The sequence below is a fragment of the Neolamprologus multifasciatus genome, chromosome 13 (genome assembly GCF_963576455.1).
Source record: "Neolamprologus multifasciatus chromosome 13, fNeoMul1.2, whole genome shotgun sequence".
Classification (NCBI taxonomy): domain Eukaryota; kingdom Metazoa; phylum Chordata; class Actinopteri; order Cichliformes; family Cichlidae; genus Neolamprologus; species Neolamprologus multifasciatus.
This window is the reverse complement of record NC_140451.1, coordinates 16,110,729-16,254,907: the sequence shown is the minus strand read 5'-3', so window position 1 is coordinate 16,254,907 and position 144,179 is coordinate 16,110,729. Positions and strand designations below refer to the sequence as shown.

The window sequence follows — 144,179 nt, the reverse complement described above, 5'->3', positions numbered from 1 at the left end:
AGACCTTGGGGGCCATTCAACTGGCCCACGACAACCAATCCACCTTCCAGGAAACTGTTCATCTAGGAATGCTCGGACCTGGCACCCATAATGTGGTGGTGCACCATCTTGCTGGAAAACCTCAGGGAACGTGCCAGCTTCAGTGCATAAAGAGGGAAACACATCATCATGTAGCAATTTCAAATATCCAGTGGCCTTGAGGTTACCATAATGAAGAATGGACCTCTTTGTGAACAAAGAGAAACTTGTAAATAACTCATGAAAGAATAAAGTTACGTTGAAACCAAGCACACCATTGTTTTTCTTGTGACATTACCAATACGTTTTATGTGTCACATGGCCCTCTTCCTATTGAAAAAACAAAAGTTGTATCCAAGATGGCCGACTTCTAAATGGCCACCATGGTCACCACCCATCTTGAGGAGTTTGCCCCCTCACATATACTAATGTGCCACAAACAGGACTTTAATATCACCAACCATTCCCATGTTATTACGGTGTATCCATATAAATGGCCCACCCTTTATATGTTTGCCATGCTCGTGTCCTCTCAGGTGCTAACCTGTGTTCTCTATCTTTGTCCTCTGTGTTCCTTGTTGGACTGCTGGTATACATTGTGTTATTGTAATTCACTACCACAGAACCCACAGCTCTGATGCTTTGTTTGCTTACCTGTTAATCCGTTCAATGCACTTACCAGACCTGTCCTCTCTTGTCACAGATCTTGTCCTGCTGTAGCCACCTGCTTCTGGAGAAACTTGTGTTCCACTCCCACCCACAAGAAAATACTTATCTGAGCTCAAACTCATCAGAAACAGTATTCTTACCTGTTTTTGTGCTTGTGCCACCCAAAGACTCACCTGTAACCTCCACTGTAAAAGCAATAACTACTTGAACCAGCAACCAGCTTGGAAATAGAAACACACTCATCTCTCAAACCACTTGATGGTAACAAGACTTAATCTTGCAAAGGAACAGAAATTTCTGAATAAGGATAAATACTTACTCTTTATAAATTTGAAGTGTTCATTAAAATCATTAAAATCCTCGAACTTTCTTCCAGCGTGTCCAGCCAATGAGTCTTTAGCATGGCGTTAGCAGAACCTATGACATGAGCTATTATGATCAACTAAACTCCTTTTTTTTAATTACTTTTCTTCCTTGGAGCCTCCTACACATGGCTTGGCAGTGTTATGAGTGCTAACACTTAGGTTTAATTACTTTTTACAAATCATTTCATAATTTGTTGCAAAAATCTGAATAATCTCCATCAATACTCATTCAAGTGAAAGGCGGGGTCAGAGTGGATGAATTAACCAACAGAGTGGGAAAAGCAGAAAAAAAAAAAATCTTTTAGTAAGACCATAATTTCAGATCCCTGGGATATGTTGGAGCCTATCCCAGCCACCACAGGGCCGGAGGCGGGGTGCACCTTGGCGTGTGCTACGCAGGGCTAACACAGAGAGGCAGAGAATCATTTACGCTCACATTCACACCTATGGCAATTTAGAATCACCGGTTAGATTAACCCAGGTAACTGCATGTTTTTAGACTGTGTGGGGAAGCTGAAGTACCTGGTGCGAGCCCACACAAACATGTGAACACCATTCAGAAAGAGCCTGGACTGATGATGGAGGTGCCGTGAGGCAACAGCGCTATCCACTGTGCCACCATGCTGCCAACTGTGACTCTTATAAAGATAGAGCTAAGTCTAACTAGATGTTTTCTTTCACAAATACTGTTCAGCCATCAACCAAAATAAAAACGACTGCAAGTAAACTACAAAAAATTGACTTTTTTGAAGAAAGACTCCAACAGAATATATATATATTTGCCACAACACAAATAACAATGCAGTATTCTTATTAATTATGAATATGTTTATCTATTTTTTGTTCAGTTTGTTCAGTTTAGTCTCTTATTTTTGCTTTCTTCTTTTAGATGATTTTACGAACCTCGGTCATTATTGCATCCCCATGCCTTATTAAAAGTAGTGAACTATTTAAAATGCACAGTCCAAAAATGTTGGAATGACACCATTGAGGAGCTAGGCAACAAACATTGGAGAAGAAGCAGGATTTGGAGTAGACAAGATTTTGTTATTTTTATTTATCAAGTTACCATGGAGTGGTTGTGGCCTCCACCAGCTGCATATACAAATTGGGTAGTCAGCTGCCGATGAACCACTTTACTCATAACAAGCCAGGCGTGTTTCCATGCTTACTAATAGTATCTCTTTATCTGTTTTTTTGAGTGCAAAGTGCTAAAAATAGCATGGCAACTGAATAGCGAAACAGCAATGTTGCATGGCAATATACCTCATAATCAAAATGTTTAAAAGGCAAGGTTTAAGCCACATAATACAATTACAAATTATGTACAGTGTAAAATGGGGAAATAACTAAATAACACAGAGGCTCTGCGTATAACATGAATTACAGTTTAGGTATTTCTACTTTCCTATGATAACATTAATTATTACTCCATTCGTCTAGTGTAGAGTACAAAATTATGAGACCCCTATGAAATTTGTTTTGTCAACATTTTATCAGGAAGAAGAGAATAAGACCAAAGTGAACCTTACTGACTGGCCTGCACACAGTCCTGACTTGATTGATCCCACTGAAAATCTGTGGGGTGAACTGAAGACCAAGGTCCATGTCAGAAAACCATCAAATCTGGAGGAGAAAAATGGGCCGGGATTTCTCAGGAGACATGAGTGAGACTTGTTGAAAACTATAGCAAACAACTACAGGCTGTTATCCCCCCAAAAGGATACAAATATGTATCTACACATTTTCAAGTAAATATAATTACTTTGTAATTTCAAATAAAATGCTTTGGAAACTCCACTTAATTCTAGATGATTTGAACCCTTAGCCCTGGGCTGTATTCCAGATATAAGCAATGGACGGCTGAAAAATTGATTCAGTTGAATATTTTCATCTAAATGGTTAATTTTAATATCCTTTCTCGCCCAAATATCAACCCTGTGATTGGCTGATATTTGTCTTGTGCAATCGCACCAAATACCTCTCTGTCTCCCAGGCAAATGCTTGAGTCTGATTATAAGGCCATGTCTGAAATTATACACATTTCAGTGTATTTAAAGCTATCTAGCCATCTATCTGTTATATCTGTGGTGTCGCTGACAGTCTGTGACCGTCTCCTTTGGCGATGAAAGTACAGAAAGTACAAACACATGTTTTGAGTCAATGATATAATTTATACTCTGTTTTAAGGCAAATTGTAACAGCATGTATGTATGTAGGTAAGTACAGTATGTAAGCTGCCATTCTGTCATGGTCCTGGGTCTTTTTAAATGTTTTTGAGAGTTCTTTGTTCTTTTTGTGTATGATTCATGTTTGGGTTTGCCCTTTGTTTCTTTTGAAAAATTAGATTACCAGTGTTGTTTATACTTTTATGAATATATATGTTTTATGTATTATATTTCCGAGCGGCTCCTGTATACATTTAGCTTATTGTTCAAGTCTTTTATTTTAGGTTTTATTTGTTTGGGGTTCTGTAAGTTTTGGTTAGTCCTTAGCTTGTTATTTATAAGAGTTGTTTTCATTCTTTTCCTTCAGTTTCATTTGTGTTACCCTGCCTGTCTGTCCTCCCTGTGTCGACTTGTTATCCCCTGTTCAGTTTTATTTTATTTCCTGTTTTTTTTTCGGTAGAGATTTGCTCGTCTCACCTTTGTCACATTTTCCACGAAGCTGCTTGTTCTCTTGAAGTAGTTTATTGTGCTTCATGGATTTGTATACCTAGCTTTGGTCTTTGTTAATCTTTGGATTTTGAACTTTGTTAATCTCTGGTCTTATCAGCATTAAATGCTCACCTTGTGTTTGACTTCAGCCTACAGCGCCCTGCTGGCAGTAGTAAAGTAAAACACGGACTCACACACAATTTTAAAGCTGTCTGCTGCTTTCTCATGACACATACTGATGTACAACAGACAACAGTCCCAGACCCTGTTAGTAGCTAACAGGAAGAACCAGGTGTGTTGTATTTTCAAAGTAAAAGCCATTGGTTGATCGGGAGACCAGTGTGATTTAAAATGTATGGACTTCTCAAAGTACAACCTCTCAGTTTGCACATACAGCTACAGTTATTTTGTCGTGTGATCTTCAAAATAAAAGCCCCAGGATAGTTATGGGAACTTAAATAAATCCTCCAGTTACATATTACACATTTTCAAGATGTTTTAATGTTTTTAAAAATAAAAACTGTGTGTTCATTAAAAAAGATCACTGATTTTTGAATTAAAGTCTTCACTTATGGAAATTTACTTGCATGCTTTAAGCTGTCAGATTTTCAAAATGAAAACATTCTATTTAGCTTTTTGAATCTTTTTTAAACCTGTCGAATGCTTTGTCACTTCGTCGAGTTTAGTCAGCCTTTTGAGTTACAAGTGTTGAGAAACCAGCATAAGATAAATTCCAGCAGACAGAACAAAGACCCTTGACAGTGATGGGCTGAAAATGGGTTTCCATTGACAGCATGGTGACAGACAGTAGGGATCTATAGACAGACTGTCTACCTGCAGAGAGCATCTGTCGCCAGATAAAGGCAACTGGTCTGCGGGCTACTCTTGTTCTGCTGTTGTTAGTGTGGCAGTCACTTGTAAAGAAGAGTGAAGTTTAAACATTAAGAAGAGCAAAATCAAAACAGAGCCACACTGAAGCCACCTGTGGGTAGCAGAAAATAAAGTAGGTGACAATCGTTTTCAACCCCAAACCAAAACAGCTGTCATATACAGCATGGTCAAATGGCACACTGTGCACTTCTAAGGTACAAAAGTTTCTATAGTTCCTTTCAGCACCTTAGCTTTACTTAATTCCATTGAAATAGCGCTGAGGGTGGCTCTGTGTTTGTACTTGTTTTCAGGAAACAGTTTTGAGATGGCAGTGGGAAATCTTTTGTTAGGCATTATGCACGAATGCTAATGAGTACTTTAATGTTCAAAAAAGGGAATGCTTTGTTTTTCAAGCACTGCTATTTCTAGTAAGATTGCAGCCATATTGCTTTTCTATGATTCACTGTAACGACACCACCAGGGGCAATTTTTCAGCCCATGTTAAAGGCTAGGCACTGACACGGAGTCATGTACTTAATTTTACTTTTACTTTTTAACGATAAACTCACTGAAAGTGAAAAGAGAAAGCTGCAGTGCAGACATGACCATGCACTGAATGTGAACACAACGGGGGAAAAAATTAGCACGGCCTCATGAAAATGGACTTTCTCACTGATATCTGAATGCCAGTGTGGGGCTTTGATTCAGTGCTATCTAACAAGCTGAAGAACAATGCATTTTGTTTGAGTTAGACACAGTGTGAAGACATTGTTTTGAAGAAAGGAAAACCACAAATGAGAAGTTTTTCCTTCATTACTGTGGGAGGTTAGGGCTAGGTGGATTCGGGATGGGGAAGGGTATGTGATTCAGTGATTCAGAAACAATAAACAAAAAAACACAAGAAAAAAGGTTTAAAATAAGTGCCATCAGCTGACATCATATTTAACTGTAAAATGTACTTGAGTGGCACTGATTTGTGTGCTGTAGAGTGCCTTTAAATTAAAAATTAGTCTTCAATTTCCATCAAATTCAACTACACTGTTTGAATGTGTTTTTCTTTTTTAGACTACAGAAAAATGCACATAATATGTAAGTCTTAACTTCCCACATCTCTCCCCATTAGTTTCTCTCAGTTTCTGTTATCAGTAAAAGCTTCAGCATATCGACCCCTTTGCCCTCCCTTTCATTGATGGGCAGGATATAAAATCAAAGTTTTAGATTAAGAAAATATCACTATATTATAACTCTATGTTTTGCCATATATGACTAGAAAGTGTATAGATACAATATCTGTAAGAGGCTGTACTGTGCAAGTCTTGAGCAACCCCTCATTTCTTTATATTTCACTAGGTAAATGAGAATTAAGTGCAACCATTTATTAAGACATGCAAACAGAAATGGAAATACAGCACGGGCAAAGACAGAGTTTGTACAAGTCTAATGAACTTGAAAGTCTGTATAACCAACTGAACTATTTTAGGAATAGTTCACCAGTCTTTTTAAAGGACATTCAAAGCTCTTCTTTGGACGCTGGCTGCACTTTGTTCCATTGTCTCACAAGATGATCTCACACTTCAAAAGGAGCCAGTTGATAGGATCTGGGCATCTGTGTAGGATGCCTTTTAGATAAGGCATTTTGGGTATGTTCTACTCGGAGGAGGCCCCAGGGCACACCCAGGACTCGCTGGAGAGATTGCATCTCTTGGCTGCCTTGAGAATCTCTCAGTGCACATTATATAACATGCCTCATTTACCCATCCACACACACACTTTTTGCTTTACCTAAGTGTTTTCTATCTAGAATTCACACTGTGATAAACGCATTGGAGAGGAACTTGGGGTTCAGTATCTTGCTCCAGGGATACTTTGGCAGCAACTGAACCACCTATCTTCTGATTAGTAGAGGACCTGACCCACATCCTGAGTTACAGCCTCGCAGCACCAATAGAATCCCACCCCTGGGGTCCGTTCTTCGTACCTCACTAAGTAAGTTAGCTGGATTTGATTGTTGACGATTTCGCGTGATCTTGGATCGTTCGGTTCTCCGAAGCTCATCCGGGACTTGCTGTCATAGCAACAGATCCGTAAGCGTAAACCTGCTTGGGAGCAGGCTTACTTTATGTAAACAGGATTAGATCGCGGCCACTCAGGTATGTCCGCTTCATTTATACGAAAGCAACAGCGATATTTTTCCACTGTTTTTCCATAAATAAATATTATCAATGTAACTAAAGATAATGCAGTATTTGATTCTTTTATTGATTTCATACAGATACATACAGGTCATTTCCTAAAAAAAGGGAAATGTACTATTAATCATTCGATTTCATGTATTTGATTATTTCAGATGTAATTCATATTTTACAGTATTAATAGTAAATTACTTCGTGTAATCAAGATGAGAGACCACGGCTATAAAAGCGAAGGTGGATTTGGGAAGTCTGTCGCAGCCATGTCCTGTCCGTTTGTACGCGAGCAACCCATTGCGGAAGGTGCAAGATTGATAAGGAGAGTTTTCAGAATTTGGCGTATATTGCGGGATAGACAGGATCCTTTAGCTCAGCGCGACAGTGTGCTCATAGAGAGATATCGATTTTCCCGTGAGGGTATTATTTGCTTAACCAACTTGTTGGATCCCTATGTTAAGAGTTCCACTCACCGTAGTCGGGCATTAACAACTGCACAAACTGTGTGCATTGCCTTGCGTTTCTTTGCGAGTGGCACGTTTCTGTACACTGTTGGAGACGCAGAGAACATCGGCAAAAGTGCTGTCTGCCGTTCCATTCGCAAAGTATACCTGGCACTCAAGCATTTCCTGGGTGTGTTTGTGGTTTTTCCAAGCGACTTAAGACCACAGGTTGTCAAACAGGGCTTTTTTTCTATTGCAGGTACATTAAATTCGATAATGAATGTGATGCAATCATGACCTATGTCTGTAACTATAGCTCGATTGTCCGCAGGCTTCCCTAATGTGATTGGTACCATAGACTGCACACACATTGCGATCAAGGCCCCCCCCCCCCAGGCCCCAATGAAGGGGATTTTGTCAATCGAAAGGGGGTTCATAGTATAAATGTGCAGGTGAGTAATACTAATATTTTAGATGGTAATATATAATGAAAAGGAGTGTGTTCACATATAATGAAATCTCTTAGATGGTGTGTGACTCTATGTGCCATATCACAAATGTGGAAGCTAAATGGCCTGGATCAGTGCATGACTCAAGAATTTTCAGAGAGTCAGGGTTATGCACATTATTTGAGCATGGTAAGAAAAAGAGACTTATTTTGATATTTCATACTTATTTTGGGCCTAACATAACAGCATTTCTCCATTACACAGGGGCCTACGATGGGATTCTCCTTGGAGACAGGGGTTATGCATGCAGGCAGTACTTCATAACACCGTTCCCTGACCCCAACCCTGGGCCACAAACCCGCTACAATGCAGCTCTAGCCAGGACAAGGGCACGCATTGAAATGACCTTTGGGCAAATAAAGGGAAGATTTCAGTGTCTGAAAAGTCTGAGGGTTGCACCTGACAGGGCATGTGACATTATTGTTGCATGTGCCGTACTGCACAACATTGCCACCATCAGAAAGGAGAGGACTCCTGTGGTGGAGGTGCAGCCTGATGATGACCTCCAGCCAGTGCACTTGGACCAACCTAGTGGCAGAGCTGCACGGGACAGAATTGTGCAACACAATTTCGAATATTAAAAACATGACAAAACATATTTTTCATTGAAATTTATTTGAGCATCTTTTTCTGTCTCATCAAAAAAAAAGCCAGTCATCATTTGCCAGGAAAAAAATCATATATACTGTATCACGCAATCAATCACTACTACATCATCAATAGTGCTCTGTATGAAAGTGTATTTTTACTTACTCTGAAGTTCCTTTTGAAGCAACTCGATTTCTAGTTGAACTTTTTGCCTCATTAGAGCTTGAAGTTCGATTTCACCTAGAAGCTTTTGTTTCTTTAGCTCAGTATACTCCATTTTTTGCTGGAGACTTCTCTTACAGCGCAAATGAATGTCACCCTGTTTCAATTGTAGAGACAACATTTAATGGTCAATACATGTCATATAGGAAGTAAAATTAATTACAAGACTGCCCACCTCTGTATCAGGCCTCTCTGCCGGCCTCTTTGCCTGCAAATCATACTGCAGTCAGAAACACATAGAAGTACACAAGTAGATACAAATTCAGGCCAAATTATGCATGCACTTACAGGGACTTCCTCCAAACCACAGTAATCTGACAGGGTTGCTTCACTGTCCTGTGCAATGGAAACAAAATGGTGTTACAAAGGGATGTGGTACATCCTATTGGTCTAAATAATTAAAAAAAATATATAATAATAATATATATATATATATATATATATATATATATACATATATACACACACACACACACATATATATATATATATATATATATATATATATATATATATATATATATATATATATATATATACACACATATATATATATACACACACATATACACATATATATATATATACACACACATATATATATATATATATATATATATACATATATATATACATATATATATACATACATATATGCGGGGGTTGTCGGAACTATATGCGCAGTCGCACTAAGGACAGATGTGCTCAGAGGTATGCCCCGTAACATGTATGGAGCGGTCTATCGCGGCAGGAATAAGTTGTACAAAGTCCATCTAGACATGTGTGTCATGCAAGCTAGCAGCACCCCATGAGAAACGGGCCGAAGTGTTTAAGTGTTTACCGGAGTTTGCACCCTTGGCAAGCGGACTGAGGTATGTGATGAGAGGTGATCTGTTGTTATATTTTATTTAACCGAACTGTGTAACCCCTTTTGTTTTATTTAATCTGCGACTGTATATCTCAGAATTACTTGTTTGAACTTACCTGAATTGACTTAAGCTCATTGTTGTTATTACTCATTGTTATAGTTCAAAAGGACTGTACGGTTATCAATTTTTTCTTATTTTATAGTATTCACGGTGCTCAATGTCCAGAGAATGAGCCGTATGTGGTGAGGAAATAAATGGCTGCACCCGTTAGAGACTCTTCTGTCGTTCTTGATGCCAAGGGCTGCTACAATATATATATATATATATATATATATATATATATATATATATATATATATATATATCCCAACTTACTGTGCATGCTTCAGTCACCCCTTGCATGGGAACAGGTAAAAGTGATGGAGTGTCATGTAAAACTACACAAAAAAACCCCCACAATGTCAATAAATGTCAAAGTACAAAAAGCATTTTAATTAAGGCAACAACCAAATACATTTTTTACAATTTTACATTGTACAAATAGAATTATGAGCTCATTTACCAGTTATGAAGGTGCTGCTGCTACTGCACCCCGGCTGCTGGTCTAAGGAAGAGCTGCCCCCAGGGATGCCCTCAACAATGGGTCTGGTGGCATTCAACCCTAGGGCCAGCTCCTCTGCCGGGGTGTGACGAGGGAGTGCAGGATCACCACCTGTCTTTTTTTGCTCTGCCCTTTTCTTGGTTGCTGTTATAAACAAACAAACAGATTATTTCAGGGTCTCTTTTCAAGAGACTAAAAGCAATATAAGTGATAAATATTACCATTCTGTAGAATATTCTTATATTTCACTTTTACTTGTTCCCATGTTCTAGTGGGTCCTGTTGTGGCTCTAATGTGAAAGAGGATATAATGTAATATAATATAATATGATATAATGTAATATAATATAATAAATTACTTACGAATTTAATTTGTCAGCAACTTTCTGCCAGCCCTCTCTCCTTGCTTTTGCAGCCTTTGCAGTGTTCCCTTGCATTTTAATTAAACTCTGAAACTCCTGAAATCCCTCAATCAAGAGTTCTTGCTCTGCTGCCGAAAAATACTGAGCGCGCTCCTTCGACATTTTCACCGACCAATCAAAGGGTTGCCAATCAATGTTTCTACTATCGATGCGTAGCCCCTTTTAAGCCACCCAGTGATTTCACATTACTTCATCCAGCTGTACTAATCATCAACAACAGGTGTGTTCGGAGAACCGGAATAGCGAGCTCAAAGTTGGCGCGATGATTTGATCTTGGATGTGTCATTTGATCTTGGATGTAGTAAGTGAGGTACGAAGAACGGACCCCTGGGCGCTTTTAAAAAAATCTAATATTTCTCCCCCTACTGGCCAACAGAAAAAAAATGTTAGGTTACAATGGCTCCACTTTTCAGTCTCTGAATCTTGAATTCCCATTTTTCATATACAGTCCACTTTAGTAGACTGTCTTACTGTTTGAGAGCTTGGTTCATGGATGAAGTGGACGGTCGGTTACCTTCTGCTAGGGCACAAGAAATGAGTATCAGCGTAACTTCAAAACTGAATTTTTAATATGTTGTGTTGAGCTGGCTTGATAAAAAGCTGAGGGTGAACCACCTATCCACATCCTTGGCTGACTGCTGAACCATCAAGTCAGGACAGGAAAGTATGTATTTACCAACCACAGCAGATAATGAGTGACCATGAAGAATCTGACTACTGTTTGTCTGGATGCATTTCCAGCATCTGTGTTTTTCCATTTGTTACTTAAAGTTGTGGTTAGCCTGGCAGCAACGTTTGATTTGTGTGGGCTATTAACTAAAAATCCAAACCACTAAACAAGGTGTGATCAAGCTTCTGTACCGAAGCGGTGATATAACACTTCCTCCTGTGTTTAACAGATACAAATCCAGCATGCATAATTACACCTGTAATTTACAACAGCTGAAACCTTTGATTTCACCTTGTATGTGAGCATATTTCTATACTGATTACACTGTAAACCATTCATTTAAATGTTGCAAGAGGAATGATTTAAGATTTAATTAGTTGTCTACTAAACCTGCTGCTTAGTCTCTGTAGGAGATTTCTCAATATGGAAAACTACTCAAAACATTTTTTTTTTACTCTCAAATACAAAAAGAGCAAAAAGCTATAGGAATGCAGCATGAGTTTTAAATGCTTCTAAGACTAATAAGTTCCTTCTTTATTTTGAGTGTACTCAGTGACAAGTTTCTTGCTTCAGCACTGATGTTTATCAAGACGTCAGAGCTGTAGTTAACTGATTACAGGCGCTGCACAGCGACATAACAACACACCACTTGCTCAGACTTGCCGGCAGGAGCTGAGAACAGCCTGAGGAGCTGACCATGACTACAGGGATTGGGTGTCACAAAAGGTGACTCACAGGGAGGCCGATTGAGGAAAAGAAACTCCCTGCATACGTTACTTAATCCACACACACCCAGACTCAAGACAGAACAATGGTGCAGAGATTTTGTTCATGTGGTTTTACTTTTCAAGCGAAATACTGGAGAACTACCCGAGGTGTGTGAGCCCTGACCCAGGAGCAGAATGTCGACACTGTATGTAACAATGCCATTTTTCCATGAGCAAACATTCCCATGAATCTTTGACCAGAGGCAAGTAATTTGGAATAATGTAATGAGACAGGAGCTTTTTTAATCAAGACCCTCTTAAATAATCATCATATTATTGCTTTAATTTCTCAGCATTAGCTCAGTGAGACACATATATGTAAAAGAACTTGATTTTCATATCTTGGTCATATTATTAGGAACAGGTTACTTAAGACAGAATTGATTTACTGATTAAAAAAATGTGATGCACAGAAGAAAAAGAACTAGGCAAACTGATAAGCTGTGGTACTCTTAACTAGTTGTGACTGACAGTGCTTTAGTACACTGTGAAAGTTAATTGATAGTTAATTGAAAGCAGAATAAGCAGTCGCTTAAATCATTTCCCTCTGCTGGACCTGTAATAGTGTTTGTGGTTAATAATTATTTTGCATCTAAGAGAAAAAAAACCCATTTAGGATGCTGATAGGTTTTAGGAGTGCTGGTAGGCAGGTCATCTTTGGATGAGCCATTTCTCCCCATTTCCAGTCTTTGTCCTGTTGCAAGGATAATTCAAGCTATCTTTTGTGACTATCGCTTAAATCGATACCTCCTAAAATATCAGACTGTTTTTTTTTTTAACTTTCCCAGAGATTAAACAGACATCTTTTCAAACTGAGGCTGCAGGGAGTGGACTGGAGGGGAGTCTGTTTCTCTAGGCACAGGCTCAATGGTTATTTCAGTGGGTGTCCTGTGGTGTTAGTTAATCAATTGTTGTTAAAGTCCTCTGCATGATATATAAACCTGAACTGGCCTGAAAAATGCTTTGAGTGCTTTGAGGCTAATGGCATTTGGATACACCGAGACAGGGAGGTTAGAACACTGTTCTTGTCAAACTTGGTCATTTCAGTTTAATAGTCAGCAAATAAAGTAATCAAACTGAAATTCAGGTCGTCCCTAATCCATGATAACACACTGTATACTGTAAACAGACGTGCAACAGAGAAGACATTTGTCTCAGTCGGACACACACTTGGGTTCTGTAAATGTAAATGTTTGTGCAACAAACATCTTTTATGGATGTCTTGTTTATGTTAGACACATTATTTTGCAATCACCCAGCCCTTGAACAAAGTTGGCTGTTTGTGTTGTTGTCCTTTAGACTCGTTTGCATCAGGTAAAATGCTTTAAGATAAGATAAGATAAGATAACCTTTATTAGTCCCACAGGTGGGAAATTTGTTTTGTCACAGCAGGAAGTGGACAGTGCAAAAGTTATGAAGCAAAAATTAGAATACAAGTGTTTAGTGATTAAGGCTTTGTTACCCAATAGCCCCTTTTTCATTACCAATTGAGTACTGACCAAAAAGGACAAGGAATGTGACTTGTGTCAGCAAAATAAGTTTGGGCAGCTCCACCCTGACATTTCAGCCACAGGGGTTGAGATAATGAGTAATCTTTCTGGTTTGAGTTCACATGGGTTTGTAGAAGTCATCTGTGTGAAGACACTGCAAATGTTTTATTTGATTTGTGTTTTAAACCAACATTCCTTGCCGTACATGACAATAAATAGAGTCACACTCTAAAATTCAAATGTATTGTCTTTGAGAAGTGCTGTGCCACTATTCCCGATGTATTAACAAAGCCTCTTTGTGTCCGTCAATATGCTCGATTTTCATCATTCTGAACTTTGTACCCAAATACAGAAGGGGAGTGGCTTTAGGTCTGAAACAGGTTTATGACTCCCTGTGAGCAAGTTTCGAGTCTGATAATTTGCATGTCAGAACTGGAATCCACACCCTCAACCTGCAGACTGCTTATCATGTTGAGACACCTCTGCTTCTTTGTCTTTTTCAGTAGGCACACATGAGTCTCTAAACATTGAACATAAGTTGAAAGTATATAAATGTAAGCAGGATATTCTGGGAGCAGTCAAGAGGATTTTCACAGAGTCAGGAATCTAAATGTAAGTCACTGTTATTGAGTATAAGATAACATTGTTGTGACTAGGTCACTAAGCTTTTGAAGCCACTGAGAGACATTCAGCGAGCGGCTGTAAGAATATCAAATGCCTCACTTTCAAATGAATGAACACTGGGAGATTTATGAATAAATGTAAATAGAAAAAAACAAGCCGTTGTTATGAGGTGTGTGTCCTATGATTAAACGCGTTGCGATAACATCTGCTCAGCCTTTTGACATTTCTGTTTACCAGAAAAGCAGCACAACCAAGCCACACACTTGAAGGAGCTTTGATAACTGAGATCTAACTCAAAATGTAAATAACTGCGCATATATAAAATCTGAATGTACAAGAAAGCTGAAAAGGTACCTGAAAACAGGTATAAGAAACAGCTGTACTTCAGGTGATCTGTATGTTGGCAATGGTTCATGCTCTGCAACAAAGTCGGCAGTGAAAGTAAAATTTCCACTCACACTTTCCCATATAGGAAAGTAAAAGACTAAAGGGTGAGTGCAAATTTGACTCTACGCTCTCTACACTTAGCCAACATTAATGTGAAACTAGAGTGAAAAGCTTGAATGTTTAAATTGTAACACTCATTTGTTCAGCCGACATGTGTTTGCATTAATCTGGTGAGACCTGATTGGACATATAATGTCAAATATAACAGGGAAGCACCTGGATCACTGAATTAATGAAAAGCGTGGGCTTTAAAGGCTACAGTGTTTTTTTTAATTTCCTGTTGTCCAGTACTAATATTAACAGGGGCAATAGCTTTAAGCTGTCAATCTGTCAATCTAAACTCTAAAGGGGCAAAGGGGCACCCCAGTTTGAAGCGATTCACATTTAAACATGGAAGGAGCAGATATGGTGTTCAATATTTCAAAACAGCTTTCAAAACTAAAATAAGTGTAAAACACAGACCGAATTTACCAGAGTACATTAAAAACCACTTAAAATATAAATCTACTGACAGCAAATTATCAAGTAGTTCCTGGTTTAGCAATTTTATTTTGTGTTATTTATATAACATCGGCATGCTGAAGCATGAGATATTTACCACCCTCTTCTCAAGTAATTTATCATATCTTATTATTGAGTGTTACTGAGGAAATGCTGGTTAGCTAATCAGTAAACAGCTCTTTGTACAGCCCCTGATTTCTTTTTCTAGTGGTGAGCTCACCTTAACGTCAGGTGAAAAACAACTACACCTTTCTAACCATCCAACCATGCTGGGCCTTCACGTTGATAAAAGTGACAGAAGTGAAAACAGGTTGGTTTTATTTACATTTCAACTGTTCAGTGGAAATCCCTTGATGTGAATTTTTAAGTCTTTCAGGTTTCGAAACAGCGCCGTAAAAAACTGATTATATGTTGTTGAGGCAAACTGAAATACTTTCGCCGATTAGGCCTGTACACGCCATTAAAACGAAACATGTGTTGACCAGGACTATAGCTCACCTGGTTGAGAAGGCGATCCATATGCTGAGGTCTCCATCAGAGGCTCGGGTTAGAGTCTGCTTTCCTGTCTGTAATATGTTATGTAATAAGGCCTGGCAAATGCCTAAAATACATCTTTAAACATGCCTTTTAATATCTTCATCACCTCATAAACTATCTAGAACATTAAATAATTTACTGCTTTATATAAGAACACTGCCTTTAATGTACTCTTTGACCTTTCCATGCAAACTGTAGTATAGTTTAATACTAACAACTTTCTGCATACTGCATTACAGTTTACCTTTCCTCGTTAGGGTTGCCATGAGTCAACATGTTCCACCCTGTTGCACTGTTTGCTCTCTGATTCTCTAACATTATGTCATTGATTTTCATTATCTATTACAGGTCCTACTGAAAAAGTCTGGAGCCATGGAGTCTCCAGAGTTTTCCCTGTTGTCCTCCTTGCGAGGTGAATTTAAATCAGAGGATTTCATTCAGCCTCACTATAAGGAGTCGTATCGGCTGGCAATTGATCGCTTGGTGAATGGCGGCAGAGACAGTTACCAGGAGTTCTTAAAAGGAGAACGGCTCGGGAGCTTTCTCTCCGAAGATGAGATCCTATTCATCACTGGAAATGCAGAACCGCTCCCACCTCAAACCCAGACCGAGGAAATCAAAGATCCCTCGGATACCAAATCATCCTCTGGGACATATTGGCCCATGCACTCAGATGTGGAAACGCCAAATCTGGACTTAGGGTGGCCGGAGGTTTTGCATGAAATGTTACAGACTAATATAGATCTGCTCTTTCATCCACCGAGACTAAACAGCCCAACAATTAAAGAAGTCATCCGGAAGCACATTCAGGATGCAAGACAGGTAATCAGAGCTACCAGCAACAATGGACTGAGATATGCGGGCACGCATTGATCACAAAAGCATGTCAGAAGCACCATTCTCCTTCAGGGAAAAGGAGTGTCTGCTGGGGCCAAAATCTGGTTCTGCAACTCACTATCATGAGAAATGAGTGTGTGAGCTATTTTTATAGTAATTTCCATTACTGTATTATAAGAAGCAGTTTACACCTCAGCCTGTGTCAGTTTTGCGTAGTGGACGATTGCTTTTTTGAAACTCTGAGCTGGCTGTTAATTAGAGCAGCATGTTCACCAGAAAATGGCAGGAAAGTATCAACATAAGTGCATCAGGACTGTTTCCCTAAAGCTCACAAAGCGCTAAAGAAACCACCCCCTCAGTTCTCATGCTCGTGAAGTGTAAAGAAAACGGAACTGGAATAAATCTTTAATGAAACACAGCAGCTGCACTGTCTCAAGCCTGTCCAGACAGCAACTTTTAATTTTTAAATAGTGCATATATAAAAGTGCATTGGAGATCACACACAGTCCAGGCACAATATGTATTAAAGTAACACTCAGTAAAGTCACACATAGGTTCATTACATGCTGCAGTAACACAGTGTGATAGTGCTATTTTCAAAGCGTCCAGGATTTTCACCATCTGCATTATCATTAGGAACCTTTTATGTACACTTACTGAACCTGAAGGGAAATTAAAGAACGAAGCAAAAGGGCTCTAGTTTGGTCCCACTCACAAAAATGTTCCAGGAGTGACTGAAATGGATTTGAGATCAATGGATGGCAGTGGCTCAGGGGGGTGGCTGTGGCTCAGGAGATACTGAATCCCAAGTTGCCCCTGATGCATCCATTGGAGTGTGTGTGTGTGCATGACTGTTAGACAAAGTGCTTAGGTATAGAAAAAGTGCCTGTGTGAATGTGCATGTGATTGGGTAAACAAGACTTGTGGTAAAAGGTGCTTTGAGTGCTCCAAACATTTAAATGTATTGATTATAGATAAGCACATGTAGGCGTTTATCGTGTCCCTTTTTCTTCTTTATCGATCAGCATGGAATCATGTTGGAGACTTTCTTCATAAGTGATTATTCAGAGTCTAATTTATGGCAATTTATCATTTATGAGCTTGCAGATGTCAGATTGATTTACTATTCACTGTTGATTTGTCCTTGCAGGTCATTGCCATTGTAATGGACGTGTTTACTGATGTGGATATATTCAAAGAAGCCGTCGACGCTTCAATACGGGGAGTCCCGGTTTATGTGCTTTTGGATGATTGCCATTTGAAAAGTTTCCTGACAATGGCTGAAAATCAAGATGTGAAACTCCAACAACTGAGAGTAAGTTTAGGGTGGAATGGATTTATTTGATGTTTTGGCTGTGCATGGATTCTTGCATGTAGATATAATCTTCCCAGGCTTAAAATGTTTTAAAGTTCACAGTAATTAAGAAGATAGTTCAAAAAATTGTGTTTATTGCCTTATGCAAAGTAACAAATTACCTTTTTTTAAAAAAATAAACCTTAACTTTTAAGTGTTAAATTATTAGTAAATCTGGTTACTCCTGTTTTTGGGTGGAGTTGTAATTACTGGTGAGAGATTACAACGACTCAAACACACCTACAAAGTTCCTTTTAAATAGAAATTACATGCCAACAGAAACAACAACAACTCGAGGATTCGACAAATAATCGGAATGATTCTGTACAATATGCATGCCTGTATCACATATTTATTTCCTCTTTGACATATTATTACAACTTGTAAAACAGGTGGTAAGACAGTCATACATATGTTCTGACACTCTCCTTTCATTGCTCTGATTGCAGAACATGAGGGTGCGCACCGTGAAAGGTCAGGATTACCGCTGTCGATCAGGAGCTAAATTTCATGGTGCAATGGAGCAGAAGTTTCTTTTAGCTGACTGTCACACAGCAATTTACGGCTCATACAGGTAAACAAAACTGCAATACAACCGGAGCTGTGGTTGAGACCACTGAGGTGCATACAAAAAGCTTTCAGCACTATATTTGTTCTGGCTCTTTACAAAATTTCTGTCACAGTTAGTATTTATTATTTGTTTCAGCTTTTTGCTGTTTACTAATGTGAAAAGCTTGTAGAACATGTGACTGCACTTATAGTGAAAAAAAGTTTCAGTATACCAGGTGTTGTAAATGTATTGTACTAGTGTAGTAGTACTAGTGTACTTAGAGTCTGTAAGTGCAAACCTTTAAGAGAAAGGTTTTCATTAAAGTGAAAGCCTTTCAGTTTGAGACTAACAACTATTTGAGGATAACAAATCTAAGCTGTAAACCAAGGGAAACAAATCAAAATACAGTTTTTATAGTATTTTCCTGTTTGTTTACAGTTTCACCTGGTCATTTGAGAAGATCAATCTGAGCATGGTTCAGATCATCACAGGACATCTGGTGAAGTCCTACGATGAGGAGTTTCGAACCCTCTATGCCCGATCGATCGTGCCACCTGAACTGTGTCCTCCAGAGGGTTTGCTCCAACGAAATGGGTCACTTGGGCAACAGAGTTTACCAAACTGTCATTCTGCTCCAAATCTTCAGCGGAGGGACATGTTGAGGCAAAGTCTGGACACAGTCTATCGGAAGACTCGTGAGAGGAACCTCGGTCCAAGAGATTATGAAGAGAGGCTGTTTGAAGAGGAAGATTACAAACTTAGACCCTTGATGGAAAATGGCATTGGTGTTCAGGAATTTCAATCGGTGGAGGAGATGAACTTCTTCAAAAGGCACAGCTATGCTGGAGAGAGACAAGATGGACACGAATCCATCCCACTGAACATCAGGCCTAGAGGGAGCAACTGGAATATCTCTAGAGATGGAGCAAACAATTATGCTATGAATAATTATTTACAAGTGCCACAGATACACAGAAGTCACAATTTGCAGTCTTACAATGGAAATGACAAACGAGTTCTATCCAAGCAGCAGAACATGCCAACATTGGAGAATATGTCCAAGTCCTATATGCGTACATTGAGGATCGAGTCATATCTTAATAATCCTGATGTCCCCTTTGGGGACTCTTGTGACTATTTAGACCAGTTTGAACAACTGGACAAAGCTAGCCCGTTCATGCAGGGAGGGATGAGGTCCTCTCTTGCTCTCAGGCCAACCGTACAAGAGCAAATGGAGGCAAACAGATATCTACATACTTCTAGTAGTCTTAGCCCCACAAAAAACAGTCATTTACACTACTCATCCATGCAATGGACTCCAACAGGAGCAGGCTATGATACAGGTAGAAACCCTTATCATTCATATGCCAACCTGAGCCGAGCTAAAGACAGGCAAATAATCACAAACCCTAACATTTTCAGTGACAACTGGGTCAAAAGGCACAGTGTGGCAGATCCGAGATCAAGCACACACGAATCATCAAATCACATGTACAATGCTTTTGTAAGGATGCAAGAAGGCCAAAGTGAAGCAGCAATGACTGCACTGAATGGAAGACATGGGTCAAATCTAAATGAAGATCAGAGATCTGTCTCCCATTATGATGTCAAGAGCATGACAAGCACAAAGAGTCCCAGTGGCCCCATTTGGCAGGAGCCACCGGCCCGGGCTTTGTCAGCAGCAGCCCTGGATGTGAAAAGCAAGGATTTGACTGATAAATCTAACCGCACGGGCACTAAGAAAATCACATCTTTGCTGAACATACAAGAGAAAAAAGAGAATTCAACTAGGAACTCAAAAACACCAAGTCTCACGTCAGCGGACAGCTCAGACACTCTGACTGCTGAGGATGAGGAGAAAACATCAGTTATAGAACAAAAAAATCTCCCAAGCAGAAGCATTTCTCTCAGTTACTCCTCAGAGCGCCAGAGGAACAACGTGGAGGGCATAAAATCTTTAAAATCGCGATTCCAAGCTGAGAAAGAACAACAACCTCCGCAACCTCTCTCCAAAACCACCACACAGAAGAAACCCAGCATTTTTGACAAAAACACAAGGCCTGGATTTCACTCAAGCAGCTGGAGCAAAGACAGAGGAGCTGAGAATCGCCTGTCGAGCAGATTTGAGCCTTTCGTCTCATTGGAAAAGAAAACCTCTCTACGCACTCCGCACAGCTTCAGAATCAAACCGTCCCAGGAGAAGTCCAAAAGCCTTCCAAAAGGCGAGGCAGCTATTGAACTCAACAGCACTCAGGCTGCCCGTGGACATCATGAAAACAAGCTGGAGAAATTCTTTCAAAGAGTGGGAAATTTTATACACAAGAACAAGTAGTGACAAGTGTCTTAGCATTACGCACACTCTTCACAGGTCAATAACTACTAATGCACATGTGATGGGTAATGTTTATACATGTAGCTTTGCACTTTGCTGCATTAAGAAAATGTTTTGGCAAACAGAGTTTACGTCTTTACTGGTTTATAGGTGCACTGATGGATGCCATATATTGGCAATCTGGAAATACAATTGTCAAGCTGCTTTTGTGTCTTTCTTCTACTTGAACTTCCTAACAAATTCACTGTCAGAATGTGTTTGGGGATGTGTACCTTTTTGTTGTTTCAAAATGTCACAAAAGTATAAAATGTATTGCTGCAAGTGCATACACATACCAAGGTGCTGTTACTACTGCCAAAGCCACATGAATGTTGACGGGTAAGTTACAGAATAAACATTTGCAAATGCTACAGGTGTCAAGATAAGATATGATGGAGCACATCCTGTGTCAGACAGGTTTAGCCGAATGCTGGGAGGGTGGCAATACTTCTGTAAAACATGTGCTGTATTTTCTTAATAAAAATTTGCATCACTTTAATATATTGTATTCAGGAAAATGAAGAACACTTTCTTTATTTACTCATTGCTTTAAGAGATTCATCATAAGAGTTTGTTTTAATTCAATGGGTTTGTTGCCTTAGGTCAAAAGTCAATGTCCCACACTTGACTCAAGGTGCAAGCCTGTTCTCTAGGCAATATTTTCTTCGTATATTCTTCATCCTGGCGTTGTTCCCGCTGGTGCAGGGTCCGCTCTTCGGCAAAGGTTCTCCATTTGGTTCTGTCCGAGGCGTCCTCAGGTGATGCGTTTGATGGTCTTAATGTCCTCCTTAATTTGCCATCCACCGTTTCTTCAGTCTGCCGCGATGCCTCTTTCTGGGTCGATCATCATTGCCATTTTTGCTACAGTTTCTCATCGCTTCGAATCACGTGTCATACCACCTCATGGCGGGACTTGAGCATCTTTTTCCTTAATTGGGCTACACCTAGTCGCTTCCGTATGTCTTTGTTCGTAACACGGTCCCGTTCTTGTGATTCCCAGGCTCCATCGGAGCATGCGCATCTCCATGGGCCTGTTCATGTGTGGTCAATGCGGGCCAACATGCGGAACCATACAGGGCTACTGGGCAGACCACCGCTTTGTAGATTTTTCCCTTGAGTCGATCTGGCATTCTTCTGTCACAAAGGACACCAGTGACCTGTCGCCATTTTAAACCAGGCTGCATTATTCGTGATCCGACATTGGAGGTTATATTTCCATGACTGAGAAATATAACCTTGAAGAAGGTTGAAGAAGACCGCTACTTGGACTGAGCCCAAGTAGCGGTCTTCTTCAACTCTTCGTTGTCAATTATGATGGTGCCGTCAGTTTGGGGGCCTCCTTCCAGGTATTCGGTCTTTTTTTCGTATTGAGCCGCATACCGTATTCATCGAGCCGGGTCTTCCAGAGTTGTGTCGTCGTTTGGGTCTCTTCTCTGTCTTTGCTGGCGAGGAATACGTCATCGGCAAAGATGAGAGACCATGGATGAGGTAACTGGAGGTCGGCCGTTGATGGTATCCATACATAGAATGAAGAGAGGGGTGACAGAGCTGACCCTTGGTGGACCCCAACTCTAACTGGGAAGGGAGGTGATAGTCCAGCGGCACATCGGACTGAACTGGTGGCGTTGTCGTAGAGGAGCTGTATCCATTTGATGTACGCCTCAGGGAAGCCATGCGATCTTAGGGAGTGCCATATGAGGTCACGGGGTACCCTGTCGAAAGCCTTTTCAAGGTCTAGGAAGGCAATATGGAGCGGGCGGCGTGTATGGCGTCAGTTGTTCCACATCCCTTTACGAAACCGCATTGGTTGGGGGTTGTGATGTTGACAATTTCCCGAAGACGTGTATTGATGACTCTTTTGAATATTTTTGGCGTGTGACATAGTAGGCGGATAGGACGATAATTTGAGCATTCGGCTACATCCCCTTTGTTCTTCCATATGGGTATGGTAATGCTGGTCATCCAGACCGTTGTTCGTATGTTCGTATATTACTACATTGATTTCCTAATTTGATTGTGTTGACACACAAACACTGGCTGTACTCTATGCTATGACTGCTTGGGGCTGGTGGGGAGCACACCACATGAGTTATTGTGTATTCAATCAGACCACAATCTTTTAACCAAGTGGCAAAATATTTGCTCTTATTTTATTCTCTTTAGGAAAAGCAGTAAATATGTTTAATGATATGACAACAACAACAGCATTTTTGTGACCTGTCAGGTATAATAATTAACTTCATGCATAGCATAGATTCAGAGATCTTAATAGATATGTTATTCAAAACAAGCACCCAAGAAATAATGGTAAAGCATCCAGTGCACATGCATTTACACTTTGCCTCCAGTGTAAATGCGTGTAAACTGCAGCAATTCATCTCTCGTTTTCATTATTCAAGTATTATTTCTATACAGTTAATATCACAACTGAGAATACAGTGACAAGCTCACTGCACAGGAGTATTTGAAAAATAATGCAATATGCTGAACTTGCCAGCTGTGAAGCTTTGTTTATTTGCAGTATTCCTGAAATTATTATTTTTTAAATATATGGAAAACGCTAGAAATTCTTATTGTAAGAAGAAAGAAAATTACAGTATTTAACATGCTTTTTTTCTGTTATCACATGTCGTTAAAGACAGTTGGTCAGCCTCATTAAAATCAACATTTAAAGATGGATAATTTAGATTAGGTAAAGAAAAAAACAGATAATAATAAAGTAAGACAATGAGTACTTACAGTTTTTGCCCGTTGCTTGAACACTATAAACCCATGCTTAGACTAAAGTAACACAACTTGAAGCTTTTGTTACCATACCTCAAACACATGTACCCATACCCTTTAAGACCTACCATAGGACCAAGTGCGCCAGAGCTTATATTATATTTTTACATGCTGTAGTGCCATTTTTGGGAGCATTTCAAGTTGATATACATCAATACAACCATTATAGCCCAAATTTTAATAATATGTATGCATTAAGTGCATAGTAATTACATAAATTGCATAAAGGTGCAATAAACTACAAAAAAATTGAAATTTGTTTTTTGTTTTTTTTAACATATATTTCTAGTTAGAGAAATTTAAGAGGCTTATCCCTCAAAACTGTACAAAAAAGTTGCACAAAATAGTTTCCCACCACAGGAAATTTATTTTAAGTGTCTTCATAGTTTTATTTTTGAAATACACTAATTTTTATATACTGCAGGAAAACGAAAATAAAATGACGTCACTTCTGGTTTTGGGCAGGTCATGGCGGACATGCGATAGTTCACGCTGATGGATGAAGGAAGTGTTACAAACAGCTGATCGGATCGGCAAAGCGTGTTTCTGGAATATTATGTTTTTGTTGCTGCAAGTGCTTTTTATGCAATTTTTGCAAAGCTATATGTGGAAGGAAACTGTGACCTAGGACAAGCTGATGGCATAAGATGTAAGTACAACTCCTCCGGTTTCATATGCAAAAAAAATTATTGCGCTAGCTTACGTGGTTGCAGTGTTACTGGGATTTAAAAATAGTTACGCAAAACGGAGCGTGTCCGCTCAGACCGGCTTTAAAGGGTTAAATAAAAGCGCTGCTTTGCACCCTAGTAGCAATTATGCAACACACTTACTCCTTTATGCAACACTCATGGTCCTGCATACTACACTCTATTTCATACATAAGACACTTCATTCACAAAATGAAATTTCAGGGTGCCATTTGGAAAACACATGTATCCAAAATACAAAACACATCGGGTAATTGCAACCACTCAAATACACACCTGAAGGCACTTACTTGCGAAACTGAACACCAATTAGCCAACTACAAAAAGCCCTCAGTTTAGCCAATTCAAGAACTTTGCAAGCATGGATGGAGGGAGAGGAAGAGGAAGAGGAGGAGGAGGTCGAAGAGGAGGTTGAAGAGGAGGTTGAAGAGGTCATGCACGGACCCATATTTCTGATTATATAAGAGCAACTTTGGTGGACCATGTCATCAACCAGGGCCTGACTATGAGGGAAGCTGGGCAGAGAGTCCACCCACATCTAAGCCGCTTCACAGTGGCATCTGTAATAAGAACATTCCGACTAGAAAACAGGTCTGTCTTCACCTCTCTACCTTCTACTCTACTACTACTGGTAGTTTCTGTGAAACATACCATGATTACTTATAATGAAGTACAGTGTTGTACATTGGATGATACAGTATATACAGTAAAGTACTGTAAGAAAAATAAGCAAAGCAATGACAATATGTGGTTGTATTTCTCTAGAATGACTCGAAGACCTTCTCGGGGAGGACGCCAATGCCTGTTCACACAACAGCAGGAACTTGCCGTTGAGGACCTAGTGAGGGCAGACAATGCCATCCGTCTCCACCAGCTACGAAAGCAAATACTTGCAGACAGGCAAGTGTTCAACAACATAAACCATGTGAGCATCACCACCATCACACGCATCTTGGGAAAACACAGCATCACCATGAAGCAGCTCTACAGAGTCCCATTTGAGAGGAACAGTGACAGGGTCAAAGGACTTCGAGCTGAATATGTACGGGTAAGTGTAACTATCCTCTACATGTACAATACAGTATTGGTGAAATCCAGTAGCAGCTGAATATGTACCATATCAGTACCACATGGATCCATTCTGAGAGCTACACAGGTACCTGTGTGATGGGGTGAGGGTTCTGTATGTGTAGCATTGTAGTACAGTAATATGTTCTCTTTTTTTACAGAGAATCTTGGCCATGGATGGAGCTGCACAGCCTCATGAATTCATTTTCATTGATGAAGCTGGATTTGACCTGTGCAAAACAAGATGACGGGGTCGTAATGTAATTGGCCAAAGGGCAATTGTGCATGTTCCAGAGGAAATATCACATTGTCTGCCGCCATAAGCCTTCGAGGGCTTCTGCATCATCATGCAAAACTAGGTCCATACAATAGCCAACATATACTCACATTTCTAGATGCTCTCCATGATATAGTTGTACAGAACAGACCAGATCAGCCCAGGTTTGTGGTGATATGGGATAATGTCAGTTTCCATCGGGCTGCTCTGGTCCAGGCCTGGTTTCTACAACCACAACTAACTTGAAGTGGTATACTTGCCCCCTTATTCACCATTTTTAAACCCTATAAAGGAATTTTTTTCGGCTTGGAGATGGCGTGTATATGACTGCCAACCACATGCCCGCATGCCTCTTCTGCAGGCAATGGAACAAGCCTGCGGCGTCATTCAGGTGACAGCAATCCATGGATGGTTTCAACACGGAAGAGGATATTTTCCCCGGTGCCTAGCAGGAGAAGACATTGCTTACGATGTCGATGAGGTCCTGTGGCCAGACCCCAACAGACGGCGGGATCCATGAGCCCAAATTGTCATGATTTTTTGTGTTTACAGTATGGTGTTTTTTCTATTACTGTATTATGTTTTTGTTTTTTTTTGCTTTATCTGAATTCATGGTACTGCAATGTACAATATTGAGTAGGACTATTTGCTTTTTTGGTTGTTTGAAAATGTGTCTCCTGAAAATATGCCTTCTGAATAAACAATGAACATCAAAGACTGCAGTGTTTTATATAAAGTAGACTAGTGTGTTCCCCCTGATCTGTAAGTGTTTGCACATGATGCAAGTATGTGTCATTTTGTCAACAGAGTTACATTGTGACAAAGGAATGTTAGGTTTTGACAGCAGAGTTTAGGTTCTGAGAGTAGAGTTTCAATTTGGCACAGATGTGAATGGTATATTTCCCAGTGTTGTGTCATGTTTACTTGTGTTTAGAGTTTTGGCACAATGTGCAAAGTTTTGCAAAATGTGTTCAAGCAACGGGCAAAAACTGTAAATGAGGCTGTAACCGATTTCCCCTCTCTTCTTTCATTATTCTTTCAGTAGCCAAAAGGCTCAACTAGCAATTTAATAACCTGCACAGTTCTTCAGTTTGACTGTTAAATGTTTTTGTTTTTTTAGAATATGGGACTGCTTTTAGGTTATAGAGGATGAAACCCCATCTTTTCTCAGTGTAAAATAAATGACTAATGTCTGTTTGGTGCTATTGAGTGTAAATTAAAAACAACAACAAAAAAGCTTTAACATGAATTTTTCTAAGCAACTTGGTACATTCTAGTGTTTCTCAAGTTCATGTGAAAAGCTGAAAAAAGACAAGCAGCCAACTCTGAGGTTGGGAAATCAAACTAAGTCAAGGTGCCAAAAACTGCAGTTTCTAACACAACTACTAGAGTCTGGCTTGAAAATCAAGTTCCTCCCCACTCCACTCCCGTTAAAGTGGCAGAAATTACATAACCAACCCATTAAAAAAAAAAACAAGCAAAAAAACCCCAAACAAAAACAAAGCAAAAAAAAACCCCACCACAACACAAAATATATTTACATCCTGGAACAAAAACCTCCTCTGCCTGTATTAAGTATTATGCGGGGGTGTTCATTTGAATTAACTGACGCGTTCTTTTCTATTCTTAGCTCATAAGCTACAAAAAGCATTCTTAGGAGCTGTTCAGTTTCCGAGGTAAGTACATTTTGTCTTAAGTCTGTTTACCTTTCCAACTTACCATTCCATATGTAATTGTCCCCATTCCTCCTCAAATTAGTCAGTGGAAGAATCAGATGCTAGCTAAACATTCCAGATTTGCTTTTCTTCAGTTCTCAGATTTCCACTAAACCTAGCTAGCTGCACTAGCTGACATCACCCCAGAGCCATGTACTACAAAGCAGGATTTGAACCTATCCAAGTAACTTCAGCGTTAACCCTGGGTTATCAATAGAGGTGGGCAGATCAATCCAAATATCAATTGTATTGAAACCAACACTGGTATCAGTGTCAGATCGATACTAACGCAACTGGATCGATACTTTGTTTCTGTCCTCAAAGTCTAGTATGTGAGGAGGGGGGGGCTGGAGCTTATCCCACCTGTCTTAGGGCGAGAGGCAGGGCGCACTCTGGACAGGTCACCAGTAGGGCTAACACAGAGAGACAGCCAATTATTCACACTCTATTCACACCTATGGGCAATTTAGAACCACCAGTAAACCTAAACTCACTGTCTCCCACTGAACTGTGTTAATTAAATATTGTGGCAGTTAAAACCACAACACTATTGTGTTGGTGTTCATTAAAATGTGTTCAAAATTTACCAAATGTACAATGATTCACACACTGCTCTCCCCTACATAAGCTCCCTTTATAGGTTAAAAGTATCTGTATCAGTAGTAGTATTAGCAATATTGCACACAGTTTACTTGGTATCGATCGATACCAAAATTTGCAGTATCGCACACCACTAGTTTTCAGCATTACAAAGGTGCCTCTCTTCTTTTGGAGAGTGCATTGCCATGGTTACGCTGCAGCCCTTTACCTGTTCAGAGTGAATTATGTTCGATATTAAAGATTTTTTCCCCCTCTGGTTGAATGGAAACAATTTTATACAAACGTTGTTGTTCTATATGTCTTAGTATATGATCTTAAAACAGAACACCTATCTATACTAGTTGGCTATGACTTGTTAGAAGAATTTATACTTTTAGACTACACTGCTTTTCCTGCCACACACCCACGCTGCTGCTTTGGAAACTGTTGCTTTCATTCTCTTTGTAACCCTCCGTGTGTAACCGCTTCATATTTTTCTCATATTATAATTTTGTCTTCTTTTGTAAAATCAGTCGCTCTGGTTCCAATAGATTTATCTATTAACTCTGGTCTGATCCAACCAACGCCACCCCTTTTATGTCCATGAGCTCATTGCTAGATTGAGTTATTTAGTTGATAACCACCTTTGTGTTACCACTTAGCCTGTTTGCCACTGTTTGGGTACGTGAAGCCAGATCAGGAAAGAGATCCTGGGTATGTTAAATTTGCTTCATAGAGCACAACTCATATTAGTCTTAAAAAAACAAAATTGAAAATAAGCTGATAGACAAGTTGCAAAATTTCAGGCTTCAAAGGGCAGTACAGTAACCAGCTGCTATTATCACATCGCAGAGGCTTCACTGTCTATTTTCTATGGCGTGTGAAGTCTTTGTGATTGGATTTAGAAATGTAGCCTGTCAGTGCAAAATCCAGATTCAAGGCAATCCTACCATGTCCCATCGTATTCAGTCTTTCTTTTTCATATATATATAAATCTAAATTTGTGTACAAAACTGGCTTCTTGCAATAAAAGCACACAAATATCTGACTTAGTTATCAGAAATAATAATTTTCATGCACATTAGTTAGTTATTTGGACCCACTAGTTAGTGTTTTTTCTAATTTGACAACAGACAAAACTGACAAAACTGACTGCAGCTAAACCCTTCATCACAAACAACAATGAAGGAAAAGCTGAGTTATATACCAGCAGCTTACTGCAGCAAATTAGCAGATACCCTCACTCCCCTGACAAATCTGACTGAGTGACAGAATTGCTGCTGGCAAGTAACAAACAGGCAGTTATTACACATAGGCGATTTTCTGATACAGAAACCTGCCACACCCGAAGAATCGTTACTCTATGCCATCCTATCATATTCTAAAATAACCCATTAAATCTTATTCTGCAAGTCCCTTCCTCTCTATCTTAATGTAAAAAGCCCAAGCAATATATTCAGTAACAATAATCTCAATATCTGATGCAATGCAACATTAATAGATCCTTCTCCCCATCCTCCTCCTCATCTCCATTCACTAAAGATACTCTCTTTTGATGGCAGTCATGAGTAGTGAGACTTTGAACTATTTGGATACAGCAAGCAACAAAAGCATATTCTCCACCTCCCTATTCTGAGCCCGGTGATGCTGTTGGTATGTCTTTCCATCTGATTGTAATGCAGTCCACCTCCAGCTGTAAAATTTGCCACAGGAGTGAATAAATATGACCCAATTACATTATTGTTGTCCCCGTGTGGGAGGGAAAGAGAGGCTCTTGCTTACATGGTCCCTTGACAGCCTGATTGCGTCCTGAACACTATAGATTTTGGAAAATTTAACAGACGGCTGTGTCTAGATTAGAGATTAGCTTTGAATGGCCAGATAACAGAGGCATTGTCTTCTTGCAAGTCTTTAGAGAAGAACATATTTGTGTCCCATTAATCCATTTAGGAATAAGATCAGTGAAATGATCTTGATTAAGTAGTTTTTAATCTGTTAAACTATTCAAACAAACATGTTATAGACTGCTCCTATTATTCTGCATAGATTGCAGAAGTTTGGATGTGAACTTCACTCCGATATGACGTTTTCACATTTTTCACAAAGATTCACTCTTTGAAATTCTGCACACGTCATATTTAGAGGTTTCAACAAAATGTTTCATAGCAGCATATAAAAGAAGCTGATTCAACAGCAGCACAGGGTTGCAATAAAAAAAAAGCCATCTCCGAAACATTGAATAGAAAAGAAGGTGGGCAAAAGAATAGATGCTTGACAAAGAAGGACAAAAAGACTCTTTGTTTGACACCCTCAAAAGTCAGCATTAAGGTGTTGTGCCTTTGTTGACGCTGCTTTACAGGTACCATTTATTTTATCTCTTAGCTTTTTCTTCAGTTTTAACACGTTGATGTACCTCTTGCTCACTTTTCTTTTTGTTTTGGTTGTTCAGTGTGTGTTCTTGCGTGAAGGGACTATTAAAATTGTATCTTCTTTGTCAATTTTGAAATACCTTTCTTAAAAGAAAGCTCTCTTTTCCAGGCCACATTCAGACTCTAAAACTGACAAAGGCTGATACGTCATTAATTAAAAATGTTGCTTCTTTAATCATCACAAATGTTTTCACCTGCGCTTACATAATTGGAAAAGATTTTAATGATTAATCAACCTTTGCGAACATAAACTTGCATTAGCCAGAGTTAAAAACAAGTGGGCCCTCTGTAGTGCTTCCTACATTGACGATCATATTAAAAAGTTGCTAATCATTTATGCCTTTGTTAATCATTAATTTAACTTTAATTTAATCAAAAAGAATTCCTTCATTTTCATCAGGTATTCATTCACATTAGGTAAACAATGAAGGATGCCATGCATTTGAAAAGACTGTGGAGTCTCCTCAAAAAACTGGAAAACACACTTAGGCAAGAACTGATGTCTTCGTCACATAATTTGGTGTGTGGTAGTAACAGGTAAATGAACTTTTTTTTTTTTTAAATTATTTGAATATATATGAGTGCTTGTGTATAAATACACAAACCATACACATATGCTTTCAATTGTGTAATTTAAGTGATCTAGGTAGCTCTGTTTTGGAAGTTCAGTTAAAGCTAGAAATGTGTTTTGGAGTTTGTACATGCTTTTTGGAGTTTGTACGTGCTTTTTGGAGTTTGTACGTGCTTTGGAGTTTGTACGTGCTTTTTGGAGTTTGTACGTGCTTTGTCTCTAGGGGCCACCACATATATTTCTATATAAACATATATAAATAAAACCACTTTTTTTTACATTAGTAATTCCTTTTGTGCATAATTTTATATTATTGTTAATAATAAATTAATTAAAGCAACAAAACAACCTGAAGAGCCGGTTCGGAGCCAAAAGCGCCGGCTCTTTTTAGTGAGCCGAGCCAAAAGAGCTGGTTCTCTAAAATGAGCCGGAAATCCCATCACTAATAAGAAGTAGAGAGAATAAGACTGCTAGGCTGAATGGCGGGGCTCTCTCCTCAGATTGTCCATGGGGAAAGAGCCATAGACTAGAGAATTATCCTGGTATGATTACTGTTCAGGGGAAAGAAGCCAGCAACAGAATGAGTTTGAGCAGTTGGGAGGTTACTGACAGAAAGTTGAAGATTAATGGTTGAGACTGGGAGTGTAGCGAGCTGAAGGGTGCAAAGAAACTTGAAGACTGTTGGCTGAAGAAACGCCAGGGCAAAGTGTAACAAAGCTCAGCCAGTGCAGGAGCAGCTCAGGGGTGGCAGCAGGCAGCAGTTGGCTGATTCTACAATCTGGCGGTGCAGTGGTGCAAAAGAGTGGTATATAAGGCTGGAGCTGCAACAGGTGATTGGATAATTAGAACCCCTGAAGCCCCTCCTGTATTATAACAGACAGAGAAAGGGGAGGAGGGGAGTGGATAAGAGATGTCCACAGTAAAATCCAAGAAACAATTATTTTATTTTATGATGTACGAGAAGTTAGAGTTAAAATTCTCACTCTGACTGTTGTGTTTCACAGCTTCACCTCTTTATTATCGGCCTATTGCTTTAGTCTTCAGTTTTCACATACACGAATGGACGCACGCACACATACACTACACATACACTGACTTTTGGGTTTTTCAAAAATACTCAACAAAACTGTGAATGAAAGGCTCTAAACATGAAGTTTAGGAACAGTCTCATTTAACACAGAACACATACTGTACCCCATATGTATTATGGATTACAGTAGGTGGAGTTTTAAGTAGGTTATTGCTGCTAGACAGACAGGTGTCAGACAGTGAGATCCAGCAGTCAGCACAGACCTGTGACCAATGGCTCCATGTGGTTCTATAATTGCTTTCTGGACCATATACTATACTTTTTGTTCACTATTTTTGAATTAGCCATTATGGTTATTTTAATAGCTGCATCTTTAATGAGCTGTCAGAAACTTCAGTTAAAATTTTGCATTTCACCTGATCATTTTAAAAGACAAACTTTCTTAACATGAAACTTTTTGCTAGGTCAGACCTGCTGTATTTTTTTAAATTTTTTTGGAAATTCAAAATTCTGTGTTTAGCGGTGACTCAAACAAAACTGCATCTTAGATACAGATTTTGGTGACCATTGTATGTTTGTACTGGTAATATACGTTGACTGTGACATGTGAAACAAACGCAAATGGACAATATAATTGCATTTGCAGGTACTGAAAAAAAGAGCATGTTGGTTTTACTTAATTCAATAGTGGAAATTGGTTGCGCACAATTGTTTTGCTTTGGCAGAAACTTAAACAACTGAGTTAAATCAACACAACTTATTCATGTTCAATAAACCTGTGAATTTTGTGATGATAAACCGTGATTGAAACATGTCTAGATGAAGTAAGTGAGCTCTTGGAATATTTTAATCCTTCACACAGTAGCGGTTTTAGATACGGGCGACACGGGCGGTTGCCCGGGGCGGCATCATGGTGGGGGCGGCATCACGGCTCGCATATTGGGAATGGCATTGGTTTTCTATCGCCCATTTGCTGGGAGTAAGGGCGCCCTCCGTTTGCGAGGCGCGCCTGCTGCTTGCGGCACAGGGAGGAGAGGGCGGGGCGGCGGGGGATGCTCTGGCTGGCTGGAGCAGCAAAAATGACCAACTCGCAAAATAAAACAAATTACAAACAAACCAACAAACACGAAAACACCAGACATCATGATACAGACTTATAATTTGCACCGATGTTTTTTCAAAATTCTATACGCGAAAAGTGAGCGCCAGAGCGCTCGGTGCGCCAGCTTGCTGCTGAAGTCAAAGTAAACTTTATTGTCATCTCCGCTACATACAGTCCAGTAAATAGAGAGACGAGACGACGAGGCTCCAGTTACAGCAGTGCAAGTAAACAAACTATATATAAGAAGAGTAAGAAAATAAATATACACTTTAGGACTAGGGGTAAAGGGATCAATAACAATTGAAAATGTATATTTTATATTTTGTTGACCTAAAGTCTCACACACAACCCGTTTTTAAACTCTAAAAAAAGAGAAAAGGGGTGTTTGCCCAGGGCGCCAAACAGGCTAGGACCGCCACTGCCTTCACAATTGTGTCATGTTATTCCAACACTGTTCAATAACTTTTACCCCAATACAACTTGGTCACATAAATACTACATGTTGTTTTCATATTACAAATGTTTAACGAAGTCTAGAGTGTAGTTAATATAAAAATTGTCCTTGAATTTCATACAGATCCTACATGATTTAATTACTTGAAATTATTTTGTTCAAATTAGAAGTTAGACTTTTTAAAATGTAACAACCACCCAATTTCCTTTTATCAGTATACCAAAAAAGTGGCTGTTTGACTTGACTGAGATGGATGCCTTCCTCAAACCACGATCCAAAGTGTGTGAGACAAAAACATGTGCGGTGCCGTGGGATTTAACATTGCTACATTATTGACTTACTTCACTCGAACATGATATGAACAATTTAATATACCCTCTCTGCATATCATGTTTCTACACTATATAGTTATACTTAACTTTAAAGCATGGGGCAATTATGTTAAGTACACGCAAGATGCTTACATAAATCCAAGAGATGGCCAAACCCTTTTTTTCAGTGGGGTGCTGATGGATGAAGGAACAGATGTAATATTTGGGACAATATTCATGCAAAGTGTCGTTCAGATTCACCCTTCCATTAAGGAGGAAAAAGGGGTGACATACATGTACAGACATATATCTATTATCATTATATTATCATTAAAGTAAAATACTTTTATTATCATTCCACAGACTGTATGCAAAAGATGGCTGCAGCTACCATGATGTCATTCATTGGTTTCTGTCTCCCATTTTAAATTTTTTGCCCATTTCCATCTTGTTTTTTAAGATGTGACAAGGTGTGAACCCGATTTGAAAGTCGAGGAAACCCAAAGTCACAAGGTTGACCCCTGCATTACTGTCTTTTTTCCTCTTAAAAGCACAACAATTTACTAAATGAGTTTCATGATTTAGTAAATGTCACATGGAACAAAGAACTGAAACAAAAAAGAAAAATAGTCATCACCTCCTGCAATCATCACCGAAATGCAGCTTTAGCTTTTTAAACCCCCAGCCTCTGTTGATTCTTTATATACAGTCTGTGTGTGGTATTTAGTTGTCAGTTCATACTGCACTGAAAAAGGGATTGGCCAACTCTTGGATTTACGTAAGCATCTTGTGTGTATTTAACACAAGTGCCTCATGCTTTAAAGTTAAGTGTCACTATATAGTGTAGAAACTACATGATATGCAGAGAGGCTAGATTAAATTGTTCATATCATGTTCGAGTGAAGTAAGTCAATAACTTACTGCACAGGATTTCAGTCTCACGCGCTGGATCGTGGTTTCAGGAAGGCATCCATCTCAGTCAAGTCGAGCAGCTGCCTCTACTTTTGGACTTTTTTAATGTAACAAGCACACAATTTACTTTTTTTGGTATACCAAAAAAAGTATACCAAAAAAACAATTTAATCTTGACTACTTTTTTTGGTATACCAAAAAAAGTAAATTGTGTGCTTGTTACATTAAAAAAGTCCAACTTGTAATTTGAACACAATAATTTCATGTTTCTATAAATGTAATTAAATCATGAAGGATCTGTACGAAATTCAACAACTTAATTTGTTCTTGTTGAGATGACATGATACAATCTAGTAAGAGTGGTTAGTTGCTGAACTCATGAAATTCACAAGATCGCACAAGATTTCAAACTACAGGAAAATCACTGGAGTTATGAGAGGCAGACAACTACACACACACACCACATGTATGCTATTGCTATTTATTGTGGTTTAACCTGTCAAGGACAAAAACGTACAAAAAAATTCTGCATCAAGCCTTGAAATCATAGCTTTCCTACATTTGTTAAGTCTGGATTGGTGGCATGGTGGTTAGTGTTGTTGCTTCACAGTAAGAAGATCATAGGTTCAAATCTGCAATATGGCTAGTTTGCACTGGGTTCTCTCTTGGTATTCTGGTTTCTTCCCACAGTTAAAAAGTCATGCAGTTGTTAGTTAGGTTAATTGGTGATTCTAAATTACCTGTCAATGTAAGTGCAAATGGTTGTTTGTGATAGACTTGTGAGCTGACCAGGGTGTACCCTGCCTTATAACCTATCACTTCAGGGTTATTTCCCAGCCCCCCTGCAACCAGGATAAAGATAGGAGGATGGTAGTTGTTGTAGATCCATTGAATTTTTATGGTAACCAGACTCTAGACTTTGTTGAACATTATGTAATATGAAGACAACATGTAATATCTAAGTGACCAAGTACTATTGGGGGTAAAAGTTATTGAATAATGTTGGAATAAAATGACAAAATTGTGAAGGATTAAGATATTCCAAGAGCTCAACTTACTAAACATCTAAACATGTTTCAATCGCGTTTTATGAACACAAAATCCACAGGTTTATTGAACATGAATAAGTTGTGCTGATTTAACTCAGTTGTTTAAGTTTCTGCCAAAGCAAAACATTTGTGTGCAACCAATGTCCGCTATTGAATCAAGTAAATCCAACATGGCCTTTTTTTCAGTGTGAATGAGACTATAAGCTGTGTCATATATCTGCCATTAATCAGCAACAGTGAGGATTTATTGCTCCCACAGCCATTATATGAGGTGGTGACATTAATGAGAAAAGCAGGCCAGGTAATGTAAAATGGTCATAAGTAACTAAGAGTAACACAACAGGAATAAAGGTCCTGCTGAAATGAGTTTAGTCAAAGGTCACTAGGATATACTGTATATAATTGACATTTATAATGCTAAGAATCATTCAAGAATGAAAGAGCCTTCAGTCAAAGAAGAAAGGTGAGTTTAGCAGAAATTGTAGTAAATCTAAAGTTTACATCCACCCAGAAAAATCCAATACAGGTCTAAATTTTAATCTCTGCCATCTCTTCCCTAGGAGTACCCAGACGTTGAGACATGCTCATACATGCATAGAAAGTTGAATGTTGCAAAAGGGGTTTGGCAGATATAATCAGAACCAACCAAACCTGCAAATCATGATAAGGGGAAAAAAACTTTAAAAAACAACAGACGATGAGTTCTGCATTGATGTCATTTCTCAGTATTTACTGAAATCCTGATTATGGATCGTTTTTAATATGTCTGCAAGGAGATAATAACAAAAATCAGAAACATTTAAGGTCATGTAATTAAAAAAGTGCTTAGATTCTGTATTTTCAATTAAAGAACAGGCTACCGTGGATATTGCTCATTGGGGATTTTTGGCAAACTGAATTGGGATTCAGAGCCTCAGGTTGACATTTCAACAAAAAATTAGATAACATGCTGCTTAATTGTGATTATTATTTAATGCTGGACTTTATCTGATTAGTGGGGCACCAAAGGCAAAATATCTGATTATTTTTTTTATTTCTTTACAGTTAGGATACTTTAGAAGGCTCAATACTGAATGAGTATAGATCCTGGGTGTTACTAATTTTATGAGCGTGAGCTTCAGTCACATATTTGGTGAGCAACAACCAACATATAAACTCAAAAAACATAGCGAGAATAAAGAAGAGAACCTTAGAAATATTTTTGTTTAAACTGACTTGACTGATACTTTACACTAATTTTTCAATTACAGTGTGTGAGGATTAACATTAGGTACTCGTTACCCACACACAGAAATGAAAATGTTGCATTAAACAAGGCCTTTTACTAGAGATTGAGACCAATATCTCATTTGGAAAGTGTTTGCTGAAGCCATAAGAGAGTGAGCAATAGGGCCTAGATGTCTTTACAAACTGAGAAGCCTCCTGCTGGCAACAAGCTATGCATGTGTGCTTAAATGCATCAGGGCTAAAGAAACAACACATGATCACTGAGCAGTATTTTACATGTTTCACGCATGTTTGTATTGAAAGATGGGCGATTTCACAATTGCTCACATCAGCTTTTTAAGCAAAGAAAGACCAATTTGATGTTGTGCCTGAATTCTGCCGGAGCCGTTCTTCTGGTTTGGGGGTTACAACTTCTAATGTTCCTGTTACTGCTATTGATTTTAACTTTGACATCTTTCATCCCCTGGTACTGCTCAGTTTTCTCGTGCGTCTTCTTTATGATGTGATAAATGCGGCAATCCCACCTGATGGAAAATCAAAAGGAATTTCTCTGATGTGTGGCTGATTTGCTCTCAGCCAGGATTCCCACATCTTCAAGCTACCACCGTGTCTGGTTGGTTAGCCAGGAGCTGCATGTCTGTCTGGAAGTTGAGGTCCCACAGCACCTTAGCCTCTTTGTTTTCAATCACCTTAGCTGTTGTCTCCCATCTGGAATTGGAGCCTTCTAATCCATATGTGGCACAGATGTTTCTGTATACTATCCCAGCTGCTTAGTTGCGCATCTCTGTGTACGCTGTCCCATCTTGCTTCTTCCATCCTGCTACTATGAGCTGGGCTGTATCCAGGGCACCTTTGCACTGCCATCAACCTGAGTCCTGATGGCTGTGGTAAATTTCTGCCTGTGTGGATTTGGTGCTTAGGATCTTGTGCTGTCATGATCAAAACATCTTTCCTGTCCTTTTGGTCAGCCTTTTCTAGCATTTGGGAGTATTTCTCAATATCAGCCACTCCCTCTGTCTGTCAATAGCATTTTAAATGCAGGGTCTTGGTCTTGCACCATACTTCCTCCTTTTGTTTCTTATCACCATCTGTCTTCAGCTGCCTGGGGCACTCTTGTAGCACCTCCTCTCAAAGGGGCCATCTCCCTTATGTATTCGCATAGCTCTGACACCCACTAGTCCCCCTCTTCCACTTTTTGTGGCTCAGAGCGCCACAGGGTGGAAACATCCATGCAAACATCTATGCATTGTGAGGAACTTTCATGTTTTGACATCCATGACATTGATTTCCTTCTTTGGCTTCTTGCTGTTCCAGCTGGGTATCTGATGACCAGTAAGGCCTATGTATTGATTGCTTAAATCTTATTCATGCTGTTGATTTGGCTTCTCAGCTCCCATTTCACTAAGTGGGAGTAACTGGCTATGGCTGACCTTTTGCAACTTCATCATTGTTCCCATTAGACGTTGGAATACCAAGGTGCTTGTAGCTGTTTCAATAACCTGCCAATATATATATATGTACACTCTCTCCAGTATACATATAAAGCATTTTTATATACAGTATATAAATAGAATAACAAATGACACAGATAGTTTGTTTCATATTGCACATATTGCAAGAATAAAAGAGTTGTGATTTTGTAAACAGCTCAGTGTTCTCAGGTGTCTAAATGAAGACAAAAACCTAGCTGAGCAGATTGATACAAACAAAAGATGGATCTATTATTCTCAAACATGAAAATAAAAGCCGACTATGACAGCAGCTCACTCCTACATGGCACAAAATTAATGGATCAGACTCAGGATTTCATAGCTGATGCCTACTCATTATTGAAAATAATCTTCTTATATTTGGGTGCAAAACAAATTGCGATCATTTTGTCTACAGTCTTAGGTGAGCCCTCTGAAGAGAAGCTTACCTGCATCGTGTTTGACATTGTTTTGCTAGAGGCTTGGTTCCTAAAATAATGAGTTCTGTTTCTATGTTCTGAGTGTAAATTGGGCTCAAAGAAAGTAATCTGCTTTCACTGATGACACCTGAAACATATAGCATTAATTTAATAGAAAAAGGCAGCTTTGAAAAAGTGCATGCTATTCCCCTGTTAGAGACCTTGACACCCACTCAAAGTGACATGAACCCCAGGAGTTATTTCCGAATGCATAGCATACATGCTCAGAAATTTGGGAACAGTAAAAGTCTATTTCTGGTTTTATAGGTACAATATTTTTGAATGCACCCCCCGGGGCTAATCTTGGGCTTCCAGACTTTAAGATGCAATGTGAAAAAACGGCTTGTTTTTGGCTAATGTTAAGGTTTTATGATTTATTTATATTAAATGAAAAACAACTGTCATTCTCCGTCTGTCTTATATATATGTATTTAAAGGTGAAGAGCACTGCCACCTCACATCAAGAAGGAGCTGGGTCTGAAGATGTCTGCAGTCTTTGTTCTCTCTGTGCCTGAAACATTTTCTCCAGGTAGTCTCCTTCAAAGGTCCAAGGACATGTAGGTTAATTGCTGATTGTTAGCTGTGGGTGGAGAAAAAGACTCACATCACAGGGTACTACTGCAGTGCCACACGGTTGTAGCAAGCAGCTGCTATTTTTTCTGAGAGTTTATTATGGATCAGATGTTTTTTTCCTCTATATTATTCTTTGGGTATCGGCCATTACATCTCCATAATTGCATTAAAGTGGAAGATAAACATGAAAGGGTCTGCAAATTGGTGTGACACTGATACTTTTCCCATTTTGTCACAATAAACAAATTATGCACATTAGCAACTATAATAAATTGACCTCACAGTAGGCCAACACACCTCTCAACATTTTGAGAAATGTAGATCACTTTAATGTGCACATGCTAAATGCAAGGTCACGTCCAACAAGCAATTAGCCTAGCTTTATACAAAGCAGGGGCAAACATGCTGTTAAAGGATACCAGGAGGTAAGTCTTAAAACAGTTTGGGATTTTCAGAAATACACTCATTTGCTTTTCCTAATGATGCAGGTTTCATAAGAGAAGAGAAGACGACTCTGGACTCAGCGAGGCATTTTTACCCATGAACTATTGCTCATCGGCTATTTTCTCTTTTTTTCTTTAAAACCCTTGAAATGGTTTTGAGGCGAAATGCCAGAAGATCAGCAGTTTGAAAAACTCAGACCAGCATGTATGGTACCAACAACTACCCCACATCCAAAGTCCCTTGAATCTGATGCTCAGCTTGAACCTCAGTAGCTCGTCTCAAGCATGTTGTAGCAAAAGACCCGACACACACAGGATTGACGTGCTTCGGAAATGTTTGTTTTGCTTGTTCTGCCGTTTCTTTTGCATTACAGCACAGGTGACTCAATGAGCAGCTTCTTCCTACTAGTGGAGGGCGGATCGATCCAAATATCGATAGTATCGATCCCAAGTCGGGATTGGTATCGGATCGATACTAGCCTGGTTAGATCGATTTTTTACTTTGAGTTCTGCTTGTTTGCTATGCTGTGCTTTCGGCAAAAACGAAACAGCCAGGGCGCTGAACTCACCGCTCCTGTGTCAGCGGAGAGCAGGCACACTTTGCTCCCTCTCTCTCTCCCTCCCCCCCCCCTCCCTCCTTCCTTCCTTCCTTCCTTCCTTCCTTATGTTTCGGTGTTGCGCTGACACGTCACGTGACTTAGACACTTTGGGGGTTATTAAGTTGTTTACATATTAATTATATTTTTACCAATTGTTTTTGTTGTTGAGAATTTAAATTGTAATTTTTGTATTATAGTACAACAGTATTTGTTTTGTTTATGGTTTGCGTACACTTAAGATTTAAAAAAAAAAAAAAAAAAAGATCGCCACCACGGCAGACCCCATGGCATTTTCATGCTTCGCAGCATCATTTATTCTTACAATAATCACACGGTTGCTGTAACAGTACATTTAACGGCTGCAGCTCTCCCGCTGGCAGCCGTACACATCACCACCACCAAACCTGCAGCGGCATCGCAGAACACGCCCTGCCACATACCCCCATCGCCCGCTTCACCCCACCCCGCGAGCAGGCGAGGGAATCGGCCCGGACCATCGGCGCCCCATGCTGGGCCGGGGCGAAGCAGGAGTGGAGGTGAGCCGGGGCTCAGAGGCAGCTGGGCAGACGGCCGGCACGCAGGACCATGCAGCCTGCGTGCCGAAGCGGACAGCAAGCCGCCCTCAGGCAGGACCCTCGCGCACCTCGACCTCCATCTCCAGCTTGGCAGGTCCCGCTGGCGCGCCAGCCTCCGGCTCACCCCGAGCCGTGGGCTGTCCACCCTTACAGTGATCACCCGGTTGCTGTAACAATAGCCTACATTCAACGGCTGCAGCCCTCCTGCTGCCAGCTGTACACATCAACACCAAAAACAACAACAGCACAAGCAGCGCACAGGTTTTAAGCCAGTGAGGCATGATTGTAGATGCAGTGAAGGTGAGTCCATCTCACCTGCAGCAGCATCACAGACCACGCCCGCCACAATAATAAAGCATTTTTTATTTAATTATAAATAAATTATTTCTCCTAATTATGTCCTGGGTTTTAAGTAATTAATAATACAAAAGGAAAAATCACAAAAAACACTTAAGGTCATGAAAATTAATTGCGATTTAGCAATTCAATGAGGCATCCACCTTTATTGAAAAGTATCGTATCGGTATTGGTATCGGCGATACTGGCCCGTATTTACTTGGTATCGGATCGATACCAAAATATGCAGTATCGCACACCACTACTTCCTACCTACTGTGGTGTAATCTATATTGATGTACATCATGCGCCACTAGGCGACAGTACTTACCCACTAAACAGGAAATAGGGGGCATGTAAAACAGCACGAGAGTAAGCTGTATTAAAGAAAGATTGTTGTTGCTCCACGTTATGGCTTGAGCGGGAGTTTTATTCAAGAGCCCAACACAACACCTACTCCACTCACACTTGTCTCCGACGTCACTCTAGATATGGGGGAGAGAGAGAGAGCGCGCGTCATCAGTCACCTGCACGTACACCTGTCTCCTCTGTCACCCCAACGCCTACACTGCAGCAGGCCAGAGACCACACACCTGCCACACGTCTTAGTGATGAAAATTCCGGCTCTTTTTAGAGAACCGACTCTTTCGGCTTGCCTCACTAAAAAGAGCCGGCTCTTTCGGCTACGAAGCGGTTCTTCAGGTTGTTTTGTTGCTTTAATTAATTTATTATCAACAGCAATTTAAAATTATGCACAAAATGAACTATTAATGTAAAAAAAAATGCTTTTTATTTATATATGTTTATTATATAAACTATATATATATATATATATATATATATATATATATATATATATATATATATATATATATATATATATAGATAGATATAGATAGATAGATATAGGTTGGCATTTAGAAATATTAATATCAAACTCAACACACTGTGTTTTATCTTCCCATTGGGTGGACAGTTCTCAGGTGCTTGTGCATTTTGTTTGTGGAGCCGGCTCTATATGATAGTCTTTTCTTGCAGACTCTACACTCTGCCTTTGTATTGTCAATAAAATTAAAATGGTTCCAGATTTTGCTTCTTTTTTTGGTGTCACTCATTTTCTTTACCATACCTTTTTAATGTGACGATGTTGTCACTTGTTGTTGCTCCCGGTGTTCTGGGAATCCATCCTACCTGACAAACCATCCTACCCGTTGTTTCTGCGCATGCGCACAACACGAAATTAAGTGGTGAACAGTCCTAACTTTGTGAAAATGAGCTAGAAGCATACTTTAACAGCTAAAATTGAGTGGAAAATCATCATACCTTTATTAATAAGAGCTAGAAAAACACTCTGACGGGTAAAATGAAGTGCCAAACAATGTTTTCTTTGTAAATGTCACCTACAAGCATACTTTATCGGGTAAAATTAAGTGGCAAACCGTCCTGGCTTTATGAGCTACAAGCCTACTCTGAAGGGCGAATTTAAGTGGCAAACCATCATACCTACTTAAATTTGTGCTGGTATTACTCTGTGACAGCAGAAATGTGCATTAACTACTTACGGTAGGACATTTTGCCAAAGTAGGATGGTTTGTCAAAAAACCGGCTCTCTTTTTCTTTCTTTCCCTCCTGCTGTTTTCGTGTGCGAGTGTAACTACCGGCTGAGCAGAGGAGGCGGGGCGCAAACGCAAGGGTCTGTTTGTTTCCTCCCATCTCTGCTCAGCGCAAACAAAAGGCTGACCTGCAAAAAAAAGAGACAAAGAAAAAATCCCAAGGCTCCCAATAAGGAGTCGGCTCGCAACGTTCACTTCATTAAGCCGGCTCTAAGAGCCATTTCTTCGCGACCCATCACTTATGTCTATGTACCTAAATGCACTGAGTTGCTGCCATGTGATCGGCTCATTAGATAGTGGTTTTAACAGGCAGGTAAATAGGTGTAAGCTATAGTGAGCAGTCAGTTAGTCTAGCATTAAGACAGGAAACATGGTGTGGGGTGACAACTAGTCTGCCACTTCTAACGATTATAGCTGAGCACTTGTTTGTCCTTCCTCTTGCCTCAACATGTTCTTTTTGCATTACTTTATGTTATCAAGAGTGAAGTCTTGAGAAAGGACACATAAGTGTCTGACCTTCAGGATAAGGAGGCATAGTTGTAATTACTCAGTTCATGGCTGCACTAAATAAAAAACATTTTGCTAAATCTCCACTTTGTGTCACATTAATGCAGTAAAAACGACTAATGAGGCATATGTAACACAAGTCTTCTCTGACATACAAGAAACGTTTATACAATGCAGTAAACAAGGCAAATTTCAGTGTAAAGAAAAAAAAAAACCTACGGTCCCCTAATAATGAAATCACAGTCAGAAAAGTCAATACCTGGATGCTCTCTGGGAAAGCTAATGGACAATGACAATGACTGGGGTAAAAACAAATATTAATCAATTTGCTACAATAAATATAGATGACTTATGTTGCTGAACAGACCGATGTCTTCTAAAAGGTTTTAGCAATAACATTGACTGCAACAACAATTAAAAATTTATTATTTCATGAGCCACCTTCAAATCAATGTCAAGAAAACATTAATACAATTTTTAGCAGTACCTCAATCAAGGACACTTTTGAGGTACATTGAGGGACTTAAAATAACTAGACACTAATGATTTTATACCACAGTGGATGGCTGAACAATTTTCACAACCGCTTATCCACCGAGACTCTCAGCTGACACTGGCTGAGAATAGTTTACGTGGCTAACGGACAGACAGATAACCGTTATATTCACACACACACTTAAAGCTAAGTTTAAATTAATCTTAGATTAGATTTTAAACTGCAAGAAAAAAACAGATCACTCTGACAGGGAAACAAAATAGGGAAAGGGAGATCATACAAGGAGCCAACCAGAACTCAGTAGTGGGTAGTGGTGTAGCAATGTCCCCTTGGGACAGTTTGCTTCACAGGCACAGTAGCCCAGTACAATGTATACGTGCATACACACATAGATACATAAAGCACAATTTACAAAACCTAATCCTGGATTCAAAGGTATTATGATGTCAACATAAACCATGAGGAAGAGGATTCAAATAAAAAAAAAAAATTAATAAAAAATACAGAGGCTTTTTAAAGGACCCTCACTTGATGTATATGTCTTATGTTATCAAGGGTACTAAAGCTTCCTGTAAGGCAGCCTTGTTAAGCACTGCTCCACCATGATATTCACATCTTTAATTCAAATGTACCATTTAATTCATTTTTAACTTCTCAGCAGGAGTTCGTGCAGTTGGGCTTTGACTGCCATGCAGATTTAATCTGGTCTATTCATTTTGAATGGAATCATGATTTCCATACCGTCATCATAACACCATATTTTGCTCAGAAGCAAACCCAGCGACAGTATGCAGTAGATGCCCCAAAAAAACAAGATGCTGAGATGATGTTCAGATTTATGATTTGTTCACACCAGAGCTGTTCACAGCTTATGACAAAGAGAAATAAGACTAAATAAATACAAATAAGGAGTCTTAATGACATAAAAACAGCAGTTTATGTTGTTGTCATTGTTTCGTTTTGTTTTTTAAATAAAAATTCGAAAACATGTCCCCAATAAATTGGTACACAGTCTGAGGCTTGTCCCACCATTCAGTCATTACCTTCACACAGTCACAACAATTTGCTCAAGCACTACAGGAGCCAGTTAAACCAATTAGTTTAAAACAAGTGCACTGTTGGATTAAGGGGGTTAACCGTGTCCGTGAATTGGTCTCAAGCCGTCCGTCCAATGTGCCCTCCTTTATATGCTTGTAATTGAATTTCGCACAGAATTAAAAGCAGATTAAGCTGATGCATTTTAAATCACCCCATTCATTTCCAAACCTTGTTCATGCACCATGCGCCTCTCCGCAGAAATGCCCGAACACCCCGTTTCTCTCTATTTTTACGTGAGTGGGCATTCGGGTTGCAGCTCAGAGCTCGTTGCTCGCTGCAATCTGCTGTGTTGGTGTTTGACCCTGCAGTGGCTTTGAATGGAGACAGAAGGGAGAGCAGCGTCATTCTGACGAGTGGTCCGTGCGGAGCGCATTTAGAATCGCGTTTGCAGTGTGCTCAAACAACCTGCGGTCACTGCAGACGTACAAGCAACAGCTGCAGTTCATCGGGCACACAAAACACCTGGAAGCATGTCTGGCATCACTGGGAACGTGGATTGCGAGGAGTGCTTATCTTCTGGACATCTACCCAACAGCACGGAGTTACATGTGCATCCCACCTTGGATGACGACGAGGAACTTCTGAGATACATTTGGAGAGAGTATTTACACCCCAAGCAGTATGAATGGGTTCTCATTGTGGCTTACATTATTGTATTCTTCGTTTCACTCATTGGGAACTCGCTTGGTGAGTCGTACCTTTAAATACATTCATTTCTCTCTCTCTCCATTCATCTTAACAACTTGCAAAAATCATAAAGCAAAAGCACACTTCGAGCAACTTTTTCCCACCTCCCCATAATATCAGCGCAAATATTACTTGAAGTATGAGAAAAATCCAAATCAAGAGCGATCAATAACTAAAGAAGCGCATTCCCCCCCTCTGTGATGTTCACTAATCGCAGTCGCGTCTCTGCTGATGTGGAAGCATCAACGAGGAGGAGAAACCGTCAATCAGTCCAGGAAAGCGAGGTTAATTTTGGAAAATCGGTAACCTTTTGATTTCTTTGAAGATACATCGAGTAAAAATAAATTATTTCACACCGTGCATTTGCGTAACTTGCAAGTTTTGCAGACCTATTGTCTGCGAAATTCCATTACTGGACTGCTTGTGTATTTTCTCAATGGTTTAGCAGCAGGGGCAGTTTTACTATTTAGCAAAGAGAAGTCAGACTGACCTGTAGCTCTGTTTTTTTTATTGTGAAATTTCTTATCGGGCTGCTACCACACATTTGAGAACCTCCTTCTTTGTGTCAGTGTGGGAGTCTTAGTTATGCTCTACTGAAGAACGATTGTCACAGTCACTAAAATAACCTGCTCTTTTTCCGCTTGCACTTTGATCTATTTCAACTTTGAAAGCTGTCTTTGTGCAGGCTTGTGTTCTATGCCTCATCTCAGGGATCCCACTAGCTGCTTTAGACTTTTTTTTGGTAACAAGGAAAAGGGCCCCCACATAGATGCAGCTGTGCACTGCAGAATTGCACTCCAGCTTGGAAGGCTGAAGGTGTGCCACATTATCTGTCATTTTAGGCAGCATTTATCAATCTAATAATTTGTATGGTATTTTAGCGAGGAAGACAGCATTCACCCTCTTGCCATCTTCATTATCCTTAATGCAACACCCACTCCCCAGACAGTGGATGACATTTTGAAATGGGCCACTGGAAATGCTGTCCAAGAGAATTTTGTAGATGCTTTCAGAAAACAGCTTTCCACCATGTGCAGAGTCTACTTCCCCTTTTATGCTTTTAGTCTCACAATGGAATGAACAGACACTCTGAAAATGATACATGAGTGGATAAGTTACGATTCCAGAAATCAGACAGGCCAGCTATTCACAGTCTAATGTTCAACAGTTTCATATTAAACATGTTAAGTGAAATAAGCAGGGTTATCATTTGCTTTTTAAAGCTCAGATTACAAAAATATGTGCTTTATAGTACTGGTTTACTAATAATACCTGGTTGCTGATGTAATCAATGCTTTAGTAAATACTTCATAAATGACACAGAAACAAATTAGTTATTTTGTTTATGAGCAAAATTTGCATTTCTTTGCCGAACAGAGGAATCAAAGACATTGGAGGGGTCCATGTGTGTTTAATCAGTATGGCCATGAGTTTCAAAGCCAGAGATGACAGGTTCTCATTATAACTGTCAGTGTTAGATGAGGAAGCACAGCGCAAATCTTTTAAATCATCGCAGCTTCTCTTTCTTTGTTTCCTGCACTGTGTACTGTTTTCTCTTGCTGCAGTTTTACATGCTATGAACAGCAGGAAGTGACAACAGAGGTGTCACCCCTGCCTGGAGAATCTCTTCCATAGACAGAAGTGAAGAGAAAAAAAATCATAAAATCAGCATTTACTGTTGCATTTTTTATTCCTATAGGGGAAAAGGAATCCAGTGGAATTTTTGCTAGAGCTGAAAGTATTTGTTCTCATAGTAAATGGCCTTGCTGCTGTAATGGATTCAGGCACACATTGTACAGTAGGTACTCAATTTAAAACTTTAGTCTTCCTTTTTGTAGAGGGTCTTTCAGTGTAATCCTCTTTAGCATTTCTTTCCTGACCCCAGTATACTCATCTTTTAATGGCTGCTTCCAGCAGAATAAAGTACATTGCCACAAAGCTCAAATCCCACTCAAACTGGTTTCTTAAACATGACAGTGAGCTCACTGTACTCAAATGGCCTCCACAGTCACCCAAGCTCAATCCAATAGAGCACCTTTGGGCAGTGTTTCCCAACCTTTTTGTTGGGAAACCAGAGCACCTTAGGGCAGTGTTTCACTGAAATATGGTTTTCTAATGTGAAAACCATATTTCACATTACAAAAATCACACGGCAGAACAAACAAAAATATCACAAAAAGCATATTGATCATTTTTACCTGCCCATCAGGTATAGCAGAATTGGCTCAGTTTGTCCACAGTACACGTTTTTTCTTCTTCTGACCACTACTCACGCTAGGGTCTTAATATGGGTCGGAATTTCTCCAGGAACCAGGTCAGATTGACTAATTTTCCTTTCAAATATTTCTCTATTGCTTTTACACGATGTGCTTTCTTCTTTGCCTTCTTCTGTTTTACTGGCAGTTGGCAGCCCATTTAATTAGAGCAGACAGTTGTACTGCCCTCTAGTGGAAGAGAATGTAATTGCTCTGCATGTTACTCACGCTAATTGCTTAGAGCAGCGGTCCCAACCCCCGGGCCTCGGACCGGTACCGGTCCGTGAGTCGAGAGTTGAGGCTCAGGTGTGAAATGTATAGTTTTCAGGGTTTTTATCGGTTTTCAGCGTTATTTTGTTATCGTTTTTATCGTCTACTCGGTTTTCCTTAGTCTTTTCATGTGTTATGAATGAATTTTCTTTTTTTTCGGTACCGGTACTAGTTTTATTTTGTTGTATTTATCCGCGACACCTTAAAGGCCGGTCCATGAAAATATTGTCGGGTATAAACCGGTCCGTGGCGCAAAAAAGGTTGGGGATCGCTGGCTTAGAGTACCTATCAGGTGGATCCAGATAATCTTCCGAGGCACACCTGATCATTTCTCATGGCACACCTACGTGCCGCGGCACAGTGGTTGGGAAACACTGCCTTAGGTATATGACGGAAGGAGCTCTTCACATCATGGATGTGAGGCCAAAGAATCTGCAGTAACTGTAATGTAACCATGTCAATATGGACCAAAATCTCTGAGAAATGTTTTCATCACCTTGTTAAATGTATTCAATGAAAAAATAAGACCGTTCTCTAAAACTCCAAAACTACCAAGGTCTACCTAACAAAGCATCAAGTGAGTGTAGAGTAGGTAACTAGTCTCCCATTTATTTCATTGCAAACTTCAGTTGGTTTTAACCATAGCTGGACTGGCCATCGGTGGGCGGGCCCGATGCTGACCGATGTGTAAAAGTAACTCAGTTGTTTGGTGGTGGTTTCTATGGCAGAGCTTTCACAGAGTCCAGCAGGTGGATGAGGGAAAGGGGAGGCAGGAGGAGGAGAGACCCGAGGCGGCGGTCCGAGTGTCAGGTGAACTGAACATCAGGTAAGAAGTTATGACCTGCAGTCTGTCTGGGTCAGATATAAACCAAGTTTAGGTGGAGTTTATTTTCGCTGTGCTAACTTTTTACAGTAAGTTACAATAACTCGTACTGCACACTAGCCAACATGACTGAGTTTCTATACAGCTGAGTGGGTGCTATGATGTTACTGATAGTGAACTTTATTTTATTTATAAGGTTAGTTAGTAGAGTTGCCAACTGCTCCTTAAAAAATGGAATGGTCCCTCATTCAGAGAAAGTTATTGTGTCGTTACGCTGTCAGCTGGCTCTTCTTCTCTCATTCTCTGCCCCTCTCTTGCCTGTTGCTACTTCAATCATTAAACTGATCAATGATCAGCTGATCGGCATTGCTGTCTTGTTTGTTTGTCTCCCACTTTTCACCAGAAAGAGGAAACCAGCGGATGTCGCGCTAAACAACAGCAGCACGTTTAAGCTTGATCAGCTGTTGTTAAAATTTATTTAATATTAATTTCTAGTATCAGCTGATGTTTGCTCGAGCCACAGCTGTAAAAGCTGCTGGTCATGATATCGGCTTGGTTATCTGGTGAGAGGGAAACATGAAGATGAAACCAGGAGATGTCCTTACTGAATCATCAGAGCTGAACAGGTGATGGAAAAACAGGTTTACCTTTTAGGTGACATGAATGAGTTGAAGGGAAGTTATAAAATGTTCCAAGTAGCTGAAAGCTGGTAACTGTGCAGGGGCGGGTCTAGCAAAGTTTTGCCAGGGGGCCAGGTAGGGCATTAACAGGGAAAGGGGGGCACAAAGAAATACTTTTTCTTTCTTATTCTCATTTAAAATGTCTAGCTTTTAATAAATAATTATCTGAATCTTACAACCAAAGTTTTTATCTGATGTAAAATGTATAGAAATCATACATATACCAACAAGACAGTGTACATCACTGTCACAACAGTGTCTGTTTTCATTCAAAGGCTTTATGGCTTTTCCTGTAATACCTGGTGGGTCTCTAGTCAAAATGCCCAGGCCAATTTTTTGTCCCAGTCCAACCCTGGTCTTAACTGGTCCACGCTTTTTCTTTAAATCCACAGATGATGAAGCTTTTTAACATTTAGTGCATAAACTTTGGAATGGCATTTCCTCACTCATTAGGTCAACAAAATCAATAGTCTGTTTTTAAATATCTGCTGAAAACACATTTTTAGAGATTAGATTTTCTACTTGTTTTCATTTTTTTGGCAATGTGCCCTATAAAGGGCAGCGGGTATATTATTTGCCATCCGCCAGCAACGTATATCAGAAGCAGATGCTGGCCCTTTTTTTGCCTTTAATGATAAACTTATATATAAACTTATTATGACTGCAATGAGAGGAGAGATCTATGAAGTAGGCATGCACATCTGCTGCTGTGGCAGACACCCACAGGCAGCTGCAGGGGTGGCCGTGGGAGATAGAGTGGGTCGTCTACTAATCGGAAGGTCTGTGATTCAATCCCCGGATCCTGTAGAATGCATGTTGAAGGATCCTTGGGCAAGATGCTGAAACCCAAGTTTCCCTTGATGCTGATCCACTGCAGTGTGTGTGTGTGTGTGTGTGTGTGTGTGTGTGTGTGTGTGTGTGTGTGTGTGTAAATGTTAGACAAAGAATAAAAGTGCTGTATAAATATGTGTGTGAGAACAAGTCCACAGTTACCGTAGAAAAGCACCCAGTCCATTGGCTATTTAGCATACCTTCTGAAATTACTAGTTATTTCCTCAGCTGGGTTCATCTCTGGACTTACAGTAGGTTCATTCTTTTTTCTGTGTGTGTGTGTGTGTGTGTGTGTGTGTGTGTGTGTGTGTGTGTGTGTGTGCCAACATCTCAGATCTGACTTGCTGACTAAAGAGATAACATTCTTTGGAAAATCAATCGGCATATTTTATACATTAACTTGAACCACACAAATCTGTGTACTTGTATAATAAATCATACTGTTATGTAAAAAGTAGAGCAACAAATGTCCTGTGAAACAGTACTATCTTCTGTGTAATGCTCTAATCAGTAAATGCTTGGCGAAAGTTCAAACAAGAATTTAAACATGCATGTTAAATTTTAAAGGACTATTTGACATTTATAAGTCTTTTTTGTTTAAGAATAATTGATCACAAGCTCTTTAAAATAAAGTAGTCCTCCATACTTTTTTTTTTTACTATAACAACAGTAGAAACTGTTTGAACTAACTAACTAATTACCACACAGAGCCTGCAACAATTCAACTCAATAATCGTACACTGTGCACAGCTATCCAGCTGAAACAAGGAAATATTATCCAGCTCGAGTGTTTTTCTGATCACCTCTTGTCCATTACTTAATAGCTTTTAGCAGTACATTGGTTCCAGTTCCACCTGAGTGATTCTGGCTTGCTAAATGTAGCTATATATATATATATATATATATATATATATATATTTAAAGCCCCTCATTATCTTTGCTTCTGCTTCTATGCACTTATTATCTACCTGTGAGTTTCTGCAAGTAGGTTACTGGGAGTTTTCAGGACGAACATTATCAGCTGTTTGGATTATGTTGATATTTATAAATCTATGGTATAATGTGCATTAGTCCTTTTTATAGTTTCATTACAGTGCTATGTTAATTTTGATTAAAAAAAACTCAATTGGGCTGTCAACTGGATAATTTGTTCTCATTCTAAATATAAAAAGAATCCAAAATAATCCACAGTTCAGGTTATTGTTGTTTAACCTCATGAAAGGGAAGCCTGAGACTTCTCAACACAACACTCAGTTCTTGTAACCTTGCTGTGTTGCAGCTAAACTAAATAATAGTTTTAGGATTTGTTTTTGATCTGTTGTTTGTAGTTTATTTATTTCTTACCTCTCCTCGGCTCCAGTCTAGTTTGAATCCAGCAAATCCCAAACCAGGTCCCGGTCCTTTACACTAGAATTACTGAGCCTTTTTTTCCCTGGTGCAAGTCCCTACTACTAAATTTACTAGCCCTGCGCAAATTTACGTAAATTCCCCCGACCCTAACACCTCTTGGCACCCCGCTGAGATTTTCCCAGGTCTTCAGCTCCATTGTTCTCCTGCTTTTGTTGTGCAAAGACACCCTCCCCCAACCTCCAACCATGAGAGATTCAGGTCTTTCCTTCCCTGCAAGGCTACTTTCCTTCCTTACCTGCAGCGTACAATACACCATGTTAGTTTCTATGTGCAATATTTCTCATATGCAATATTAGTTCTTGTCAATCCTTGTCACTACATTGCATGCCTGTCCATAAACATATATACACAGAGTTGTACATACATTTATATAGCCACACCTTACATAATATGCATAAGGTCTAGTTATACACACACACATCTATATCTACATATACATACACATATATACACATATACATATACATATATATATACACATATACATATATATATATATATATATATATATATACACATATACATATATATATATATATATATATATATATATATATATATATATATACACATACATATATATATATATATATATATATATATATATATATATATACATACATACATGCACACGCACGCACACACACGCACACACACACAGATAGATACATAGATAGATACATAGATAGATATATATGTGTGTGTGTGTGTGTGTCAGATAGATAGATAGATGATAGATAGATAGATAGATACATAGATACATAGATACATAGATAGATATATATGTGTGTGCGTGTGTGTGTACACACTAATATTTTTGAATACACGTGTCCATATTTATGTTTCCAGATTGTTTGTATAGTGCACTTTCTATACCGTGCTCTTTGTACAGTTTTTATTTAGCTGCTTTTATCTTGCACTGTCCACTTTTTTGCAATGACCACACTAAACCACACTAAACCACACTATAACCACATGCAATGACATGTGGTTATAGTCTGTTATCGTGTTGGGTTTCCTCTTTCTGCCGTCACCGATCATCACGTCTTGGTGCATGGAACTTAGAACACACAAAGTCTTTGTTTTTCTAGGTGCATAAATTGTCAAGGAGACACCGCCACTTCTAAGCACTGAAGTGGAGAATACCTCTCGCTTTGCAGTATCTTTTGCAAGTTGAGGAAGTTCACACTGGACTTTATTCACCGTGCCCAGTAACATTGTTTTGTGCTGCAGCAGTCTGTGCGACAGTAACATTAAAGTAAAGAAATTGTCCGTTGTGACATTTCTCCCATCATCCAAAAACGGCTCCATCAGTTTCATGACCACGTTCTCTGCCAGCCTCTCTCCCTTCTGACGACTGGGGTCCTTTCCCAAGTAAGGAGATGCACTGCAGACATATTTGTTGTCCAAATCCATGGCCATCCAGAACTTGATCCCAAATTTGTCTGGCTTGGTTGCAATATACTGTGTGAATGGGCAGTGAAGTGAAGCACGAACGATTTGCTACTGCACTGGGCATTCCAATGACCTCCTCAACCCACACAGTGCCGTCTTTTGCCGTGTGGCTCTGGCTGGGCTTCCCAGTACCACGGGGCCTCTTCCATGGAGGCATGTTGGGTTCTTGTTCCGTCTCCTTTTCAGAGTCTTCTGAGGAGGTATCAGTGGCCTGCTGGACAAATGAAACCTCTCCTCCTCAGAATCTGCTTCGTCCATTTCCGGAAGCAAGGCCAAAGCCTGTTGCGCGGAGAGGTTCTTCCTGCGTGGCAGTGATACGGAGGCCATCCTGATGTGCGTTCTCAGAAATGCGAACAAGAAATCATTCTCCCGCCTGGGTCGGTCGACTTTTATGCACAGCACTGTGCTGTAGTCAAGCAATGCCACTTCCTCACATACACAGTGACAATGGAACAATGGAAGATCTGTGCTGAGAGTCAAGGAAGGTGTGAATATGTGTCTTTTATATTTGCAGGTCAGTCAATGTGTGGGATATTTTGTATAGGCACGGCAGGCATTTCTGAAAGTTGTAACACAGAGGTTTGGCCTGACTTGGATCTGAGCAACTCTGAGTGAGCAAATGCAAATGTGCCAGGCCTCAAGGATAATGGGTGGTTTGCACAACAAAAGCTGGAGGAGAAACGAGCTGACGACTTGTGAAAATCTCAGCAGGGGTGCTTAACACCTCGGGACTTGCACCAGAAAATAAAAAACCCAGTAATTCTAGGGGGTGTTGGGTTTAGGGAAGTTACGCAAATTTGCGCAGAACCTGCGCAAATTTGCGTAACTTCAAATTAACGACGCAAATTTGCACAGAACTTCTGTGCATATCCAGGTGATGGAGCGTCTTCACATCAGTCTTATCTCTGCTTTTTGTAGAAGATATCCTTTGGTTTTATTGGGCATTGACCTCGCTTAAGAGTGGTTCACAGCTGAGTGTGAAATGCAAGGAATGAGAATTAGCACTTCCGAGTCCAGGGCCGTGGTTCTCGGGCGCAAAAGAATAGAGTGCACACTGCACTCCACCTTTTTCAGGGCTGACTCACTGATGAGTGCTTTTTGAGGGGGAGTTAACATATTTTAAGAAACTGTAGCAGGAGACTGACAGATCAAGTGGTGCAGTGTCTGCAGTGACGTGGATGGTGTGCTGAAGAGAAAGCTAAGCGTGTAGGCAATACAGTAGATTTGACGATTGAACTACGTTCCTACCTTCACCTATGACCATGAACAAGAGGCCGAGCCCGATTGCAGCGTAACTAAGGAAGGTTTCAGAGTCACAGACCTAACTATAAGCTTTATCTGAAAGGAAAATTTTAAGCCTGATATTAAAAGTGGGGAGCGTATTTGTCTCCTGAATCCAAACTGGGAGCTGGTTCACAGGAGAGGTGCCTGGAAGCAGAAGGCTCTGCCTACCATTCTACTTTTAAGTACCCTAAGAGTCTTAGGAGTAGGATTAAGTAAGTCTGCAGTTCAAGAGTTAAGTGGTCTCTTGGGGTGATACTGTACGATAATTTCTTTAAGATAAGATGGGGAATGATTATTTAAGATATTGTATGTGAGGGAGAGGATTTTAAATTAAATTTTGTGTTTAATAAGGAGCCAATGAAGAGAATTCAATATGGCTTCTCTTCATTGGTTCCGTCATTGATTTGGCTCTCTGTTTAGTTCCTGTCTGTACTCTCACTGCAGCATTTTGGAACAGCTGAAGGCTTTTTGCTTTTTGGGGAGTTTTTCGGACATCCTGATAATAATAAATTACAATAAGTCAGCCTAGAAGTAATAAAAGGAGTCTATAGGTATATAATTTAAGTTGAATTTACTGTCAGAGGCCATAAGAAGATTATTTGTAACTACTACAAACATAGATTGATTTTCGCAAGGATATTTCTCCTGTATAGTAAAAAGATAATATTTTATATCACTGCCGTAATATAAACACTAAAACTAACTGTAGAATCTTCCATTTCTTCATTTTTAAACTCTTATTTTGTGGTGCAGTAATTTCAGTAACAGTAATTGTTCAAATATTTCATTTACAAAACATTACAGATAAAGTGGGAGATACTGCATATAATTTTAAACTGATTTTAGCATTTTATTTTGGGTTTAGACCAGAGAGTAATAGAAAAGCCTGTAATCTGTCAACATTTTCTTAAAAATTATGATATTGAATGTTAGTATTCTATCGTGGCCATAAACAGACATTTCAATGTAAGCAAAGTTCTAAAAATGATCTATTAATCATACATTTTATAAAGAAATAAAAATTGGACTTGTCATCAGAGTTGGCACTGAAAATTGCAGTTTCTTTATTTGTAGTTCACTTCTGGCTCCAAAAACAGTAAGAGACAGTATGACAGCAGGCAAAATGCAGTCACTTACCCTTTAAAGCCTGACTTCAGAAACCAGTAAGCAATCAGCTTAATCACAATTTGTATCACGTCAGCTGCTTCCCCGATACTCACTCCTGTTTTTGGATTTAACTGAAATCAACAAGATGTTAGCAGATGTTTCACAAGCTATCATGGCTGATTTCTAACTCCTAGACATAAGGTAGTATGAAAAGTGGAATTCAGTAAGTGAATCTATTCAGCATCATCACTTTAAACATAAACGGATGTTTTCTAGCCTTGATGTAATCTAACATTGAACGCCACAGCCTGCCCTGCACCATTACTGTAAACCTTACAACAGTACATCAAACTGCCTGATATAGTATTTGAATAACAATGTTAGTGTAGTCAGAGCATGCAGTATTGCCAGTGAAAACTCTGATGATTTGCTCTCAAAGCTGCTCAAATAATCCCCCCCCACACACACACACACACACACACTGCCTAGCTCGTGGTCTCAGCATCACTGAAGTAAGGAGAGCATGATTAGTATATTGGGTTCAGCTGCCCCATCAGCCAGCCCGGCACCATTGCACCATTACCCATTGCACCACCCCTCCTCTGCAGCGGAACCGCAGACCACATCCCGCCACAGTTAGTATACTTCATTTGTTATGCAAGATGTTTTACAGAAACATAATTCAACAACACACTGCACATAGATCCATCGGATCTAAAAACTAAAAATGTATTAAGCCATCACTAAGGGCATAATTGAGCAGTCCGTACCTATGAAAATCTCTCAAACTTTCTTGCATCTTTTTTTCTCTCCCTGGGAAATATAACAACTGTGTATTTATGGAGCTAGCAGACAGAGTTTGTGTCAAAGTGTACGGAAAACTTTGTGTGTTTGGTGATATTTGTCAAACTGTTTGAAAAGCTGCATTTTAAATGATCTTCCTTTAAAAATTTGGTTTATGCTCACTTGTACCAAGTGCCATGACTGCAGCTATATTTACTTTGCACCATAAATGCACAACCAGGTGAGAAGAAAAACAGGGCTGACGGATGTCATTATTTTGTCATTACTGTGCAAGTGTCACCTTGCTATCAATGCAAGCAACATCAGGCTGCAGCACACAATCAAATATGCATCAACCTGCTGATCAGATTCAATTAATCTTCACGAATTGAAGGTGCTGTCCCAAATCGTTCCAGCACACTTAAAAAACCTTGGTGTCATCAGATGATCTTCATCTCTTCATCTCAATAGTTTTTTGGGTTTTTTTTACTTTAACATCTTAGTCTCTGCAATCTGTTTCTTGATTTTAGCATGTTGTCTTTACATTTTGGGCACATGAAGTATCAACAGCGTGTTGACAGGTGCTTAAAGTCTTTTCCGAGTTCAGATCTCACTTGTATGCACAACAGGTCAGCATCATTGGCTCTGTCTGTGAGCGTGAGCGTTAAATGGCAGAGGTGGTGACCCCTATTCTGTGTCAAAATGTCAGTCTCTCGTTACTTGTTGATTGCAGTGATTCAGTGTTTGATGCAGCTCGAGTTCCCTTTCTCAGATGTCTTCATTCCTTGCAGGTTAGCATTCACATGCCTGTGCAGACTCTGCTAGTCGAGTGCTTATATACCATTTCACTCTGACACAGCCTACGTTCAACCGTTTATTTTGAAGATCAAAGTGCTTCAGAACAGCCGTCATATATTCTTTTTGCTTGTTCAAAACTTGCTGTCACTTAGAGAGAATGAGAGAAAAGGATGCTGCCATCTTAGAGCCAACAGTTAACTGACATTGTACATTAATTTAATATGATTTTTTTTTCATGTATTAGGACTCCTGATACTGAAAAACCAGTCACGTATTCATGTGCATCACTTGACTTTACACATAAGGTTCTTGATCGATACACAAAAAGCTCTTCAGTGAAATCAAGTGGATAAACAGCATTTTCAGAACTCATTTGATACAATATGAAAAATAACATTGCCCACTGAAGCTTAAATGCCAACAGCGCTGCGTTGTGCAAAAGGTATCTCAATTTTGATTAAAAATTATTAATAGATTACCTAAATTAACATATCTGTCTCCCTGATGAGCCCAATTCAAATCCTTGTGTGGCTGAACAAGAGGGAATAAAAATGGAAAGATGTATGAAAATAAAGCAACACATAAGCAGACATATGTTTTTCCTTAATATTGGAGAAATCATTTCTCAGAATATGGAGCCTGTAATCAGGGCTGCTTTTCACTCTCTTTTGAGTTTGTTTACACTGTGAACATTTGTAGAAGAACATATTGTAAGTATAAATTTCTTTGCTTAAGAGCATGAAATTGTTTGCTGTGCACCCAGATGGATTTTAATTAGATATAAATTAGACAGAGACCCAGATACAGATAAGTTGAACTAAGACCTTTTTTATCTAACTGAAGCTTTTATACCAGGCGCTGCCAATTCAAAGTGACTTTGCTTGACATAGACTGACATGTGATATGGACTTTTATGCAGCTTCCCTAAAGTTTGTTGTGATTTGCTTGCCTTTGATCTGAAATGACATGACGTTGAGACTGTATTTTCTTTCAGACGGTATCTGAAAAATGACAAAGAAAGAAATCCATACTTAAACGGATTTGATTAAAGAGGTCAACCAGATGAACAAAGACTACAGTGGACCATTCGATTCCTTCATTTCCTGCTGTTTGTGGAAGAGATGTGCTCTCCTTTCATCTTTTGTCCCTGCACGTTGCTAATCAAATTACTATATGCTTGTAGCGCTGGCCTTATAGGGTTTCGCTTTTTTTTCTTTCTTTTTTTTTTTTTACATTTAACTGATCAATGAATAGCACATGCGTAAGAGACCAATTGAATATGGGTAGGCAAAATCTTGCTGTTTTCTGTCACAGGAGGTCATTTTTTCTAAAGATCTGTGTGGCTCTTTGTTGAATCTGTTCATGGTATATAAAGTATAAAGCTAAAGAAAATATAAATTGGATGTTAATACTTCTGTTTTCCATATTATTGAAGATAAATTCATCCCCAGCATTGCAGCTTTAATGCAAGTAAAGTAGTTTGCCTAACAAGCGAAAAATCGCTAGAACGATCTCAGGAGGAGACACAAATACCCCGGAGGTGGGTTTTGTCAGGAAGGACAGCCAGTGTAGAAAATCTGCCATATCAAACATGCGGAGTTACCCGCTCTGGCAACCCCTCATGAATAAGAGCCAGCTGAAAGTAGCTTTAATGTAATGTTTCAGTTTTACACAGTGCCTGTTGTGCTTTTGCCCCTATACCTGAATGTGAAGCTTTAAACTTTCGTATATGTATCCTTTACTGATACACATCTCAAACATAGCAAGCAGTTGGCAGCCGCAGGCAGCGCCCAGAGATTCAAGCTCTAAGCCAGCACATTGGTCAAGAGCAGTAGCGGTTTTAGATACGGGCGACACGGGGGGCATCGTGGTGGGGGGCGGCATCACGGGCATCGGCAAAAAAAAAAAAAAAAATGCTTGTACTCATGATGCTGCCCGGACGTCAGCCAGCGCATACTGGGAATGGCATAAGCACCGATCGGTTTTCTATCGCCCATTTGCTGGGAGTAAGGGCGCCCTCGTTTGCCAGGTGCGCCTGCTGCTTGCGGCGCAGAGAGGAGAGGGCGGGGCGGCGGGGGATTTTCTGACCGGCTGGAGCAGCATCTAATAACCATCTCGCAAAGTAAAACAAAATAAAAACAAACCAACAAACACGAAAACACCAGACATTATAATACAGACTTATAATTTGCACCGATGTTTTTTCGAAATTCTATACACGAAAAGTGAGCGCGAGAGCCCTCGGTGCGCCTGCTTGCTGCTGAAGTCAAAGTAAACTTTATTGTAATCTCCGCTACATACAGTCCAGTATGTAGAGAGAAGAGACGACGAGGCTCCAGTTGCAGCAGTGCAAGTAAACAAACAATATATATAAGAAGAGTAAGAAAATAACTATGCACTTTAGGACCAGGGGTAAAAGGATCAATAACAATTTAAAATTTACAGTTTGATGATTTAAAGTCTCAGACACAAGCCGTCGAAAGGGGAGGGGGGCCCTGCTGCTTCCAAATAGAGCACATTTCATTTATAATGTTGTAAATCCAAGTACATTATGTATTCATGATTTGAATCCTGGGTTGTGTGAAGAGGGAGTGTTCGCCCAGGGCGCCAAACAGGCTAGGACCTTGAAGGAGAGTTTACCTATCAGGATTTTGACAGTGAGAGCAACCAGAGTTCCTACAGAAATCTTCTGCTAGCACGTGGAGAACATGCAGACTCCGCAGAGAAAGGCCTCTCTCTGGTTTGAATGTCTAACTTTTTGCAGTGATGCAATGGTAGTCAGTGATGCAGGCATTAGAAAGAAAAGCAGCGTACAGACAACTTTCCCTCTGCAGAAAAGATATAATCCTAGCTCACACTGCATGTTAACATACAATAGAACAAAGGGCAAGGAGAATATTAGTTTATATTTGAACAGTGTGTTTTACTGCAAAAAGATTAAACACTAATTCAGTCAAACCAAATGTGTGTGTTGACATCAGTATTACTCTATTCTAGATCCTCTGATTTATTCACAGCATTGTAGCAACTTTTCATATTCAAAGCACTGATCAGATATGCACAAGAAGATAATTTAAGTTGACTGTATCTTCTCTTTGATGTTGTATGTAGTTCAGTTACAGTCTAGACCTTTTATCCTCCTTATATAATCCACCCCAGGTCTGCACCATCACAGCACATATACAGGCCTGAGGCAAAAGTAAATATATGAGCCCTCTTTATACACATATCTTACCGCAGTCATAATTGAAGCTACAGGGTACTGAATGGATTGAGGAGCAAACTGAAGAGCCAGAAAGCCAGTCTGATCTGCATGGGTATGTATGCATTGAGATTTTGATTGGAATTTTCCAGCTGTTAAGGAGGGGGAAACTTCTTTCTTTTTCATTATTTCTGGTATGTTTACTTGTGTGAGCTAATTGGAAAAGTGTACTAAGAGGAATTTTTTATTTATTTATTTATTTTTTTGCCTGTCCCGTTTGGATCTTTAGCCATCAGAATTGTTGTCTGAAGGCCAAGAAAGATGCCAAGTGGATTTACTTTACCAAGTGGATCGTCATGGCTTTGCCATATTGGTCCATTTGATTGTCCTTTATTATAATTATGTATTTATTTTATTTTCATTTTTTAAAGACGGGACAGACATGACTGGGGGACAGGACAGGGAGAAAGAATGAAAGAAAGAGAGGGAGAGAAAGAAAAATAGAGGGGAGAAGAGATGGTGAGAAAGGGGGAAGAAAAAAAAAAGAAAACCAAACAAAACACCTGGATCACCTGTATGGAGATAAAAAAAACCAGAAGAGAAAACAAACAACAAAGAGCAACATAATAAAAACAACACCATCACAATAAACTAGCTAACAGTAGATAACAGTAGATACTTTTTTAATTTCACCTGTTGAGAATGAAAAAAGAAAACAAGCAGAAGAAAACGAGAGCAATAGAATAAACAACATCACAATGATCTATGGGAATATAACAGTAAATACTAAATATTAATCATTATTGTGCAACATATCTTACCGCAGTCATAATTGAAGCTACAGGGTACTGAATGGATTGAGGAGCAAACTGAAGAGCCAGAAAGCCAGTCTGATCTGCATGGTTATGCATTGAGATTTTTATTGGAATTTTCCAGCTGTTAAGGAGGGGAAAACTTCTTTCTTTTTCATTATTTCTGGTATGTTTACTTGTGTGAGCTAATTGGAAAAGTGTACTAAGAGGAATTTCTGTTTCTTATTCATTCTAAAGTGAATCCAAGCCTAGTGAAGACTTTGCTCACCTCCTGTAGGGTCATTCTGATGCAAAATTACAAGCTTCTGTAACATCTGCATGTCAGAGTGGGAAAAAAGCATATGCATATTAAGTAAATTCAGCGGTTTGCTACATTTTGCTTGTCATGTGTTATCACTAACACCAGCACCTGTGCTTTTCCTTCTATGACAACTGAAAATGTCTGCTGCGAAAAAGGCCAGTGTGCCATCCCTCTGAAGTTGCCCTATGCTATCTGGCAACAAGATGTTAGCAACAGATCATTTAAGTCCTTCAAGTTGTGAGACGGAGGTTCCTCTGAACATATTTTTTATCTAGCAGATCCACCAACACCTTGCTGTTGGTCAGCAGTCACCGTTGCTGACCAGAAAACCCCTGCAAACCTCGGTGATTTGGAAATGATCCAAGCCATTCATCAAAACCTTCATCATGTGGTCTTTCCAAAAGTTGGTCCACGTAAATCCTAAATCTTAGCATCATCCCTTTCATCCATGAGTGGATATAACGTCTTGGCCCATTGGTGTATATTATGAAACATGCAGGGGTATAAATCCAATACATACGGTCACTAAAAGATAGTAGATTGTACCTGAAGTCCACCCTGGTCTCTGTCTGTGAGGTAATTTTCCGCTCTATTGTTTTTAGTTGTGCAATGTTGCATTTTCTTGTCAGCCTTTTTCCAGGAGCTCTTCTTGGAGTGAATCAATTCTCTGCGGCAATACCATCTAACCTATAATTCTTATCCTCGCTAGAAACAAAATGTTGAAACGGCAGCACATGAAATGAGGGAAGGCAAAGCTACAGCGGGAGTTTTTTTACGTATTTGTCAGTCACCGTGTTGTCGAATAAATCAGAATCCATTTGGGAAATGACTTTTAAAGTTTAAAAAAAGTATACATTAAAGCTTCATTTGCATTTGAAAGCATCTCACCTTGAATCATTAAAGGAGTTAGACAACCTTTGGCAAATGTGTGCATTGCATTCCCTGATTCAAACTGTTACTTTCGGGAGTGCTGTCTAATTTGTTTTTGTTTGTTTTCTTTCCTTCTGGAAAAATATATTTTGTGACAAAAAATGCATTTCTTCCACTTCAGAGATATTATTTTTTTTCTCTACCAACCTTCCAAATCTTTTTATTTTCTAGGTTATAATTTCCCTGCACAGGAATGAATACTAAAAGCAATTTCAGAAGCAACAGCTGCCTCCCAGATACACAGAATATACTGTGACTATGCACTATGCACTAATGTGGCATGAAAAGAAGAGAGAATGAATTTTATTACCTTGACATGTGACACCACTGATTTCAGCTGTGCATGAAGAAAACAAAAAAGGCAATGTTTGAACCCACAGTACCGTGCAAATATCTTGAGCTACCCCACATTTCTTTATATTTTACTTTCAAAGGTACTTTCTTCTAATTTTTTATTTTGTAGTTTCTTACAGGACATGTCTTTAGACTTTTTTTTCTCATTTGGACCGCTTTTCACTGATTTTCAGTTCAGTCCTTGAACCTGACCTGTAGGAGTCCTTTTTTGTGTTGTTACCTTATGTGTGCCGCTAGGAGTCACTTTTTGTAGAAACGTGTAATTAGCGCCAGGTGTTATTGGTCGAAAGAAGCAAACAGTTTGTGACCGCTGCGCTGTTGTGATAAATGACGTTGGATAAAGAGAACTGTTCAACAACTACTGATGGAAGTGCATTAAAGATGGGACAAGACAAAATAAGTGCGGCTGGAATTACTGGACTGAAGTTTCATGCATAACAGTGGCGTCGCGTCACCAACGAACACCTCAGTGGCTTCAAATGTAGGTTTAGCCTCTACATGGCCGTTATTAGAGGAATGGGGTTTTTTTTTTGGTTTTTTTTTGGTTGTTAAGCCAAAAAAACAATTGAGTCATTCAAGCATGAAAAAACGTGCCTACTGCAACTCTATTAAGTGGAGTCTATGAAAAATCCCAGAGATAAGAGAAAATAGCGTTTTTGCACCAACATGGTGATTCCCAAATAGTTATTAACTGGAAAGTTGGCATGTTTCAGCATGGTGTGCAGTATATCCTTAAAAGATTGGGGCGAACTGAACAAGTGGAGAACAAAAGAAGAAATAGCAAACCTAAAATAATTTCTACAGCAGATGAGCAGTATCTGAAAGTCGTGTCCTTAATAAATATGAAGAAATCCAGTAAAGACATGACACAGGACCCAATGGATACATCCGGCCCTTCTACTGTTTACTGAAGTCTAATTTGGCTACGTTTTTGGTTTTGGTTATTCACTCCACTTGGGCACATTCTACGTGTCACTTACTGTTTACTTTTTGTGCAATGGGTATGACAGAAAGAGGAGTGCTAACATGCTAAATAATGAACTTGAACTTTCAGAGTTCTTCAAACAAGAGCTTTCAAGAAGTGAAGTGTTTTCAGGTTAACAAGCAAGCAAAAGTGTTCTATAGTGTTTTAAATCGGTACTTTGCATACGGAATAAACATGTGTAGTCAAAGACTGTAGACCTTCACTTTGTGACTCAGGGAGACAAGAAGCCATTTTTAAGATAAGATAGATGAGATAAAAAACCCTTTATTAGTCCAACAGGTAGGAAAATTCACATTATTAAAAAAGCAAAGTGGACGTGGCAGAAATAAATAGATGCAGCACAACTAATAATGCTGTACAGAAGCAATAAAAGAAAATGTAAACAATATAAGGTAGAAGAAGATTAGATGCCTAGCAGCAAACCAGGATACTTCATAGTGGCATAGCAGGCATTGAGTGTTGAACTTTGAAATATGTACAGACCACAGAGTGTGCATGTGTGTGTTCATATGTGTACAATCACTGCTGTCATGCATTTACTGCTGTTGACTCTGACAGCAGATGGAAGGAAAGACAGCTTGGCACACTGTGGGTGCAGCAACCTGTCACTGAAGGAGATGCTCAGTGCTGTCAGAGCGACCTGCATGAGATCGGAGGTGTTCTCTAGAAGGGATGACAGTTTAACCACCATACTTCCATCTGGTCAGGAGGGTGTCCCAAAACAGAGCTGGTCTTCTTGAACAGCCTGTTCAGTTTTTATTATCCTCAGCAGAGATACTGCTGCCCCAGCAGACCACACACACACACAAAAGATGGCAGTTTCCACCACAGAGTCATAGGAGGAGTTCAAGAGCTCCTCTTGCAATCCAAAAGACCTAAGTCTCTGTAGCAGATACAGCCTGCTCTGTCCTTTCCAAGATTGTATTTCTCTTATTAGTCCGGTCAATTTATTAGTCAGTTGAACACCCAGGTACATATATGAGTCCATCATCTCAATCTCCACGGAGATTAAGAGGGAGAAACAGGGAGAAAAGGCTTTGCTATGCCAGTTTACGTAAGAACTAAACTGAAAGTCAGTGGCAACAGGTCTTACGGAGTAATCCAAACCTGAATTTTTTAAACTGAAATTGTTGTCAACATGTACGGAGGAGGTCAGGAGACAGGCACAACAATGAGTGTCTACAGCCATGTAAAAGAATAAAGGTGACCAAATATTCACTTTAAAGCTTGTTAGAATTGTACAAACTGTGTTTTGCCTTGAATTCTGTAATTCCACGTATGTTTGTACATGACTAAATAAATCACTGCAGCTGTTTTCCTGTCAAAATTTTAAGAAAGGCCCAAGATTTTTGCACAATACTGTACATGAGCTTTTTTTTCTTTTAATGTCTGAAAGTTTTATAATCGTTTCCTGATTTAGGCAACTGAAACAATGCTGCAGTTAAATTTTAGTTCAGACTTTGTGTATGATAGCATACACAGAGTGTCAAGACACTGGTGGCTCAAATAGAATTCACATGCACTGATGTGATAAATGTTTGCCTTTCTTTGGCCCATCCTTGATTGTGCATCACTTTCAGTTTGTTTTGCAGTATGGAAGAACCGTCACATGCGCACCGTGACAAACTATTTCATAGTGAATCTTTCCCTGGCTGATGTGCTGGTCACCATTATCTGCCTGCCTGCGAGTCTTGTGGTAGACATCACAGAGACGTGGTTCTTTGGAAACACTCTGTGCAAAATTGTCCCTTATCTGCAGGTAAGCCTTGAACCCTGACATCTGCTTTTCAAACAGGATATTGGAATCTTTGACCTTTTCATAAGCAATTCACAAGGTCTGTTGATGCAAGCCAAGACCCATATTTCTATTATTCTACCATTTTTCTTCATGGTATTCCTGAGGGTAAAAAAAAAACTCTTTTTCATATCCCCCCAGGATGTGCACTGAGTGAGACCTTTGATGTTACTCTAAAGTGATTTAATGCCTCGGGCAACACTGCTTTAGCGCCACTCTGGCAATATGTATGCAAAAAAGACAATCTTATTTAATATTGTTGATCACAATGATATGTATCGAGAGCATGAACCAAAGTCCCAAACTACCCTGCACAGATTATATATCTCATACTCTTAATAGACTGTGTTATATTATATTGTTTATGCACAGCAAAGTAAATTCTAGCCTCATGGTGGCACGACTTTCACTATATGTTCTGCAGGAATGCAGCTGTAAAGCAAAGAAATTCTAACATAATGTGAATTCTTGTGTGTCAGGAGCTAGTTTAGCAAACATGCTGCACCTCATGGCAATTAATTAGCAATCTCTTTGAAGGTTTTCATAGTGACATTCACCCCGTTTACTGTTGAGCTTTGTATCATAAACTGCTGCTGCAGTATTTGCTTGAGGGCCATCTCCCGCTGCTTTCTTTTTAAATCCAGGAGCATCAACTCTAATTCCCCTTTGGTGATTCATTTTATGTAACATTTTGGTATGATTCCTATTCTACTGTTCTACATTGTATGCTGGGGGTCTATAATACCTTGAATAGGTTCACAGCAGGGCGCAACAGAAGCCAAATGCAGCACATTGTATAATATTTTAAAAATAGGGTCCATATTTCAGCTTGCAGCTGGTGTCCGGATTAAACCCATCCATGATTTCCCAGTGTAATGTGCAAGCAAGTGAAAAATTATCATTGCAATTTACAATGAGCAGTGTGGTGAAAATAATGCTGTTTTGGCCTAAATGCAGCAGGTTGTTTTGTGTGTGTGGGAACGTCATTTTAACATATACATTTCAAAGCATTTAAATGTCACAGGCGGTTCCTGTTGTCTCGCAAACAATGATTCCCTTCCCTCAAGGTTTCTCTCACTGGTTTCAGTGTTTACATATGTTTCATATTCAGCATACTTAACCTGTAACCATCCAGGATGCATCCAAACTCAATAACATCCAAACTCAATGAACAATTGACTTTCTGTCAGTTGAAGGGCAATGAGGATGTGCCCTGCTCTGCCTAAGGTGCAATCTTTCCTTTCTTTTTTAAGATAGTTTAAATGAACATTTTAAATTAGGCAGCGAGATTTATTTTAAGCTAACCCTTTACAAAAACAAGGAACCTCCGCCTTTTATTTCCAAGCAAAATTGACCACCCACTGCTTTTAAACCTGCATGTGGAATTTGTGCCGCTGCTCTGAAGTGAACAGACTCATCTGCAACACAGAGATAAGAGCATCTCCAGCATAGGAGGTGTCCCATGCATCAGTGTTTGCCAATCTATGATTCAGGTCTACAAATACATGTTCTGAAATTATTTTCCTCATGAGCATTTAGTATTTTCTGTAACAACTGCAAACTGTATCAATATTAAATGGTGAACATCTTTGTGTATCTAGTAAAAAGTTTTTTTTCATTCTTCGCAGACCATCTCTGTTTCTGTATCAGTCCTAACGCTGAGCTGCATCGCCCAGGACCGTTGGTATGCGATCTGTCACCCACTGTTGTTCAAGAGTACAGCCAAGAGGGCGCGCAAGAGTATTGTTGTCATCTGGGTTGTGTCGTGTATCATCATGATCCCCCAGGCCATCGTGATGGAGTGTAGCAGCCTGCTGCCTGAACTCACAAATAAGACCAGTCTGTTCACGGTGTGTGATGAGCACTGGGGAGGTTAGTTTTCACAGTTCACAAACTAAATGAGCGCATTATGAAAATATATGTCTCCCTCGCTGCTAGAAGCACAGTTTCAACTTTAACTGAATGACTCACTAAATTACTTAAACAACAACTGCAGTGACATTTATTAAGCTTTTCCACCCCCAGTATAGATGGGTTGATCACGTGTCATACCACTTTTTATCCATAAAGCATGAGCACCTAAGCGGGATGGGTGGATTTTGCTTTGCTCAGATGAAATCGCTCAGGATGCCTCTGTGATTGAAGAAGTCAAAAGAGGAAAACCTTACAAAGAGAGGAAGCGTTTCATCTACTCACATTCATTATATTACAGTAATGATGGTACCTTTAATGACTACCTTTGAAACGTGGATTGCTTTCTTTAATAAGCTTGCAGTCATCATTGAAAGTGTGCAGTGCAAGACTGACAGGCAGAACAGTAATAAGAGGAAAATTATGTTTTTTGTTACATAAAGTACACAAAAATGTCAGAAGTTGATGAGGGGTAAATGAATCAGTAATGACTAGATATTTAAATGGCAGTCAGTCAGTATCTCATGAATGACTCTGATCGAAGAACTATACAAGGACGGAACACAAAGTTCAGAGACTCCACCCATGAAAACAATCAACAGCCTTACCAAATTTGCATTTGGCCTAACTCACCTCTAATTTCGTCTCCTTCCACAGCACTCCAACAACCTTTCACAGATGCTGTTTTTTCTTGAAACGTTTGCGCAAAACTTGATTTCCTGTAGCATGTCAAAACGGCAACCCCTCAACTTCATTTTCATTCTAAAAAGTTATCAAAGTAGTTAAAAAACAAGATAAAATGATAAATATGACTGAGGAATTCTTCCGTGTGCTGATGCAAGATGGTAGGATGACACAGTGGTATGCACCACAGTTCAGGTTCTCTGATATTGTGGCATGAATTCACAGTGCTCTGTCAACAGAAGAATAATTATGAGCAAGAAGTTGAACCCCTTACTTATTGTGCCACCTTTGGGTTTGGACGCTGAAGATTCTTGTTTTGAAAGCAGCTATTTGGCTGACTAAGAGTCAGATCAGCTTGGCAAAAAAATGGATGTTTGCTGGATGCCTGCACTGGCAAATGGTGAAAGTTGTCAGGCCTTTCAGGAAACAAAAATACCAGCCACATGGTAAACTGGGGGAAACTTAAAGGGGAAACTGACTATATTTGTGGAATCTGCTGAATTTGGAATTTTATGAGTAGTGTTGCAGAACATTTAGTATATAAAAAAAGCATTAAACTTTACCCGCTCTCAATCATTAAGCCATTAGTTTGTGCCACTCAACAGAAGGTTCAGTTAATAATAAGCCGCTTATGAAAAAGTGGTCAGTGGACGTGTTTGTTCTCTAGACGATCTTCATTATCGGCTTTTTAGCCTTTAACTACTAAGTAACTACTCATGTTTTCTCTACAATATTAAGTGTTTCCTTTTAAATCCTTCAACAGCTGAGATCTACCCAAAGGTGTACCACACCTGTTTCTTCATTGTCACATACTTCGCACCACTGTGTCTCATGGTCTTGGCATACATTCAGATTTGTCACAAGCTGTGGTGTCAACAGGTGCGTATTCCACCATTTGCTATAAATATTAATTTCACAATGGGCTTCCAGGGTCTGGTGTGCGAGTGTATCCACTTTAATGTATTCATTCAACAGATTCCTGGAAGCACATCAGTGCTGCAGAGGAAGTGGAAGTCTATCAAATGCTCAGCTCCAACTCCAGGACCGGGAGAGTCGGTGAGGGTTAGAACCAGCACGGTTTGTGCTGAGATCAAACAAGTCAGAGCCCGGAGGAAGACAGCTCGCATGCTGATGGTGGTGCTCTTTGTTTTCGCCCTGTGCTACCTGCCAATCAGTGTGCTCAATGTCATGAAAAGGTAATAATCTCTCAAGGAAGCTCTGCTGCATCCCGGATCTACAGTAGAGCTTGCTATAAGCCATATTTTATATAGTTTTTCCCCCCTGACAGGTTTGTGATTAAAATGCATGCAAAAAAAAAAAAGAATGAATAAAATGATACCATGTTTTTTTTTTTATCTCCAGAGTGTTTGGGACATTCAAGAAGACAAACGACAGAGAGACAGTGTATGCGTGGTTCACTTTCTCACACTGGCTCATATATGCCAACAGTGCTGCAAATCCAATCATCTACAATTTCCTAAGTGGTAAGTTTTGAACTCTCCTCTAAGGATTCATTACTGCCCTCTAGTGAACAAACTGGTAACAACAACACAATTCACAGCTTTATCTGCTAATAACCTGAAAACAGAAAAATGGAAATGCGAGCTAAAGTTAATTCTGAGAAAGCAGCAAGTTCTTAATTCATGCATTCATGAAAGAAAAGCTCTTAGAATGATTCGCTGTGATGCCCAGCAAATTAAAGCTATTTTTGCAAAACATTTAAGCTATTTTTAATGCAAGCTTGTAGATGGTTTTTAAAGAAGGTGGACTTTATAAAGATTTTGTTGTCGTTTTTTTCTTAAGGGAAGTTCCGCGAGGAGTTCAAATCAGCCTTTTCTTGTCATTGTTGTGGCCAGCATGAAAATGAAACAAGGAGGATAAGGACCAGAACGCGCACAGACAGTCGAAAATCCCTCTCCACTCAAGTTCACAATGTGGACAACGTGTCACGCATATCAGATCAGATGGTGTAGTCGTCTTATATTCCAGCTGGGGCGCCTGAAGGACACGGTGATCTTTAAGTTAGACGTGTGATAATGTGCAGATCTCATTATTTTTGGATAACATTTAAAGGGAAAAGAATTGTATTTGATGTTTTCTGTTTGGTTGATTTGAAAAGGACAGACTTTCTCTCTTCTGTTATGCAAATGCAAATGTTGATTAATTATGAAAGACACGGTTTGTAATGTTCAGTGTTTTATATCTCTCTTTTATGTGTAGTTTCTGTAAATTTTGTATGTATTTTTGTTTTGGTTTGTCTAATTACGTCTAATTAAGTAGTAGCATCACCTTTGATATAACTAGTTGGTTTAAGGGATTTGAAGCTTTAAAGGTGCAGTCAGTCACATGTTCATCTCAAGTCCTCAGTGTAAATGCCCAGAAATGTATGTTCCTGTGCACTGAGTATGTTAATGAAGCCAGCTCAATTCATCAAAGTACAGAATATTCAATGTGACCCCTGCATGAACGTGACCGCAATGTGAAGCCTGTTTCTTGCATTTGAAACACTCCAGGTTTGTGTTTGGATAACATCAGCAAAGCGGACATTTTCCAGCAAAATATATGTTACAAAATAATTATTGTGGTTGAATTTTTCAGCTGTGGGAAAGAGCTGCTCACAGTCACATTTACAGGCGACTCTATGGTGGGTTGTTTTTTATACTGATGCTAAATGTAAAAACAAGAAACATGTCCTGCATGTGCTTTCCATTTTTTTTGTGGCAGTAGTCTGCAAGCATGTATGAATAATAACTGTGTTGCTCACATATTTTGCTGATTATCTGTTATTACTTAATTATCTGCTGTTTTAAGTTATTACTGGTTCAGAAAAAAGTGAATTATGGCAAGATTTGAAACTGTTTGCACAGATGAAAAAACTATCACTGCGTCAGTGGATCCTCAACTTCCTCACAGACAGACTCCAATCAGTGAGGGTGGGAAAACAAGTCTCCCCCTCCATCTCACTCAGCACTGGAGCACCTCAGGGCTGTGTTTTAAGCCCCCTGCTGTACTCACTGTACACTTATGACTGTGTAGCCACATCAGACACCACCTCCATTGTCAAGTTTGCTGACGACACTGTTGTTGTGGGCCTGATCTCCGACAACATCGAGACAGCCTACCTGGAGCAGATTAGGAACCTGGAGACCTGGTGCCAGCTGATCGTGGACTTCACTACAAAGCAGGCGAAGAATTACAAACCCCTCATCATCAGTGGCACGCCAGTGGAGAGAGTGGACAGTTTCCGATACCTGGGTGTCCACATCACTCAGGACCTGTCATGGTCCTGTCACATCAATACCCGGGTTAAGAAGGCCCGTCAGTGTCTGTTCTTCCTCAGAAGACTCAGAGACTTCCATCTACCACTGAAGGTGCTCAAGAACTTTTACTCCTGCACCATCGAGAGCATCCTGACGGGAAATATCTGTACCTGGTTTGGGAACAGCACCAAGCAGGACAGATGAGATCTGCAAAGAGTGGTGCGCTCGGCCGAACGCATTATTCAATCAGAGCTCCCTGACCTGCTGTCTATCTACACCAAGCGGTGCAAGAGCAAAGCTAGGGAGATTATGATGGACCTCTCCCATCCCAAAAATGGACTTTTCTCACTGTTGAGGTCTGGGAAGCGCTTCTGCTCCCTTAAGGTCAAAACAGAGAGAATGGGGAGGAGCTTCTTCCCCCAGGCTATTCGGGCCCTGAACCAGGTGTAGGACTGGACTATCCCACACACATCACATCACTATAAGACTGGACTCTCACACACATCACATCACCACACGCACTCTAGTTTTTCTTCATGCACACTTCCTGTAATTTATAATCTCTTTCTGCTATTAGCACATTTTTTACTGTAAATTTAAAAGTTAAATCTGTAAATTTTGTTATAACCTGTAAATTGTAAATACTATAAAACCACTGTCATTTAATGGTCAGGCATTGCATTGCACAGCTTCAAGCATTTCACCTCATGTCATACTGTGTATGGTTGTGTGTGTGAAGAATAAAATTTGAATTTGATTTTGAATTTGATACACTGAAAATTGTATTTTGTAAAATAATTGTAAATTTTTTATTTAAAATGTAACTAAATATTTATTGTGATAGATTTATGTATCAGTATCAGAAAACAATCCAAATCTTGATCTCTGATTCATCAGGACATTTTTCTGCTCCAGAACTCTTGGTATCAATGTTTTGACCTTTTCTTGATAAGAAATGATTGTACTGACAGCTACAATGCGTAGTGTTTTTCTTCTTCTTCCATATACTTCATTGTTTCTTTTGCAGGAATGGCCTTCTCGTACTTGATGACACACTTAGAAGTTGCCTTTGAGCATCTCTGATAGAGCATCTGGGAGGTCAAAGGCTTTGATCAAGGGCATCTCAGTGGTGAAAATGAGGCAATTATAAACATGCTTTTTCATGTTCCCCACCAAAAATTACCTGCTGCTGCAGAGACCGGGTGTATGAAGCCTTCCTCCCATTTCTAACCACAACAGTGAATTTCCCATTTCAAACGTGCCTCATTCAGATGAGCAACTTGCAGCCTGACTCAGTAATTGCAGTCATTCGTAGCAGCCGATTTGGATTGTCAACACTTTGCTGTGGTGGTTCAACAGCACTGGTTTAGAATGGCAGTCAGTCGGGCATATAGTATTTGGTGATATCTTAAATAATTTTATATGCATGAGCTAGCATTTAAAGACAATTGCTGCAGCTTGCCCCGTGTGTCAGCCTGAGAAGCACAGTTAATGCCCACATACATCATTTTTAAAAAGGGTTCTAAACTGTGCACAACTGTTTGTATGTGTGCCGAAATGTTAACGCTAACATGCAGGGCTATTTTTATTAGTTGCTTGCAAGTTTGATTTTATGTCAGTGAATGAAGTCTACACACACAAATACACATATGACTAACCCTGTTCACAAGCAGCGCTGACTTTTTGTCAGACCCCTCATCCAAACAGCATCAGATGTGACTTCCTTAAAACCGCAGCAATTGCCTAGGGTGAAGTGGATCAGAGTAATGGTTGTGCAGAACAGAAAGACATGCACACAACTCTTTATGCAGAGAGCACCCTGATTAAACCGATGTCCCTTCAAGAGTAGCTTCCATCTTTCTTGAGAACCCCTCACCCAGTGAACATGAGTAAGCGGCTGAAGCCATTCATTTTAGCTACTTGCACATTACTGGAAGAAGATAAAAGCAGAAAATTTCTTTAAAGAGCATTTGCAAAGAGATTTAATTCAATTCAATTCAATTTTATTTATATAGCGCCAAATCACAACAAATGTCGCCTCAAGGCGCTTCATAGATACAGAGAAAAGCCCAACAATCATATGACCCCCTATGAGCAAGCACTTTGGCGACAGTGGGAAGGAAAAACTCCCTTTTAACAGGAAGAAACCTCCGGCAGAACCAGGCTCAGGGAGGGGCGGCCATCTGCTGCGACCGGTTAGGGTGAGAGAAGGAAGACAGGATAAAAGACATGCTGTGGAAGAGAGACAGAGATTAATAACAGATACGATTCAATACAGAGAGGTCTATTAACACATAGTGAGTGAGAAAGGTGACTGGAAAGGAAAAACTCAATGCATCATGGGAATCCCCCGGCAGCCTACATCTATTGCAGCATAACTAAGGGAGGATTCAGGGTCACCTGGTCCAGCCCTAACTATATGCTGTACAGTTGTAAATATGCTATTTACAACTGTACACTGCAGCACACTGGAAACTCAGAGAATCCACATCCTCAAACATACAGCACAACAAAGTTTGCATTCAGAAACACAAAGCAAATATTAATCAGCAGTAGACAAAATCCTTAAGACAAAGTGCTATAGTTTGGATGCAAAGGACAAAAATGAATAAACAAGGAGGACGTGGAAATCTTGTCAAATCAGGCTAATCAGTTCAAATAAAACTAAAAAGGCAATCAGGAAAAGGCATAATATGAAAGAATGACAGAAAAAAACCAATAACAGGAAACAGAGAGGAAAACAATCCCTGCCAGGGCAGCATGATTGTAATTAATCTAAGTTTGATTGTTCAGTTCAGCTTGATGTGTTTAATGTGGGGAAATTGTTTATGAGCATAGATTTGATTTATTAATTATGATTATAAATTTTATAGACTTTAAACTACGACTATGACACAACAACGACACATGTGGGACGTTTTTCACAAGAATTTCTTCATTTTGAACTAAATGTGAAATGTTTCACTTCTCAGCCCAGGTCTTGAATGCTGTTCAGAGTAAAACAGTGCATACAATTGTCTTTAACAACTTCTGAATAGACATGAAGCTGTCGAATTAAAGTCTCTTCTTTTTGCATCACTTTTTACAAAAATTTATAATGTATGTTGTAACTTTTTCCAGTGCACTTTAAGCCTTTTTGTCTTCCAATGTTTCATACTTCATTGTGCAACCCTTTGATCAGTATTTGTTGACTTTTTTTTTTGCTTGATAAATAAATCATCTTGATTGGAGGCTTTATGAGAGTTAATCACTGTTGACTTCTAGCCACTAGGGAGCGGCAGAAATGAGCTAAAAAGAGAAGGTTGCTGACTTCAAATTGGGTGGAGTTGTTAGCAAAGCTAACCATCTTGTAAATGACTCTGCTGACATGTAACATTATTTACAGCTGAAGGTGAATACCGTTTGTTTATCAGTAAACACATGTATACATATACATATGCTTTTTGGTACCTAAGGCAGTGTTGTGTTGATTCGTAGCAGAACAACTTATTGAATAAACTCTTTTAAATATTTTACATTTTTCTTGTATTATTGTACTTTGTCACTGGTCTATTGAAAAACTATATAGTTTGTCCCATTGCCGTTAGTTGAATATATGAAAAATGGCAAAATGACAAAGTTTGACAGCCATAAAAAAAAAAAATTTTCTCCAACAAAGAAATGATCAAAAAGCTATTAAAAATTTGGCATGGTGTGCAATTTGTCCTTAAAAAATTTGAGGATGAAGGCAGAACAAAAGCAGAGGATAAAAGAAGAAGTAGTAGCTCTAAGAAAGTATGCCATATTCCTAAAAGTATTCACACTCCTCCCTTCACACACATGTGAACTTGAATGACAGCCCATCCTAAATCCATAGGGTTTAATATAAAATATAATAAAATGTAATAAAACACCTTCAACTCTTCTGGGAAGGCTTTCCACAAGGTTCCACTGACTGTGGAATATTTAGTAGCGAGGAAATTCCAGGACTGCACTTGTTGCAGAGCAACCCATTCTTTCACAAATGTTTGGAGAAGGGACACAGATGTTTGAGTTTATACACCTGTCGTCATTAAAGTGATTGGAATACCCGAATTCAGCTATTTGGATGGGTAAGTGATTAATTTTGACAGTGTAGTGTATCTTTGTTTTGATTTTTGGTTCAAATCATCTTCAGGATGTAAGGGCATGTTGACTAGCAACAGCAGTAAAATCATACCTGGCAGGAAAAGACACAATGCAACACTTCAGTCATGGATTGGTCTCCCAAGAACAACATTGAAGCCTCAAGCCATTAAAATATTAAATAATATTAAAAGTATTTTGTTTGCTTGTTTGTTTTTTGATTATTTAGAGCACGTCCAAATGCATTTTGTCTGAAATGTGCTGCATAAATATGTTTACTTTCCTCTTAGTTATTGTTGGAAAAAGAATGCAAGTGAAAACAATCTGACACAAATTTAAATCAGCAGATCAGACCAGGGATCAACTGTTTTTTATTTCCTATCTCTGAAGTAATATCGCACTACTCCTAAGAGATAATACTATTACTTAAGCCACAAAATATAATAATGACAATATTAAAATACTATATGCACTCATTTTTTCCCCTTTTTTGTTGCAGCTCTGTTTCATTGCATTTGTCATTTTTATTCTAAGGTGGAGGGTACAGCCTCCAGTAAATGTGTTACATCCTCCTGACAGCGGGTGGTGTATCCCAGCTTAAATGCTGACACCAACAAGAGGGACACATCAGCTGCTGGTGAGAGCTTCATTTGTCTGCTCAAAGCTTTGCAACAGCTATCATGCAACTGAGACGACTGGAAGCTGCAGTCATATTTGGTGAGTTTAAGCCGAACCATTACCATAAAATTACAGATTTCTGATAGAACAAACAAACAAATTGATTAGTGTTATTGTATGTTTTTGTGCTATAAAATTAGCATTACTAGAAGTGTTTCATGTCTTGTAGTTTGTACCACATGTATAGTCAAAGCGTAGCTACAGTTAGTCATGTGAGACATTAACATTTAATTTTTGAATCTCCCTTTTCATATAAAACCTCAAAAATAAGCCAAAACTTATCTCCGTGAAATAAATCCACATAAAAACCAATGACAAAGTAAATAAATTCTTAAAGTCTGCTTGTATTTCAGTGATTATTGCTCCTCAGATTTCATCGCTGGCTTCTGAGTGTTTGGCTGCTGTGAAAATCTGCATGTCAGATTTATGCAAGCGTGAACAGGCATTTTATGACGGCATCTGTGAAGGTAAAAAAAAAACACTTTTCCATTATATTGTTATTATTACCAAGGGTTGAGACACATATTACGTAAAGTAATTACGTAAAATATTACGTAAAGTGATTACATTTCCTGAGGAAATGTAATCACTTTACGTAGCAAATGAGACTATTCGACTGAATTGCTTTTCATGGAAAATGGCTAAAATGTAATAAGTGAGGAAACAGCCCGAAGCAAAATGTATATAACAAAATAAAGTGACAATAAATCACTTTTCTGATGCCTTTAATGCACACAGTATGTCTGTTTTGACATCGAAATCCTCCATTATTACACTGAATTTGATATACCAGCCTATATCGGGATACATAACCAGACATCACGAGGAAAACTGTCAGAGCAGCAGGCACATAGAAAACACCTGTTGCTCAAACAAGACCTTGCTCACTTATGGAAAATCCTGTTTTTCCACCTTCCTCTTATGTTTCTGTCATTCAAGATGGAGGGTGCCAAATAAAAGGCTCAGAGGTCTGTAACATGACCATCCAGACAATACTGCACCAATTTCCTTCTCTGCCAGGGTGCGTGTGTGCCTGGGAGGAGGAGCTTTGTGATTCTATACAAGTGCTGGCCACACAATGCCACCAAAAGCCAGGTGCGGTATTCTCAGAAGTCTCTACGATAAGCATTTAGATGTGAAATTACGTTTTTGTTTGCCAAAGGTGGACAATTATTGCACTACAAAATGACTGTTAAGAGGATCTTTAATGTGCCTTTGTTGGTGGGAGAGATAATCATGTTGATTATTTGAACAGCAGTTCAGCTCATGAGGAGTGCAGTAATGGATTGGCAGTCAAGCACTTTATTAAACTACGGTAATTATATTTTATTATGCTAATCTCAGATGAAATCTAGTGAAGATGAGTCAAAACTGGCGAAACCCATTCACTACCTTTCTCTCTCTTTGTTTTTTAGTATATGATGGTGCCGGATCATGTTTGGATCAATTTAGGGCTTGTCTCAGCGATTCAGTTTGCAACAGGTACCTGGCTCCTATGCTCCAAGCCTGTAAGTCAGGCCAGTGCAATGATGAAGGGTGTCAGCAGGAAACTCTGCGGTTCTACAGGAACGTACCCCAAAATGTTGCAGAGATGCTGGTCATGTGCGAGTGTGAAGCTTCAGATCAGAGCTGTCTGAGCATGAAAACTGAATTGCACAGTGGCACCTGTGGAGATGAGATCCGGGTCTGTCAGCGTGTACTTAACCAGTGCACTGAGGAAAGTAACTGCAGGTATGCTGTTCTGTCCTCAGATGTTTTTGTTTTTTTTGTTGTTGTCTTTTTCAGGATTATTGTACAAATGCTATTATTATTAAATGCACGTTCGGGGATGAAACCGCCAAATCAGATGCAAATTCATTGTTTGCACAATGATGAAATGTATGAGCAGCATCTGGCGGATGAGATTGCTGGAGGGAATAACAAAAGCTGATAGGAACATTGTTGTGCGAGGCATGCGGGGAGGAGAAAAAAGGTGTCTTGTGTATAGGCTATGCAGCAGGAAGGAAGCACTTTAAAATGCAAGGAAGGGATTCAGTCAACAAACTAACAATCACTAAATTGGAGAAGGAAAAATAGCGTTCATCATTCGAGAGTCCTTTCCAGCCTTAAAAAGGCTGTGAGTGAACGAGTGAGTGATACTGGAAATGAGTGTATAAAATAATGCCAGCTCACTGCTAGTAACAGAAAAGAAGAAGTCTGCAGAGGTGGTACAATAGTTGAATACGTAACTACCAACACTGAGCCAGACACAGAAATAACAAAATGTGAATTTTCAACCTTTAAGTGAACAATGAAGAAGAACTCAAGCTGAGGTAGTCCAGTATAGGGCCGCATTAGTGTACAGTAGCACTCCTAACCGAAATCCTTTTACATTGTCCTGTTTGTCCTTTTAACACATACATGGCAGCAAGCTTTCATAGAGAGTGCCAAGTGCTGGTCCAGCCATTAGGAGCAATTTGTGGTTCAGTGTCTTCTTCAAGTGGATGCCCTCCTCACTTGTCCATACTCGAGCTGATTTCATTATGGAAACCTAGATTTTCAGGTTATAGTGCCATCAAATCCAATGCTGTTTCTTTTTTTTTAATGGCCATTTTTTAAGACCACATCTCCAATTACTATCTAATAAAAATTTTCAGAAACCACTTTACACGTAGACTGCAGCCTTTTATATTCCAAGTTCCACCTGTGTGATTGGTGCACTTTTCCCGCTGCCATTTTTAATGTAATTCCATAAATATATGTGAAATGATCATGAAGTAATATGTACAATCTACCATAACACATAAACATCTATAAATCACAGCACCCACTCATTCCACATAACACACATTTTCTCTGTATTAACAGGGGCTTATTAGAAAAATTTCAAGCCAATTGTTGGAGTCCTGAAGAAGCCCAGTGCATTGACAGTGACCTCCCAAGAGATGAATGCTTCACCCAGATGGATCCAGAGCTCATCCTTGGTGCAGACGCTGAATGCAAAAGGGCCTTCGTGGCTACTTTAGGCACAGTGCTTCACCATCCTTGTACATGTAAAAGACTCTACAATGACGATCTTCTGACATGCAGCATGATTCACGACGTGCTTCACAATAGATCACGCTTCAGTGAGTATCTTTTTTTTTTTCTAACCAGGCATTTTTAAATGTAACAATCATTTTTCCTGGAAAGATTGTAAATTATTTTTATTTGTATTTCAGTGGCATCTTCAGAAACAATCATTCGCCCCTCTAAACCTCCACAGACCATTGAATCAGATCATGCTTATGCTTGGTTACAAGGTAAATTTGCATTCAAGAATTAACTCTTAATGCTAATCATAGTATGATTCACATGAATTTAAATTATCAAAACAATTTTTGAGTGGGTTTGGAGATGGAATATTTTGTCTTTCCAGATTATCTTCTGTATGTTGTTGCAACCATCCTGCTTGCTGGTGTCATATTGATGCCTCTGGTTATTGTCAGTAAAAAATGGTAAGCATCGATGTTGAATCAATGTTAAGTCGCTTTATCAAAATATTATGTATAATTTACTTTTATTTCTGTTTCCTTGTAGGATCTCGAGAAAGAGAGATAAAACAAAATTTCACCATCCACAGAAAAACAACTGTGTCGTTATTCTCTGATGTTTATTCCTCTTCCCACTGAATAAAATAATCATCATTTTTTCTCTTTTAACTCAAGATCACAGCTGAATAGATTCGTGAGGTTCCTTTGAGTTTGCTGCACATGCAGTCATCTCCTATTTTTTTTGCTGTAATAGGTAATAGTTTATTAAGAAAATAACTAAATTGAGAATGCTTTAAAACACTGTCATCGATAGCCAAATGAATATTGTTGTAATCATCCTTTGTAAAGGTCTCCAAAGCACACTTTGTTTTTCAAAGTACTTGGTAGGTGATTGATGAGTTTGACATGAGGGCTCTGTGGGAGTCATACAATCTGTACAAGGACTGATTGTTCTTCTTGCTGTAGTTCAGAAACTCTAGGTCTAGAGTTGCTGTATGTTTGAAGCACTTGTCACACTGCCCAGTGGTGTTACTTGATTGATAAGACTATAAGAAGCTTTTGCACAATCTTGTGAAGTAGCATTGTTTAGTTCTTCTGTAGTGCACCCTTAATCTTTGTGTTGTTGCAAACAGTGATCTTGTGCTGCTTTATTAAAGAACGTATTGTATATTTGTAGATACAACCTTTATGTTTAAAGTTAATTGAAAAGATTTTGTTGTTAATCTTTCACACCGAGACTTATTATAGAAAAAAACAACAGATCTGACAAGTTTAAGATTGCTTTAAGTTATAACTTCAAGTGTGATGATTTATTTGTGCTCTGCTCACTCTTGTGCTCTGTTCCTCTCTATCTGATAATAAACTTCCCACTGAAAGCATCAAAATGCTACATTTTACGTGAAGATTTCTTTAAAAGGAGCTTTTAAAGAAAAACTTCAAAATCAGAATTTAAAATCATTTGTCATTTTTTTTATAGTTCCAGTCAGTGTGCGTGAAAGCCCCCCAAAAAAGGCCTTCAACCTGAAGCAGTGAACACAAAAAGATTTGTTTTTCTTTTATTAGTTCATAGACAGCTATCGAGAAAGCCCTGTCAGCATAGTCCACTTAGTCCTGGAATCAGGGACAGAGTGGAGCCTTTGGTCAGGTGATGTCTGATATAAAAACAGGAGAAGTAGAAAGGGAGGACAACCCTATTCACACCTTTGTGCACAAACAGCAGGGGAGAGGCACTGATGGGAGTTATCTGTATTGACCTGTAAACACACTTACTTTAGCATTTGGAGACAGGGTAACGAGGTCTGAGTGGTGGCAAAAGAGAAGCAATTGCAGCAATCAAGATGAGTGGATTTGCTTCACTTTAATTGGGCCAAAGACACCAAATTGTTTTTGTCACTGGAGCTGATCTAACCCTGATTCACTGATCTGCTCTGTTTTATACGATTGAGCTATAGGTGAGTATTTCTGGACTCTTCAAAGATTTGAAGTTCTGTCCAATAGTCAAATTAAAGGTCAGTGTGGATAAATATGATTAATGTTTTAACCCATGACTTAATTCTTTTTTCTATCATGTTAAGCACACACAACATACAGTCTGATCTTTTGTGTGGAGGGCTCTGTGTCTGTGAGGAAAATGAACAACCATGTCTGGAAATCTATATATTTGAAAGGATGCAACAGTAGATACAGCGATAAATCCAAACACATGCTGAAAAGTTCCCAGCTGGTTTGAAGGCAGGGATTTTTGTTGGACAGGAAAAGTTGATTGGGAGGTAAAGAAGGCTTTTTTCAGGAAAACAGGACAAAACTGAACTAAACACTAAACAGTGAGCTAAACATGTTCATTCACAGGCAAACACTGGATTGGTGGGACTATTTATATACTTGGGCCTAATTTCAGATGTAGGAGATAATAAAGTACAAAACCTTCACTACCGTACTTACGTAGAACTTTCAGGCGTCTGTATTTTACTTTAAATTTTGATGTTTTTGTACAAATCTTTACTTTTTAATTCTTACATTTTCAAAATGGGGCTGGGATTATTTCTGTCACTGCTTGCTTTCAAACATCAAAACAATTTGAACCTAAATCGAGTGGAAAATAACATAAAAGACAATTCTGTTGGTGTGTGTCTATTGCATGTGCTTATCTCACACAAAGGGATGGAAGACAGAAAAACACATCATCTAGCCATCATTTCTAGGACTATGCTCAGGTTTTAGACTGAGTTTTAATGTGGCAGGTGATTTTAAATGCTACGTTTCCAACAGCTAAACAAATATTAGCAAACAGACAAACTGTTTCTGCACAGTTTGTCACACAGTGTGTTGCTAGCTAAAGGCACAGCTGCTCTATTTCCCAGGGAGAGAAAACGTGGGAGATAACTTCACTCAGAGATGGAGAAAGGATAAGGAAGGATAGGAAGAAAAAGGTTATTTTTAAAGCTGAGGACTGCTCTGTGACATTTGATATACTATATAATTTTACTAAAGCTTACATTTTAAAGGTTTGGTTCATTTTATAGTTTATCAAACAGATATTGATCACATGAAAATATCTGGCAGTTTAATGCAGGGTTAGTTCACCAGAGTATGCTGTACTCTGGTGAAGTTTAGTGATGCAGAGTGACTGTGGTGATCACAATCAACCTTAGGTTATATCACAGGCAGCAGACATCAAAATAAATTTTAAGCTGGTGGTGCAGCTTGGATTCATTCACTGACTTTCACATTTATATTAGCTTTATACAGTCTAGTGGTGGGCATTAGCTGTGATAGTTCATGTAACATCTGCTTATATCTTCTTGAATTAGAATCACAAAGAGAGGAAGCAGCACATACCATGTGTTTAAAATCTATTTGTGCTGATAGCAGAAACTACTGGGTCTTATTTCTATCCACTTCAGCTGGTCTTAGAGTCCCCCCCAGAGCAAACAGAGCAATTTTTTTTGCTTTGTTTTCTTCATGTTTGTGCTACATAACAGCAGATATAAATTTGATTAAAATTAGAATTGGAATTTAATATAAAGATTGTATTCCTTTATATCGGTGTTATTTTATTATGATATCAATAATGACATGAGGCTCAAAGCATAAGGGAGCTAAAAACAATTGATAAACTCAAACAATGAGTGGAAAATAAATACCAAGAATCAGAGCCTTGTCTAAACAGGCGTCCACAATTCGATGAAAACTAGAAAAGAACCCCATCATAGTAAAACTAAAGCTCAGCCAACTAGAATAATGGAAACATGAACCAAAACACAGGCTTGCAAGACTAGAAAAAACATGAAGTAATTGTAGAAATCAAAGACTCAACAATATCACAAAACATCAAAGCCACTATTAGAATAATAAAGAGATCAAATCAGGAATCCAAAACATGAAACACTACAACAATCAAATCTACGAATCCACAATTTATATCTACAAAAACTCTGGGACCATGACAGTAATTTATTTTTTATTTCTCATCTTCCACTTTTTGCTTTGCATGACAAAAACTGACCCAAATTATTGGCTGTTTAAGCCTTTCATCTTTCAAAAGATTTTTATATGATCTTAATATTACAAAATTTCACTTACACGGTTGATAATTATGGGATTGAAGCTATCTGATTCCCCTCTTTCTATGTATTTTCCCCAAGACACATCACTGCACATGACTGATAGATCTAGGAAAACAAAGGTCAGAACTAAGAGCCTCTTTGGAGCCATGTGGCCAGTAGAGGGCCCCAAAAGGGTGTAAAATGTCTCACTAAAGTTGTTGTTTGCCATTAAAAGATAACATAAAGTAAACAAACAAACAAAAAACACTCACAAGGGCGAGAACAGCATTGAGGGTAAAGTTGTGGTGCTATTTTAGGTACTACTGTGTTAGTAGCATAACTTAAGCTTCTTGGCTCGCTTGTAGCTACTACCACGACTATGTTCTGTGAGTTTTTGGCTCATAAAAGTGAGAGTCAAATACATTTAATAAGGGCCTTTAATAAGTGTTTACTGTGTTTATAAGGCACAGCTCTGTTAAAATGCATTTACACAAATAAAAACTGTAGATACCAAATCTCCAGCAATGTATGGACAATGGCTACTGTTTACCTGGGTATACTGGGGAATATGAATGCACAGTCAACTATCCAGGTAAGCCAGGTTTAATATTAATATTGGAAAAAAAATCTATTGTCAATAAATATTGTTTGTTTGATCATCGGTCATTTCTTAGAGATGGAAACTGTTTTAAACAGACTGTAGTGGGAGCACTGGGTATCAGGTGTGACTAAATGTGGTTCACATGGTTCACAGGCAGAATTTTGCTTGGGGGTGGAGACAGGTCAGGACTGAGTCTGTGTGCAACTGCACATGAATGCATAATTTTCTTTTTTGTTACGTGATTAAGATGGACCGCCATGGGCAGACAATTATCACATTTTAATACGCTTATGCAAATCCAACATCTATTCATTAGTGTGGAGTGCTTTCTTTTCTTTCCCAGTTGGCATCATGCTGGCATCCTAATTAGTCAGATTTTTGAAAATAGGGATGTAAGGTGAATGCAATTAAGCCGTAGGAAAGAAAGCCAGAGGAACAGGACAGAAGAGCTAACAACAGATTTTTTTTATTCTTTACTTTCTGATTCACAGATTGCACAGCAGGGTGTAAACATGACAAAAAATGAAAGGACATTTGACTTTACAGAGACAATTGTCTCAGAAAGTAGTTTATGTCATGGTAAAATTCTAAAATACAAAAAAAAAGACTATAAAGAGGAACTTTTTAAGGGATCTTTGGCAAACCTGATGGCAAAAACTCCTCTGTGTCTCCTTTAAAATGCTATCTTTGTGGTAATTTGAGAGTTGTCTTATTTTGAATTATTTATACAAGCTCACAGGAAATTGCAAAAGGTCTTCAGAGAAGCAAAGTGCATATGGAGGTACTCATACACGTAGGATTATAATACGCTGTTACATAATTTTATAAGGCCACTGATCAATGCAAACAAATAAAATCATAAGATAATAAATTATCAAGCCGTCAACACAAACCTCAATCACAAATGAATACATTTCCTCTTGATAATTACCAGCTTCCTGTCACTTTCCATTCAGTGTGGTTGACGCTTGCTTTTGTTATATCAAAAATTGTGTAGAGCAAAAACTAAGCCAAGAAAGATGCACGTGTTCAGCAGATTATAAAGGTACTCAGACGGCAAATATAGACTGGAAATGAACAATAAAGTAAAAAAATAATAAAAATGAGATAGTTTTCAATATTATTTAGGTGACATACAAGAGATACATGGAACAATGTAGTTCAAATACAGACAGATAGGCAACAAATCTGAAGGCAGCAACAATGGGGAAGCACTTTAAAGGGAACAGACTAAAATATTTAAAGACGTTCCATTACAGAGACGCATCACAGCAGGCCGTGCTTCTTGCTTGGGCAACCTTGGAGTTTGTCTTGCGAGATAAAGCACTGCAGATGAAGGAACCAGCCTCTATGACTTTGGCAATGTTCACACCCTGCAAAAACATTCCAGCATCAGTAAAAGTGCAATTAATATAATACGAGCAAGACAAACAAGAAATGGCAAGTTTAAGGTTTTCTCACTGAAATTAAAAGAAGATGTGTAACATGTGTGACAGAAAATTAACCCGCAGTGAACCTTTTCTACCAGCAGGGGTAGGAATTGTTAAATAAATTGTTCCTGAGAAGTGTGTGCAACACCACAGTCTTGCACAAGTTATGTATAACCACTAATATGATCAAATAAACTGTTACAGGGCAGTATGTTTGCAGAACGATGTGTTTATGTGAATGAGCTCTGAAAGATTGTATAACTTTGGTTTTGTTGAGATTAGACACAAGTGTACATACAAACCAGACAGCGAAGTCATACTTACTGTTTCAATGCCCATGCCATGAAGCATGTAGAGAACATCCTCAGTGGAAACATTGCCAGATGAACCCTGAGCGTAAGGGCATCCTCCCAGGCCAGCTACTGCCGAATCCACCACAGAGACCCCCATCTGCAAGGACAAACAACAGAGGCATTCGGCAAATCCGTGAAAGACTTTATGTCAGGTAAAATTCAAAAACAAAGATCTTTGTTCTATTGTGTTGTTCTGCCTGGTGCCGCGCACCTTGCCAGGCCTGTGGTTGTGTTTTACAGCTGTTTCTGAGAACCGTGGGCTTAAGGCTTGAAGATGAGTGGGCACAGAATGGCTTAGTCATCCTCTTTGTCAGCTCAAACCACTAGCACCACATAATTATGGCCTTGTTCATATGACAGGAATATTATAAAGGCTGAGCAGAACATTTCATATGTTTCTGATTGTCCTGGTTACTCATGTTTTTACAGCACAACTCTGCTCTTCACCATAGGGATTCACTTTCTTGCCACATCGAGAAGACATTTTTTTTCTCTTGGCCGCTTAGTGTCCAATCAAACTGTGCCAATAAACTTAATGCATTTGTACACAAATGGACATGTGCTACAAAAAAAATCATTAATGGCAAACTATTTCGCTGATCTCCTTGATTACAAATGTTTTTGCTTTCTAAGGGCCTCTTTGTTTACAGGAATGTAAGAATATACAAGAGATAAAATTCAAGTTGTGTACTCTACTGCGTTTTTCTTTTTCTTTTCTTTTTTTTTGGCTCACCAGCGCTCACGACAAACATTACTGCTGAAATTTGTGGGAAAGTTTTTCCTTTTTTTACTGCCGACGATAGCGAGCGCCTGGCCTCCATATGAAAATTAATGATGCGTTTTCAGTTGTTCTTCTCAATCCATTGCTTTTGTTGGACAGCTTTCCCAACATTATAAAAGGCTGCCCAGGAAACAGTACTCCGGTTCTTTTGTTGCAGCTCAATGTTGACATTAAAATTTACAGAAGGACATTTTACTCTTTCTCTGAATGCACATATTACTCAAAGACACACAGTCACAGTTCTTGCCATGGATGTGCACGACCCAGTCATGAATAAAACCTTTGTTTTCACACCAAGACAGGCCTTCAGTTTTCAGAGTCATTATGGACTAAGGTCTTGGGATGTTTTCCACATGTCCCTGGGATTGTCATGAGAATATTAAAGATGTTTTCCAGCTTCCGCGGTAGAACCAGATGTCAGAGGATCCTACAGTGAGACAAAATTAACACACTGATCCTCTCAGTGGCACTGGGTCATGAAGGACTGGTACCCCACAGAGCAGGACCAAGCAAGTTAAATTAAAAGAATCTCTATTGCTTTTTTGGAACAATGATGCTAATTGGTTGCTTTTCCTCCAGACAAGAACCTACTTCTTTCAGGGGGCTGTCTGAGCCAGCCGTAATTGCTGTTTATGTTGGCAAGGGAAGAGGAGGAGGTGGGTAGAAGGAGGAGGAGATCTACTCTGGTGTGTGCAGTGCACGAGATTTCCAGACCTTGGTTAAAGCCAGAGCAGGATATTGTACTAGGCAGAATTTTTTGTAGTATAAACACAGAGTTGTAATCTGCCATGCCAATCCTCTCGCTTCTAGCTATAAGGTCACAGGTCTTCAGCGTACTGTTTCCGAGAGGAACAGAACAAACCCTTTCAGCAGCGTGCCCCGTACCCCTGGACACTAATCACGCAGGAACTGGTGGTCAGCAGCTCGGGCTTGCCAATGCTCAGTTAGGTTCACACTACCCAGAAACCAGATGTGTGCTCAGTGTTAAAAAGCCATACTGAGTGAGCTGCGGCTATATAAAAACAATGCATTCCTGGGTAAAGACACAGAGCATTTCAAACTTGCATGATTTGGGATAAGCTTGTTTACATTCTGCGCTCTGAGTGGACAAGGCTGAAGATGGACAAGCTCCCATTTTGGTTTTATAACTGCGTCACAGAGCGAGCGAAAGAAAGAGTGTGCATTCAGCGAAGGACACGAAGCAATGATGCTTCACCCACAACTACATAAACTGGAAGGCTGACAGAAACTGTCACGGATCCCGTGCTGACACTTATATCACTTCTTTCGGGGAGCCCGTTAAATAAGGGAGCGAACAGCGACAGCAAAAGGCAAACAAGCACTTAAAGAATAAATAAATCACATTTTACTTTATCATTTCCAAAAGAAAATAAAGTTTGACTAATGTGATGTGACAAAATATAAAGTTATTCAACTTTAATATGCAATCCTATTTTTAATATAATGTAAATGAATACTAAAAATACTACTACTACTAATAATAATAATACTATAACATATTTATCACCTTAAAACATGAATTTGGTTGGAATTGAAGAAAAAAATACAAGAAAATAAATTCAGAGATAATCCGTTTTCTAGGAATTTATTTACTTGCTAATTAAATTATTTATTGATTTTGAATAATAAACATTTATATTTCAGCTCTTCATCTGTTTTTATTTATTTTGTATAACAGCAATCTTCCCAGGGGCTGCAGATGAAAATGAGCTTTTTGACACATTTATTACATCAGTGTTGCTTCCTTTATATACATGTTAAAAGCAGTAAAATAAAGCCTAAGAATACAGAAAAAAGAAAAATAAATGTTCTTTTACTGTTATTTTGTCCTTTTGTGGGTTTATGTGGGTTTTACGGTTGTCTTTTAAATATATATTCCAGTATGTCACAAGGGCTCATTTTAAAAAAAGTTAATAATCTATAATAAATATTTTCTAGTTTAGCTGAAATTGATTTTACTTGTTTACTCAACAGAAAGTATTATCGGTGGCTTTGATTCAGAGCGGATTTCACTCTTTGAAATAGCAAATCACCAGTCACAAGATAAAATGATCCTTTATAACTTCTACCATTCAGTCAAAGAAGCCAACATAAAGTTGCACTAAAGTTATCAACACACTGCTCAACACAGCTACCAGGTAACTGGATGTTAGTAAAATATGTTAGTAAACTAAGGCTGAACAGAGTCTCATGTATGGAGACAAAAGAAAATACTGCAGATGGATGTTATTGTCAGTAGAGATCTCTAGTGTGAGCCCAGACAGGTTATACTGTATTCCCCAGCTGCAGTAGTACACAATACACCAAAATTGCAGGTAAGATTAAATAATTTTCCTTGCCAAGCCTGTGAAATCTAAGTACATACATTGTCATTGTGTGACCTGCCAGGGTAGGTTTGTAACAAAGTCCCCCTAGACCTCCTGAAAAAAGGTACAAAGACTAAGGAATGTCTTTATCGGGAACAAAAGAGGTGACTCAGGGCTGACAGCACTGGGGGAATTCATTTCTCTCCCAGTTGGTGGTGTGGAGTTCTGGCACACAGTAATGAAAAACTATGATAAAATCTTTAATTTCCTACTTGTTTATGGGTGAGCAAATGGTGAGCTAAATATCCCTGGCTGCTATTATTTCTTGTGGCCATGGGGCAGCTGCGATGAATCATTGTAAATATGATCCACGCAGGAATTTCACCATCTCTCTGTACTTTTTCAAAGCCATTCAGAATCAGATTTAACCTTAAAAATATTTGCTTCTTTACATGACATGGATCAGCTGCCTTTCTGAACAATGTTTGACCATAAATTGTACCAGAGAAGTACAATATTAGATTAATTCCATCATAATTATTAGAAGGGATAAGTGTTCAACTGCAAGTTTCACAACGGAACAACAGTTTCTTTAGTGGATGTGTAACATTAGTGAATTAATGAATGATTTCATTTACACATTACATTTGCAGTCATACAGTGATTTGTGCAAACTGAAGTATAAATACTATACTAACAATGTTTACAGACGAGTAAAATAAAGTACTTGAGTAGACATCTCTAGAGCTGCGTCTGCAGCTGCAGCACCATTCATCACATGCTCACCGTAGAGCAAATGAAAGGATCATTTTCCACTGGCCTTTAAGCACGCCATTGTCAGAAAGTTCAACAGCCAAGCGGCAGACGAGCTAGAAGCCCCCCCCCCCCCCCCCCCCCCCCTCCAGGGCCCTTCGATCCACCTAGCTCTCAGTCGCTTTGTCCAATAGACACTGAATAGGTGAGCCTTTGTGCTGACCCCCTCACATCTGTTGACCCACCCAGCCCCCAGTGTGCTTCCTCCTCTGTGGTGACAATGCGCTCCAGTAAAACTGATACAGCCCTGCCTGCATTGCCTCTGTTTTATGTTTGGATATATGTCAGGTTTACTGGCTCGCAACAGGCAAAGTGGTGACAAATGCCCCCACGACAGCTCCTTCACAAAGATTCACAACCCAAATGCACTTACAGAGTGTATACCTTTAACTGTACAATACATATTGTTAAGTTCATTAAGATTCTGGGATTTTTTTTTCTTTTTGAAGGCAGTTTGTGAATCATCTTGCTTTGTGGGGAAGCTTAGATCATGTTTCTTAATGCCGATTTTCCTCGTTGACTGATGGTTTCTGGTTCTCTGTGTGTCCCATTGTAGTCTACACATACATAACAGAGAACACATTCATCATGCCATAGACTGACAGACTGTCATTAAAGCTCAGGCACATATGTGCGCTTTTTAAAAAGTAAAAAAAGAAGAAGTATTTTTTTAAGCTCTGAAATACTCTAAAATAAAAGTTTGCAATAAAAAGTTTTACATCATTTTAAAGTGGCATATATGGCCAAAATAACTATACATCAGTCTTATTGATATATTACATTATTTGGCTTCCTTTTTCCTGACTCCAGCGGAAAATAAAAACAATTTTTCCTTTTCTCGTTGCAAAGAAAGGACACTGTATTTCAATGGACTGTAGCATGTGAGCTGAAAAGTGTCTAAAAAGATGGATTGGGAGAAGCTTAACAAATGATGCTTCCCAGCAGGGATAATGATTTAAATCAACCTAAAAAAAACAAAGACCTGTGATCTCTATGCTGCTGGCAGAAAGTTGAATGATATCCTGGAACAAGAATCACCACCTCTATTTTGCCTCCACATCTGGTTGCTCCTCTTCATGTCATCATGAGTAACTACATTGATTTATGCAAAGGCCGGGCATTTATCCATAATCGGTCTGTGGTTCTCCACGAGAACATTCATATTCTTCACAGGGAGAGGGATGTGCATGTGAAGGCAAAGGTACCCCAAATCCACTGGGAAAGCAGAAAGTAAAGCTGTCAGACAATTTAACATGAGAGGATATGGGGATCAAGAGGATGATGCATTGCTGTCTTGTGCTTGTCCAAAAGGAGAATCTACACTACAAACTACGGCAAGAGGGCTTCCTCTTCTAACTTTACCAGCATTTGTAAGCTTAACACAGACCTCTCCACTTAGCACCTTTTATGTCTCTCCCACAAGAATCAGAAGGTTTTTGTCTCACAACAGAAGTGTGGGCACATCTGTCCTCCCAGAGTTGTCAGGCTTTATATTATCCCTTTATTCATTTGGATCTTTGAACTGTTTTACCTTTCTGCTTATTCAGAGACCTCCATACCCTCCAATCACACCAACAAATTAGCTGAACTGTGTCTGATTGCCTCTGTTTTTAAAGATCCCTCTCGGCTGCTTGTTAGGTTCAGAGAGTTTTTCCATAATTCACAGTTCCTACCCTATCCACCTTTCAATAGTCCTGGAACTAGTCTCCTTCCTTTATTGTCTTCCGTTAACAAACTAACTTCATTTACTTTTAAATGTTTGCTTTTAGTTTTTGACTGTTTGCTGTCATTATTAACGTCTTTTATGTCTAATCTTAGACTTATGAAATAGCTGCACAAAAGCTGGTTTACAAGACAGATGTAGGGCATTAAATAAGATAATCCTGTCATGTACTTCATGACAGATGGAGAATTAAGGATGCCTTACAGTGTCATTACAGAAACAAGCAAAACACTTCTCATCTATCCAGAGACAACTTCAATAATCACCAAAAATGAATTACAACACTAATTACATTAATGCATTCAGTAGGTTGTTCCTAGCACTGATTGTAAAAGTACTTAACTATATTATTCTATAATCCAATCCAGAGTCTATCTCATCGGACACAGGAACAAATACATTGAGTAATATGAACCCAACATTAAGGGTTCTTTTATTAAGATTTTATATAGACACTGTTTATAATGGACAATGGATGTATTAACCAGTTTTCACAATCACTGTTTGCATCGTTAAGCTACTCACATGCATGACTGTAATGAAGCTTGGAAACGTTCTGGAGTCACAAGCTGATCCTCAACAGGTGTCATCTGTTGCTTTTATCATCTAATAGTTCTCTAGTTAAACACACTAGACTGTCTATTTGATTTCTTTCAGATTTCCATCTGCTCTCTTTGTTTGTCAAGCTAACTGCTTTGACAAAGACTTTGCTGTACTTTCGACTTAAGAGCTCTTTCTGTCGCTACAGTACTCATAATATTAACAACTGCAGTAATAGCAATAACTATAAACAACAATGAATAATAAATCTAATCATCATTACATCATTAGCAATTTCTCGGATGGTTCTGAGATTACTGGCAGTACCACATCTTCTTATCTGGAGTACACTAAGAATGTTGGCAGTGCTTGCCCATAGGTGTCATGGCAATGAACCATTAAAACTTCTTGTTTTCTTGGAGATATTAATTATAGTAACAATAATAATAATATAAACAATAACGTAAGAAACCAAATCATCATAGGCAGAAGCATAAGTACTTTTGAGACTACTGGCCACACAATACCCGTGTTCTTACCTGGAGTGCAGTAAGGATGTTGGGCAGTGCTTGCCCATAGGTGTCATGGCAGTGAACTGCAAGCGCATTGATGGGCACGTCCTTCATCACCCTCTGCAGCATCTTAAGCATAGATCCTGGAGTACCAATACCAATGGTGTCTCCCAAGGAAATCTCATAGCAGCCCATTTCATATAATCTCTTTGCCACCTAAAAATAATAAAAAAATATAGAAAATGCTCTCTTTATAAGAGGATCACATAGTAAAAGAACTTTTTTTTTCAAATATAAGTACCATATTATGTTTGGTTAGGCAGTGAAATGGAAGAGAATATAAATGCTATATTTTACATTTCTTCAGTTAATTCAATCTGTGCTTACGGAAAGAATATGAACATTTATTGTGATTTTACATAAAGCAATGAACTGACAATAATTAGATTTGAGTTTTGACATATATATCAAAAAGCACTGACATCCACAAAATTAATTAATTCCACGAAAAACAAGTAAAAACAAAAAACAAAAAACAGAAAAACAAAACCAAAACAACATCTCAAGAAACGATTCCGTTTAGTTTAGATAATTTAAATAAATGAACAGACAGGTTTTAAAAGACCTGTAAGTGTAAAGAATAATCCTACCTCTGCCACTTTGGAAGGTTCAATGTGTCCCTCATGGGGACACCCAAGGGCACAAGAAACATACCTGAGAAGATAAAGTCAACAAGTATCATTATTTTGTCAGTTTCAGCAACTGACAAAAAAAAAAACGTCAAAAGCTGTTGAACATTTTCTATACTATAGTGTGCTCTTCAAAAAAAAAAAAGAATTGGGTCCAATGTGTCCAGAAGCCTATTAGTGCTTTGGTGTCCTTTATGGACAAAGCAGTTCATATAATTTAAAAAAAATCTCTCTCTCTTTCTCTCTCTCTCTCTACATATATATATATATATATATATATATATATATAAATTTCCATGTATGATAAAAGGCCCACATTAGTAAAAGTTAGCCTGTTTGGTTTACTTCATCTGGCCTCGTGGTTTACTAATGCATAGATACAGTCCTGGTGAACATCTGGAACTTTGCTATAACAGTATCATTACTGAACTGTGTGTTTTCTTCTATATAAAAACTGCAGTATGTTCAAATGCCCTGTTTTCCTATGGGGAAAAGTAAAAATCTGTGTGAAGCTCAGAAATCAAGGGAAATCTGAAATGTCTTTTCATTTTTGTAGCAGAGAATTAATAGCCAGAATACTAACCCTCGAACTGGAATTTGTCGCTTTTTGGCGGCGTTAATGACTTCCTCAAACCTCAGCATACTTTCATCAACAGAACAGTTAATATTTGTTTTACTGAAGGTTTCAGATGCCGACCCAAACACAGCCACTTCAGTAGCACCAGCTGCAACCTTAAATCACCAGAGAAAACAAACTTGTAAAACCATGTTCACTGTGAGTCACGCTAACGTAAGTGCAGGAACTATTTTAATAAAAACAATGTAGTGCCAACAGTTAACTCAAACTGACAAGCTTAAGTAAACATGATGAATTATATGAGTAAAGGTATATAGCACAGGTCATTACGCTGAAGTGAAAATTCATGCTTACAGCATCCTGAAAGCCTTGCAAGTTAGGTGTCAAAACAGGATATTGAACATTAGATGCTTTCTGGATTCCTCTGAGTACATCAGTGTGGTCTGCCATCTAAATAAAGGGAGGAAGATATATTAATTAGATGTTAAAGGTAATAACATAACAGACAATAACATAGGTAAGGTAATAACATAATAACATATTAACATGCTCCTGGGAATTCACAAATGCTTTCACACGTTTGAAGGCAGCATTAAAGATCAAATTAATTATCATTTTTCTCAGTACAAAAGGAGACACGTGTTAACGTCTGACTTTGTATCCAAGTAGTAAATAGGGGTACAATTTGATTGAGAAGGAGACTATAAAACGAATAAAATACCTTCTCCAAAACCATCTGCAGCTCCAACAAGAGGAGCAAGAAATAGGCCTAATAAATCACTCAGCATTCAACTGCAGTTCAAAAGGAAGAATTCTTACCTGTGGGACCCACTTTGAAGAGACAAAGCTGGTGGCCTCGATCACAGACAGGCCTGTTCCTGAGAGCATATCTATCAGCTGGATTTTCACCCCAGTTGGAACAATCTCCTGGGGAACAATGAAATTGAAATAGCTTATTCTGTATTTGAGTCCTCTCATGATACAGTTGGAGATGTAACAAGCAGATATAGGGCTTATTATTTTGCTGTGCTGCGTGTTATTTATACAGATAGCCATATTTGACATGATCAATCTTGCACTTGCTGAAAACTCTGAGATAGCTTCGCTATATGCCAAATTTCAGATAATATGTTGTAGAAATAAAATTACTTCCCCCCATTCAGTATAATCTCTAAATGGTAGGTAAAGAGAGTGAACTCAGTCAAAAGCTGTGCCATCTTTCCTATTCAATTTCAAAGAAAATGTGAAACATATGCTTCTAGCAATTATGGCACAAAACCCATATGTTATGAATTGTTATATGTATAGAAAAAAATGGGAGTTTCCAGGGAGGATTGTGTGTAGTATTAGGAAACAAAGGTACCCATAAATATAAATAAGGTTTGTAATTGTAATTGCAGAGTATACCTTTTCATTTTGAAGTCCATCTCTTGGCCCAACTTCAACAATTTTAACAAACTCTGGATAGGCATGTCCTGTAATTGTCTGGGAAAATATCAAATGGGGGGAAAAATACATAAATAAAAAGAGAAACACCGCTCAACAAGACACAGAACACGGAGAAGTCAGCCATCCTTTTACCGTGTGATGCTCCAGGTCATGTTATTTCTAACATGAATAACTTTCAACCTCAACCCAGCTGAAACTTTAGAACCCAAATATAAGCTTGCTATGTCATTAAGATGCAAACTCATGAGATGTGACACAGAGGAAAGGCTGGGAAGAAGGGTTAGAGTAACTCCACTAAAACCGCAAGGAATATTCTAAGGATCAAGGTATTTTTTTTCCTGGTCTCAACCTTATAATTTTAAAGAAAAAGACCCTTGTTGAACTAAATGCAAAACCTCAACAGACCTTAAAGATTACAATATGAACCTAGCAACAGTGATATTTAAGCAGAATGCAAAGACCACATATCTGACTATAGCCGTCAAAAATATCTATTTAAGTTTTTTCCAGTGGGGAGCAGTGAAACAAAGAAAGCTAACCAATATCCCAGCTTAACTCTTCTACAAGCAGGCCTGAAATGTGAAAGAATCCACTCAGTTTCAATTTTTAGTCTAATCTTTGTAAATTTTCAAGGGGTAAAGAGCTAATGTGTTATATCTATGGAAGATAGATATCAAATATTTATTCAAAACAAACTGAGCACACAGTACTGTGCTCAGAAATATACAGTACTGTGCAAAAGTGTCCAGCTACCCCTTGTTTCTTTATATTTTACTAGAAAAATGAAAAATAGATGCAGTTATTTGCTGAAATGTGTGCAAACATACATGGAAACAGTGTTTGTGCAATTCTAACAAGCTTGAATGTGAATGTTTGATTTGATCACCTTTATTCTTCAACACAGCTTTAACTCTTTTAGACAAGCTTTCTTGTAATTTATTTTAGTCTTCAGGAATAGTTCTCCAAGCTTCTTGAAGGACATTCAAAACCCTTCTTTGGATGTTGGCTGCTTTTTGTTTGAGTCTCTATCAAGATTATCCCACACTGCTTTGACTGCTTCAATAATGTTGAGGTCTCGGCTCTGGGGAGGCCCATCCATGGTTGATATTGTTCCACTGTGTGTTTTTCTATGCAGGTATGCTTTCACTGCACTGGCAGTGTATTTGGGATGATTGTCATTTTGAAAAACGAACATATTCCCGAATCAGACCCTTTCTAGGTGGTAAAGCAAGGTGGATTAAAATCTGATGGTACTTTTTTGGGTTTATAATTCAATTTTGACAAGATCCCAAACACCATTGGCCGAAATCCAGTCCCAAGCTATGACAGAGGATCCATCATGTTTTACAGATAGCTGGACAGGAGACAGGAGACAGGTACAACAGACTGTTGTACAGCCACTGTTCCACTGAGACTTCAGTGAACTGATAGATTAAGTATAGAGGCAGATGTATCTCTCAGTTCCTGTGTCAGTTCTTTTCCACATTTTATCCTGACTAATTAGATAAGAGGAGCAGATACTGTTTAACTACCATAGATAGTTTTTCTAGGTGTGACATTTCCTCTTTTATCCACTTGACTAGTTTCTTCATTTTTTTTAAGGCTACACTACACACCATGCAGAGTTTTAAGCTATAAGCTCTTTGGGAATCACCTTGTTGGTGCAAAATTACCATTTTAAGCCAGTCAAACATTGTTATCTTTGGCATTTTTATAGAGTCAACTACAGAAATTATAGCAAATTATGTGGCTTTGCAATGGGTGCTAGTAACAAAGTGCCTAAAGATAAAATTTAAAATTCGATCTTTACTAAGTTGTCTGTCATTTAATGCATGGCTCAGTGTTAAGTGGTGTAACAAACAAACAAAACATATTCCTCTGAAAATGGTTATGTATAAGGACTGGACTGAAAATGAGTGAAAAAGCAAACCAGAAGTTAAAAAATTACATAAAATACTGGCTCCTTGGAAACATAATATACAGAAACAAGAGTTGACTGAAGACTTTTGCACAGTACTGCATGTGGTTTAGCTTGCAATATCTTTAACTGTTATGAGTGAAATGTACGTTTTTTACAGATAGACATGAACTATTTGTAAAATATACTCATACTTTGGATTACAAAAACGTTATAAAGTAAAAGTGAAAATAAATTCGAAAATGCAGCAATAAAATCGAGCGGACTCTTTCACTTACACGACTTTTACCTCTGATAAGCTACAATACAACTGAAAATGAAGCCTGGGGCAGCTCATATTCTGTTGTATTTTATTCTATTCATATTCTATTGAGTGTATTTTATTACCCCAAACATTAATAATACGAACGTAATACTCTTTTTGAGAAAAAGGACCACGCATGTTCTTCTTCTTCTCTTTTTAACCACCTTAGTTACAGCAGCATCTGCGCTGTCATCGGTGGACTCGTGTTGTGCTCCTCTCTGTCATGAGGAAGTCATGTGGCCGAACATGTGCAGCTGATTAAAAACAAGGAAAACCGACGCCCACCTTGTCCTCCTGCAGCCAGCGTCTCAGCCACGGGTAGTCCTCGATGAGTTGCTCATAGCTCAGGCAGTGCTTCACTGTGGTGGGCACGTTACCCATCCGTGTGGCTGCTGCTCAGCCCGCTGCAGCTCCGTGTTCTCCGGGAATAACCTTCGCAGATCGCGGGAACTACCCAGAGCAAATTAATGTGTCGCATCCGTGTGCTAATGCAGGCCTGGATGGCGGAGGGCCTCGCTGCATGCAGAGATTAAATATGAGGATGGCTACTTACAGTAGAGGATGACTCAGCGGTTGTCATGACAACCACATCTCCTAAAGTGGGGGAAGGAGGCCAGAGAGCAAGAGAGGAAATTAAGCACAGAGGAGTATTTTCCTTTATTTTTAAGGAAAATAAATGAATGAAATAAAGAAAATAAAGGGCAGGAAAAGGTGCTTCCTTCAGCTTGAAGGCTGGTGATTTTTTTTCTTCTTAATTGATTCAACAAGTTCACATACACATTCACCTCCCTGTACTGCTGAGAATTGAAGGTTTCAGTGTAACAGCGTGCTTTGATTGATCTCCTGTGACCTGAACCGGCGGAACAGTTTCCATTGCCAGGCGTGCCACTGCTGCCAATGTCAACTGCATATTGTAATAAAATCCCCCGTTAAGCCAAGGCAACATTTACCAGAGAAAACGAGCATTCTGAACCCAGATGTTAACAATAGAGGGGCTTAATGAAGTCCTCGCATTCAACCATCTCACCAAGCTGAACTGCCCTGTGATGAGAGACCTGTACCTCAATCTCCTAGGGGAGGAGGGCGACTCATGCATCAGCCTTGGGAAAGACGTTTTTTTGTAGCAGACCTAAAACTTGATGACTGTCAGTTGTCACCCTAAATGTTTTAATCTAAAGAGTGTATTGCCTCTAATGACTTTTAAATGCTCCTCTTGGGTACAAAAATGAAATAAAGTAGAGCAGCATTATTCTAAAGGTTTAAACTAAAACTAAATCTAAATCTGGTTTTGATTGCAGTGTATTTATCCAATTTAGTATTTGTTAAATTATATTTGCCACCAGATAAACTTTAATTCATATTAATGGTGCTCGTGGTTTGTTGGGCTTGAAATTCTTTTCAGATGATTGTGAATCCGAAACTGCAGCTCATCTAAGTCTGTATTTGACGTCTGTTTTCAGGGCAATGATTGGACTCCTGAGGGGGAAAAAAGGCCTTTTTAGTGTATAATTTTGATAACTGCATCAACCGCTTAAACCGAACCAGCCTTTTGACATTTCAGCTTTCAAGGAAACTCCGTATCTATGGTTTATCTTCTTGACAAAAACCAGCTGGGGAAGGTCACTTTAAAGAACTGGCCTTGAGGGGTTTTCCCCATCTAAGGAATCAATATAATGCAGGTGAGTTTAAACACTATCACCAGAACACAGTTCATCCAACAAGGAAAACTGTATGTCCAGGCTTACACATTTGACATTTAAATGGTATAAAACTAGAACAAATGATCAAAATTTAGTCTCAATGTTCACATATAATTTCAGTTTTTTAGATTCTACATGAGCTATTGAATCTCTCAAAATGTGAATTAGAGTCCACTATAATCAAATAGTGGATTGTTGTATAATGGCATCAATAAATCTGTGTGACTGCAAAATTCAAAAATGATTGATATCTGCTTTGTTCAGCAATTCAAACTAAAGTAGAATAAAGAAACAAAAAAAAAAATTGACAGTGCGTTCAAATTAGCAGGTCACCAACACAGTGAAACAACTGCACAGCCTTAAGATGTCTTCTAAGAAGATTAAACTCTGTAAAGAAACATAGTCTCCAGGTTTGTGTAGATTAGCCAAACAGATATGCCCTGACAGGAAAGGGGATGTCTCTGTGCTAGTTTGTTAGCTTCTCCTGAGAACAATATATTTTGCACATGAGGATTCTGGAGACCAGGCAGAAGATGAATGCCTCAACATATTAAATAAAATGCAAACATTGTCACACCATGTTTATGAACTTGGAAACAAATTCCATTAAAAAAAGAACAAGACTAGACTCCGTTGCTCTCTCTCTTCCTCCCTCTCTCTGTATCTCTCTCTCTTTTTTTTTTTTTACAGAGGTAGAAACAGATGTGAAAAACAGTACTTTATGGAGTACAGGTTTCGGCATGGCATGAAAGAAGTTTTAAACTCTTAGATACACACTCAAAACAAAGTGGAAGGGGAAAAAAACAGGAACCAGAACAAATCCATTTTCATCCTCCATCCGTCTTCAATTTCTACATCATGAATGTAACTGAACTGTAACAACAAGAGAGTTCTGGTGCTGAGCGAATAGCACATCATCATCACCGTGGAAGTAATAATAATGACATGGTCTTTCATATACAGAGAAGATGAAAAGGTTTGTTGGATATACACCCCCAGACCACTCGGTGCATATAACTGAAACTGAATTATACATTACATATGCTGCACAGAAAAGCAAAGAATGTACATTTATGCACGTGTCTGTGTGTGTATTTATGCTCTTATGTTACCCTATTCAATTTTCAGTTTATTCAAATTTGTACCACAAAAAACCACAAACATTTTTTAAAGAAATAAAATGTGTGGTCTTTATAAAAATAGCAACGTGTCCTACAGTTTTTTCTGGAAGGCCGACCACTCTTAGCCAACTTTCCACAGCTCCCCTTTGAGACAGCATGTGTGTTAAAGATTATCCTCACAGTAATCACACCACTGAGCACCCCATGGTTTTTAGTCACAAAAGCCTCTGACTGATGTTTTGGGTATGAGTCCACACATTATCATAAAGGCTGAGCATCATTTCATTTCTGCACATGCAGTCTACTGGAAGGCTGTGGGAGTTGTCTTTTTCATAATAATGATCACTTTTCTATATTTATTAGTGAGTGCAAGTGTGAAATGTCAATTGGGGCGATCGGGGCTCAAGAGCTGGTAGTTTGTCTTATAATCGGAAGGTTGTTGGTTCGAGCCCCGGCTCCGACAGTCTCGGTCATTGCGTCCTTTATACTTCACCTGTTGCCTACTGGTGGTGGTCAGAGGGCCCGGTGGCGCCAGTGTCCGGCAGCCTCGCCTCTATTAGTGCACCCCAGGTCAGCTGTGGCTACAATGTAGCTTGCCATCACCAGTGTGTGAATGGGTAGATGACTGAATGTAGTGTAAAGCGCTTTGGGGTCCTTAAGGGACTAAGTAAAGCGCTATACAAATACAGGCCATTTACCAATCCACACTGTTTAACAAGGTGCAATAAAATCAGATCATTCATTCTTCACAAAGCCACTCCTTAAAATCGCTTTGTTACAAATGAATTTAAGAGGATGTTTCTAAGCAGCTGGATATTTATTGTGCAGATTTTTATATTGCACCACAGAGGACTTCATGGCTGGATTACGGCTCCACCTGGATCATAAAGTGTAGAGATTTCCTTCAGTGTATTCTTATTCTTGGTGGGAGAAACTGAATTTCACAGCATAAGTTACAACTGCCAGAATACACACGAGCTTGGTTTAAGTCAAGCTGTTGACATCTCTGTGTGCCTTCAGCTGTAAACTGATAACAGTAGTGTGTTTTACTAATTACTTTGCTGGATGTGTGGGAAGATCGGGGTAGAAAACACCAACCAGGTAAACTCAAACTCATCGTAAGTCACACATGCCAAAATACAGTCGGCAGGCAAAAGTCCACAAAAATCCATGCAGGCAAACTGAAGAAAGAGGCAAAGAGTAAGAAAAATAACCAAGCATCCAGGAGATAAAGAGTCTAAGAGTTTGGACAGATAACCTAACAGCAGACGAACATGGGAGCTAAGAATCCTGGGCCAATTGCTCCAAAGGGGATGGGAAGACCCAGGTAAACACTCAGTTAGGTGGAGCAGCTCAGCTCAGTCAGACCATGATGACGACTCTGGAGAGCAGCCAGGATGCTCAGTAAACAGGAGAGGCTACTTTTGAGGTTGGCCTAGTGGTAGGGTAGTCAGGCAAGACCAAGGTTGGAGGTGAGAAGAAGAAGGCCCAGCAGGAACACTACAGAGAAAATAGAACCTCTCAGAAGACTGGCGGTAAAGATGGGAGCTCTCTGGAGGTCTCTAAGGCTGGCGAGCCAGACATAGTACTTCAGGCAGGATGTGGAACAGAAAGCTTGGAACCAGTGCAGTCAGGCATCTGCCAGGTATCAGCAGAGAGGGCGGATGCTTCTTAGCTTGGATGTCAGCCTGAGGGTCCATCAGGAGGGATGGCTCTGGAGCTGGCAGATTGACTGTTAGACTGACTTGGGAGCAGTCTCTGCACTCACCAGTTGCAAGATGTAACACTCAAACTGAGCAACAGGGAAGAAGGAAGACTGTCTGGGACAGTTTGTGTTGGCTGTGGAAAGAATCTGGGTTTAGCATGGGTTGATTCTGAGGCAGGATGTCATTGCAAGCAAAGGTTAACCAGGTCTCCACAATAAAGTAGTCTCCTGAGTATGAGGTGGAAGAGCAGGAACTGGCTAGGGGTCAGCAGGCCCACTTCTAGGACCTGTGGTGCTGCGGTGAGTTCAGTGGCTGGGCCAGGCAAGGAGCTATGCTAATATGATGACCAATAGCCCTAAGGCTAGCCAACTCTGGTACAGGTAGAAAGTTAGCTGACACAGGAGCTGGATGAAGCTAGATGCTCACAGATTTCCTGACAAGCTAGTGATTAGATGCAATGAGATAGACAAAGGACTAGCAGGTTGAAAGCTGCCACACATGAACTGTTCCATATATTTACTCAAATGATTTCTTTTCTTTGTACCAGTGAAAAAGTTCTGCTATGAAGTTGGGCATTTTAACAGGAGTCCATGTGGGAATGACTCACTTTTGGAGCATGCTGCAAGTGACCACTTCAAGAGCTGCAGTTTTTGGCTAATCTGTATTGGCTGGATTTTTCTGAGCTAGAGGTTGCTGCTTGGTTCAAATGCAGGGAGTTGTTGCAAAACCATAAGTCAAGATTCATTACCTAAAATTTGACCCCCTAAAAGTATTTTAGGGCAAACAGAAATACAAAGAAAGGCTAAAGTATATAAAAACCATTTGGAAAAAACTGATGCAGGAAGTAAAGTAACAAAAAATGAATAAATTAAGAAAAAATTAAAGCTAACACTAGAGCCTTTTGAGGTACAGCAATTTGAAACCTCATTCATACAGTAAATCGCCATGATTATTACAGGACAGACACAGATTTGGATTCAGAGACAGGGAAATATCCTGTTCATCAGCTTTTGTTTATATGTTACATTATTTAAAATTCCACATGTTCTTTGACAAAAATAGTCCAACCCAAGCAACATGGAAAAATAAGACAGCAGGCATAGTTAATCATAACATATCATGTTAGAAGCTATTTTTGTGCTAAGAAAAAAAACACAAAGGAATCTTTAAAGACTACCATGCTCTATGCATTTCCATGGAAAAAATCTGTTGTGCAAATGCTGCATGCAATAGAAAGAGAAAACGGCTCAATGTTCGATTACCTTTTAAAAACATGCAGAATGCAAAGTAAACTGGACATTTAAATTTTTAATTCTAGCCTGTTTCTTGCATTCCATCAGGAAAGACCAATGCATTTTTAAAACATGCTAATAAGACTGAAAGGAGAACATTTTAAAAATATAGAAAGAGTTGAAATGCACAGGTGCCAACTATAACATTAATTGGAGTTGACAGCTGAGTTCACAAACAGTCTGCTGTAAATTAGAGAACCTGAGAGCCCCTTTTCTCTTACTCTCAAAGATTATGCGCATAAGGGAATAACAAGCAAACATAATAGTGTTTCTGCACTGCCCCTTGTGAGGACACATTCCTCGATGGTCCTACTGCAGTCATACCAAACAATGTGTAAAAATGTGACCCATATGGTCTCCTTTTCAAGAGGGTCTGATTGAGCTATATGGAAGCCATAGCCCACCCACAGAATACAAATAAGGAGAACCATATGTGGGGAGATGAAATAGGTAAACTACACAACATTTTTATTAGATACAATTTCACTTGCCTTGTGGATGGACTGCAAGGTGACACTTTCAAAATAAACTCTGAGCCACAGAAAGAAAAAGATCTCTGGTTGACACAGTGTAAATCAATAAAACACGGAATTACTCAACTAAATGAACAACGGCTATTATTTTGCGCAGCTATATTAGACTGAACAAAATGTGATCAAGCCAAGCTTTGTTTCAGTCATCGAAACTGCCTGCAGCCCACAGCAGCAGTAATTGATCACATCAATGATAGTCAAAGTCAAAAATGTTCAGGTTAATTGTGTGGAAGTGTGCATTTGCAGTGTACCCAGCATATTAATCTCCACTAAGGCGGCGGATAAATGTTTAGTTTCACAGTTTGTGAGTATATTTGTGAACAGTTCCAATTCCGATTCGTGAACAACTGGTTACATGTGCTTTTTATTTCAAACAGTCTGATTTGCATCACTTGTTTAGAAAATTGATAACTCATAATACTTCAGATGCACTTTAAAATAAACTGGAACAAACTATTGGAAATTAAATTAAATTCTCAAAAGGGCCAGAAGCCTTAAGTTTAAAAAAAAGTGTTAAAATCACATGGTGGACTTTGTGTCATGTATGGCAAGGTACCAAGTTTTATCATACAGGGGTGAACAGATATAAATATGTGTTGTGTACAAAAGTCTTAACCCACCCCCCTTTTCTTTATATTTTGCTTGAAAAATGTGAAATAGGTGCAGCAATTTATTAAAACTTCTTCAAATTGACATGGAAATACAGTATGTAAGGTTAAAACTCAAAACAAATAAGAGTACTTTAGTTGCAGAGACTTCGTGAAGGAAGCTCCTCTTTGGATCTTGGCTGCCTTTTGTTCTGTTCTCTGTCAAGATGATCCCACACTGCTTCAATAATGTTAAGGTCTTAGCTCTGGGGAGGCCAATCCATGTCTGGTAGCGTGTTTTTCTATCCACGTATGCTATGACAGTGTGTCTGTCATGCTAAAAAATAAAGCTTTTGCCAAGTGGACCCTTTAAATATGGTATTGTCAAAATGCCAAATTTGGATTAATCACTGCATAAGACTTCTTGCCACAGATTTTCAGTCCAGTTCTTGTGTAATTTAGCATAGCACTGCTTATACTCCCCTAAGAATGGGTTCTTGACAGCCACCATACACTGAGACAAATTCTGATGATGCTTCAGCAAACAGTAGCTGGACCAAATTGAAGACTCAGATGCATCTTTAGGTCCTGTGTTAGGTCTTTTTTTCTTATTTCTTAAGGAAATGACTTTAAGATACTGCTCATCTGTTTATGCCCATCAAACTTCTTTGGCACTTTTTGTAAATTAGATTACGTTTTCTAAGACTAAAACAACAAATGATGTGTGTGACAGGCTGCTATTACAATTTAAAATTGGTTCTTTACTTTAAATTGTATGGTTGGCCCAACACTGGTTCATCCCTTGAGTATGGTGACATTTTATGCTAGAATGATTCATAGGTCAGGGTTAAGTGGCTTAACAAACAAAACATTCCCCTGAAAGTGGTGAAGTACAAGGACTGGACTGAACTGGCTGAGTGAGAAGGCAGCCAGTGGCCAAAGAAGAATTATGAAAGACTTGAGCATTACAAGAAAGTCTGGCTCCTTAGAAGCAAAGTTTAAAGTAAGGAGGGATGGCATGATATTTTTACATTAGACAATACTTTGCTTTTTCTATCCATCCTCTTCTGCTTATCCTTATTAGGGTTGCAGGGGGCTGGAGCATATCCCAGCTTCTTTGCTTTTCCAGTATTTCTAAAATATTTATTTTTGTGTAGTTTTACCCATTTAGAACCAGCTCCTCTTGACTATGGAAATCTTTTAGATGATTACTGATATGCCTCACTGCACTAAAAGGAATTACATTTTTTCAAAAGGAAAAAAGACTGCAACGTTCTGCCTCTTTAAAAAAATTCTTTATCTGTGATTCTAATTTTGTCATCTCTAAGTGGCCACCTCTGTTTGTGGTCTGACAAGATTAATGGCACGTTATGGCAGCTTTTTGTATTTGTTTTTCAGCATGGGTCAAAGCATTTCCTGTGGTGGTGGATTCGTTTACATTAAAATGACCTAAATCCTCAAGCACTTGTGACTTTTGGCCCAGTCAGGTAGGAGCTTCAAGATGATGTCTCCTTAATAAATATATCCTGTTTGCTGAATAAAAGAACATGTTCTTAACAGCTGCTGAAATGGATACCTCTGTTTTCTTAATCAGGTAAAGACGATAAACATGTTTGTGGTAGAAAAAAAAATATCAGCACATGGAAACACATCTCAACATTATGCAACTATGTTTATGTAAAGCCAACAGCATGTTGTGACATATACTATAAACCGAGTGCACGATGCATGAATAATTCACAAGCAACCATTCAGGAAAGGTAAACTACCAGAGGTTGTGACCTTTTTCAGAAGTGGCCACTACAAGTGCGGATCTGATAAATGTCAAGGCACCTCTGACTCACTGCTGGCTGCTTTTGACCGCGGGGGTCTCGGAGGAAAAGGGGCCACTATATTAATCCGCCCCGAGTATGGCAATTGTTACCCTTTCATGTGGTCAAGAGGTTACTGTTGAGGAGGGTTGTGTCATTTTGGAGAACCTAAATAGAAGCTCATTCATAGCAGCTCCTGCGTTACAGACAAGGAAGAAATGTTGCTGAATTGGAAAGAATCCATCATATTAAACAGTAGATGGGATTGTTAAGTGCTAGGAGTAATCATGCCAGGCAACAGGCCACAGGAATGCAAATCACCCCTCAAGCCAAGAGTTAAGTTAGCAGGTGGCCTCTTCTATTCACTGAATGTCAACACTCCTTTTAGATGGAGCCCACATAACATCTGGGCAGGCCAGCCACTGCTTTTAATTAAGTGAAATACAGTCACTCAATGTTCTGCCATGTCAGAAAAAATGTTATAAAACAGGGAGGGTGGAGGGGGAAAGTGCAACAGTACATATCCTGTGTTCAGTGAGGGTCAACACAGTTGTGCAAATAAATATTAATCCTTAACCTAATCCCTGCATTTCCAAGACCATTGAAGAGTTCTGCGTAACCATAGTACTTTTTTGGAAAAAGCACATTCCCTCGCACTTTTCGGGAAGTCCTGCTTATCCATGGATGAGTGCACCAACACTCACTCGGTTTTGTTTATGGTTTCCACTTTGTTTCCAAGGTTGAATCTTAGCTCGAAGCAGATGGGCAGTGACAAAATGTGAATTTACAGCATGCCGGTAAGTATATGTGTATCAAGCATGTCACATAAATAATGTGGTTGATGGGAACTTTCCACCATAATCTGGAAAATGTTGCTTTTCTCTGCTGTCATTCTCATGATAATCACCCTTTTGGGCTGGTATCGGAGGTCACAGCATAGCCTTGCTGGTAGCATCGTACTACTTAGCATTACCGCTCCCTAAGAGCATGTCATCAGGCTCTGTGGGTGTACTTCTAGTTTATATCATACTTGTCAAACATTGATAAATCTGAGACGGTACTTTGGCAGCGGTGAGTAAAAGATCCACAGAATTCCAAACAGAAATACATAAAAAATAAAAAATAAATAAATAATGCATTTATTTCACCACAGATTTTTTTTTTCTTCTTACAGATTTATAGCTGTGCGTGATAAATGAAGAAAGAAAAGCTGCGAAGTCAATAAAAGCCGAGCAAAGATAAGAGCTTTCAAGTGGTACATTTATTAAATACACAGCACTCTACGTTAAGATACACTACTTTCCAAACATGAGATCGAATATGTGCGGCGCAAAGATGTAACTATGACAAAGTCCACAGAGAAATGAGAAACAGTGTTTATGTAAGAGATAAACATTGTTAAAAAAATAAGCGAACACTCAACATTATAAGCGTTTCATTCCAGACTGACATATTCCCTTTCTGAGAACACCAGAGAAAGAAAACTGGCTTGGAAAAGGTGAAACAGTATCAACGCTGAAAGACGGTGACAGCTTGAAAACAGCTTTGGGCAGTTTGGTTTATATTAGAGACGCTCAGTGTGTTATTTTAATCCTGTGATCCGATTTAATTTGAAATATTTCCAAGAGCCTGTTGAAGTTGAGACGTTAGTGTTAATAGCATAATATGGAGATCCCCCTTGTTAATAAAATGTGCTTGTGTTACAGTATCGCGGGACATTATTCTGTATGCGTCTGTCATGAACGATTACTGTTCTGAACTGGGAATGAACTCATTAAGAAATGAACATTGAAATACAGTGTTTATAGCGTTTGTAACACACTATGTATAGAAAAAAAAGGAGAAAAGAAAACAACAGAAGAGTAAGCGATCATAGTGACTCCAGTGAACAGTTTTCTCATAAAAGATATACAGTCCTAACCAATACAAAGTATATGCCAACGGACACAGAAGTTAAATGATAACTGTTGTAAAGTAAAATCAGTATTTTGTCCTAATCATTTAAATATCAAAATATTCAGTGCTATTTTTTTTTAAAAGGAAAATAAATTAATAAAACTCTATATACATAATACTGAACATGACATCACACCTCCAGCAATTCCCATGCCAGACTGCATAAATTAAAATTGGCCTCGCCTGTTAATGGCACCCACAAGACCTAACTACCATATTTCTATATTTCTTCAGGATAACATTTGAGCTGTCATCAAAGTAAAGTACTGATATTGCGTTGAGCTTGGTTGGGGCGCAGCATGGTTTTGGCACATTGTCAGGAAACATTAAGTGGACCTATAAATGAGAGCATAAAGTAGAGTTTAAAGAGGTGCAACAGCAGAGAGTTACAAATGGTAAGAACGTTATTAGCTTATAGCCAGACTTTACTGCAATGCGCATGCGGGATACACTCTAAAGAATGCTTACCAGAGTTTGCACAATAGCATGATTTGTTGCATTCATGTGTGCGTTGAGTGGAAAAGAGCACTCGCCATCACAGTAAAAAGCAGCATAGCCCTCCGGTGCAATGATCCAATCCTTTAGAAAAAGAAGACATTTAGTATACCTGATTGATTATCTCATAATTTGACTAAATGAGTAATTTTTGTGTGATTACCTAACAATTTTTTCATTGTAAGAGATGTAGAATATTTGTGTTTTACCTGCCAACCCAAGTCCCGAAAGCTGACATAAAGCTCGTGCTTCTTACAGGCTTGCTTCTGTTCACTGGTGTTATAATCTGAAAAATAATAGTACTTTTTTATGACTATTTTTTAACTTACTAAAACATGCTATTATGAATGTATTGCTTTTGGAGTTAACGGATGTTTCAGTGAATTATTAATACACCCAAAAATTAAAGTTGAAGTAAAATTCCTTTCATTTATAAAGGTAATTGGTGGATAATAAGCATTAATCAATGTGCTGGATTATTTATCGAAATGAACAATGACATGTGTAGCCACTTATAAACAAATTTGTTTCCAAAGAAAGAAATCAAGAAAATACTTTGAGAAGAAGAACAAAGAACAGCAGAACTATGATTACAACTGCCTCCTCGTGGCTGTCAAGCTCACATTTCACAATATGAAACCAAAGACAAACATAAAACTAATAATACTGACTCACTAATTAGGAATCTTGCCAGTAACAGGGATAAAATGTAAGGTTCGTTTTGAGGTTGAAACCATAAAGAAAAGAACATGTAAGGTAATAAAATATTTTTTTTTAAAAACGTCATCCTCTGGCGAGTGCTGCCAAGTGATTGTGGAAATACAGACCAATAATTTTTAATCTGACAAGCACAGACAGACAGTCTGCTGAACAGGTCAGCAACAGGAACAAAGGATGTAGTGAAACGGATTATTAAAAGACTCTGTGTGTGTAGGGTAAAAGAAACTATTCACAAAAACATATTTTAGCATCTAAGCTGCATTTTAAGCCCACTTACCTCCAGTTTTTGGTGCCTTTGAGGATTGTTGTTGATTATTCAATTTATTGCGATTGTGGTTCTTTTTTTTCCCACCAGCAGCTCTGACTGAGCGAAGCAACACCCCACTGGCCTTGAAGAAAGCAACCAGGAACGGCTGTTTGGACTGGGGCCCGTTCCTCCCGATGATTCCGGCAGATTTTATGTTTATACTTCGTCCTTTAAAAAAATAAAAAGGTAAATAAAACTTTTACAACATTTAAAGTCAGTGGGTAGTTTTAGAAATTTATGACTGCTTTCAGAGTAAGTACAAATACAAAAACCAGGTCAGCTCATCTTAATTTTTTTGATTTATGGCAATTAATTGGTGGGAATTGGTGATAAATAATCATAATCCAAACACTGCCAGACATTTGACCTGATGTCACATAAAACATTTTTGTAAAATCAAATGCAGATATTGTGGATTGTCTTGAAAGGTGAAGTTGACCTTTTAAAAGTCTAGGAGTTTAAAATAAATCTAAAGTGAATACAAGAGAAAAAAAGTAATGGAAAGAAAAACTGAACTCCACTTGCCATCTACAGTTTCCACACAGAGTTGCAGGCCCAGGTTCTGCTGTGGATTCATCACCCAATGGTTACTGGTAGCTGTTATGTCAAACACTAGCCAGCCTCCATCAGATGCCTGGACCTTTTTGGAGTCAAGTAAGAACGTCTCTGCATCTCTAAAAAGTCAATGAAAACAATGTCATGAACATCTGCACTAAATAAGCTACAGTTAAAAGGAGCATAAACAGCTGGTGGATATATCACTGGCTACTTTGTTAGGCACATCCATTCAGCTGCTTGTTAACACAACTGTCTAATCAGACAGTCACGTGGCAGCAACTGTGAGAATTCAGTCATGGTAAAGACAACCTGCTGAATGGGGAAGAAAAGCAACTGAGATCAGAGAAGAATGGCCATAAACGCAAACGCAACTCAAATAACCATTTCTTAAAACCAAGCTAACCAAAAGAACTTGTCTGCGTGCACAAAAATTGGACAACAGAAAATTGTGAAAATATTAGGTAAGGTCAGAATTTGGCCTAAACAACATGAAATAATAGATCCATCCCACCTAGTATCTGCAGCCTACCTGAATATTGTTGCTGACCATCCCTTTATGACCTCAATGTATCCAGCTTTCTGTCTATACTCCCTTTCCCCTTACCCTCCAACTGGTCATGACAGTTTCTTCAGTTTCTTCCTATGAAAAAGGAGTTTTTTATTCCCACCCTCACAAAGTGCTTGCTTATAGGAGATTGTCTGATTTTGCTGTAGGATATTTACCCTGGCATAAAGCACCCTGGGGTGACTGTCAATGTGATTTGGCACTAAACCTGAATTAAATTGAATTGAACCTAATTGAATTGAATCTTCTGATAGCTGCTTTCAACAGGATAAAGGACCATGTCACAGAGCTCAGACTGTTTAAAACTCGTTTCTTGAACATGACAATGAGTTCACTGTACTCAAATTGCCTTCAGAGACACCAGATCTTAATCCAACAGGGCACCTCTGGGATGTGATGGAATGAAAGATTGGCATCATAGATGTTCAGCTGACAAATCTGCATCACCTGTGTAATCATATCAATATGGACCAAAATGTCTGAGAAAATAAAGTGGCTGGTGAGTGCACATGTACTTGGCATTATTTTCTAGAACATGTAGACTGAATCTTATCACGACTGAGTACTTTATTCCAAACTCTGTGGCAACTCTTCCCTCCCTCCTTTAGAAATCAAACATTTTCATTCTTTTTTCCCCCCATATGTGTATTTGCAAAGATATATAATGACTTTAATTTGTGTGATTTCTTTTGGGGTTGTTTTTTTTTTCTCTTGTTTGTCTGATTTGTTATGTTTTTATGCTTTTCCTGATAATGAATAAAAACTAAAAAATAATTAAGAAATCAAACATTTATCTTAGTACTGAAAGGTGCTGATTTGGTCTGTAAGAGTGTTAAACTCGTTACTGTGTGCTGGACCTGAAAAGAAAGCGGTGCTTTTGTTGGAAAAACCTTTCACTAGTAATAAATAGCAGAGTCGTGGGGCACAGGGTTTGCCAGTACTTCAGAACTTTCAGGAGCTATGAATCATGCATATCAGCTGTTTTTCTTTTGCTGTTTTTTAACATAAGCTTGACATAAGGCCTCAATCAACTCAACGTTGAAAAAAAAGCCCTACTTCCTAATTTGCATTGGATTCCTTTCAAGTTGCAGATCAGATAAAGCAAAGCCTGTTACGTTTTTGTGGTTGCCTGATGCTGGTCAGAGACAACCAAGATTTTCCGTCAGTCCTTCAGGAACCATTTATGTCTTTATTGCAGGTGTAATAAAAAGCAAGCATAATCTTTATGCATGACATACTTCTAAACTTCCTTTTTGACTTTTGTAGCTTTTAGCTTATTTCCTGTGATAATTTAGCCTGAGTAGGTACAGGTTTGTAGCTGTATCCAAGAGTGCAAATGTTTATCCTGCATTTTAATCTGGGGTCACTAGATGTACTGCTCCACAGAGAATGTGACTGAACACCAAAGCTGAGTGGTAACTGTTCAGACTGCTCTGTGTTTAACAAACTATGTTCACAAGTCAATATTTTCCATTAGAAATTCATGTTCAGCAGTAAAGTTCAGTACCAGAGCACGTGTGACTCTGAGATAGGTGTGTAGTTGTCTACAACTACACACCTACAAGTACTCTGACTTTAAGTATACATTTGACAACCTGTATGGATACGAAGTAGAGCATTTTCACATAGTTGCTTTTGTTTCTGTGTTTCATTAACTCAGTGAAGACACTAGCAAGTAAACATAAACCCTGCAAGTTTAAAATAGCAAAATAATTTGTGCTAATGTTATAAATTTAAAAAAAAAACAACTTAAAGTTCAAAGAACTTATTAGTCCTCAAATACATACATAAAGTGTATTCTGGTTACAGACTCCACAGACTTCCCCAATACCAGCATCTTACATACAGTGTTATTCTCATGCACTATTTAACACATTTTCTCTATCACTGGCCATTGCTTTTACTTAACTTTTATTATTTTAAGTAAATGGCAGAACATGTGGATAGGAAACATTTTTTAGTGGGATTTGATTTTCTTTAATCAAATCCCACTATTATATTAATGTCAGTCTCTTAAACCCCTAAAAAACCCTAACAAAATGGCTTTTAATTTGCTACAGAGACCACAACCTGTTCAATCTGTGCTAAACTGATTTTGTTGAATGTGCCAAATGAGAACCACTGGCAATCATGAGTATTTATATAATCAGCATTTTGTAGAAACTTAGTAGAGGTTTGTGGCACAACTTCACCCGCTTCCAACGTACAAGGTGAAGAGGATATGGTTTAAAAGGGGGTCAGACCTCCAGCAACTTGTGTAGTATATAAAACAACATTAAGGGCACAGGCTGAAACTCGTCTGTGTCCATAAGCAGCATTCTGCCTAACGTGCTGGAGGCAAACACAAAAGAATCTGTATGGCCTACTCATACTGTAACTGCATTTAAGCTTTTATGAAAAATCAAGAAAACTGTTCTCTAAGATTTCAGTCACTGTGAAAGACTCGTGCCTGTTTGTGAGCACTAATTCAAATACACTATTCTCCATGAAAGCATGTGTGAAAACATGAACTGAGCATTCTTCCCCTTTAAGATGGTAGAGTCCATTGACTTGGACCTTTTCAAAGCCCCGGAGGGCCATATCTTCCCTTCAATCACCCACACACATTTTTGGCAAGCAAATGTGGGCCCACTTTTAAGTGCACCCTTGTGTATTCAGCTATGTCTTGCTTTAAACTTCCGGAATATTGTTAAGACAGGCAGGTGGCGGGCATAACAGTGACCACGGGAGCACCCTAGGGAGCCTCCAACCCTCCGCCCCCCGATACGGGCCCTCGTGGTTTCATCTGGGACACAGCCAGCTTGGCAGGCAACACAAGACGAGTGATAACTGATGGACCTTCCAAGCTTCATAAGTGGCCAACTTGCTAATGGAGTTCTCTTTATCCGTGAACTATATTTGTAAGGCAGACATGGTGTGAATGAAGGAGAGCAGAGTTTGAGATGGGAGGATGTGCTTTGCAAGTGGAAAGTTTCAACCCCCGACAGACAATGGCCATTATGAAATAAGATACAAATCGAGATGCAAATAGTTTTAAATAGTTCTCACTTTTTGCAGTAGCGGCTACTTCATTCTGCTTTTTCACTACAAGGAAGAAGCTTCCAGCCTGTCTTACATTTCACTAAACCTTTAAATAACTGAGAACAAACTTAACATAGGTCCTTTGTCTTTGTTCTTTTTTTTAAAAGACTGACTGACTTTATGACTCATTTTTCCCCCTTGTTTATCTACAATCATTTTATGCCCATAAAATGACGCAGTAAGTCCTTTAAACTGTAATCCAAGAAGTGCTGGGACATTTTAGTTAAATGCAAGCGGCCGCATTAGTAAAAAGAACACTTTCATGAGTTTACTAAAGCAGTAAACACCAACTGGTTGAGGTAAAGCATTTTAGTTACACGTTGCTGGACAGTTTAAACTATCGTTATGTAATAAAAATATCAGAAATTATTTAGAGATTACCCAGTTAAACATTTCAGGACTTGGGCGAATGCACAGAGGTACAATCACATTTAATATGGACATTTAATACATAGTTGTGGTTGGTCTGGCACTTACTTGTTTTGATACTCTTTGATAACTTGATATATGGTCACCTTCAGGGTAATATTGTCGTAGCGGGCATGACTACGGTCCTTATAGATCCTAAACTCAGCTGCAGTCACTGCCTCCCCGTCCGGTATTTGAGTCAGATCAAAACGGAACTCCTTGTAGTGTCTTCGTTGGTGAGAAAAATCTTTATCTTTCTCCACTGGAAAAGAAAATACTTTATGACAAAGTTGATTTCTACCGGGAATGTATGAGTTCACCTCCTGAACTGCTTCTTAAGCTGTTTAAAGGAGAAAATATGCCAGCATCAATGCGCAGGAAAAAAGTGTAATTTATCACATCTTCTTTCACATTCAAGGTCCAATCCAAACATTTTGACTACCAACAAAAGCACTTTCCAGTTCATTAAATCAGTCAACTCAATACAGGTAGCAGTTCCCAGACAGGCCCTCTACTGTGTGCCTAACTGCATTCTCTGGCCATGATGAATGGGCTGTCAGTTAAGAAAAACAGGCTGATTTCAATTAAAGACACTTTCGTCTGCTCCTCAAGTAAGAAAAAGAGCAGACAGGATTCTTCAGCATCACATGAGTGTCTACTCTGACCTCTTTTCTGACCTCATTTTGACCTCTGCTAGGCTTCATAAAAAGTAGCTAACCCTTAAGCTTGAAAGTAAAATATTTCTAATATAACAGATAATATAAGATTACTTTTTAAGGCTTGTCTTTTTTTTTTTTTTAAATCGGTGGATTTGTTTTATACCTATGTGGAGACAAGTGGAGGATATCTGATTTTATATATATATATATATATATATATATATATATATATATATATATATATATATATATATATATATATATATATCCTCAATTTCAGCATCAAAGAGCTCCAGTGTACCAACATTAGGGACATGATGACAAAGTGACCTCGGCCATCTCTCACCTCCACCTGGTAGCAGAGAAAAGGCATGTGGCTGAGGTCAACGGATGTTCTGACATCCACGGTGATATCATGCAGTGCATTTCCCTGATATTTTATCGAGAGGGAACGCCTGCCGTTACTTAGCACAAACAGGTCAGAGGTCAGCTCTGACTTTTACCCACTGAGCGCGTTCCATTATATTAGCCACGGGTGGTAATCTGAAACAGAAGTGCCACTGAGAACACAGAGCATTTACCTTTAAAATAGCAAAATATTAAATAAAAATGTAAGATATCAGTTTTATTCAGCTGGTTCTAACTAGGCTGTAATGAAATTATCAAATGACTGATGTTTCATTAATAAAAGCCCCCCTTTTTATGCTGTCTTGTGTGTTTGGATGTTTGAATAGCTGGCTTCTTATTGATACTAGAGTAAGCATATTAAACCGCATAAAATACCACATAGACATTTTAAAACAGTTGAGGTCAGTAGCTATATGTGAGTGTACTGTAATAAAGACAGAGCCCCATTGAACACACTGACAGTCTCCAGAATGAGAGCAGAGCCTTCAAGCCTGACAGTGTACATGCCCTGGTGTAGCGGTAAGTGGAAACAGATGGGCTGAGACCAAGGTGAGGGAATAATGTTACAAGCAAGTCTCCACAAATTCGCTTTAACATGTTTTACTTTGTATTTTGGAAAATACAATCCTTAAAGAATAAAATAGTGAAACTTTGTAGATGATATGTTACAGGGATTTGTTTTTAAATATTCAGTTCTGCAGGACTGTGTAATAGTTTGATTAATATTCCCAGTGGCATTGCGAATATTTTTAATCTCATGATGGAATAATAAATGGTACAAATAGCACAAATATTATGAAAGGGGCTTGTGGTTTCTCTTAGTGACAGAACCTCAAATATGAGTATCAGTCAGTATCACCCTCTTTTAACAACAGGAAATAATTTAGGCCAATTTTCTCAAGGTCAGACAGTCATCTGATAAGTCGCTGTGAACTGCTGGGTTAAGGGTCGCAGCTACCGAACAAACACAATCATTATACATAAAAGCGACTTAAGAAAAAAATAGAAAGCAGCACAAATTGATGGGTCAAAACGTTCAGCTCGATTGTGTTAAATACAAAATATTTAACAAGAGTCTGTAGCAACTCCTCGGTACTCTGAGAATGACTGATATCTGACGATGAACTTTAATTTTTTTACATTTGGATGCACAAATGTCTTTTCAAAAATTATAAATCTTGAATTTGCTCCTCGGCAAGTTTTTGTATGAGAGGTTGCACAGGTTTCTTAAAAAAAATATTGTACGTGTGTCCAGTTATTATCCAGAAATAAGTGGTAATATTTTGCATCCCAAAAAGCAGGCTCGTTCAGTTTATGTTGGTGTTTTAAGATTTGCCTTAATGTCATCTATAATAAGAGAAATAAAAAGTTTAAAATCCCTCACTTATCTCTGTCGAGGAAATAGAAATCTAGTGAAAGATGAATAAGTCAATTTCTTTCAGTGTCCGTGATAACCAAGAATCACCTGCACATAACCCCGATGTATATATTGATTTATAGCACGTGTAGATATTGATCCCGTCTTAATGACACTTACCCAAATTGACAAAACTCATAACCATGTCGGCGTCATTGAGAAAGTTGGTGTCTTGCGCTGTGGTGAGTGCGGGGCTGTGGCCTACGAGAGGGGCCGCTCGGTAAGGGTGTGCCACACGGGAGTAGCCGCCATGCTGGGGGTTGTAGTAACTTTTCCTAGAGTGCCCTTGAGCCTTGGCACTAAAGCTCTTCCCTGCGCTCTCCTGCACGCCCTCCTCCTCATCCACGGCCATGGCGTTGTACAGGTCGAGCATGAACAGCGGCGCGGAGGACGCCTGCTTCCCGGGAGAGAAGGGCCTGGGACGGTGAGGCAAGCCCAGGATGGAGAGGATCTCTCTCTGTATCTCCCTGCGCTCGTGATTGCGCAACCTCCTGTAAATAAAACTGGAGTGCACATGATTGTCACTTAAAACGCAATGCACGCACGACAGGAAACTCAAACAGCTCCACGCAAGTCCAAGTACGGCACGGTTCAAAGGTGTAAGCGCTGTCATCTTGACAAATCAGCTCACTTTGAGATGTGAAGATGAACTACATCGCACTCAGTGAAGGGAGAGAAAAAAGCGCAACAATTTATGCTATAGTTGTGCCAACACGGAATCATAGACTTTCCATATTAGCCAGAGGCACCACAACTTTCACGGTGGTAACTGAGGAGGCTTTTAGCAGTCTGCCCTTCTACAAATGAGGTATCAGCTTGCAGAAAAATCGCCGCTCCTCTCCTGTGTGCGAGCTTCCTCCAGCAGCAGTATTTACGCCTCCAGGGTCCATCCGAAGTCTCCGCCACACCAAGTATTTATGGAGCTGTGTGACCCCGTCCCTCACCTTACTCCTTTGTGATGAAAAAACGTGTAGGTACGCCCATAACGTCGGGGGATAACCTGGAGTTTCCAAGTGGATAAAATGTGTTGAACTGTGTCAAAATTAAGCAGAGAGAAGCGCTCGACTCATGCCCCGGCGCGCATTTTTCTTTCCCCCCTCTCTCTCACTTTTTTTTCTCCCCACTGAGAATGTGTATTGGGGCTAGTTGCCCTTTGAGTCCACCCCACACTCCTCAGCTTTTGTTTTTGCATCCTCCTCTAGCGGCCGCAATAAAACTTCAGCCCGGTCCCATGATGAATGTGGCGGCTCAGGAGTGTAAAAGGAGACACTTGAAATCCGAGAGGCCTTCTTAACGAGTGAAAGAATAATGACAGAGCCTTTTAATCACCTCAAGTTATTGAAGTCTTCATAAAAGAGGGTTTCAGCTGCATCTACCGCAAAACAACGAGGGTCATGTTTTTATCATGTATGGAGGATTCACAGGTATGGAAATATTAAATACACTAACAAACAAGGAGAATATAGTAAAGCCATAATTCAGGACGGGAGGAGATAAAGGCCTACTGTAAACCACATACCGCACGTGGCTATATGCTTTAATTTAAAATTACATAAATTCACTCAACAGCAAGAATTAAACATGAGTATTTAAGTTTATTGCAGAAAGCTCCACCCTCATGGGGCATGAAATAAACACAAGCGAAAGCCGCCGTGCTGGGATAATTAAACATATAAACAGAGAGGGATTCACGTGTGATGAGTGGCTACTGTCCAAAAAGGGGGAAAAGGAAGTCTTCTTAGAAAAATTCATACGCATACTAAGATGTTGCCACATAGCGCCATCTAGCGTAAAAACCTGAACCTGAAGTGACTGAAGTTTCCCTGCCAGTCACAGAGCGTTTTAGCTGAAGCTGCGCTCATCCAAGTTTCCTAAAGCAGTGTCCTAATTCGACGAGCCATGCGATGATCTCTCTCCTCTTTTTTCTTCCAAACCCATCACCGCACTTAATCCCCTTTTGATGCTTCACTTTGAGTGGAAACTCCCAAGTGCAAACCACACCCACGATTCCATGTGAAAGATGAGATCAGTGATGTGATAGGAGAGCAGAAATAAACGTGTAAAGTTCAGAGACAGGACAGCAAAAGCCAAACAAAGTTCACAAATCCTTTAAAAGATTTTTTTTTTAATTCTAGTTTTTAAAAAAGAAAATAAAAATGGCACAAGTCATACCTTCACACCAAATAATAACATTACAAAAGATGTTTAAGAAAGGTCACTGCTGAAATGTGATGTGCCTCTCTTATAAATAAAAAAAAAATACCTGCTACAGTAATGAAAGGTAAGCTGGGGGAACATAAATGGATTAAAATGTGAAACTAAAGTGTTGGTGTGTTCATAGATGGCACATTTTTATATATATATATATATATATTACATCCTAAATATAGAACAAATAAGACATGGCAATGAATGGAGAAGTATTGCAGTAGGAGGGTAACCGGGGTGATGTGTTTTCACGCACAAAAGTCAGAATGCTTTATGAACTCGAGCTTCCAGGAGTGAGTACTCAGCAAGAGGCAATCAAAGTCACAGTTTTGCGCTGAAACGTGTCAATTTCTGTGATAATTCATCACGAATCAATTCACAAATCATCATTGTTTTTTCATGTGTGTGTATGTGTGTTGATTTTTGTTGTTCTGTTTTTTAGTGGAACATGTGGCACCTGCCCTATGTGCAGTAAAATCTTATAACGCAACATGCAGTGAAGGAACACAAGGGGGCAATATAAGAAAGTGTACCAGCCACAGGGACATACAGTACAAACTTCAAGATTATTAGGAGTCAAATATGTCAGCCAACTGCAGTCAAATGCTTTAGTAACGCCTTATTAAGATGTGACCAAACAATCATCGTTCATTTAGCATTCACAAACAATTTGCACAGACTCACAATGTACACATAGGCCTTATGCTCATAGGTGTCACACTGGAAATGGTGGGTTTATTTAGGTGTGGTGTTCACAAGAAGCGAAAGGTTGCATGTAAATAATGTTCAACATAATTGACTGTATGTGTAATCTGCACATACAATCTACGCCTCACGTTTTGAAGTAGGTGTGCATGTAATTAGTTGATGTTAATGCAGTGCATGCCATAAATCTCATTCAAAGTAAATGATGGCATGGCTCAAAATGGGTCCTTCCTCTGAGCTTACTAAATGCCAACAGCTTCAGACAACAGCAGGATTGACAAACACCTCTGACTCAAAGGTGTGCTCATTAGTTCTAATTATAAATTCATCTCTTCATCGAGATTAAATATAAGGCTCAAACAGTAAACAGGTGTGTGTTTTTTGTCAGCAAAGCGAAGATTTGGTAAGATTGTGTTGGAAAACCATAATAAGCTTTCTTGATATGCAATAAAATCTTGATTAGACATTTATGTTTGCTGGCGTTTGGTATGCTGCACCTAATACGACAGGCACTGCACTTACATTTCCTACCTATACACAAACCCAGATATCCATCAAACTGTTATCTGTAGTGTGTTCATAGATGGTGTGCATGAGTCTATGCGTAGTTATCTTAAATACAGTGAGTACTGTGCGTTACATGGCTGGCACATTTGATACCTCATACAAGGTGCTTGGATAAGAGGTATTCACTGGAGCCAATCATTAATCCTCCTAAAACCATTAAATTTTCAAAGAATGTTCAAAGCCATATGACTAATAATACAAAATACCATCAAAGAAACTGGGATGTATAAAAGGTGTCACATAAACGGTGTCAGAAGAGGTACGTTTTGTTTCCATGCCAGAGAGGAACTGTAATGGTGAGATCTTCCTGAGAATATCTGTTCTGCATCAGCTTTACACTGGTGCCTGCAGTGATGCTGCCTTATGTCAATAGTTTGGGCCTTTGCTGTAAGAATCCCGCCTCATCATGCCTCCATAGCACATGGATGGATCGCACACACCAGGCTCACCAGGGATGCCAGGATTACCACTTTTACCCTCTGGGCCATTTTGACCAGGGGGCCCAGGTTTGCCTGGAGTACCTGGTTTACCATGTCCCTCCGGACCCATTGGACCTGTGAAGATATAAATAACAAGCAACCACAATAGAACACAGCTGAAAGCTAAATACCAGATATCCACTAAAAGTGCTTCTGCACTTTTACATGACCTTATCAAATGAATGACAAATAAATCTGTGATGTTCTTTACCTGGAGGTCCAGGAGGCCCATGGTCTCCAATCATGACCCGACCAGGGCTCCCCTTCTCCCCTTTGAAACCTGGTTCTCCTGCAAACACAAGTGTCCTTGTTAGAGAGATTGTGCAGAAAGTTTTAGGATATGCGACTAACTTGACCTTTATTTTACCTTTGAGACCATTAATCCCAGGATACCCCAGCCGACCAGGGTGGCCTGGCAGTCCCCTAGAACCACTAAGCCCAGGAAGACCTCTGAGTCCCTGGGGCCCCATTGGACCTGGTGGGCCAGGAGATCCAGGCTGACTTAGACACCTGGTACAGCTACTCTGCTGATTGCTCAGTATCAATAGAGGCAGCTCAGCTGGAAGGATTGATAATGAGATAGTTTTATTTGGGGAAAATACATAAAAAATGTTCAGCAGGTAGTTTAAAATGATACGTACCCTGAAGAACCTCTCTGCATATCTGCCGAATGTGATTGTCTGACATTGCACTTAACTGCAATATAAAGTGATAGACCACGACCAACCACTAAGTTATACATAACACGATTACAAAAAACCTATTACAAACAAGTTGTTAGTACAGTATAAGGCACACGTACATATCTTCCTTCGGGTCCAGGTGGGCCAGGAGGGCCCATATCTCCCCGCAACCCTCGGGGGCCTGGTTGGCCTGACTGACCTGGCTGTCCAGGTCGTCCAACTTGACCTTCTTGACCTCTCTGCCCCAGATCCCCTGCTGTCCCTTTCTGGCAAGGATACCACCCCATTATTAGAAATACTAGTTATTATTCATGTTACACTGAGGTAAGGTAATTGCTTTATTGAGCTTGACATACCTCTCCTTTCAGACCCATTGGACCAGCTGATCCCTGTCAATCAAAGTAATGATAAATAATTTAAAAAGATGATAAAACATTCTGAAAAGCACTGTAATTGACATTTATTATTATCATTCTCACTACGTAACACTTATTAGCATTTGTGTGTTTAGGATTATGCCCCCCCCCCCCCCCCCCCCCCCCCCAAAAAAAAAAAAAAAAAAAAAAAAAACTAGAATAGTAGGCATCAAACTCCAAAATATAGACAGATAATCTGATTTTTGGAGGTATATTTTCTTGTCCAAATTTAGTTAAATCTCAATACCCGGGTAAGTAAGTATTTTGGTGGACTGGGCCATGAATCGGTGATGCTAAACTATGCATTTGTACCAGAAACTGTTTTCTTACACGTGTAGTTATGATGCAACAAAGCCTTTCAAAATTAACTCACCACACCCCCTGGCCGCCCCTGCTCTCCGTTTTCACCTTTCATCCCCTGGTGCGGAAATCATTAGGTCAACATTAGATTATAAAAAAAAAAACCCACATAAAATCAGGTTTCAGACTTCAGCCAATGCTGTATATGCAAAGTACTGTAGATGGTGCTGTCCATCAAAAATTCCACTTAAAACAGGAAGAATGACACATATTTATAGTAGTATTGGGTTTTAATGTAGGGTGTAGCCATTTCATTCTCATTAGCATTGCTTAAATTAAAAAAACATGTTGTTTACATCCCAGATCAGAGAAACTTCCAAAAAAGCAAGTAAAGCTGACGTGAAAGCTTCCAAATCCAGATACAAGATGTGATAATAAGGATTTGTAAGTATATTAGTAGACTGAACTATTATGAATTCTATGTCCAAAAAATCTTCCATCAGGAGAGGTTCATCCTTCCAGACAGCAGACACAAGCCTGGAATAGACTTTTGATTTGAGGTTCCACGGTTTCACTATAATTGCTGTTTTTGGACAGAAGCAAATCTTAATCCAACACCCAATGGTGATGTAATTTAAAACAGAGGTTGTGTTCTCAATTTTCTAACCATTATTTGATCTGCTTAACTTGTGCTGAGTGCAATAAAATTTTGTTTTGAATCTTACCATGTCGCCCCTTTCACCTGGATTCCCCCTCTGTCCCTGTGAAAACAACAAAGGCACAGAGTTTCATTTTATAACATGCTTTTAAAGTTAAACACACTAAAGTCTGTGCATATCACAAAAAGAAAACTAACACCAGACTTTTTGTAGCATCTTTGTACAAATTACAAATATTACCTACAAAACTGATTGTGATTTACGGCTAATTGATATGAGTGTACAGTCATTTTTATAACTGCCATTTCTCCAGACCATGGACTTAAAATTCACAATCTAAACAGACTTAACCCTGACCTGGAATCAAGAGAATACTTTGAATTTCTACTAGATGTCAAAATTCTGGTGATATCAACAAAAACAGATCATGGAAATACCTTGCTTCCCTTCATTCCTGGCATGCCTGGGTGCCCTGGTTGACCTGGACTTCCTGGTTGCCCTGCACTGCCCTTTAAAAGCATTCAGTTAAACCCAGTAGTTAAAAATGGAAGCAAACAAAATAAATAACTGTTATTTAAGAAAGATGCTGTTCAGCCAGAACATCATAACCAGACCCTTCAGAACACTGGCATAGGACCTGTCAGGGTGTCCTGTTGCTCTACAACCCTAGCACAGGGTTGTAGAGCTTCTGGATTAATGAGTGGGGCCTCTGTGGGGTCATGCTGTGGTATTCAATGGGTTTTGCAGCTGAGGAGTTTCTATAGGAGTTTGTCATTTTCTTTTTGCAGTTCTTGATCAGTGTTTGTGGTGTGGCAGGGTGCATTGTCTGCCTTTGTGGTCTGTAACACCGTTTAGGTATGTAGTATGCATCAAAGTTTAAATGCCAAATGTTTCCCACTAGAACATTCCATTTTAAATAAAGGAAAATAATGTATTTTACCTGTCAGTGTGGTTTGTAGTTAATGTTGTGGCTAATCAGTGTGTACTGTGGTTTTGATTTATATACTGCATTAATTATCAGCTTCCAAAAGAACTTGCTCATCTGGTTCATATTTAAATGGTAACATACCGCAAGCCCCGGTGTGCCTTTTATGCCCGGACTTCCTCTTTCACCCATATTCCCCTTAATTAAGAGATAAAACACATTTTAGATTGCAGAAAAAATACAATGAGATAGCATCCAAATCACATCCTATTATGAACTGGAGTGTGGCTGATATTTTTGCTTTCTTATCATAATTCATTTTCAGTGATACATGCCATAGTTTGAGCATACTGTCATGAGGTTTTGGGATTGTGTAGTTTGAAGTTTAATTGTGTCTAGTCGGTGCTTTCTTTTCCAGCTGAACAAGCCTCTGTAATTGCAGTCTGAAGTTCAGCCATAAAATCAAAGTAGTGCCTGCATGTCCATAAACTACGTTTTCACTTGTGTGCCATTTACCAATATGCATTGGCTTGTTAAAAGCAGATCAGCTAATGAAAAATGATTAGGAGACAGCGTGTCCAGACCAGACAAGCCCAGACTGCTTACATTTCCACTAAAATTCCACTGACGAAAGCACTAGGTCCTGATCATTGCTTAATTTAGCTCCACTGGAGAGGCCAGAAGATCGTTACTTGTTCTAAAGTGTATTATAGCAAAACAGGGACCAAACAAAACATGCAATGCTGCCGGCCAAGTACTTTTTCTTGTTTTTCCTCAAAGCTTAGAAAGCATCAAAGATTCAACATTATCCAAACTAATGTGATCATGTGCTGCAATTCATTTAGTATCGGCTGGACAATATATATACTGATGTATGACATCATGCTATACTGATGTGCTGTACTTAGAGGGAGCTGCACTGCATTGTAATTGGAGACAGTTTCAATCAAGCTTGAGCTTGCTGCTCACTAATGCAAGCATGGATTAATGTGGATTAATCTTAAGTTATTGATTTCTCTGTGTCTCACTTTTAACTAGTGCATTCACAGCCCGAGGGCTATGGAGGGGGATAAACTCACGTTAACCTCATAGTTTATCCTGTATTAAATGTCTGTTGGTAAGATCAAAGTCAGCCATTATTTCAGTTCATTCTTTTTTTCATCACAGCTGTTTGAAGAAGCTGAAACATGATGTTCTAACAGGCGTAAATCATTACCTTTAGTCCGATCGGTCCTTGCAAACCTGGTTCACCAGGTAATCCCATTTCACCCTGCAAAAGAGGGCAAAACTGTGTTGCTAACTCTACAGATCAAACATAAACAAGAACAGCTATTAACTTACAGGTGGTCCAGTCGATCCTTTAAAGCCCCTGGGTCCAGGCTCACCAACTTCTCCCTTTAATGAGAATCTTATCAGTCAAATATATTCATAATTAATAAAGCAAAACCATTGTTGAGTTTGCTTTGCACATACATTAGGAGCTCTTACCTTTTGTCCATCCAGGCCTGCATTTCCAGGCAATCCAGGCATACCCTAAGAGCAACGTGGTGTTCCAGTTAGTATATTTAATAATGCAAAGAAGACAATATGACTATCAGTGCTACAGATTTGCATTGTAAGAAACAGAAATTGCATTTTTTATAAAATTTCGAAGGCATCGTTTGACTTTATGCCTTACCATTGTTGTGAAATGATCATTTCATTGTGTCAGTAGCAATTGTTGTTATTTTCTCTCCATAAAAAAACATTATCTAGTCCTTGTGGATGGAGAAATGCCTACCAAAATGTTATGCTTCCCAGATGTGGTTGGTTAGTTTACATGAGAAGCAGAGTAAAGTAGCTTGAGGCTTTTTCTGAGGCTAAATTCTTGTGAGTAACAATTTAGTAAATGTAATCACCCCCAAATCAAACTATTTCCTGCAATTTAAGTTTGTTCTTTAAACTAAACCACATAGATCCCTGGAAAAACCCTATGTGCCTCAGCTGAACCTCAGTTAAATACACTGTATTTGCAGATAAATGCAATAATTTTTAAGCGAATGGTTTAATGTACTGAAAGGTTTTTAAGGTCAGCGTGCAGCAATTACTATACTTTTTTGTGTTTCAGTTATCTTTTCTTAAATAAATGCTTTCAGATGCGGCCTTACACTGAAGTTTCAGTGTGCATAGAGGACAGATGGGATAGGAAGGCAGTGAGAGAGTATATAGTGTTGCCGTGAACACACAGTCCTCTCCAACACGTGAAGAAATCCCCTTGTTGGGACCTACAAAGAAGAACTGCATCTTGTTTTAACTTGAGGAAGCGCAGTTCTAATCCTGCCTCCTTGGATACGTTGCTAGCGCTATTGTTCTGATGGGGGAAAATGGCTTACAGCCTTGTGGAGTAACTGAGTCATCTTTTGCGGACCCATCGCAAACGTTTGGACGAGGCTTATAATCATGATCAGTGGGGTGGCTGCCCAGTTGAAAGACTTTCTTCCTAAAACAGATTTGCCAGAGCGTCACAGCATTCCCCCGATGAGTTACTTTCACTGCATGAGTCTGTTACATAACAGGGTTATCCTGGGATGAACTACAGGGGAAATACCCCTAATTTACTGCCTGTCAGGGGTAGTCTTTGTACTGACACTGTGTTAACACTGCAGTCTTCATACACCAAAAAACATTATACGTGCAAACCTGCATGATCCGTGAAATCGGCTCTTGCATTGGCCTACTTTACTCTTCTCTTTGTATGTTTCTACTATTATTTCATGCTAGAACATTTGTAAAACATTATGCAATGTACCACAGTCACAGTGGTCTGCACATCTGGTTCAAAATGCTTTGCTTAAAAGTTAAAATCTAAAAAACAATATGATATTCATGCAAGTCTTCAATGTCTAGGACTCCAATTAAAGTTGCAAGACAATACCAGCATCTTAAGCAACCTGGAAAACACCAAACCTTTGATCAGCACTGTCTATGTGTGTGTTTATGACTTACGGGATGGCCTTCCCTTCCGTCAGTACCAGGAATACCACTGGCTCCAGCTTCTCCCTTAATACATTTGAAAAAAAACTGACATTTAATTTCATCAAAATGTATAGTTAGAAGCCCTCAATTCCGATACCTACATGCCAGCTCAATCACAGTGCCCGACATTTTAGTCAATTTGAGTCAGTCAGTCGACATCTATTTAAAATGTGAACTGCATGCTCGATGTTTGCAAAAGCTGGGAATTGGAAAAGGACAAGAGGGACACTTGGTTATGCATGATTCGATTTCAACATAGGGGAACAACTAAGTCTTTTAGGAGTGCGTGCACTCATCCAACCTCGTGTCTCTATTATTCCCCTAATCCCTGAATGAGCTTTGTAACATACTACACTGTCAGAACAAACAGACCTTTTGACCAGGTCTTCCTGGAAATCCACCCTTTCCATCTCTCCCAGGTAGACCCTGAAATCACAGAAAATTATATTATATACACAATTATGATGGGCTGTGAGTCGATTCTCAGTTTTTTATACATACAGGTTCTCCCAGAGGACCTTGTGGCCCAAGAGGTCCTATACTTCCTTTTTCTCCCTGACAGTAGACAATCAGCCAGTTAAAGCATGCATATTTCATGTTTAAACCTGTGAACTACTTTCAGGATTGTGTGCACACGTACCACTTGTCCAGTTTTTCCTGGTAACCCTGCTGCTCCCGGGGTCCCTTGTGCACCCTAAGGAAAGATTTTCACCTTCAGACAGCCGTGTATCAACATCTGCTCCAGAGTATCAGAGTTGTTTGTGATATACATTGATGGAAAAGCAAACAACTTTTTGTTAATCTAATGTAGACAGAGAACTTCATAGTAAAGTCTGCTCTGTGACAAATATGCAGCAGCAGTGGTCTTTTCTGTTGCCTAGATAAACTGTGAACTTAACTATTTGGACTGAAACTTCAGGGAGTGGCATGTTGTATTGCATCATTGGATATTTTTAAATTTGCACTTGTTGACCGAAAACTAGACATTAGTAAAGTTTCTGTTATGCATTGCCAAGTTAAGGGAACAATGCGTCACTGGATTATCACATACTCAGAAGGAAAAAAGCCTGATTTCGGAACAAACGGGGAATTGCATCACTTGTTTTTCTGCATTCAAAACGATGCTAATGGCCTCAAGAAGGAACACATTACCAAGATGACATTTGTTACTGGCTGACTCAGTGACTTTGGTTGTCGACATTTTTGTTGAGATTCTGTTTGCAAAAATATGCTGAATGCAAAAAACACCGTTGGAAAAGTGTAGACGTTTCTCTCTTTCTGTCTCAGCCCCATTTGTTGTTCACTTAATAAACATGACCCAGTAGCATGCTCATACTCAAATGTCTCAAAAAACACATCAGAAATCTCCCTGGCTATAATACTGTAATCTTGTTTGCAATGGATATCAAATGAGCTATGGCAGAGGGATTAAAGAAGCATTTATGAAAGCTTGTTGTTGGTCTTCACGCTGCAGTGAGTTTTGATAAATAGGGTTTAGTTTTACTTGTAAATGCTAAGATGTGCCAACCTATATGACAACACAGAGCTTAAAAGAAGGACAGTCTTGGTGACTGCACTATAAGCTGACTGACCAGTGACTTGCAGAAAGCTTTTGCTATGGGGCTCATGCTAACAGGTGTGTTTACTTTCGAAGCAGAGGTGCGGTTTTCATTGATTTCTGCTGAAATGAATGCCACCATTGTAGTTACAGTGTTAATAAACTACAGAGATCAATATCACAGGCTGGATGCCCACATAATTAGCAACAAATTGTTCATTGAAGGGTGATGAATGACTGTGGCCATGAACAACTACCACAGACTGCAAATACACAAACATAACCTTGAATTATGTTCTCCTGGCTTAATTTGGCAGACATCTCATGTTTCTGTTCTCTATATCCTATGCCAGGAAAAAAAAGATTGCACCCTTGGTGGTCTTACTATATGGGAATAGTTTGAAAAGGCAGATTGAAACATGTTTGTATCCAAAGAAAACAGTTTATTCTGCAAAGGGAGGAACCTAAAGAAAAGCTTTCGTAGGTCCTTGCTAAGAAAGGTTTTTCGGCTATTGTTCTGCATTGGAAACAGAACAATAGCTGAGAGGAAACGCCTTTTGACCCAGACATGAAGGGAAATTTGGTTTAATTAGACTATTTAAAGCTGATTGCCAAATGGTTATAATTTATGATATAATATTTATTCTTTCTCCTACAGCTAGGAGGATTTCATGCATAGTCCAATAATGCTCTTTTCACTGTTTTGGCCTCACAATGTGTGTGGAATGTCCTTCAGTGAAGTCCGGGCAGAAAAGCCTCTGTCCATCTTCTGACAGAGACTAAAAACCACTTTTTCAGACTACCTCTGCTACCTCTTACTCAACAAGAGCAATCCAAGACTGCATGCCTCTGCCAAGGTTGAAAAATTCCCTCCACACCATCCATGAATTAAATCCCTGGATCCAGAAAGATATCTGGATCTGGACTAGTTTGTGATACTGAGACAATGTCTTTCTGCATTTCTCGTAATGGTAAAGAATTCTTCCAAAAGTTCCTGGATCTAGACTCATATTTAGATTGACTCCAAACCCCTTATTACTTATAATCTGGGCAGACCCTATTTCTGGTAAAATCTTCATGCATATCTTTAAGAGTCCTGCAAGCAACCTAACAAACCAAACCAAACCAATTACGTAACACAAAAATCTTTTAGAGCTCTGTTTATAAAAGAGGTACTCCCACATTTGGATGATATTTAGCTTTTGCTCCACTTAGGTTAAAATTCGCTTCTTGTAAGTCACTGTCTGCCAGAAGAATGTAACACAAGTAGAGGTCCAATTATGGGATTTCAAAAGAGTGCTGGAAATGGGATAAAATAAATAAATAAATTCACCTGGTCCTTAATAGTGCAGTGTCTGCTTATCGAGAAGACCGTCCAGCAGCTTGTAAAAACCTAATGTGATACATCCTGGACACATGTGTCTGGGACAGATGGCACAGGAGGATTTACTCCAGGTGCAGAAAAGTGTCAGCAGCCAGTTGAGAGAAGTTTTAGACCATCACTAAGTGCTTGAATTGTTCTCCCCTTCAGCCAAATAGCAGGGGGCCCCTGTGGTCCCACTGATGACTGATGATATGACAGAAATGATGCAGTTTGCAGCAGCTGCATTAACTTACTGAACTTTAAAGCAATGCTAAACACAAAATGCTGTTCAGATGAACATAAAAGGGACTCTGCTGTGTCTGTTGTTGCTGTTTCGGTTATCGAATAAGCAAAAAATGCTGGATCACTTAGGCTTCGCTTGCTTTTAATTGACGGTGCATTTCTATGAAAAAATGTCCTTCCAAGGAAGATTTTCAGACTTTCTTGTTGCTGGATAAAATTTCAATTTTCTCAATTTTGTTATTTGGACCTGTTGTGGTGGCTGGCACATTTCAGCGTACATATGATGTATTCTATCATATAACAGCATGCATAATTTCTATTTGTGTGACTTTTTAGCTGATGCACCACTTATTGTGGGTAAGTCTTGATTCCATAACTTGGCTTTGTTGTCATCTAAGGCTTAGAGATTCCATCCATCCATTTCTGAAAATCACTTGTCCAAATAAGGGTCATAGGTCAGAAAGTGCTTTTCCCAGCGGTCATGGGATGAGAGGCAGGATAAACCCTGGGCAGGTTGCTAGTCACTTGTATTTTTTCCAGAATTATGAGGTTTATTCCTAACTGAGATCCATGTGACACATATAGTCCTCTGTCAAGGTGTGATCAGTTTTGTTAGTTTGGTTTCTCAGATCACGTGGTTTATCTACAACTAAATATTAACCGCACTTCTTGTAATCCAGTCTTAGGACCTCTACCTTAAATATTGTAGTTATAGACTAAGAAGCAAGGAGAAGATGCAACTCGGGGTGAACAAGACACCAAGAGGAAAGAAGATGCACCCCCGGTTCTCTTTTTTAACGTTCCTAGGAAATGGCGGTACAAAAGTCAGGAAATATGAACACATTTAAAAGGTCTCCGATGACCCTCCTGCTCTCTCTGCTCTCTTGTTCCACACTATAGATGCTGTACTTTTTACTCTCCCAATGGATCTGCTTTATCTTCAAAACATATGGCTTCTGGAGTGATTGATGCAACAATGTTCAAAGTTGATGTGTCTAGCAGGGATTTCCTCTCAATCCTACATTTGATCTCATAAAAAAAAGATTTAGCTTGAAAATTCAATGTGTTTTTCTACTTTTAACTATCGTTTCTTTTTCTTTTTTTTTCCTTCCAGCTATAGCAGAGTTTCCATGCTTGAGCTGATTTCTACAGAAATATAAGGAACTGGATCTAGATACTATATTAATGAATAGAAATGAGGCAACAGCTGAAAATAACAAATAACATCAGCACCTTCTCGCCTGGTTGTCCAGGTGGCCCCGGTAACCCAGGAATACCCCTCTCACCCTGAAAGAATGAACTTGTGTTTAAAAAAAATGTCTGTTAGTCGCCACAAAATCATGTGTGACGCCACAAAGTGTTATTTGACCTTCCTACCGAAACACCGGGCCTCCCTTGCTCTCCTTTGTACCCATCTGGTCCACGTGACCCCTTAAAACAAGGAACATGAAAGCAGCTTTAAATTTTCAACACTCTATCTTATCACTGACTTTTCATCCACTGGTTATGTATTTACCTTAATTCCCGGCGAACCTGGGAGACCTGGAATTCCTCTAAGCCCAGGGATACCCTTGAAATAAAAAAATAAAAAAAAGACAAGAGATGCACACGTTTGTTTAAATATCTGAATCCCCTCCACTGTGTGCATGCTCTCTGGGTGATTCTAGGCTGCGGGCAGATGCTTTTTCTGAGTTTTTGATCATGCTGTAGAACATGTGGTTTACTTTTGGATAGTTTTCATCACACAAAATCACCACCATGTTGCCAGTGCTGCTATAAGCAAAGATGTTTCTTATTTAACCACTGGAAAATTAAGAAAGTAAGCACATTTACCAGTGTGTTTTAACATTCTGAAGCAGTCCTGACCACATATAATGAATAAGAAGATAACCGTTATGATCTACTGGACACAGATACTCAACTGGTTTTCTCAAAAGCTGTTGTGGATGCTGCTGTTGGTGATTATGTTTGTATATTGAACTATGTAGTACTCACAGGCTTACCATCAGCACCAGGAGGACCAGGCTGACCAGGAATACCAATGCTTCCTTGCTCTCCCTAAAGAAAGTGGAATGACGTTATTCAACCATGTGTGATTAAAACTGTATCATGCAGTCTCAAAGCAGTAAAGTAATCCATTTAACACACCTCCGGTAACAGTAAACTTTCTCACAGTGTTGATTTAATTTATCTATAAAGAATGCTTAGCAAGCTTGTTTATCTAATGTAAGATGCACCATGTGGGGTCTTAAAGAACATCTGCACGCCAGCAATGTTCCCAGCATTTTGGATCTATTAGTAAATGTAATAAAAGCATACCGGTGACCTTATAAACACAAACATTAACAAAGAGAGTCTTTTGCCAAGCTTATATCTCTCTGAGGTCCTTGTATAACGGCTTTTATGACCGGGGCTTTTTGATACCCTGTGATCAATAATGGCAAACATGTAGGTTTTATTTCCCACTTTGGTCATTTTCCATTGCAACCAGTATTTATCTTTGGCAGCAGTCTGGTTTGGTTTAAGAAAAAAAAAAGTACAATACTCCGTACATGTCCTTACAAGACAAACTTACACACACAAACACACCATAGCAAGCCTCAGTGGAGAAAAAAAGACCACTTGGTGCATTCATAAATTATAATACTGTTAGTTTTCAGCAGGTAACTGTGTGCTTAAGAGCTTAAAGTGTTAAAACTTCCCACTCAGCACCATTTCTGACACAATCTGTTTTCACAAGCTAGTAGGATCTGATCTGTTGGTGAAGTGCAACGTGTGCTCGTCATTTACAGGATGTCTGCACACAGTTCACTAAGGCTGAGCTATAAGAGAGGGAAGGTTTGAGTCCTGCCCTAATACAGTTTGTCATTCCTGAGTTTACACATAAATTCATACTGTTAAAGATAAAGTTGCTTTTGTGATAATTAATCTCTTCAGTCCACTACAACTTAAAGCAAATATTTAATGAGCTGTCTGGACACTGAGGAGCTGGACAAGGCAGCAATGTATCCCAAAGCAGGAACGAAGTCAATTTGTCTGCAGTGTTGGCACACAGGCAAAGAAAGATCTTGTGACTAGATTCAGCTCTTTTTTTAATATGAACAGGGCAATAGGGTGTCTGAGCGATCTCATGGTTATATACTGTGTGCAAAGCAAAACGACAAAAGGCAAAGACTGTGAGGAAAGAGACAGAAAAAAAACTGACCTTCATTCCTGGTTGTCCGGGAGATCCAGGAGGACAAACACAAGGTTCTGGAGTCGGTTCAGCGCGATCAGAGCACTGTAATAACCAAGCATAACAAGAAATCACAGCCACACACTAAACATAATCTGCAAAGCTCTGATATTAAGGTTTAGTCTTTGGGTTATTTGGTCTTTCTCATTAAAACTGAAAATATGCATCACAATTTCTTGTTTAAAGCTGCAAAACATGAGAGAGTGATATAATATTCAAAGGATGCAAAACAGAGAAAAACAACACATTCTCAAAAATCAGAAGGTGAACGACAAGTGCAGGCTTTAAAAATTCAGTTCAATTCAGTTTTATTTCTATAGCACCAAATTACAAACAAATACTTCAAGGCGCTCTATATCGTAAGTAAAAAACCCTACAATCCCCTGTGGTCGAGCAAATGAATAAATAACATCCTTACATATGAATTGTTCTTGTCATTTTTAATTAATTTTTTTAAGAATTCTAAGAATAGTAAAATAGAGTTGATAACATGATATAAACAGCTTCACTATGTTTAGCTCTAGCCTACTTGCATATGTACACTGGATATGTAGGTGTCGGAGAGCCTCCATTCAAAAGAAAATTGGTGACCAATCCTGGAGATTCCAAACAAACCACTGAAAAGCACACACAGAGAGAGGAGAGAAGTAGCGATACTTGGAAAGCATTTGTAATTTTAGGCTTCTCATCTTGTCTCTTTTGATATTTTTATCCAACAGCTTCACATGAAAAACAGTTATTTGGCACTGGCTTTTGCGGTTGTAGCAAATCCCAAGCCAACAACGGGCACTGCTTTGCAAACACAGTTAGAGCCAGCAGGCAATAAAAAATATAGTGCAACATGTCTGAAGCTGAGCCACGGGTCCTCCTCCAGCAAATTATTCTGCGCATGAACAGATGTGTCTTAAAATTAATATGCTGAGCTTACACCGTCGCTTGTAACGCTGCAACGGACTACTGATGAAATAACAGGAAAGAAAGCATCACTTTACAGTCTGAGGTGTGGAGTTAACTGAGGATGAAATCTTTGGCTGCGCCATCACAGGGTGCATTGCAGAGCAGAAGCAGATGTAATTAGGAGAGGTGAAAAGTAGGTGAAAGTACGTTATCTTTTGGATGGAAAAACAGGTGTTGGGCCTAGCAGACTCATATACTTACAACTCCAGGTATTTCACAAGCAGTCTCCCGGTTGTTCTGCTCAGGGTCACAGTAAATGCGAAGTTTCTGAATTTCAAACTGGGAAAAAAATTTAAAGGAAGAGGTTGTTGTTAGAAACAAAACTTCCGATATTGGGGACAAACAGATTGTAATATGTGGCCAATTACGCGATACTTATTTTAGTTTTATCGGTGCTTTGCCACTAATGAATTGTAACAGCTGTTGTATAACTGCTGAAGAAAAATAAGTGCCCTGATTGGCTGCTGAGCTGCTACATGTTGCCAGACCTCCCTCAGTGTGCACAAATGCTCTGCAGTGATGTTACGCTATTCTTCCATTATTTGGTTATTTGGTTTGTTGTGCTGGTAGTGAAACGTCTCCAGGAGCTCCCAGTGACTGCGTCACTTCAGTTACCATGTGAGCATAATAATAATAATTTACATTAAAAAAACAAAAACAAATCAACACATAGCTTTGATAATAGCACTGGCTTTAAACCTAAATAGGTTTGAATATAATAATATAATTTCTAGTTGGATGACTATTTTTACTTATATTGTTAGTGTAAATTGGCTAGTTTTATCTTTCTGTGTTTATAAAGGCTCAATAACAAAAATGTGTTTTCAATTACAAGTGTGTTTATTCAGAAATAATACCATGACTGACATTGTTAAATAGCTTAGAAATTCATGGTCCTTATGACAATGGATAAGCACATAGAACAACATTCACTGTGTTTAATATTGTGGTTCATGTGAATATTCCCAGGAATGTTGAATGAATAAAAGTTGGTATTCTTTCAAAACAAAGGATTTTCTCATGCTTCCCAGTTCTTCACGTGTCTTGTTTTAGTTCTGGTGAATCTTATTGCATTAACTAACACTGTGGCACAACGGTGACATGAGAAACCCGCACATCTATATCATGCATATGGGCCTCGGGCTCCTTTATGTAATTGTTTGTGTTTCATCAAACTAGAGTGCAGAGAACATCTATTCTTCTTTTCAGCGTGATTATTGTTGCCTCACTGAGAACTGACCTCCATATATCTATCTATGGAGCAAATTACAACACAGCACTACTAATACAACATTTTTAGTGCAAATGGTGCCAACTGAGACAAATAAAACAATGATTCATAAGACCATGTGAACAAAAGGGTTCATTTTTGCCAAGGATTTATCACCCACGGAGTTAAACATGTCTCCTAGGAGGTAGCAGTAAACTGCATGGTATTGTGTGATCTAGTTAAAAACATATATCGGCACTGAGTTTGCTTAGCTACTCATTAAACAAATGCTCATAGACTTACTGGCACTGTTGTTTCCTTTCTGACATATTTTCCTACTTGGGTTTTTCCATTGATGAAAATGCCAACAGGGGGCTCCAGTGATAAGGTTTCAATTTCCAAGTCATCAACATAAAGAGTGACATCCTCTTCGGTGACCAGCAGACGTAGCTGGTGCCATTCCTCATCAAACAGCTTCATTTATCATAGAAAAAAAAACGAGAATAGCCAAAACACATTAAAACAACCTAGTGTGATGATAAACACATGAAAAGTGAACCTATTATGCTCACTGCCAGATCTGTGTTGTTTTTTCTTTTTCTTGGACTCTAGAAGATTAGCTCTGCATGATTCACAGTTTGAAACTAGTTTTTATTGTAAAATGGGCCTTTAAACAGCCCCTCACTGTCTGAAAACAGTCTTTTTCTCATTGGCTGCCCCTCACAAACAGAAGGTTTGAACAACAAGTGAGTGAGTATATGGCAAACTATAAAGAAGAGCATAATAGGTAAACTTAAAATAAAACTTTGTGTACATTGCTTTGCAACAGTTTGATCTTCTTCAAAGCTATACAAAGCTGGCATCAGGATTCGATTTTGACCCTTACACACTTTAATAAGGATTGTTTGGCAGTCATAGCTACCATACAATCTCACAATACTCATTTAGGACATTTTTCCTCTTCAGTTTTAAGGATGTGCACAGTTTTATAAACAAATAACAGCAAACTGCTGCCAGGCAGTTTTGAGATGTGAACTAAAAGTGAGAACCAAGATCATCATTTTGATCAGGTGTTTCAGCGAGAAAGAAGATTTCATGTATGTATTGCACTTATAACTTTACTCCAGTGGGGATCATGTTTTGTATTTCTGTCTGAAAAAGAAATCGCATTTATTGTATATTCTAACCTGTTTGTTTTGTTGTGTTGTACAAAAACATGAAGAGAAGATAAATGACCCAGTACAGCTTAAAAGCATCAGTAAAAACTAGAAAACTATTAAAGGTACAAGAGACAGATTGAACCAGAATGGTCCAAATGAAACCCTTAGAAGCTGAGATAGCCCAACCTTTAGCCACTTGTATAGCTTCTAAATGAGCTTTACATCTTTTCCCATAATGCAAATCTGTTTTGAATTAGCCTGTGTTCCTCTTAAACATCCTCATGTTCTCTGAAATAGCTGGAGCTGTCTTGAAAGGCAAAGAGAACTTACACTGATGACACCACAACAGTTATTTTGACTTAATAAAGCTTTTACAAAACAACAGAGGATACAGCCTTTACACAGTGTTACCTACCTTTGCTGTCTGTTGTGAAAAAGTAACAGTCTGAATCCCATTTGGTGCCTTGCTGGTTGTTGTGAACATGACGGTGTGGTCAAAACCGTTTAAAGTTACCGCCATCTGAGGTTTACCATCTCGTGTCTGTACTCTCCACAGGTCCCACTCCTCTTCTGCAAGTGATCCTTTGTACCTCAATGTGGCCACGAAAACATATGAAGGAGGCAGGCCATCAGGAAAAAGGTTCCTGAAAGATAGGATAAATAGAAGATGGTCAGCGTGTCATACTTTGTCATACATAAAGATGATAAAGAAAAGTGAAAAGCATCCATAATTACCGTGTAGCTTCACTCAAGTCAACACGAGACGTCACCTGATAGGCCTTAGAGCCATAAAGCGTCCCTTTAGTGTTCTTTGCTTTTTTTGCCAGATTTAAATGTAACAGGATATCAAAGCCCTTCTCGTCACGGGAATCTATAGGAATTCTGGCGGGACAAACAGTCTCTGTAAAAAGGACAGAACAAGAGGCTGGATGACAAATGGAGTTCTTTATTATATTAAGAAAAAACACTATACTACTAAAACAAGAGTAACATTTGACCACATTTAACATCATCATATTGGAGAAGAAAAACACAGACGACAATCAACAGCTGCTTACCTTCACATAGTTTCTGTCTTATGACCTGCCTGATCCTGGAAATAGCTTTGTAGTCCTCAACAGAGAAGACATAAGTTGAAAATGGCTTGTTTGCAATGTCCCTCAGCTCATCCTTTTCTGTCTCTGGACCAACACCAATTGCAAACAGGATTACTCGTTTTTTCCTCGCTGCCTCAGCAGCTTTCAGAACCTCATCTTGAGACTTCCCATCTGTGAGGACAACAGCAATTCTGGAAACGCTCGCTCGCTCAGAGAGGCCAAATAGTCTGTCTGTAGCAAACTCAATAGCTGCCCCGGTATTTGTGTTACCCCCCCTGTATTCAATGGACTCCATCGCCTTGATGAGGTCTCTGTTGGTGGAGTGCTTCCCCAGAGGTATTTCTAAATGGGGACTGTCGCTGTACTGGACGACTCCAACCTGGGTAAACCTCTGCCCGACATTGAAGCTCGTCGTTATGTTGACTAGCCATCGCTTCACTATTTCAAAATTGACATCTTCAACACTCCACGAGCCATCTAGAATAAAGACCAAATCACATGGTGCAGTCCTACAACCTGAAGTGGACAAGAAGCGCACAATTAGCAATGCAAAAAAAACGTTTTAATAAATCCTATTTAGTTGAACAGCTACTAGATAAGCAATGCGTTACATGTGATAAATGAAGACAGAAGCATTCTTACTTCTTAGGTCTTCATCTTGAGCCGCACTAAAGAAATGGAGAAGCATGAAGCACAGGCATCTTAACACACAGTGCATGGATGTTGATTTGTAACCCATTACGGAGCAGTAACTAGTTCCAAATATGCACCTACAGGAAAAGGGAAAAATATGCTTTGTATAGCACGGAAAAACAAATGGACAATGCATGTATTTATGACATGGTCACTGTGTATTTCTTGCCTTGAAAAAAGTTAATGACTCAGGCTATTGTTTTCCCAGTTATTATTGTTATTATTGTTATTATTAAATGCTTGGCTGACATTTATTTTGGCTCACCCCCAAACCACATGTAGGTGATTATACAGGGTGTGCAATACCTTAAGTTGTGACAAGGATGTTGGCCACATAATGGGTTTTTCAAAATGATGATGAATGATTCAAGCTTTGTGTACACATGCAAATTAGAAGCAACTGTGCAGCATTTACTCTTTGAGGTCATGGCAATTGCGTGAATTAATGATTCATACTCTAGTTATGCATTTAATGTTTATCCCCTTGTGCTTTTTCTTTTTTAGAACTGTCTCCGCCACAGATATTACTAGAGATCAATGTCTCGTCAAGCTGTCTTGGTCCATTATTAGAAACTATACTGTAAACTTTGTTGTCAGGTTGAGGCCCAAGTTAAGCAGAGGACAGATGGGGTGATCGGCAGATATCGCACTGTGTTTCTAATGAACTGAAACAATAAAGTTGTAGGGAAAAAAAACAGAAAGACAATGACCTTAAAAAGATGCAAAGAGCTGAGATACTGCAGAGTCAGCTAATAATTCATCCTTGAAAGTGACATTTTCACATTAAAGTTGGGTACTTGATTTATTTCACGTTAAAAATAAATATTAGTTGGAGCAGCTTTAAATTCAAAGTAGAATGCTATTAGTGGTATCTTAAACTAACCCTAACCCAAAAAGTATGTTTTGGCATCAGCCACACATAAGGTAATGTAATTGTGACATAATGCAGGACAAGTTTTCACACTACGCTTTTCCTAGAGTGCTAAACCGCAAAAGGAAAAGCTACAGGGTATCATGCTCTGTTGACAGCACTACTCAGTAGCCACCCAGAATATGACATGACTGACTCGCACTGCTGCTGTCAGGTATAAATCCTATTATCCTGCATTTGCTTACATTTACTTCCTCGCTCCAATGCTGCCACAATTCCCGCGTGACTCCAGAAATTCCATATTTACTAATAAGCACCACTAATCTCCTCACATCTCCCTCGCATCCTTCCTTCATGTGGTGCACAATATTTTTCCGATCTCACCGCACAGCCTCCGCCGCCTCAGTACACCTAAGCATTTTCCCTTCGAGCCTCATCAACCACATCCTCACATGGCTCTGTCAGCTTCACCAAGTAAACAATTCATTGGACCTCTGACCACAACTGCTCTGAAAACCAGTGCTCAGTGTTTCCTGTGGGATTATCAGCTGTTTCCTCAAATCTGCTGCCATTTGCCAATCTCTGCCCACCCTTGGCCCAAATACAGGACGCCTGCCCAGAAAAGCTTCACTCCCACACTTTCCCTCCTCCTCTTCCTTCTTTCCCATCAGCACATGGAGAAATGTTAACCGGTGTCTGCCGCATGCTGCTAAAGACGTACAACAGTTATGTTGTCAGGTGGGTCATTCTTAAGAGTAAGGTTATTGTACACTCTGGCAAAATGTTCAAAGTTTTGGCAGAAATGAACATAGAGAATGAAAGTTTGGGGAGATGCCTGCTAAAGTGTTTTGCACTTATGATTAATCACTTTTGTTTTTCTTCCATATTATTTTAAACTCTCTTCGGCTTATTAATCACTTTTCTGGCTCTGCTACATTAGCCTCACTTGTGCTGACAATTTATTAACTAATTGACAAACTCCATCGTGATCTCACTTTCCAGCCTCTACTTATCCACCTGCACAACAATGTCATTGAATGATACTGAAATAAAGCAGTTTCAAGGCAAGTGCACAAAGCAGAGTTTGTCTTTTAACAGTACTTAATACTAAAAAAAATATGTATGTCTGTATTTTGTTTAGTATATTTTACAAGTAAGCACTAATGCTGTTGCATTATATTGCAGTGTAGTGATCATTATGTTTGTTCTAATAGATATATGAACAACACCGTAAAACAATGAAAGTTTTGTTTTTATATTTAGCATAATTAACTAGAGAGTGCAACATACAACTGTGTGTTGCTTCTCTGGCTCTTCTATTAAATCATCCTTTACAGTGGTTCCCAACACGTGAAAGAAAGAAACTGCTGACATGCTGAAAGGAAGCGGTTACAAATGAGGACCAGATATGCCGCATGCAGTAAAAGACTCAGGCCTTGTGGAAGGAATTTGATGGGAAAAAACTGACCATATACCTTTTTGAAGCTTTTGATTGTGACATGTGAAGGTCAACGAACACACAGAGCAGGATATGACCCCTGGCCTCACGAGTATTTTTATTCCTGTGCGGGCAAAGAGCGGTCACACTCTTTAACATAACTAAGTTTTTCCACTGTGTAAAGTCAGCGTGGAAGTGACACCAGCTGAAGGAGGCGTTAAGCTGCCGTCGTTGTGCAAGCCGTTTTCCTCAGAATTTTTTTCCCCCGCTAAAGAGCTGGAGGAGGTTGCTGGAAAACCCCCTCACTGGCAGCGTCCAGCCAGGATGACTTTCCCCTCAACTGACTTTCCTCAAACCGAGTATTTCTACACCTCTGCTCGAGCCACATGGAAATGATTTGCGCCATCAGACAGTCAAATTCCAGCTGTGGACGGTGACCAGACACATGTAGTCATGATGAAGGGAGTCATCCTTCATCGAGGGATAAAGAAAAGCAACGTTGCACGTGCCGTGCCATCATCCTTCATGCATAATGTAGCAGAGTTAACAGGTGCACGCGTGTTGCAGGTAATCGTCCCACTGGCGCACTGATCTCTTGTGTTATTGAAGGCAGCACAGACGCTATTAACCTCCAGGTTTTGTTTTTGGTGGTTTCAACAGTGAAGCTGGTATGCAGAGGATTAAATAAAACTAAGTTAAAAGGTCTAAAATAGCTACCACAAGACACTCATTCTGTTGTTTACTGCATTTTATTCTACTTTAATAGAATTTTTGTGAAGCTTAGTTTAGTAGCACTTTAGCTCCAGCTGGAAATGCTGTTCAGAAAGCTGCTGAACAAATGATATCTCACATTTCCCCAGATAACATTTCACTTGTTCAGGGTGGGCGACACACACTGAGTCATCACAGATACTAATGAGAGTATCAGACCTCATATTTTAAGCTTAATAATTACACCTTACTTGAAATAAGACCATGATAGCACTTTTTATTACTAAGCTCGCAACGGGAGAAAATTAACACATTTTTCTATTTGTCTTGTTTCTGAAGTGTGCACAATGCAACTGCAGACTTTAACTCCACGTGAATTGCTGAAGTTAAAGTTATCTGCTGCAAATTTGGCTAAAGGAAGTTGTTCCATTCCAGAAACAACAACTGCTGTTCAGCATGTGCAGCACTTGCCAAGATCGAGGGGATTTATTGCTGCCAAATTCTTCAAGCAACAAGGGAAAGCCAAACCCTATCAGTTGTTCTGCGTGGAAATCTGTTCAACTAATCCAAACGGTTAAATAATGCGTTGTAAAACGTCAGCTCATAGAGGTCCTATAGCTTTTCAGCAAACATCTCCATTTTTAAATGAGTTCATTCCTTATTTATGAAGACGACTGTGCTTGACATGCATGCAATTCTTACATATCTTTTAAAAAAAAGTGCACGAGTACAATACATGCAGTGCAGTGATGCATTATCCAGAATGTTTGCAAAGATTTGAGAAATATGACAGAAAAAAACATTTTATGAGAGGAGAAATTGCCAGGAAAAAAAAATCCTGAGATGAATCCCATTCATTCTTTTATGATAGTTTCATAAACAAGGGACTGATAACTTATTTAACGTCTTCAATATGCAACTGCAACAAGTCTAGTACACCAAACTAAGCAGTCAAATCTGAGCAATGTTACCACATTATAACACACAGCAGACTGAAAATCATGTCAACATGTGAATGTCAGTGATCATGAACAAACACTTTGAAATTAGCTAACAGTTGTTTTGCTATGCACACACCTATACCTATACAACACAACAGCATCTTTAAGTCAGTAAAAACAGAAAGGAAGTCAAAAGTTACCAGTAAGCGTCCAAGCACTTGTCTGAATTCCCATTAATCCTCTCATTGAGAGCCAGTGATCAATACTGTTCACAGCCCCAGATTCACAGAAAGTGGATTTCGCGAGAAGTGCACATGTTTCACTGCTGAATGAAAGCCTGCCCTTTCTAGAAGCTCTTCTCTGTTTCTGTCCTTCTTCCTCTCAAACCGGCCCCCCTCACTCCGGACTTTTACTGGCCCGCAGCCACCCTCAATTACCATGGGTGGAAAGAGAAGCAGATAAGGAGAGCATGAAATAGTGAACCAGACAACCCATCTCCAACAGTCCAAAGGGAAAATAATAGTAATGAGCAGAACTTCTTTCCAAGTGTTGAGGGTTTGGATTGTTGCATAAGGCATAACCAGAGAACATGGAGTTTTCTGCAGGACAAGCAGCATACAGCTTTTGCTGCACTGAGTCACACATATTGTATTCTTTCATGGTACCCTCACCAGGATCAAGAGTGCTCAGCAATGCCTTGCACTACCCCTGTTTGAATTCCCCCTTACTCACTCCAATTCACCACTCAATGGGGCAGCAGATCATGTTCTACAACTCGGCAATAAACAAGGTGTGAAAAGCTACTGCAGTGCTTTTCTCTGCACAGACAGCTGGAAGTCATTAGAAATGCACAACTTAATCTGCTATCTGCAGAGCAGGCAGATTTCATTTTGATCCGCACTAACAAGTTTTATCATGTTTGTACTCAGGGGCAGCCTGCTCTGCATCAACTAACAGATTTATAGTGCAGCATAAAATTAACCTTTGCAACTGTAGATATAACCAAAACAATGCAAGAAAAACTCAAAAATGTCTCATTTGCATTAAAACAACTGGAATACTAACATTTAATTTCATTATGTGAAATTTATTGAAGTTATTTAATACAAGTAGATGTACTCAAGCAGTTAAAGTAAGATTCCTATTATGTTAATTACCAGTAATAATGAAGATTTGTAATGCAAAATAAAACTAGATTTGATTTTTTAAAAGGCCAGCGTTCCACACTTCTATTTCTGATTATTCTTCATTTGTAATTACATTAAGAATTAAAAAGGAAACTGCACAATTCTTCTTATACTACTCTATACATTATCCCCCTCTGTATAGGGTAAACCAAATTGGTAGACAGCACAGTGATAAAATATCTAAAAATAGAAATATCATCTTACGCTAAGAGCAGCAGTGGTTCCTTGATGACGCCCTTGTTGACCCTGAGCCTCAGCACACTCTGGTGGATCACACAGGCATATACTAACTTGGTGCTGAGAACCTGGGAGTGGCCAGCCTTCTGGTGAGACCAGACTTTCCAATGCTGAGTAATCTCCTGTCTCTGTGGACTTTAGTTTGTAACCAACAGGAGATGATCATCAAAGAAACCACAGAGGAGAACGTGTATTTATGCTAGAAGAAATCTAGAACGGATCAGTGGTCGTATCTGGAAAATATCTGATCTGAGATTATTCAATTACAGTTTTTCTCCATTGGTTTGGCTCATTTCTTTAAACAGAAATTACATTCTCAAAACTCTAAGATCATTTGGCAAAACACTCTTACAGTTTAGCACAACACTATAGCTCACCTGCAAATGCTCATATCTCTTCCAAAACTGTTCACTCAGGCTTCAATCTAAATCCCTTTCTCATTTAAACAGTCAGTGTCTCCAAAATGGCAAAGATCCTTCTCAATAGCTTTGGCTCATTTCTCGACACAGATCGGACATTCTCATCATTCTTGGTGCTTTTGTCAAAATAAACCTG

General features: G+C 39.1%; 7 protein-coding genes across 11 annotated transcripts; 4 read left to right on the top strand and 3 right to left on the bottom strand.

Moving 5' to 3' along the window:
- The first annotated feature begins 11,872 nt into the window (after positions 1 to 11,872).
- On the top strand, positions 11,873 to 21,312 carry sack1b (scaffolding CK1 anchoring protein B). 2 transcript variants are annotated; one of them, XM_085182612.1, is made up of 6 exons: positions 11,873 to 13,957; positions 15,126 to 15,227; positions 15,803 to 16,276; positions 17,442 to 17,606; positions 18,095 to 18,219; positions 18,634 to 21,312. In XM_085182612.1, exons 3-6 carry the CDS (start codon positions 15,827 to 15,829, stop codon positions 20,525 to 20,527), a joined length of 2,634 nt encoding a protein of 877 aa, XP_085038738.1. In that variant the 5' UTR covers positions 11,873 to 13,957; positions 15,126 to 15,227; positions 15,803 to 15,826; the 3' UTR covers positions 20,528 to 21,312. The 2 variants fall into 2 exon arrangements, with proteins under 2 accessions (XP_085038738.1, XP_085038737.1); XM_085182611.1 differs by lacking the exon at positions 15,126 to 15,227 and having other exon boundaries at positions 11,874 to 13,957.
- A 2,488-nt stretch (positions 21,313 to 23,800) lies between these two features.
- LOC146505275 (uncharacterized) lies at positions 23,801 to 25,928 on the top strand. The gene is made up of 3 exons (XM_085181960.1): positions 23,801 to 24,648; positions 24,823 to 25,105; positions 25,287 to 25,928. The coding sequence occupies exons 1-3, from the start codon at positions 24,563 to 24,565 to the stop codon at positions 25,371 to 25,373; spliced, it is 456 nt and encodes a 151-aa protein (XP_085038086.1). The 5' UTR covers positions 23,801 to 24,562; the 3' UTR covers positions 25,374 to 25,928.
- An 18,103-nt stretch (positions 25,929 to 44,031) lies between these two features.
- On the top strand, positions 44,032 to 70,299 carry hcrtr2 (hypocretin (orexin) receptor 2). Of its 2 annotated transcripts, none has more exons than XM_085183038.1 (7): positions 44,032 to 45,656; positions 65,517 to 65,695; positions 67,360 to 67,603; positions 69,090 to 69,205; positions 69,302 to 69,522; positions 69,689 to 69,810; positions 70,130 to 70,299. In XM_085183038.1, the coding sequence occupies exons 1-7, from the start codon at positions 45,440 to 45,442 to the stop codon at positions 70,297 to 70,299; spliced, it is 1,269 nt and encodes a 422-aa protein (XP_085039164.1). In that variant the 5' UTR covers positions 44,032 to 45,439. The 2 variants fall into 2 exon arrangements, with proteins under 2 accessions (XP_085039164.1, XP_085039165.1); XM_085183039.1 differs by lacking the exon at positions 44,032 to 45,656 and adding an exon at positions 54,225 to 63,432.
- Positions 70,300 to 75,982: 5,683 nt separating this feature from the next.
- gfral (GDNF family receptor alpha like) lies at positions 75,983 to 80,758 on the top strand. Of its 2 annotated transcripts, none has more exons than XM_085182128.1 (9): positions 75,983 to 76,407; positions 76,722 to 76,835; positions 77,308 to 77,463; positions 77,627 to 77,683; positions 77,784 to 78,099; positions 79,216 to 79,475; positions 79,569 to 79,649; positions 79,766 to 79,844; positions 79,927 to 80,758. In XM_085182128.1, exons 1-9 carry the CDS (start codon positions 76,371 to 76,373, stop codon positions 79,994 to 79,996), a joined length of 1,170 nt encoding a protein of 389 aa, XP_085038254.1. In that variant the 5' UTR covers positions 75,983 to 76,370; the 3' UTR covers positions 79,997 to 80,758. The 2 variants fall into 2 exon arrangements, with proteins under 2 accessions (XP_085038254.1, XP_085038253.1); XM_085182127.1 differs by having other exon boundaries at positions 77,624 to 77,683.
- Positions 80,759 to 82,921: 2,163 nt separating this feature from the next.
- On the bottom strand, positions 82,922 to 98,054 carry hmgcll1 (3-hydroxymethyl-3-methylglutaryl-CoA lyase like 1). The gene is made up of 9 exons (XM_085182804.1): positions 97,728 to 98,054; positions 95,179 to 95,256; positions 94,591 to 94,698; positions 94,126 to 94,221; positions 93,778 to 93,926; positions 93,156 to 93,219; positions 92,533 to 92,721; positions 85,781 to 85,906; positions 82,922 to 85,399 (listed from the first exon to the last, which is right to left on the bottom strand). Exons 1-9 carry the CDS (start codon positions 97,821 to 97,823, stop codon positions 85,280 to 85,282), a joined length of 1,026 nt encoding a protein of 341 aa, XP_085038930.1. The 5' UTR covers positions 97,824 to 98,054; the 3' UTR covers positions 82,922 to 85,279.
- Positions 98,055 to 107,435: 9,381 nt separating this feature from the next.
- Positions 107,436 to 117,835, bottom strand: bmp5 (bone morphogenetic protein 5). The gene is made up of 7 exons (XM_085182803.1): positions 116,887 to 117,835; positions 114,352 to 114,544; positions 110,196 to 110,344; positions 109,641 to 109,838; positions 108,853 to 108,929; positions 108,617 to 108,727; positions 107,436 to 108,484 (listed from the first exon to the last, which is right to left on the bottom strand). Exons 1-7 carry the CDS (start codon positions 117,377 to 117,379, stop codon positions 108,335 to 108,337), a joined length of 1,371 nt encoding a protein of 456 aa, XP_085038929.1. The 5' UTR covers positions 117,380 to 117,835; the 3' UTR covers positions 107,436 to 108,334.
- Positions 117,836 to 118,920: 1,085 nt separating this feature from the next.
- Positions 118,921 to 143,105, bottom strand: col21a1 (collagen, type XXI, alpha 1). Of its 2 annotated transcripts, XR_014877594.1 has the most exons (30): positions 142,401 to 143,105; positions 138,189 to 138,316; positions 137,508 to 138,062; positions 137,185 to 137,350; positions 136,865 to 137,093; positions 135,593 to 135,763; positions 134,281 to 134,358; positions 133,093 to 133,167; positions 131,883 to 131,945; positions 131,404 to 131,457; positions 131,265 to 131,318; positions 131,121 to 131,174; positions 127,364 to 127,417; positions 127,225 to 127,278; positions 127,096 to 127,149; positions 126,694 to 126,747; positions 125,197 to 125,241; positions 125,050 to 125,103; positions 124,925 to 124,978; positions 123,853 to 123,906; positions 123,221 to 123,292; positions 122,850 to 122,885; positions 122,198 to 122,242; positions 121,765 to 121,797; positions 121,528 to 121,674; positions 121,367 to 121,421; positions 121,093 to 121,284; positions 120,937 to 121,014; positions 120,219 to 120,800; positions 118,921 to 120,176 (listed from the first exon to the last, which is right to left on the bottom strand). XR_014877594.1 is itself a non-coding variant. In XM_085182802.1 (29 exons), exons 2-29 carry the CDS (start codon positions 138,283 to 138,285, stop codon positions 120,613 to 120,615), a joined length of 2,865 nt encoding a protein of 954 aa, XP_085038928.1. In that variant the 5' UTR covers positions 138,286 to 138,316; positions 142,401 to 143,105; the 3' UTR covers positions 118,921 to 120,612. The 2 variants fall into 2 exon arrangements, 1 of the variants encoding a protein (XP_085038928.1); XM_085182802.1 differs by having other exon boundaries at positions 118,921 to 120,800.
- Between the last annotated feature and the right edge of the window lie 1,074 nt (positions 143,106 to 144,179).

Excerpts from the sequence above, each read along its gene's own strand:
- sack1b (XM_085182612.1), top strand. The coding sequence starts at position 15,827 with ATGGAGTCTCCAGAGTTTTCCCTGTTGTCCTCCTTGCGAGGTGAATTT. Across the intron at positions 17,607-18,094 it reads TGAAACTCCAACAACTGAGA|AACATGAGGGTGCGCACCGT; the intron begins GTAAGTTTAGGG and ends CTCTGATTGCAG. Across the intron at positions 18,220-18,633 it reads GCAATTTACGGCTCATACAG|TTTCACCTGGTCATTTGAGA; the intron begins GTAAACAAAACT and ends GTTTGTTTACAG.
- LOC146505275 (XM_085181960.1), top strand. The coding sequence starts at position 24,563 with ATGAGGGAAGCTGGGCAGAGAGTCCACCCACATCTAAGCCGCTTCACA. Across the intron at positions 24,649-24,822 it reads ACATTCCGACTAGAAAACAG|AATGACTCGAAGACCTTCTC; the intron begins GTCTGTCTTCAC and ends GTATTTCTCTAG. Across the intron at positions 25,106-25,286 it reads TTCGAGCTGAATATGTACGG|AGAATCTTGGCCATGGATGG; the intron begins GTAAGTGTAACT and ends CTTTTTTTACAG.
- hcrtr2 (XM_085183038.1), top strand. The coding sequence starts at position 45,440 with ATGTCTGGCATCACTGGGAACGTGGATTGCGAGGAGTGCTTATCTTCT. Across the intron at positions 45,657-65,516 it reads ACTCATTGGGAACTCGCTTG|TTTGTTTTGCAGTATGGAAG; the intron begins GTGAGTCGTACC and ends CATCACTTTCAG. Across the intron at positions 69,811-70,129 it reads CATCTACAATTTCCTAAGTG|GGAAGTTCCGCGAGGAGTTC; the intron begins GTAAGTTTTGAA and ends TTTTTTCTTAAG.
- gfral (XM_085182127.1), top strand. The coding sequence starts at position 76,371 with ATGCAACTGAGACGACTGGAAGCTGCAGTCATATTTG. Across the intron at positions 77,684-77,783 it reads AAGCACTTTATTAAACTACG|TATATGATGGTGCCGGATCA; the intron begins GTAATTATATTT and ends TTTGTTTTTTAG. Across the intron at positions 79,476-79,568 it reads TCACAATAGATCACGCTTCA|TGGCATCTTCAGAAACAATC; the intron begins GTGAGTATCTTT and ends TTTGTATTTCAG.
- hmgcll1 (XM_085182804.1), bottom strand. The coding sequence starts at position 97,823 with ATGGGTAACGTGCCCACCACAGTGAAGCACTGCCTGAGCTATGAGCAA. Across the intron at positions 94,699-95,178 it reads ATGGACTTCAAAATGAAAAG|GAGATTGTTCCAACTGGGGT; the intron begins GTATACTCTGCA and ends ATTGTTCCCCAG. Across the intron at positions 93,927-94,125 it reads TGCAAGGCTTTCAGGATGCT|GTTGCAGCTGGTGCTACTGA; the intron begins GTAAGCATGAAT and ends TGGTGATTTAAG.
- bmp5 (XM_085182803.1), bottom strand. The coding sequence starts at position 117,379 with ATGACAGCGCTTACACCTTTGAACCGTGCCGTACTTGGACTTGCGTGG. Across the intron at positions 108,930-109,640 it reads AAAGGCACCAAAAACTGGAG|ATTATAACACCAGTGAACAG; the intron begins GTAAGTGGGCTT and ends ATTATTTTTCAG. Across the intron at positions 108,728-108,852 it reads TTCGGGACTTGGGTTGGCAG|GATTGGATCATTGCACCGGA; the intron begins GTAAAACACAAA and ends CTTTTTCTAAAG.
- col21a1 (XM_085182802.1), bottom strand. The coding sequence starts at position 138,285 with ATGGGTTACAAATCAACATCCATGCACTGTGTGTTAAGATGCCTGTGC. Across the intron at positions 138,063-138,188 it reads TCAAGATGAAGACCTAAGAA|GTTGTAGGACTGCACCATGT; the intron begins GTAAGAATGCTT and ends TGTCCACTTCAG. Across the intron at positions 137,094-137,184 it reads GACTTGAGTGAAGCTACACG|GAACCTTTTTCCTGATGGCC; the intron begins GTAATTATGGAT and ends CCTATCTTTCAG.